The sequence below is a fragment of the Salmo salar genome, chromosome 04 (assembly GCF_965601325.2).
Source record: "Salmo salar chromosome 04, fSalSal1, whole genome shotgun sequence".
In the NCBI taxonomy this organism is placed as follows: domain Eukaryota; kingdom Metazoa; phylum Chordata; class Actinopteri; order Salmoniformes; family Salmonidae; genus Salmo; species Salmo salar.
The window spans coordinates 58,505,340-58,649,518 of record NC_138294.1 but is presented as its reverse complement, the minus strand read 5'-3'; the positions used below and the strand labels follow the sequence as shown (position 1 = coordinate 58,649,518).

General features: G+C 42.3%; 8 protein-coding genes and 1 pseudogene across 9 annotated transcripts; 7 read left to right on the top strand and 2 right to left on the bottom strand.

Moving 5' to 3' along the window:
- The first annotated feature begins 10,334 nt into the window (after positions 1–10,334).
- LOC106603570 (olfactory receptor 7C1) lies at positions 10,335–11,498 on the top strand. Its single transcript, XM_045717655.2, has one exon. It carries the CDS (start codon positions 10,559–10,561, stop codon positions 11,495–11,497), a length of 939 nt encoding a protein of 312 aa, XP_045573611.1. The 5' UTR covers positions 10,335–10,558; the 3' UTR covers position 11,498.
- A 12,045-nt stretch (positions 11,499–23,543) lies between these two features.
- Positions 23,544–49,121, top strand: LOC106603569 (solute carrier organic anion transporter family member 2B1). The gene is made up of 15 exons (XM_014197427.3): positions 23,544–23,692; positions 29,456–29,544; positions 35,079–35,216; positions 35,462–35,624; positions 35,744–35,968; positions 36,469–36,567; positions 41,834–41,964; positions 42,592–42,688; positions 42,927–43,091; positions 44,274–44,463; positions 44,562–44,712; positions 45,184–45,341; positions 46,371–46,435; positions 46,851–46,971; positions 47,224–49,121. The coding sequence occupies exons 1-15, from the start codon at positions 23,641–23,643 to the stop codon at positions 47,408–47,410; spliced, it is 2,031 nt and encodes a 676-aa protein (XP_014052902.3). The 5' UTR covers positions 23,544–23,640; the 3' UTR covers positions 47,411–49,121.
- Positions 49,122–69,013: 19,892 nt separating this feature from the next.
- LOC106603571 (pigment epithelium-derived factor) lies at positions 69,014–76,488 on the bottom strand. The gene is made up of 8 exons (XM_014197431.3): positions 76,289–76,488; positions 71,565–71,628; positions 71,141–71,330; positions 70,901–71,059; positions 70,565–70,768; positions 70,326–70,465; positions 69,991–70,201; positions 69,014–69,903 (listed from the first exon to the last, which is right to left on the bottom strand). The coding sequence occupies exons 1-8, from the start codon at positions 76,471–76,473 to the stop codon at positions 69,653–69,655; spliced, it is 1,404 nt and encodes a 467-aa protein (XP_014052906.1). The 5' UTR covers positions 76,474–76,488; the 3' UTR covers positions 69,014–69,652.
- A 223-nt stretch (positions 76,489–76,711) lies between these two features.
- On the bottom strand, positions 76,712–83,413 carry LOC106603572 (alpha-2-antiplasmin). Of its 2 annotated transcripts, none has more exons than XM_014197432.3 (8): positions 83,257–83,413; positions 80,952–81,023; positions 80,582–80,780; positions 80,258–80,401; positions 79,859–80,047; positions 79,615–79,757; positions 79,156–79,360; positions 76,712–77,707 (listed from the first exon to the last, which is right to left on the bottom strand). In XM_014197432.3, exons 2-8 carry the CDS (start codon positions 81,006–81,008, stop codon positions 77,139–77,141), a joined length of 1,506 nt encoding a protein of 501 aa, XP_014052907.1. In that variant the 5' UTR covers positions 81,009–81,023; positions 83,257–83,413; the 3' UTR covers positions 76,712–77,138. The 2 variants fall into 2 exon arrangements, with proteins under 2 accessions (XP_014052907.1, XP_045573051.1); XM_045717095.2 differs by having other exon boundaries at positions 80,952–81,045; positions 83,257–83,393.
- Positions 83,414–86,194: 2,781 nt separating this feature from the next.
- LOC106603573 (Na(+)/citrate cotransporter) lies at positions 86,195–101,390 on the top strand. Its single transcript, XM_014197433.3, has 12 exons — positions 86,195–86,442; positions 89,882–90,010; positions 90,091–90,227; positions 90,388–90,713; positions 90,976–91,165; positions 91,323–91,445; positions 91,710–91,922; positions 94,445–94,554; positions 96,818–96,939; positions 97,065–97,226; positions 97,625–97,762; positions 100,423–101,390. Exons 1-12 carry the CDS (start codon positions 86,344–86,346, stop codon positions 100,573–100,575), a joined length of 1,902 nt encoding a protein of 633 aa, XP_014052908.1. The 5' UTR covers positions 86,195–86,343; the 3' UTR covers positions 100,576–101,390.
- A 2,506-nt stretch (positions 101,391–103,896) lies between these two features.
- med31 (mediator complex subunit 31) lies at positions 103,897–112,613 on the top strand. Its single transcript, NM_001146435.1, is given in 4 exon segments — positions 103,897–104,075; positions 104,901–104,975; positions 105,385–105,481; positions 112,213–112,613. Coding segments are annotated over 4 exon segments (402 nt in total). The 5' UTR covers positions 103,897–104,053; the 3' UTR covers positions 112,421–112,613.
- Positions 112,614–113,645: 1,032 nt separating this feature from the next.
- On the top strand, positions 113,646–116,690 carry unm_sa30652 (un-named sa30652). Its single transcript, XM_014197434.2, has 7 exons — positions 113,646–113,877; positions 114,207–114,447; positions 114,558–114,696; positions 114,852–114,988; positions 115,076–115,128; positions 115,341–115,783; positions 115,962–116,690. Exons 2-7 carry the CDS (start codon positions 114,218–114,220, stop codon positions 116,286–116,288), a joined length of 1,329 nt encoding a protein of 442 aa, XP_014052909.1. The 5' UTR covers positions 113,646–113,877; positions 114,207–114,217; the 3' UTR covers positions 116,289–116,690.
- Positions 116,691–117,044: 354 nt separating this feature from the next.
- im:7136398 (uncharacterized) lies at positions 117,045–122,730 on the top strand. Its single transcript, XM_014197435.3, has 7 exons — positions 117,045–117,426; positions 118,042–118,256; positions 118,694–118,824; positions 118,930–119,017; positions 119,350–119,463; positions 119,589–119,700; positions 119,910–122,730. Exons 2-7 carry the CDS (start codon positions 118,050–118,052, stop codon positions 120,002–120,004), a joined length of 747 nt encoding a protein of 248 aa, XP_014052910.1. The 5' UTR covers positions 117,045–117,426; positions 118,042–118,049; the 3' UTR covers positions 120,005–122,730.
- Positions 122,731–125,705: 2,975 nt separating this feature from the next.
- On the top strand, positions 125,706–127,713 carry LOC106603429 (P2Y purinoceptor 3-like; annotated as a pseudogene).
- Positions 127,714–144,179: the final 16,466 nt, after the last annotated feature.

Here is a 144,179-nt window from a genome sequence, read left to right as displayed (position 1 = left end):
CTATTACAGGGGCTGAGTCACTGGCTTACTGGTGTTCTTCCATGCCGTCCATGGGAGGGGTGCGTGACTTGAGTGGGTTGACTCACTGACGTGGTCTTCCTGTCTGGGTTGGCGCCCCCCCCTTGGGTTGTGCCATGGCGGAGATCTTTGTGGGCTATACTCGGCCTTGTCTTAGGACGGTAAGTTGGTGGTTGCAGACATCCCTCTAGTGGTGTGAGGGCTGTGCTTTGGCAAAGTGGGTGGGGTTATATCCTGCCTGTTTGGCCCTGTCCGGGGGTATCATCGGATGGGGCCACAGTGTCTTCTGATCCCTCCTGTCTCAGCCTCCAGTATTTATGCTGCAGTAGTTTATGTGTCGGGGGGCTAGGGTCAGTCTGTTACATCTGGAGTATTTCTCTTGTCTTATCCGGTGTCCTTTGTGAATTTAAATATGCTCTCTCTAATTCTCTCTTTCTCTCTTTCTTTCTTTCTCTCTAGGACCTAGGACCATGCCTCAGGACTACCTGGCATGATGACTCCTTGCTGTCCCCAGTCCACCTGGCCATGCTGCTGCTCCAGTTTCAACTGTTCTGCCTGCGGCTATAGAACCCTGACCTGTTCACCGGACGTGCTTGCTGCACCCTCAACAACTACTATGATTATTATTATTTGACCATGCTGGTCATTTATGAACATTTTAACATCTTGACCATGTTCTGTTATAATATCCACCCTGCACAGCCAGAAGAGGACTGGCCACCCCTCATAGCCTGGTTCCTCTCTAGGTTTCTTCCTAGGTTTTTGGCCTTTCTGGGGAGTTTTTCCTAGGGAGTTTTTCCTAGGGAGTTTTTCCTAGGGAGTTTTTCCTAGCCACCGTGCTTCTTTCACATGCATTGCTTGCTGTTTGGGGTTTTAGGATGGGTTTCTGTACAGCACTTTGAGATATCAGCTGATGTACGAAGGGCTATATAAATAAATTTGATTTGATTTGACTTGATTTTGCAGATGATGATGTGCAAGTAGAGATACTGGGGTGCAAAAGAGCAAAAAATAAATAATATGGGGATCAGGTAGTTGGGTGGGCTATGTCACGGCTGTCTGAATGATCGGACCAAAATGCAGCGTGTTCGTAGTTCCACATATTTATTTCTTCCGTTAAACTAAATGCTATACACTAAATACTTGAAACACAAAAAACAACAAACCGTGACGCAGAGAGGAAAACACACTACTCAAAAGATATAATCACCCACAAAAACAGGTGGGACAAACATCAACTTAAATATGACCTCCAATTAGAGACAATGACAACCGGTTGCCTCTAATTGGAGGTCATGCCAAACAAAAACCAACATAGAAATACAAAACTAGAAACTGAACATAGAAATGCAAAACAGACAAACACCCCCTGTCACGCCCTGACCTACTCTACCATAGAAAATAACAACTTACTATGGTCAGGACGTGACAGGCTATTTACAGATGGGCTGTGTACAGGTGTAGTAATCCGTAAGCTGCTCTGACAGCTGATGCTTAAAGTTTGTTACCATGCTTGTTTCAAATGTTCAACTTTACGATTGCTTCTGAACACACCATGTTTCAGCCTGCGCATACCACATGGTAAATGTTAGCCAATTGTACACTGACCATGTCATTGACACAACTCTGCAATAAAGGGCTCTGGAGTCTGATGCTCAGGCCCAGGTCAAGCTTTCTTTTGAAATTCATGGAGGCTTATGAGCGCTACGGAAAAAACGGGGAGTTCACATCAAAATTTTTTTAAATTATTAACTCATTTACGGAGCATTTCCAGCAAACCCAAATTTGTTCTTTGAAGTTTCCACATCATTCGTTAGGTCGCGGAAAATGTTCTCATAACATAAAACTGTCCTGTCATGCTGATGATTATAGAATGTTTGTAAAAAACCTGGTGTTGCAGAAACGTTCCTAGAACACATGTAATCTGTTCTTTAAAGGTTATCAGAATGTTTCATTAGGTTGAGGGAACAGTCTGGTGGGAACATTGTGAGGTGTATTAATTATGAAATGTATTAATTTAAAGTATTCATTCTGAAAAATATGAATAACATTCCACCACTGAGACTACTCATTTGACTGCAGGTAAGGGTTACAGAACATTTAATTAATTTATGGGAGTTGTCTGGGGATGTTGCAAGAATATTCTTGTGATATTCACATAAGTTGCACAGAACATTCCCTCAATGTTGCACAATGTTCTATGATTTCCGAATAAGTCTGTATATTTCATTCATGGGCATATTTGTTTTCGGTTTATCATAATATTCAATAGATGTTCACGCAATATACATTATACCTTGTCTTAGAGGTCATCAGAATATTGCAAAAACATTTAGAAAATGTTAAAGTTTTACATAATATCAAATCAATTCTAATTGTATTTGTCATACATGTGTTTAGCAGATGTTATTGCAGGTATAGCGAAGTGCTTGTGTTTTTAGCATATTACAGTGCAGTAATATCTGACAAGTAATACCTAACAATTTCACAACAAATACCTAATACACACAAATCTAAGTAAGGGAATGGAATTAAGAATATATAAATATATGGACGGGCAATGTCAGAGCGCCATAGACTGAGATACAGTAGATAGTATAGAATACAGCATACAGTGGGGGGAAAAAGTATTTGATCCCCTGCTGATTTTGTACGTTTGCCCACTGACAAAGAAAGGATCAGTCTATAATTTTAATGGTAGGTTTATTTGAACAGTGAGAGACAGAATAACAACAAAAAGATCCAGAAAAACGCATGTCAGAAATGTTATAAATTGATTTGCATTTTAATGAGGGAAATAAGTATTTGACCCCATCTCAATCAGAAAGATTTCTGGCTCCCAGGTGTCTTTTATACAGGTATGAGCTGAGATAAGGAGCACACTCTTAAAGTGAGTGCTCCTAACCACAGCTTGTTACCTGTAAAAAAGACACCTGTCCACAGAAGCAATCAATCAATCAATCACATTCCAAACTCTCCACCATGGCCAAGACCAAAGAGCTCTCCAAGGATGTCAGGGACAAGATTGTAGACCTACACAAGGCTTGAATGGGCTACAAGACCATCGCCAAGCAGCTTGGTGAGAAGGTGACAACATTTGGTGCGATTATTCGCAAATGGAAGAAACACAAAAGAACTGTCAATATCCCTCGGCCTGGGGCTCCATGCAAGATCTCACCTCGTGGAGGAATCAGCCCAGAACTACACGGGAGGATCTTGTCAATAATCTCAAGGCAGCTGGGACCATAGTCACCAAGAAAACAATTGGTAACACACTACGCCGTGAAGGACTGAAATCCTGCAGCGCCCGCAAGGTCCCCCTGCTCAAGAATACATATACATGCCCGTCTGAAGTTTGCCAATGAACATCTGAATGACTCATAGGACAACTGGGGAAAGTATTGTGGTCAGATGAGACCAAAATGGAGTTCTTTGACATCAACTCAACTCGCCGTGTTTGGAGGAGGAGGAATGCTGCCTATGAGCCCAAGAACACCATCTCCACCATCAAACATGGAGGTGGAAACATTATGCTTTGGCGGTGTTTTTCTGCTAAGGGGACAGGACAACTTCACCGCATCAAAGGGACGATGGACGGGGCCATGTACCGTCAAATCTTGGGTGAGAACCTCCTTCCCTCAGCCAGGGCATTGAAAATGGGTCGTGGATGGGTATTCCAGCATGACAATGACCCAAAACACATGGCCAAGGCAACAAAGGAGTGGCTCAAGAAGAAGCACATTAAGGTCCTGGAGTGGCCTAGCCAGTCTCCAGACCTTAATCCCATAGAAAATCTGTGGAGGGAGCTGAAGGTTCGAGTTGCCAAACGTCAGCCTCGAAACCTTAATGGCTTGGAGAAGATCTGCAAAGAGGAGTGGGACAAAATCCCTTTTGAGATGTGTGCAAACCTGGTGGCCAACTACAAGAAACGTCTGACCTCTGTGATTGCCAACAAGGGTTTTGCCACCAAGTACTAAGTCATGTTTTGCAGAGGGGTCAAATACTTATTTCCCTCATTAAAATGCAAATCATTTTATAACATTTTTGACATGCGTTTTTCTGGATTTTGTTTTTGTTATTCTGTCTCTCACTGTTCAAATAAACCTACTATTAAAATTATAGACTGATAATTTCTTTGTAAGTGGGCAAACGTACAAAATCAGCAGGGGATCAAATACTTTTTTCCCCCACTGTATACATACTGATTGAGATTAGTAAGCAAGATAAGTAAACACTATTATAGAGACATTATTTAAAGTGACCATTTATTAAAGTGGCCAATGATTTCAACTGTGTGTAGGTAGGCAGCCGCCTCTCTGTGCTTGTGGTGGCGGTTTAACAGTCTGATGGCCTTGAGATAAGAAGCTGTTTCTCCGTCTCTCGGTCCCAGCTTTGATGCACCTGTACTGACCTCGCCTTCGGGATGATAGCGAGGGGAACAAGTAGTGGCTTGGGTGGTTGTTGTCCTTGATGATCTTTTTGGCCTCCCTGTGACACCGGGTGCTGTAGGTGTCCTGCAGACCGCACCACCCTCTGGAGAGCCCTGCAGTTGTGGGCGGTGCAGTTGCCGTACCAGGTGGTGATACAGCCGACTGGGTGCTCTCAATTGTGCATCTGTAAAAGTTTGTGAAGGTTTTATTTGACAAGCAAAATTTCAGTTTGTCGGTGATGTCCACGCTGAGGAACTTAAAACTTTCCACCTTCTCCACTGGTGTCCCGTCGATGTGGATCGGGGGTGCTCCCTCTGCTGTTTCCTGAAGTCCACAATCATCTTTTTTGTTTTGTTGACATTGAGTGAGAGGTTATTTTCCTGACACCCCACTCCCAGAGCCCTCACCTCCTCCCCGTAGGTTGTCTCATCATTGTTTTTAATCAAGCCTACTACTGTTGTGTCATTTGCAAACTCGATGATTGAGTTGGAGGCGTGCATGTCCACGCAGTCATGGGTGAAGAGGGAGTACAGAAGGGGGCTGAGCATGCACCCTTGCGGGGCTTCAGTGTTGAGGATTAGCAAAGTGGGGGTGTTTCCTACCTTCACCACCTGGGGATGGCCCATCAGGAAGTCCAGGACCTAATTGCACAGGGCAGGGTTCAGACACAGGGCCTCGAGCTTAATGATGTGCTTGCAGGGTAATGTGGTGTTGATTGCTGAGCTATAGTCAAATTAACAGCATTCTTACATAGGTATTCCTCTTGTCTAGACGGGATAGGGCAGTGTGCAGTGTGACAGTGATTGCATCGTCTGTGGACCTATTAGGTCGGTAAGCAAATTGGAGTGGGTCTAGGGTGACAGGTAAAGTGGAGGTGATATGATCCTTGACTAGTCTCTCAAAGCACTTCATGATGACAGAAGTGAGTGCTACGGGGCGATAATCAATTAGTTCAGTTACCTTTGCATTCTTGGGAACAGGGACAATGGTGGCCATCTTGAAGCATGTGGGGACAGCAGACTGGGATAGGAAGAGATGAAATATGTCCGTAAACACACCAAACAGCTGGTCTGCGCATGCTCTGAGGATGTGGCTAGGGATGTCGTCTGGGCCGGCAGCCTTGAGAGGGTTAACACGTTTAAATGTCTTACTCACGTCGGCCACGGAGAAGGGGAGCCCACAGTCATTTGTAGCTGGCTGTGTCGGTGGCACTGTGTTATCCTCAAAGTGGGCAAAGAACGTGTTTAGCTGTATGGGAGCAAGGTGTCTGTGTCAGCGACGTAGCTGGTTTTCCTTTTGTAGTCTGTGATTGTCTGTAGACCCTGCCACATACGTCTCATGTCTGAGCCGTTGAATTGCGATTCCACTGACGTTTTGCCTGTTTGATTTTCTTATGGAGGGAATGACCACTCTGTTTGTATTCTGCCATATTCCCAGTCCCCTTGCCATGGTTAAATGGTTCACGCTTTCAGTTTAGTGCGAATGCTGCCATCTATCCACGGTTTCTGGTTAAGATAGGTTTTAATAGTCACAGTAGGTAGAACATATCCTATGCACTTTTTGATAAACTCAGTAACCGTCTCGGTGTATAGTCAATATTACTCTCCGAAGCTACCCGGAACATATCCCAGTCCACGTGATCAAAACAAAATTGAAGCATCGATTCCGATTGGTCAGACCAGCGTTGAATAGTCCTTACTTCCTGTTAAAGTTTCTGCCTGTAGGAAGGGAGGAGCAAAAAGGAGTCGTGGTCAGATTTGCCGAAAGGAGGGCGGGGGAGGGCCTTGTATGCATCCTGGAAGTTGGAGTAGCAATGGTCGAGTGTTTTTCCAGCGCGAGTGCTACAATCGATATGCTGATAGAATTTAGGAAGCCTTTTCCTCAAATTTGCTTTGTTAAAATCCCATTCTACATTAAATGCAGCCTCAGGATATATAGTTTCCAGTTTGCATAAAGTCCAGTAAAGTTCCTTGAGGGCTGTCGTGGTATCAGCTTGAGGGGGGATATACATTGCGACAATAACCGATGAGAATTCTCTTGGGAGATAATACGGTCGGCATTTGATTGTGAGGTATTCAAGTTCGGGTGAACAAAAGGACTTGAGTTCCTGTATGCTATTACAATTACACCATGAGTTGTTAATCATGAAACATAGACCCCCTTCTTCTTCTTCAAGGAGAGATGTTTAATCCTGTTGGCGCGATGGACTGAGAATCCAGATGGCTGGACCAACTCCGACAGTATATCCCGGGAGAGCCATGTTTCCGTGAAACAGAGTATGTTACAATCCCTGATGTCTCTCTGGAAAGAAACCCTTGCCATGATCTCATCAACCTTGTTATCCAGGGACTGAACATTAGCGAGTAATATCTTCTTGCGGATCAGTGGGACGCTAGCGTCCCACCTCGTCAACATCCGGTGAAATTGCAGAGCGCGAAATTCAAAATACAATTCATGAAAATACAAGTGTCTTACATCGTTTAAAATCATAACTTCTTGTTAATCCAGCCGCTTTGTCAGATTTCAAAAAGTATTTATGGCGAAAGCATATCATGCGATTATCTGAGGACAGCGCCCCGCATACAAAAGTATTACAAACATTTTCCAAACATGCAAAGGCGTCACGAAAGTCAGAAATAGCGATAGAATAAATCACTTACCTTTGAAGATCTTCCTCTGTTTGCAATCCCAAGGGTCCCAGCTACATAACAAATTGTCATTCTGTTCGTTAAAGTCCTTCTTTATATCCCAGAAAAGTCAGTTTAGTTGGCGCACTTGATTCAGTAATCCATCGGTTTCCCTCGTTCAAAATGCATACAAATGAATCCCAAAAGTTACCAATAAACTTCATCCAAACAAGTCAAACAACATTTCTAATCAATCCTCAGGTACCATAATATGTAAATAAATGAAAAAATTTAAGACGGAGAATAGTATGTTCATTACAGGAGATAAATAACGAAGTGCGCGCCCTCATCCATGCACACCACAATACTACAGCCAAAATGGGAGCCACTTAGAAAAACTACAAATTCTAGCTCATTTTTCAAAAAACAAGCCTGAAACTATTTCTAAAGACTGTTGACATCTACTGGAAGCCATAGGAACTGCAATCTGGGAGGTATTCCATTGATTTTCCCATAGACAGCCCTTTCAATGAGTGCTGAGCGCAACATAAATCATTTCCGGATGGATTCTCCTCGGGTTTTCGCCTGCCATATCAGTTCTGTTATACTCACAGACATTATTTTAACCTGTTGGGGCTAGGGGGCAGTATTTTCACGGCTGGATAAAAAAACGTACCCGATTTAATCTGGTTACTAATCCTACCCAGTAACTAGAATATGCATATACTTATTATATATGGATAGAAAACACCCTAAAGTTTCTAAAACTGTTTGAATGGTGTCTGTGAGTATAACAGAACTCATTTGGCAGGCAAAACCCTGAGAAATTTTCTGACAGGAAGTGGATACCTGATGTGTTGAATTACCTTTAAGCCTATGCCATTGAAACACACAGGGGTTGATTAATGTTTTGGCACTTCCTATTGCTTCCACTAGATGTCACCAGCCTTTACAAAGTGTTTTGAGTCTTTTACTGTGAGATCTGACCGAACAAGAGCCATGGAACGGTGATGGCCGATTAGACTCTGGCGCGCGAGTTCATGTTGGGTACCCTCGTTCCAATACGTTATAAAAGAGAATGCATTCGTCCACCTTGAATATTATTCATGTTCTGGTTAAAAAAGGCCCTAATGATTTATGCTATACAACGTTTGACATGTTTGAACGAACGTAAATATATTTTTTCCCCTCGTTCATGAAGTGAAATCCGGCGGGCTTAGATCATGTGCTAACAAGACGGAGATTTTTGGACATAAATGATGAGCTTTTTTGAACAAAACTACATTCGTTATGGACCTGTGATACCTGGAAGTGACATCTGATGAAGAGAATCAAAGGTAATGGATTATTTACATAGTATTTTCGATTTTAGATCTCCCCAACATGGCGGCTAGTCTGTATCGCAACGCGTATTTTTCTGGGCGCAGTGCTCAGATTATTGCAAAGTGTGATTTCCCAGTAAGGTTATTTTTAAATCTGGCAAGTTGATTGCGTTCAAGAGATGTAAATCTATAATTCTTTAAATGACAATATAATATTTTACCAATGTTTTCTAATTTTAATTATTTAATTTGTGGTGCTGACTTGACTGCCGGTTATTGGAGGGAAACGATTTCCTCAACATCAATGCCATAGTAAAACGCTGTTTTTGGATATAAATATGAACTTGATAGAACTAAAAATGCATGCATTGTCTAACATAATGTCCTAGGAGTGTCATCTGATGGAGATTGTAAAAGGTTAGTGCATCATTTTAGCTGGTTTTATGGTTTTGGTGACCCTGTCTTTGAATTGACAAAACATTACACACAGCTATTGTCAATGTACTCTCCTAACATAATCTAACTTTATGCTTTCGCCGTAAAACCTTTTTGAAATCGGACAACGTGGTTAGATTAAGGAGATGTTTATCTTTCAAAGGGTGTAAGATAGTTGTATGTTTTAAAAATTTGAATTTTGACATTTATTTGGTTTCAAATTTGCCGCTCTTGAAATGCACCTGCTGTTGATGGAGTGCACCACGGGGGGGACGCTAGCGTCCCACCTAGCCCATAGAGGTTAACAGTTTAGGAAACTTAGAGTGTTTTCTATCCAATACTACCAATTATATGTATATCCTAGCTTCTGGGCCTGAGTAACAGGCAGTTTACTTTGGGCACCTCAATCATCCATACTTCCGAATACTGCCCCCTATCCCGAAGAAGATATACTCGGAAGTGGTGGGTGGTGTGCGCGCCTATTAAATCTGACTAGAAGACTGCTCCGACGACCTCATCTCCGCCGGCGTTGTTTTTGGTCGGCCTCTGGAATAAGTTCAATAGCCCTGGGTGGTGCGAACAAAGGATTCGCTTCGGGGAAGTCGTATTCCTTATCGTAATGCTGATAATACTGGTGAGATACCGCTGTTCTTATACCCAATAGTTATTCCCGGCTGTATGTAATAACACAACATTTTCTTGGCTAACAATGTAAGAAATACATAATACATATTACCATAACATTCTCAGCATGCACATTTGTAGCTCCTTAAAGCATACGAAAACTGATTGGAATACATCCCCATTATGTTTTTACACAATTTTAGCTGAATAACGTCCCACTTACCTTAAAACCCCCATTACATTTCATTACTTTAATGTTACTTATAAAACTTTTATCCAAAGCGACTTACAGTCAAGTGTGCATACATTTTTACGTATGGTACCACCACCCATACATTACAATAGCTTCATCCTTGACTGGCCTTTTCTTAGCAAGATAACAACTAATTGATTGTCATTCGACCTGCCCTAAATAATGTCATAGCCTTTCTGTTGGTTATAGATTCAGTCAACACCATAAAACCCACATTGGACTGTCTGTAATGGGAGGTACTGTAAACAGACAACAGATGAGTTACAGTACCTGAGAGATGAGACAAACTGAGAGCTTGTTGCTTGGAAACGGTTTGCCTCACAGAGTGCACAGGATGTGCCCCAATGTTAGAGATTCAACCCCTAACCTAATAAAAGGTGGTGGTGTTATTTGACTGGCCTCAGTTGTGGGGTTGTGTGTCAGACCGGGTGAACAGGACACACAGACAGTCCAACTGTCTCTTTCTTTGTCAATGGTAAGAGATGTTAAAATAGTATTACAATATGATCAAATAAGGATATTTGATTTATTGGTGCTGTATCTGGTGTGTTGTTGACTGTGTGGTTGACTGATTCATATTGTCGTATTTTCTCTAGGCTCTCCATAGCCTGGAATACAGGCTAAATATTGCTACTGTTCACTACTGTTCCTGCTCCAATTGAGAAGGACTTGGAATCAGCAAAAGAATTGCAGGTCCAATTAGCATTACTTCAGAAACTAGCACAAAACCCCAAATGCTGAACTAACTGTTTCAGTGAAGGTATGCATGGACGGAATCATTGAGGTGAAACAATAGTGTAACGGAGCACATTTCAGTTGGTAATTCAGTCTCGGCTCTCCGCCCCACAGATGGAGAACCACACATTCAGCATGGACCTTCTCAAGCTAGAGGGGGTTAAAGTCATCTATCAGTCCACCTTCCCTGCCTTCATCCTCCTCCTTATCATCTACATCTTCACAATGGTGGCCAACATCGGCCTCACAGTGCTCATCTGCATGGAGAGAAGCCTGCACCAGCCCATGTACATCCTCCTTTGCAACATGTCTTTCAACGATGCTCTCAGTATCACCACCATCATACCCCGAGTGCTGTTTGACATTTTAACACCTAGATCAGACAGATATATTACCTACAATGAGTGTTTCACCCAAGCATTCTTGGGTCACTGGTTTGGTTCAAACTTTCATACGATACTGATGATCATGGCTTTTGACAGGTATGTGGCAATCTGCAACCCTCTGCGATACGCCACCATCATGAACAGCAAAATGCTGGTGAAGCTGTGTGTGTTTGCCTGGGTGGTGTCCCTTGTCTTTGTGGCTGTCCTCCTGGGCCTCACCCTCCGCTTGTCACGCTGCAGGTCAGAAATCATCAACCCTTGGTGTGACAATGCCTCATTATTCAAGCTCTCCTGTGAGAGTGTGCTTATAAATAACATTTATGGACTATTTTTCACCGCTACCTTCTTCATCGCCTCCATGGGGAGTGTGGCTCTGACATACATTAGAATCACCATGGTGTGTGTGAGGAGTAAGAGCAAGTCGCTAAACAGCAAAGCCCTGCACACCTGTTTCACACACCTGGCTGTATACCTCATTATGCTGATGACAGGTTTCATCATTGTCTTTTTTCATCGGTACCCAGAGTGGTCAGACCACAGGAAACTTGCATCAATTATGTTTTATGTGGTTCCTCCTGCACTGAACCCCATTATCTATGGGCTGCAGTCCAAAGACATTCGCAAACTAGTTGTAAATATCTCCCATTGCAAGAAAGTGTCTCCATGAGTTTAACACACATTCTATTGTTCACATACGTACAAAGATACGTATATGTATGTACTGTATGTATAAATTCAATCGTATGCCAAGAGGAGAGAAACATTTACATTATTACTCATAATTTGTCATTTTCATCCTCAATCCTCGACCTTGGTGGTAGTCAAGCACTAGTGGGGTTTACTGAGGCTAAGGGTGAATAGGAGGAACTGTTCCCTTTGTGTCCTTGACACCAAGTAGGTGAGCTCATACATGTATCTTGGGTTTCAAATTGACAGCAGGCTGTGTTGGCGCACCATGTGGAGAACATGTGCTCACGCATCCAACAGCGCCTGAACTTCCTGTATCGACTCAGGGTCTATGGAGTAAACAAGAACATAACTCTTCTCTTCTATAGAACAACCATTGGAGTCGATCCTACGCTACAGCATTTTTACTTGGTTTGGCATCCTGAAAGTAAGAGCTCAAAGCCCAAATCCTGAGACTGACCTAGACAGCAGGGAAGCTCATAGGCATGACATATATCTGGCTAGCAGGCTTTAATAATGTAGAACTACCAACAAGTGACAACCTTTCCATGGCATAATTTTTTTTGTGTGGGTGTATTCTATGTAGTATGATAGAATTAAAAAGCAGCACTTTTTAATTGTCCACAACAAAGTATGTATCCTCTCCTAATCTCCCTCTACTCAACCCCACATCCATCCATAAATATATATACAGTGTATGTATATTCGATGTCAGTATAGCAATAATTGAATGTAATATATGAATTATAGCATATCATTTATCTTTTTATATTAAAATAAAGGGTTTTTCCAAAATCTGAATGAGTTATTTATTCTATCCCAGCATTGTCAGTATTTAGGTTGAGCTGCCCTCTGCTGTTGACTATTGAACAATGCAGAAGTATTCAGGGGTATTCTGTGAATCATTTAGTCCCCCATCATCTAATCTTTTCAAGTAAACACGTGTCAAATATGGGTGTACATGTGAAAGCCACATTGATAATAATTTCAGGACCAAATCTTGCAAGGGATAGCTAGCTGGCTACTCGATGAATGTTGACACATCACACACATTATCATTGTGTAAAGCTATGGCAAGTGGCTCGACGATTATGCTGAAGAGAGGAGTGGACAGTGGTAGTCCTTCCTAGTGCCACACTGTAAATGAAAATATTGAGAAAGTATTTGACGCAACTGAATCCAGAAAACAGGAGCGGACAGTGGTCAGTCCTGCCTCGTGCCATGAGGTTGATGAAATATTATTGAATTTATAACTGAATCTACATCATCTGAAATTACCACTTTTGATTTGGTAGATGGTAGAAGTAAATAATAGGCAGAATCTATAATTTTGAGACCTTGGGACTATAAGGCTCTATCTGGCATTTTGGTCAAAAATGAGTCATTCACATAGAATTGCTCTTTAGGTGGTCCTTCACATGTGAGATACTATATGTCAGATTTTTTTTTCTATCTGCGCAAACATCTTTGAACTTGCTTCTATAAGGTTCTAATACTTTAATGTAAGGTGATGTACTTATCGAGTCATGAAAGAGGAAGACATCACAAAATAGTTCAGAGATCTGGGACTTGAAAAGTACTAATTATCTCAAAACTCTACATTTTCCAGATAGAACAGTCATGACGTTGGCCTGTGGGTAAGGTTTATGACCCCCCATAAATACCTTTCTCCCTTCCCCTCTCTCTCTGACCCTACTGAAGGACTCTCGAATAGCCTTTGTTAAACATAGAGAGTCTGGGAACATCAAACAAGTGGGGGTAAGGAACCATATTTCGGTAATAGAACCAGTTGGAAATATACCAGGTACTTAATGAGTATGGATGTCAGTTCGGTTGTCATCTGAGACATTATGACTGATGACAGGACGACATAAACTGTACCTGGGAAAGTCTACACATTCTAGTTATCAGATTCACATGGAATTGTTGTGCAATTTAAATGTTTGATATTGAAACTGTTTGTTAGGAGATTAAATGTAATTTTAGCTTCCAATTGAGAGAATTGGGTTTTCATAAGGAAAGAGCCCTGCTCAATCAGTTGCACGCCCCTGTAAGGAGACAGGGGTTATAAACGATGAAACACACCCTTCTCCCCTCTCCACTATATAAGCCAGTGACGAAAATGTAACCAGTGTGTTCGGGTATGTGAGGTCTGCAGGTTCTGCGTTAAAAGGACTAACCCGTCAAGTACAGAACTAAGCCAACCTCAGCGTGAGCTTTGGTTGTGAATGGTATGAACTTTGAACTCTTATTCACTACAGAAGTGATACTTCCTAGCCGTTGAGTTAGCAGCGGCCGCTGTAAACGTGGGCTAGGAAAGGACGGACGATGTATCCAGTCTAACACACAACGAAGATACTACAACGTATCCAATTTACCACCAGTGACATTCTTCCGAGGACAAGAAGATCTCTGTTGGCCAGCATCTACGACCAACCTACCGAAGCGCAGCTCAGAGTAAATATTTATTGCATTTTCCTTTTCCAAATGGCTGGTAATTTAGAATGCATAAGATACTGTATTTACGATAGCATAGCTGTTTCTTTTTGTTCCTCAGTCTTCCCGCTCTTCCATTCAAGCCCAACCCCCTTTCTTTGTGTAACAAGCCTCATACAGGTTACGTCCACCAGGGACGTTTTCTGTATGGCATAATTTGTATTCTGTGTATATGTAATTCTGTGTGATTAGTTAGGTATTTGGTAAATAAATAATTAAACCCAATTTTGTATTGCTGATTCAACTTGTTAGCCAGGGTTCGTGAAGATAACCAAGAATTTACAACTTTCATATGAGACTGAAAATAAGGTGACGATTAATAATGACTGCTATTGATGTAAAATATTACTAGATCTTTAAGAATTTATTCGGAAGATAACGGCTCTATAAACACTCTTCCGTGGTGTCCCGACTTTCTAGTTAATTACATTTACATGATTAGTCAATCAGAGAAAGGATTTTATAGAATAGCATGTCATATCACTTAATCCGGCATAGCCAAAGACACGACAGAACCTTATAGTCCCAAATCCTTGATTATTCATAGCAATAGTTCTGGTCCTCATTTGCAATTACTTCTTTTTTTCACCACTTTTTCAGAAGAATGGCCATAACTTAAGCTTTGATATAGGGGGCGTAGGTCGGGGTGCCATGTAAGAATCCGACGGCGAGTGGGTAACCCGCCTCTATCATCAATCCTATTAGCCAACGTGCAATCATTGGATAATAAACTGGCTGAGCTCCGATCAAGACTATTGTACCAACGGGACATTAAAACGTGTAATATCTTATGTTTCACCAAGTCGTAGCTGAACAATGACATGGATAACATACAGCTGGCTGCGTTTTCTGTACATCGGCATGATAGAACAGCTGCCTCCGGTAAGACAAGGGGTGGCGGTCTGTGTCTATTTGTTATTAACTGGTGCACGAAATCTAATATTAATGAAGACTCAAGATTTTGCTCGCTGAGGTAGAGTGTCTCATGATAAGCTGTAGACCACACTATCTACCAAGAGAGTTTTCATCAACATTTTTCATAGCTGTCTATTTACTACCACAAACCGATGCTGGCACTAAGACCGCACACAACTAGCTGTATAAGGCCATAAGCAAACAATAAATTGTACCAGTGAATCACTCAATAAGGAAGTGGTCAGATGACGCAGATGCTAAGCTACAGGACTGTTTTGCTAGCACAGACTGGAAAATGTTCCGGAATTCTTCCGATGGCATTGAGGAGTACAGTCACTGGCTTCATCAATAAGTGTATTGATGACGTCATCCCCACAGTGACCGCACGTACATTCCCCAACCAGAAGCCATGGATTACAGGAAACTTCCACACTAAGCTAAAGTGTAGAGCTGCCACTTTCAAGGAGCAGGACTCTAACCCGGATGCTTATAAGAAATCCCGCTATGCCTTCCGACAAACCATCAAACAGGCAAAGCGTCAATACAATACAATAAGATTGAATCCTACTATAACGGTTCCAACGCTAGTCGGATATGGCAGGGTTTGCAAACTATTATGGACTACAAAGGGAAGCACAGCTGTGAGCTGCCCGGTGACACGAGCCTACCAAACAAATTAAATTACTTCTCTGCGCGCTTCGAGGCAAGCAACACTGAAGCATGCATGAGAGGACCAGCTGTTCCGGACGACAGTGTGATCATGCTCTCCGTAGCCGATGTGAGTTTTTAAACAGGTCAACATTCACAAGGCCGCAGGGCCAGACGGATTACCAGGACGTGTACTCCGAGCATGCGCTGAACAACTGGTAAGTGTCTTCACTGACATTTTCAACCTGTCCCTGACCGAGTCTGTAATACCAACATGTTCCAAGCAGACCAAAGAACACCAAGGTAACCTGCCTAAATGACTCCCGACCCATAGCACTAACGTCTGTAGTCATGAAGTGCTTTGAAAGGCTGGTCATGGCATACATCAACACCATTATCCTAGAAACCCTAGACCCACTCCAATTTGCATACCGCCCCAAAGGATCCACAGATGATGTAATCTCTATTGCACTCCACACTGCCTTTTCCCACCTGGACAAAATGAACACCTATGTGAGAATGCTATTCATTGATTACAGGTCAGTGTTCAACACCATAGTGCCCTCCAAGCTCATCACTAAGCTAAGGACCCTGGGACTGAACACCTCTCTCTGCAACTGGATCCTGGACTTCCTGATGGGCCACCCCCAGGTGGTAAGGGTAGGTAACAACACATCTTCCACATTGATCCTCAACACGGGGGCCCCTCAGGGGTGCGTGCTCAGTCCCCTCCTGTATGTCCTGTTTACTCATGACTGCATGGCCAAGCACGAATCCAACACCATCATTAAGTTTACCGACGACAAGACAGTGATAGGCCTGATCACTGACAACGATGAGACAGCCTATAGGGAGGAGGTCAGAGACCTGGCCGTGTGGTGCCAGGATAACAACCTCTCCCTCAACGTCATCAAGACAAAAGGAGATAATCGTGGACTACAGGAAAAGGAGGGCTGAGCATGCCCCCATTCTCATCGACGGGGCTGTAGTGGAGCAGGTTGATAGCTTCAAGTTCCTTGGTGTCCACATCACCAACGAACTGTCATGGTCCAAACACACCAAGACAGTCGTAAAGAGGGCACAACAAAACCTATTCCCCTTCAGGAGACTGAAAAGATTTGGCATGGGTCCTCAGATCCTCAAAAAGTTCTGTTCTGCAGCTGCACCATCGAGAGCATCCTGACTGGTTGCATCACTGCCTGGTATGGTAACTGCTCAGCCTCCAACTGCAAGGCACCAACTGCAAGGGTAGTGCGTATGGCCCAGTACATCACAGGGGCCAAGCTTCCTGCCATCCAAGACCTCTATAACAGGCGGTGTCAGAGGAAAGCCCTAAAAATTGTCAAAGACTCCAGCCACCCTAGTGATAGACTGTTCTCTCTGCTACTGTACGGCAAGCGGTACCAGACCGCCAAGTCTAGGTCCAAAAGGCTTCTTAACAGCTTCAACCTCCAAGCCATAAGACTCCGGAACAGCTAACCAAATGGCTACCTGGACTATTTGCATTGACCCCTCCCCCCCATTTTTATGCTGCTGCTCCTCTCTGTTTATTATCTATGCACAGTCACTTTACCTCTACCTACATGTTCATATTTCTTCAATTGCCTCTACTAACCTGTACACCCGCACACTGGTACTGTACTGATACCCCCTGTATATAGCCTAGTTACTGTTATTTTATTGTTGCTCTTTAATTATTAGTTATTTTTATATTTTCTTCCCTTTTCATTTTTATTTATTTATTGTTTACTTCATTTTATTTAGTAAATACTATCTTAACAGTTAAATTAGATTCTTCAAAGTAGCCTGCCTTTGCCTTGATGACAGCTTTGCACACTCTTGGCATTCTCTCAACCAGCATCATGAGGTAGTCACCTGGAATGCATTTCAATTAACAGGTGTGCCTTGGTAAAAGTCAATTGTGGAATTTCTTTCCTTTCGTAATGCATTTGAACCAATCAGTTGTGTTGTGACAAGTTATGGGTGGTATACAGAGATAGCTCTATTTGGTAAAAGACCAAGTCCATAATATGGCAAGAATAAGCAAAGAGAAACGACAGTCCATCATTTCTTTAAGACATGAAGGTCAGTCAAGAACTTTGAAAGTTTCTTCAAGTGCAGTCGCAAAAACCATCAAGTGCTATGATGAAACTGGCACTCATGAGGACCACCACAGGAAAGGAAGACCCATAGTTACCTCTGCTGCAGAGGATAAGTGCATTAGAGTTACCAGCCTCAGAAATCTGCAATTAACTGCACTTCAGATTGCAGTCCCAGTAACAGACACATCTCATCATTAACTGTTCAGGGGCGACTGCGTGAATCAAGCCAAACTTTTGTCCAAACTTTTGACTGGTATGTATGTAAATGAATGCATTAACTGTTAATAATGGTGCCCATAATACCTGTAAAATTAAATGTACTGAATAATATTGTGAAACGTATTGAAGATAACAGGCAGACAGTAAATACTGATATGAATATGAAAATATTATTCGATTTACACAGACCAAAAAATTCCATAACAATATTTCTCCATTGTCCAAATAACATTAATTTAATGGGCAACTCAACAACCTGGTAGATAAACATTTTCTAGAGTTCCTAAAATGATAAAACAACATTTGAATAATTTCATCATTCCAAAATTATGTTTTAGAGGTCAACAACATTTTACAGTTGTCACGACTTCCGCCGAGGTCGGTCCCTCTCCTTGTTCGGGCGGCGTTCGGCGGTCTACGTCACCGGTCTTCTAGCCATCACTGATCCATCTTTCATGTTCCATTGGTTTTGTCTTTATTTTCTACACACCTGGTTTTCATTATCGAATTCCATGTTCATGTATTTAGTTCAGCCACGACTTGTTTCTAGGAAACCATACACAACATGAATCATGTGACCAAATATTTAGCAAGAGGTCATAATTTCATGGAGTCTATGAAGGAAGAAACCACATGGAAAATTAGGTCCAAAAACAGATTTTCATAAAGTCTAATTAATTTATTATGTTATAGGTTGCATGATGCTTGTATCTAAACCAAAGTAGATCGTTTTAAGATAGTTTGCCACATCAGTTGGGGTTTCTATAAGCTACAATATGAGGTCCTAAACCTAGCATGAAAGTGCATCCTTGTAGCTGTGTGGGCTAATATAGTCAAAATGTTTGCTTTGAGGTAAGTTGAGCCCATGGCCACCATGCCCCATACAGATGATGATTACATTTTGTCAGTTTTATGCATAATATGCAAAGTATTTGTGTACTATGTCATGCATAGGAACTCTAGATAGTGCATTTTTATTGTTATAGAGCAGACTATGCCCGTATATACAAACGGAAAACAAGCAGGGGTCTAGCCCCCCTTGATGTTCTTGAGAGAGCATCCAAGGAAGTGATTAAAGGGAAGAACAGCAGCAAGGGATGAAAAATAGACTGAATGACACTGAAGAGTTACTTTGACAAAAAACTAAATTAACATATACCTGTGTGAAAGAGAGGCTGTGATAGAGTAGCAGAGGCACATACGGTCTTATGTGATGACATCGAGTCTGAGCTTGCTAAACATATCAAGAATCTCGTGGAGCTGTTTTATTGGCTTAGTAGCCTCAAATGCAGAGAACTTTCCAACGAATTGGCACATCGAAACAACATCCCTGTCCCAGACAACTGGTCAAGAAATGGAAGGGTAAGTGATATTGAACATAGATCTATATCTGAATGTAGGCATACATTTAAGATATACAATATACCACACCCTCATTCCATGAATAAAACCCACTGTCACAGGACACTAGCACCCACTTACCCCAAGGGGGCTCAACTTTCCCTGTCCCTATGCTCAACTGACCCCATACCCTGGATAAGTTGAGTCAAGAGATCACTTTTTTTGGACAAGCTATGTTTTCAAAACTGTTATGTTTACATGAATTCTGATTATTTCCAGAAATACACAAAATCCTAAAATATATGTAGATATCTTTGTCAGAAAGAATACTATATTTCCCTTGACCTAGTGATGCTGAATGTAAAAAATGGCATACCCCACTATGCCCTACACAGGTAAATCTACTGTATGGTTATCTTATAACGTTCTTCCTTTTTTCCCTCTTCTTCCACTGCTTCACTCTCTCAATTTTCTATGCTGCCTTGGGCTGGAAACATCAACAAATGTGATGCTAATAGAATAAACAAGCTGATGAGTAGCGCTGGTTCCACTATAGGGTTAGAGTGGAGGTTGTAGTGGTGAATAGGAAATGCAGTCAGTATCACATGCAATGTCTTTGTTCTGGTAGCAAATATGAATCTACACATGTTTGTCAGCAGTGTGTGGCAGCCTCTTCTCTTTGCTATGGAATCTGCAGACCATACTGGAATTAGAACGTCACCTTTTACCCGACACAATATGCTGATGGATTTTGCAGAAGGAATTTTTGAAAGATGTTATACTAAAGGGGGTCCAGTGGTGTATTTTTGGGGGTATCTGTACTTTAATATTAATATTTTTGACAACTTTTACTCCACTACATTCCTAAAGAAAATATTAACTATTTACACCCAGTATTAACTTTTTTACATTTTCCCTGACACCCAAATGTAGTGGCTAAATTTTGAATGCTTAGCGGGACAGGAACATTTTCCAATTCAGGAGAACACGTGGTTGGAGTGGTTGGAGGTGTGCCCCTGGCTATCTGTAAATTTGAAAAACAAGAAAATTGTGCCATCTGGTTTTCTTAATATAAAGAATTTGAAAGTATTTATAGCATTTACTTTTGATACTTACGTATATTTAAAACCAAATATTTTATACTTTTACTCATGTATTATTTTACTGAGTGACTTTCACCTTTATACTGTATTAAAAGTAGACTCAACGAAATGATGTTGCCACGAGCAGCACTTGAGATATTGAGTTAAGCGAGATGCAACACTTCGCTCTCACACAATAAACTGCGCATGTGAACGGGTTCACTTCACACTCTGTACAGCATGGTAGCCAGGGCACCAAAACAGCAGAGAAGTTGAGCCTTGCACTTCAGCGCTCTAAATTGCAGAAATTGACCCACTATGCTGTTTACTTTCTGCATCTACATTATATTTATGAGTCTACCTTTAATGTATCTTTACTTTTACTCAAGTATGACAATAGTGGGTACTTTTTCTACGACTGGGGGGATGGAAAGTAACTCAAGAACTAAATAGATGACCATACAGTCTGATTTGGGTATAATTAGAGCAGTAGGCATGTGATTCAGACCAAGAGTATCCTCTTTGTTTCTCAAAACCTGAAATTACATGTTTGAAGACTGCTGACAAATTGGTTTCGTCTTGCTGTTGTTTGTTTAGTACAGGTTCTCTCTGTGATTTTCTGTTGTGTGCTCCCCTTCAGGAGATGGAAAAGATTTGTTGTGGGTCCTCAGATCCTCAGAAAGTTCTACAGCTGCACCATCGAGAGCATCCTGACCGGTTGCATCACCGCCTTGTATGGAAACAGAGGGTAGTGCGTACGGCCCAGTACATCACTGGGGCCAAGCTTCCTGCCATCCAGGACCTCTATACCAGGCGGTGTCAGAGGAAGGCCCTAAAAATTGCTAAAGACTCCAGCCACCCTAGTCAGAGACTGTTCTCTCTGATACGGCAAAGCACTGTATCCCCACCTGCTGGAGATATGATGCCATTGTAGCCTAGAGTCCTGGGGATATTCAATGAAACCACTAGAGGCCAATATCAGACCAGTGCTATTAATTACAAGGTCTATTATCTCTTACTAAGGGAACACATATCACACAGAATTAACCATCTAATGGTTGTGCTCAGTCTTTACTGTAAGCCAGATAAACAATGTGCGTAGCTGTCTAACAACCAATACAGGATGTTATGTTTAGACACTCACATACCCACATCCCACACAAACAAAATACTACAGTATTCACTGTATTGCTGTTGTAGACTTTACTGTGGTATTCACTGTAGTGTTTTTTTGACTACAGTATGTACTGTGGTATTGACTGTAGTATACTCTAGTATTTACACTTAACTATAGAATAAATACCATAGTAAAATTCAACTGTAATATATACTATTAGATGGTACCCTCCAAGCTCATCATTAAGCTTGAGCCCCTGGGTCTCAACCCCGCCCTGTGCAACTGGGTCCTGGACTTTCTACCTTCACCAGGTGGTGAAGGTAGGAAACAACATCTCCACTTCGTTGATCTTCAACACTGGGTCCCCACAAGGCTGCGTGCTCAGCCCCCTCCTGTACTCCCTGTTCACCCATGACTGCGTGGCCATGCACGCCTCCAATTCAATCATCAAGTTTACAGACGACACAACAGTAGTGGGCTTGATTACCAACAATGACGAGGCAGCCTACAGGGAGGAGGTGAGGGCACTCGGAGTGTGGTATCAGGAAAACAATCTCTTAATCAATGTTAACAAAACAAAATAAATGATCGTGGACTTCAAGAAAGAGCAGAGGGAGCAGTCCCCTATCCACGGACAAACTGAAATGGTCCACCAACACAGACAGTGTGGTGAAGAAGATGCAACAGCGCCTCTTCAACCTCAGGAGGCTGAAGAAATTTGGCTTGTCACCTAAAACCCTCACAAACTTTTACAAATGCACAATAGAGAGCATCCTGTGGGGCTGTATCACCGCCTGGTACGGCTACTGCACCGGCCTCAACCGCAAGGCTCTCCAGAGGGTAGTACGGTCTGCACAACGCATCACCGGGGGCAAACTACCTGCCCTCCAGGACACCTACAGCACCCGATGTCACAGGAAGGCCAAAAAGATCATCAAGGACAACAACCACCCAAGCCACTGTTCACCCCGCTACCATCCAGAAGGTGAGGTCAGTACAGGTGCATCAAAGCTGGGACCGAGAGACTGAAAAACAGCTTCTTATCTCAAGGCCATCAGACTGTTAAACAGCCACCACTAACACAGAGAGGCTGCTGCCTACATACAGACTCGAATCATTGGCCACTTTAATAAATGGATCCCTAGTCCCTTTAAATAATGCCACTTTAATAATGTTTACATATCTTGCATTACTCATCTCATATGTATATACTGTATTTTATATCATCTACTGCATCTTGCCTATGCCGCTCGGTCATCGTACATCCATTTATTTGTATGTACATATTCTTATTCCATTCCTTTAGATTTGTGTGTATTAGGTAGTTGTTGTGGAATTGTTAGATTACTTGTTAGATATTACTGCACTGTCGGAACTAGAAGCACAAGCATTTCGCTACACTCACATTTACATCTGCTAACCATGTGTATGTGACCAATAAAATGTGATTTGATTTGATATAGTAATTAATGTAGTGTTTTTGGAGATTTTAGTATACTGTAGTATTTACTGTAGTGTTTGTGCAAACTGTAGTATACTGTAGTATTTACTGTAGTGTTTTTGCGGACATTACTGTAGTATTTACTATAGTGTTTTTGTTTTATTTTCTTTGACATAGAAGTGGAGGCTTTTTCCTTCAGGAAACCTACTGGGGTATACTAAAAGAGCAAATTTGCTTTAACCTGTAGGTAGGACTGAGGTCTGAAAGGATAGTTCAGAGCTTCTGCTCTTTTCTATAACCTGTAGGGAACACAATATACGACATATACTTGGCATGTACGTTTCTCACTTATGGGTGGCATATATTGGGAAATGGAGAGGGGAATGGGCAGGGTACATGTAAATTAAATACTTTCGTTTTTACTATAGTTAAAAAAGTCTACTGTTTTTTCGGACTGTAGTGTTTTTGCGAACATTACCGTAGTATTTACAACTGTTTTTTGTGGATAATACTGTAGTATTTACTATAGTATTCTTTAGTATATTACAACATTCTATAGTAAGTACTACACATGATCGAGGGATACTACAGTTTACTATAGAATTCCCCCTCCCACTCCCAGCCCCACTCACCTCAGGTCATGGAATTCCTCAACAATAAGCACGCCTATTTCATCAAGTGAGAGCTCCTGGGATTCCAAGCTTAGTAGTGTTCTGTGTGAATGAGGAGTGGATACTGAACGCAACACTACACCATAGCGCTATGACAGGACTGGACACAGAGAACACCACTACACCACAGCTCCATCTACAGAGTAAGTGAACAACTGTACTGTTCTATACTACTGCTTTTAACTGTGATCCACTAACTCTAGTAGTAAGGACTCAGACACTATTATCTCATTTAGTATGCAGTGTGTAGAGCATATGTGTGAAAGGAAAGGTTGCTGTTTGGAGCATGTGTGTGGTTGAACTGGCCTTCTGGCATTTAGGGCAATTACAATTAACAATTAACACCAAGGGGTTAGTAATACCTCATCTAAAAGGTATTGTTTTTGTGTGTATGAATTTGAGGAGTCTGAAATGAAGGTTGTTATTTCCATGACCCTTAATTCCAATCCCGCTGTTGTGGTAAATGATGGTTCAGTATTTGTTTATGATGACATTCCACATCTGCTTGGTAGTTATCTCCTGCTCATCTTATCTCTGCTGACAACAACTCCTGTGTTGCACAAACATACACAACTGCCTACAAAACACTATATATGGCAGCATAAGTGCATTGCCCCTTTAATACTGCTTTACAGAAGGAACACAAGGTAAGTCAGGGTTCCCCAATTGGCGTTTGTTTTTTATGAGCAAAAAAAATATACAGTACCAGTTGAAAGTTTGGACACACCTACTCATTCAAGGGTTTTTCTTTATTTTTACTATTTTCCTACATTGTAGAATAATAGTGAAGACATCAAAACTATGAAATAACACACATGTATCATGTAGTATCAAATCAAATCAAATCAAATGTATTTTTATATAGCCCTTCGTACATCAGCTGATATTCTCAAAGTGCTGTACAGAAACCCAGCCTAAAACCCCAAACAGCAAGCAAAGCATGTGAAAGAAGCACGGTGGCTAGGAAAAACTCCCTAGGAAAAACTCCCTAGAAAGGCCAAAAACCTAGGAAGAAACCTAGAGAGGAACCAGGCTATGAGGGGTGGCCAGTCCTCTTCTGGCTGTGCAGGGTGGATATTATAACAGAACATAGTCAAGATGTTAAAATGTTAAAATGTTCATAAATGACCAGCATGGTCAAATAATAATAATCATAGTAGTTGTCGAGGGTGCAACAAGCACGTCCGGTGAACATCATCATGTATTAAACAAATCAAAATATATTTGAGATTCTTCAAAGTGCCCACCCTTTGCCTTGATGACAGCTTTGCACACTCTTGGCATTCTCTCAACCAGCTTCATGAGGAATTGTTTTCCTTCTTAATGCGTTTGAGCCAATCAGTTGTGTTGTGTCAAGGTACAGTAGGGTTGGTATACGGACGATAGCCCTATTTGGTAGAAGACGAAGTCCCTATTATGGCAAGAACAACTCAAACCATCAAGCACTATGATGAAACTGGCTCTCATGAGGACCGCCACAGGAAAGGAAGACCCAGAGTTATGTCTGCTGCAGAGGATAAGTTCATTAGAGTTACCAGCCTCAGAAATTAGCAAGTAACTGCACCTCGATTGCAACCCAAATAAATTCTTCATTTGGATGAGTTGGACCGTTGAGTGAAGGAAAAGCAGCCAACAAGTGCTCAGCATATGTGGGAACTACTTCAAGACTTTTGGAGAAGAATTCCAGGTGACTACCACATGAAGCTGGTTGAGAGAATGTGAAGAGTGTGCAAAGCTGTCATCAAAGCAAAGAGTGGCTACTTTGAAGAATCTCAAATATAAAATATATTTTGATTTGTTTAACACTTTTCTGGTTACTACATGATTCCATATTTGCATTTACATTTACGTCATTTAGCAGACGCTCTTATCCAGAGCGACTTACAATATGTGTTATTTCATAGTTTTGATGTCTTCGCTATTATTATACAATGTAGAAAATAGTAAAATAAAGAAAAACGCTTGAATGAGTAGGTGTGTCCAAACTTTTGACTAGTACTGTATATGTTTTTTTTTGTGTGTGTGAAATGTTCATTGTTGGACATAAAAAAAACACCAGGAAATCAGCTCCAAGTGATTTTAATTTATGAAATCTGTTCCCAAGTATTCCCAAATTATTATGTTTTAGTCAAACATTATATCTGTTTGGGCTTCTTGCAGTCAATTTCCAGTTTACAAATTATATATACTGCTCCAAAAAATAAAGGGAACACTTAAACAACACATCCTAGATCTGAATGAAAGAAATAATCTTATTAAATACTTTTTTCTTTACATAGTTGAATGTGCTGACAACAAAATCACACAAAAATAATCAATGGAAATCCAATTTATCAACCCATGGAGGTCTGGATTTGGAGTGACACTCAAAATTAAAGTGGAAAACCACACTACAGGCTGATCCAACTTTGATGTAATGTCCTTAAAGCAAGTCAAAATGAGGCTCAGTAGTGTGTGTGGCCTCCACGTGCCTGTATGACCTCCCTACAACGCCTGGGCATGCTCCTGATGAGGTGGCGGATGGTCTCCTGAGGGATCTCCTCCCAGACCTGGACTAAAGCATCCGCCAAGTCCTGGACAGTCTGTGGTGCAACGTGGCGTTGGTGGATGGAGCGAGACATGATGTCCCAGATGTGCTCAATTGGATTCAGGTCTGGGGAACGGGCGGGCCAGTCCATAGCATCAATGCCTTCCTCTTGTAGGAACTGCTGACACACTCCAGCCACATGAGGTCTAGCATTGTCTTGCATTAGGAGGAACCCAGGGCCAACCGCACCAGCATATGGTCTCACAAGGGGTCTGAGGATCTCATCTCGGTACCTAATGGCAGTCAGGCTACCTCTGGCGAGCACATGGAGGGCTGTGCGGCCCCCCAAAGAAATGCCACCCCACACCATGACTGACCCACCGCCAAACCGGTCATGCTGGAGGATGTTGCAGGCAGCAGAACGTTCTCCACGGCGTCTCCAGACTCTGTCACGTCTGTCACATGTGCTCAGTGTGAACCTGCTTTCATCTGTGAAGAGCACAGGGCGCCAGTGCCGAATTTGCCAATCTTGGTGTTCTCTGGCAAATGCCAAACATCCTGCACGGTGTTGGGCTGTAAGCACAACCCCCACCTGTGGACGTCGGGCCCTCATACCACCCTCATGGAGTCTGTTTCTGACCATTTGAGCAGACACATGCACATTTGTGGCCTGCTGGAGGTCATTTTGCAGGGCTCTGGCAGTGCATCTCCTGCTCCTCCTTGCACAAAGGCGGAGGTAGCGGTCCTGCTGCTGGGTTGTTGCCCTCCTAGGTCCTCCTCCACGTCTCCTGATGTACTGGCCTGTCTCCTGGTAGCGCCTCCATGCTCTGGACACTACGCTGACAGACACAGCAAACCTTCTTGCCATTGCTCGCATTGATGTGCCATCCTGGATGAGCTGCACTACCTGAGCCACTTGTGTGGGTTGTAGACTCCATCTCATGCTACCACTAGAGTGAAAGCACTGCCAGCATTCAAAAGTGACCAAAACATCAGCCAGGAAGCATAGGAACTGAGAAGTGGTCTGTGGTCCCCACCTGCAGAACCACTCCTTTATTGGGGGTGTCTTGCTAATTGCCTATAATTTCCACCTGTTGTCTATTCCATTTGCACAACAGCATGTGAAATTTATTGTCAATCAGTGTTGCTTCCTAAGTGGACAGTTTGATTTCACAGAAGTGTGATTGACTTGGAGTTACATTGTGTTGTTTAAGTGTTCCCTTTATTTTTTTGAGCAGTGTATAATTATGTTCCGGCCCCCCCGACCATCCGCTCAAGAAAAAAATTGGCCCGTGGCTGAATCTAGTTGATGATCCCTGCAGTATGTCATGCATCTGACTTGCCTAGTTAAATGAAGGTTACACATCTGGAAATGCTTCTCCATAGTCTGTTTCAGTGGCCAGTGCAACGCAATCTCTACTCTTTGTGGTCTGCAGGTCAGATCATTTTTTTTTTTTACTGCATTGTTTGGTCTGATCTTGTGTGTAATATGCACAGTAATTTACCAAACTGTTACAATTCAGAGGGAAGCATGTCATTACAGCTTGGGAGTCTTGAGGGGAGGAGTGATGACTTTCATTGACTTTCAAATTGACTATCTATCTATCTATCTATCTATCTATCTATCTATCTATCTATCTATCTATCTATCTATCTATCTATCTATCTATCTATCTATCTATCTGTCTGTCTGTCTGTCTGTCTGTCTGTCTGTCTGTCTGTCTGTCTGTCTGTCTGTCTGTCTGTCTGTCTGTCTGTCTGTCTGTCTGTCTGTCTGTCTGTCTGTCTGTCTGTCTGTCTGTCTGTCTGTCTGTCTGTCTGTCTGTCTGTCTGTCTGTCTGTCTGTCTGTCTGTCTGTCTGTCTGTCTGTCTGTCTGTCTGTCTGTCTGTCTGTCTGTCTGTCTGTCTGTCCCCCCTCATCTCTCTTTTTCTTTCTCTCTCACTCCCCCTCTCTTTCTCAGCATTGTGCAATTTGTGGGGGAGAATGGACAACCACACTACATCCCATATTCCAGGAATCTCCCCTGGACTGGAAAACTAAACAGGCAGAGTCAGTCCAAGGGGGATTTACCCCTTAAAAGTAATCTGTACCATACACACACATATTTCAATATGATTCAACATGTTGGAGTGGGGATTTGCTTAGAGTCAAGGCTGTCAAAATGGTATGTTAATGTTATCTCACACATGTACAACCACACACACACAAACACACACACACACACACACACACACACACACACACACACACACACACACACACACACACACACACACACACACACACACACACACACACACATTGCAATATGATTGAGTGAGAGTTACTTGGGAGTCAAGGTTATCTTAATATCTGTAATCCAGAGATATTTCTCTCCTACACAGACAACCACATGCAACTCATGCGCACACGTGATGTAGCAAACTGGTGCAAATTAAAATCCTATATCTGTAGTCCTGGAGGATCTCCAGCTGTTTCTGTTAAACACCATGGAGCTGCAGACATGTGCACTTTGATAGAGCATAAAACTCCCCTTCTCAAGTCATATAACACGCCTGCCTGGGTATACAGGAAACCTGACCACGCACAGGGAAACACAGCTCTTTTTCCCATTCTTATGGAAATGCAGATCATTTCTCTTCAATCTGAATACTAACACAGAGCACTGTGTCTCAATATGATTTAAATGAATTGCACATCTGCATTAAACAATAGCAGTAGATACATAACACCAGCAGAGATTAAAGTAAGCAGAAGTCCGAAGTATAGAGATACAAAGTGAGTATAAAGATTGAGGATACACAGTAACCAGAGTACAAGGAATATAGTCTGACTGGAATTCTTGTGCAATTTCTATAGTATTGTAACGAAGGCCACCGAAATTTGCACATTGTTTGTTGACTAGCGTAAACAGTCTAGTACACTGATTTACCATGAAATAATCAAGTTGTATTTTATTTAAATGAACAGATTGTGCAGCTGGTCAGTGCTAGGGTGCACTAAATGCCTTCCCAAATACTCTCTCTCAGCATGCCTCCCACATCCTCACATACAGCAACTCATTTGCATAACATTGTGTAATAGGCTGAGAGACTTTCGAAAGTGTAAACATTACAATAATTTTTTATATTCCCTGGGTCGGATCAGTGAGTTGGGCAGGTGTGACAGACAGATATCAACAACGGTGGATAAATTAAGATGTCCTACTCAGGCCGTTTACCATTAGACAAAATGGTCAGTTTCGGTCTGCTTAAGGGGTGACTCTTCCATAGGCACCAATGCGTTAGCAGCTGGGTCTGGTCTGCTTAGTTCATTGGCAGTACACGAACCAGAAAACAATAGCGATTGTGATGTCTCGCTTCTCCTCCGTCTCTGCAGATATGACAGCCAGCGACCTCCAGCTGAACTCTGATTCACAGAGGTCGATGCCTCCCGCAAGATGCAGGGGCCCCTTCAACAGCATCAAGGTAGGCTCAAGAGTTACATGTATCATTTTCACCTGCAACTAGCTCCAAATGTCAATTCAATACCAGAAGTAGCAAAGGAATAGAAATCCATGAGAGTAACATACTTTTTAGAACACCACTTGATGCTGCTAATTAGCATTTTACCGTCTGGCTGTTGCTGTTGTGTGTACAACTTCCTAAATGATTGGTTCTCATTTGCGAGGTGGACAATATCAAAAACATTAACAAGACAAAACCTCTTCACATACTTGCTGCAACTGATGCTATTTGGATTATGAAAAGGTAAAAAGCAGTACTTGGGATGACCGTCGTAAGGAGGAGACCAAGGTGCAGCGTGGTAAGTGCTCATGATTAATATTTATTATAACTCAGAACACTAAATCAAAACAACAAACAAAGGAAAACAAACGTCACATTCTGCAGGCTTTACTGAGCTGTACAAAAACAAGATCCCACACTGAAGGAGGGTAAAAGGGCTGCCTAAGTATGATTCCCAATCAGAGACAACGATAGACAGCTGCTTCTGATTGGAAACCATACTCAGTCAAAACAAAGAAATACAATGACATAGAATGCCCACCCCATATCGCACCCTGACCTAACCAAACAGAGAAAAACGGCTCTCTCAGGTCAGGGCGTGACAGTACCCCCCCAAAGGTGTGGACTCCCGCCCGCAAACCTGAACCTATAGGGGAGGGTCCGGGTGGGCATCGACCCATGGTGGCGGCTCCAGTTCGGGGCGTAGCCCCCGCTCCGCCCGCTGATCCCTCCGCTTTTGTAACACCGGACAGTGGATCGTCGTCGAAGGAACCGGACCGCGGATCATCGCCGGAGGCTCTGGACTGCAGACCGCCGCCGGAGACTCTGGACTGCAGACCACCGCCGGAGACTCTGGACTGCGGACTGACCGCTGGAGACTCTGGACTGCGGACCATCGCCGAAGACTCCGGACTCCGGACTGCGGACCGTCGCCAAAGACTCCGGACTGGGGAACGTCGCTGGAGGTTCCAGACTGTGGGCCGTCTCAGGAGGTTCCGGACTGTGGGCCGTCTCAGGAGGTTCCAGACTGTGGGCCATCTCAGGAGGTTCTGGACTGTAGACCGTCGCTGCAGGCTCCGTGCCATGGATCAACACTGCAGGCTCCGCGCCATGGACAATCACTGGAGGCTTTGTGCCATGGATCATCACTGGAGGCTTCTTACGTGGAGCTGGAACAGGTCTCACCGGACTGGGGAACGTCGCTGGAGGCTCCGGACTGGGGGACGTCGCCGGAAGCTCTGGACTGGGAACTGTCGCCGGAAGCTCTGGACTGGGAAGGCGCACTGGAGGCCTGATGCGTAGGGCTGGCACAGGTGGCGCCAGACTGGTAACACGCACCTCAGGGCAAGTGCGGAGAGCAGGAACAGGACACACCGCACTGGGCAGGCGCACTAGAGGCCTGATGCATGGGGCTGGCACAGGTGGCGCCCGACTGGTGACACGTACCTCAGGGCAAGAGCGAGGAGCAGGCACAGGGCATACCAGGCTGGACAGACTCACTGGAGGCCAGGTACGTGGGGCAGGCACAGGATATACTGGGCCGTGGAGGCACACTGGAGGTCTCAAGCGTAGAGCTGGCACAACCCGTCCTGGCTGGATGCTTATTTTCACCCGGCAAATGCGGGGCGCTGGCACAGGTCGCACTGGGCTATGATTGCGCACTGGCGACACAGTGCGCGGAGCCGGCGCAGGATATCCTGGACCGAGGAGGTGTACTGGAGACCAGGAGCGCTGAGCTGTCACCACCCTTCCTGGCTGAATGCTCACTCTAGCCCGGCAAATGCGTGGCACTGGCACAGAGCGCACAGGGCTGTGAATGCGCACTGGCGACACAGTGCGAATCACCGCATAACACGGTGCTTGCTAAGTAACTCGCTCCCCACAGTAAGCACGGGGAGTTGGCTCAGGTCTCCACCCTGACTCTGCCAATCTACCCGTTCCCCCCCCCCCCCAAAAAAAAATTGGGGGCTGCCTCTCGTGCTTCCGTCGATGCTGTGCTAGTTTCCTCGTCTTGTAGCCGCTCTGCTATCGCTGCCTCCACCTGTTCCCATGGGAGGCGATCCCATCCGGCCTCGATCTCCTCCCACATCTAGGATCCCTTGCCGTCCAGGATGTCTTCCCAGGTCCATTGCTCCGGACCACGCTGCTTAGTCTTTTTGTGGTGGGATCTTCTGTGACGATACAAGTAATGTATCGGTCTGATTTATGGGTCATGTTGTCACAGAACTGAGACAGTACTAGGAAGTGAGGTAAAATCTGTGTCTACAGATTGCTGTTCAGGAGTCAAGATATGATGACCTTATAGGGTTAGAGAAGCATGCTAGCATGCTAACATTAAGGAAATTAACCTACCTTCATTGACAGGATATGTTTTGGGACTGGAGAAAGAAAGATCTTCAGAGAGGAAAGAGAGTGAATCTTCCTTATTTTACGATCTGTAATTTAGTTTATTTCTTACTGTAGTGAAAACATTGATGTTTTGGCATCCTGTACTGTGGTTTTTCTCTATAGTCCCAGGTGGGGTTGTGTTTCCTGGTGTTTTCAGCACATCCTTGTATTGTTTCCAGATTTAGAAACACATAAACATGTCCTCTGAATGGGGTATGCATGGGAAAGCTTCTAGACACTCTTATGAAACCGATTAACTAGCCTGCTAATATTGTTGCACTCGCTAAGTCTAGGGGTCTTAGGCCTAGTTAACTGGTCTGTAACCGGATTTAAGATGTGCATCTAAACTCAGCAAGAAAATAAACGTCCCTTTTTCAGGACCTTGTCTTTCAAAGATAATTAGTAAAAATCCAAATAACTTCACAGATCTTCATTGTAAAGGGTTTAAACACTGTTTCCCATGCTTGTTAAATTAACCATAAACAATTAATAAACATGCACCTGTGGAACGTTCGTTAAAACACTAACAGCTTACAGACGGTAGGCAATTAAGGTCACAGTTATGAAAACTTAGGACACTAAAGAGGCCTTTCTACTGACTCTGAAAAACACCAAAAGAAAGATGCCCAGGGTCCCTGCTCATCTGCGTGAACGTGCCTTAGGCATGCTGCAAGGAGACATGAGGACTGCAGATGTGGCCAGGGCAATAAATTGCAATGTCCGTACTGTGAGATGCCTAAGACAGCGCTACAGGGAGACAGGACGGACAGCTGATCATCCTCGCAGTGGCAGACCATGTGTAACAACACCTTCACAGAGTCGGTACATCCAAACATCACACCTGCGGGACAGGTACAGGATGGCAACAACAGCTGCCCGAGTTACACCAGGAACACACAGTCCCTCCATCAGTGCTCAGACTGTCCGCAATACGCTGAGAGAGGCTGGACTGAGGGCTTGTAGGCCTGTTGTAAGGCAGGTCCTCACCAGACATCACTTGCAACAACGTTGCCTATGGGCACAAACCCATCGTCGCTGGACCAGAGACAGGACTGGCAAAAAGTGCTCTTCACTGACGAGTCACGGTTTTGTCTCACCAGGGGTGATGGTTGGATTCACGTTTATCGTTGAAGGAATGAGCATTACACCGAGGCCTGTACTCCCAGGACTTCTACTTCAATAACAAATGTTGGTTTGGTCCCAAATAATCCATTGTTATATCCAAATAGCGGCGTTTTGTTCGTGCGTTCAAGACACTATCCAAAAGGGTAAATAAGGGTGACGAGCATGGCGCAATTCGTGACAAAACATTTCTAAATATTCCATTACCGTACATCGAAGCATGTCAACCGCTGTTTAAAATCAATTTTTATGCCATTTTTCTCATAAAAAAGCGATAATATTCCGACCGGGAATCTGCGTTTAGGTAAACAGACGAAAGAAAATAAAGCATGGGGTCGACCCGGGCACGCGCCTAAGCCCATAGTACTCTGATCACTTGCCAAACGCGATAGTGTGTTTCAGCCAGAGGCTGCCTCGATATCGTTCAGCTTTTTCCCGGGCTCTGAGAGCCTATGGGAGCCGTAGGAAGTGTCACGTTATATAGCAAAGATCCTCAGACTTCAATAAAAAGAGCCAAGATGAAACACAACTTGTCAGACAGGCCACTTCCTGCATGGAATCTTCTCAGGTTTTGGCCTGCCATATGAGTTCTGTTATACTCACAGACACCATTCAATCAGTTTTAGAAACTTTAGGGTGTTTTCTATCCAAAGCCAATAATTATATGCATATTCTAGTTACTGGGCAGGAGTAGTAACCAGATTAAATCGGGTACGTTTTTTATCCGGCCGTGTCAATACTGCCCCCTAGCCCTAACAGGTTAACTACACTGTTTTATGAGTCTACTGCCTCATGAATGCACTTGTATTACAATAAAACTGTACGTCAGCAAATTAAGAATTACTTTAAAAAAGATGAGGGATAGGCAGCTTGTACTACAGGTGCAGTACCAGTCAAAAGTTGACACACCTACTGTCAAGGCTCAGGAGAAGACTCAGATGCAGACAGTTTTGAAGTAACAAAAGTTTATTACTCAAACAAGGGGGCAGGCAAACAACAGGTCAAGGGCAGGCAGAGGTCAGTAGTCCAGAGCAGAGTCCGATAGGTACAGAACAGCAGGCTGGCTCAGGGTCAGGGTCAGGGTAGGCAGAGTTCAGTAATCCAGGGTGGTATGGCAAGGTACAGAACGACAAGCAGAATCAGGGTCAAGGCAGGCAGAATGGTCAAAACCAGGAAACCAGGAATTAGAGACAGCCAGGAGCACAGAAAAAGACGCTGGTAGACTTGACGAAACAAAACGAACTGGCAACAGACAAACAGAGAACACAGGTGTAAGTACACTGTGGATAATGAGGAAGATGTGCAAAACCTGGAGGGGGGTAGAGACAGACACAAAGACAGGTGAATCAGATCAGGGTGTGAGAATTTGAGAGAATGCCAAGAGTGTGCAAAGCTGTCATCAAGGCAAAGGGTGGCTACTGTAAAAAAATCTAAAATCTAAAATATATTTTCATTTGTTTAACACTTTTTTGGTTACTACATGATTCCATATGTGTTATTTCATAGTTGTGATGTCTTCACTATTTTCTTTAATGTAGAAATAGTAAAAAATAAAGAAAAACCCTTGAATGAATAGCTGTGTCCAAACCTTTGACTGCTACTGTATGTAACAGATTTTGCTCTGGTTGTGAAAATCCTCATAAAGTTACTCATAGGCCTCCAGACCCTCTTGACTACTGTAGCAATATGTTTTGTTGCATTACATACTTTCTTTACATAAAGGTGTCAAATGTGCAACTCGACGTAGTGCCCCGTGTGGAACAAGATGTTCTCCTGAATATTTCAATCAGACTTTGGAGCTCTCTGTAGTTCATTGATCAGATCATATTATTTACTACTTAGAGTAAGCTGGGAACAACATTTTTGATACACTTCATGTATCTACAGTCTGTCTGCATACTGATGAAACCATAAACAAATGATATACCATGGTTTTCAAACTCTCTCTCCCTTTCCTCTCTATCCTCTCTCTCCTGTCTCTCCAGTTATTTGTGCTGTGCCATGGCATGCTCCAGCTGACCCAGCTGTTGGTGTCTGGATATCTGAAGAGCTCCATCTCCACCATAGAGAGACGCTATGGCTTCTCTAGCCAGAAGTCTGGCATCTTGGCATCCTTCAATGAGGTAAGCCTAAACCTTACCCTGACCCTATCCCACCACTCGTTTGGGCTGATCAAGATAATAGGAAGATTGACTGATAAATTCCAGATCCATATAGGTTCAGATTATTCTTTTTATTTATATATGAAAAAATTGTATACTTTAAATGTTTACATGTGAGAGTGGGCACATGAGTGTGTTAATGTTTGTGTTTCAGTGATTGTGTTGTGCTCATGATTCTGTGTGTGTGTGTTTATGTGTGTGTGTAGGTGGGGAACATAGTCCTAATAGTGTTTGTTAGTTTCTTTGGTAGCCGTGTCCACAGACCACGGTTCATTGGTGGAGGGGCACTGGTGGTCAGTCTGGCTGCTCTGATAATGGCCATGCCTCATTTCATCAGTGGCCCCTACCAGTACACAGACCACATCAGCGGTAAGTCACATACACACACACACATACAGTACATACATATATTTGTTTGAATCTCAAAACAAAAATAGTAGTTATCACCTAACTCTCAACTCCTTCCTACTTCTACCTGTGTTCCATAGAATCCAAGGAGGACGACTCTGGCCTCTGCCAATTAGAGAGCTCTTTCCAATCACCCTTGTCCAATCATAGCTGCACTCAGCAGGAGAGTCACTCCCAGCAGGGAGTATTCCCACTCCTGCTCCTAGGACAGCTACTCCTGGGAATCGGCAGCGTTCCCATACAACCCTTCGGAATCTCCTACATTGATGACCATGCCAGCAAGAGGAACTCTCCTCTCTACCTCGGTATGAGCACTGGGAGTGACTGGGAAACAGGAAATTCTTGAAATACAGGAAATATACATTCTGATGCAGGTCTTTGGGGTTTTTAAACTAGGAATCAATAGTATCACTGTTGGTTTTTTAAAATGGAGAGTTGCATCATTCTTCTCTAACGTTCCACTCAATCCCCTCCAATTCTGAGAATACTTGCAGGGACATTAGAAGGAGTTAGATTAGGAATATCACACATAACCCTGGTGCAGGATGTGGAAAAATAGTAATGAAACTAAAGTGAATGTTTTGTATGCACTCATTGTTTTGCTGCTCTCAAGGGAATGTCATGTGTGTAATCTTTATGATACAATGAAACTTGAGATCAGCAAACAATGGGCAGTCTTTTATTTTATTTTCATCAACTTCGAAGTATGATCTGGGGTGAAACCAAACGATAAGCATTCTTTTCTGTGTCAGTATATTGATCCCACAACAGGGGTGACATGTCTGACTGTGGTTCCCCCCTGCAGGTATCCTCCTGGCTGTCACGTCTATTGGTCCTGCTTTTGGCTTTATGATGGGCTCCTTCATGTTGAGCTTTTATGTCGACATTGACAAGATGTCCAAAGGTGAGCACATACACAAATGCATCATACTGTGACACTTTCTGTCATTTCTACAGTGCCATCAGAAAGTATTCACACCCCTTGACTTTTTCCCACGTCTTGTTGTGTTATAGCCTGAATTTAAAATTGATTAAATTTGAGATTTTGTGTCACTGGCCTACACATAATACCCCATAATGGCATAATGTCAAAGTGGAATTCTGCTTTAAATTAATTAAAATTGAAAAGCTGAAATGTCTTGAGTCAATAGGTATTCAACCACTTTGATACAGTATGACTGAAACGAGCTGCAAAAAACACTCAAACTGGACAGTTGTATCTCCGTCTCTTCATTCAAAGACTCAATCATGGACACTCTTACTGACAGTCGTGGCTGATTCACGTGATGTATTATTGTCTCTACCTTCTTGCCCTTTGTGCTGAATGTCTTCAAGAGAGCGAGAGTTGCACCCCTTCTGAAAAAACCTACACTCGATCCCTCCGATGTCAACAACTACAGACCAGTATCCTTTCTTTCTTTTCTCTCCAAAACTCTTGAACGTGCCGTCCTTGGCCAGCTCTCCTGCTATCTCTCTCAGAATGACCTTCTTGATCCTAATCAGTCAGGTTTCAAGACTGGGCATTCAACTGAGACTGCTCTTCTCTGTGTCATGGAGGCTCTCCGCACTGCTAAAGCTAACTCTCTCTCCTCTGCTCTCATCCTTCTAGACCTATCTGCTGCCTTTGATACTGTGAACCATCAGATCCTCCTCTCCACCCTCTCCGAGTTGGGCATCTCCGGCGCGGCCCACGCTTGGATTGCGTCCTACCTGACAGGTCGCTCCTACCAGGTGGCGTGGCGAGAATCTGTCTCCGCACCACGCGCTCTCACCACTGGTGTCCCCCAGGGCTCTGTTCTAGGCCCTCTCCTATTCTCGCTATATACCAAGTCACTTGGCTCTGTCATATCCTCACATGGTCTCTCCTATCATTGCTATGCAGACGACACACAATTAATCTTCTCCTTTCCCCCTTCTGATAACCAGGCGGTGAATCGCATCTCTGCATGTCTGTCAGACATATCAGTGTGGATGACGGATCACGACCTCAAGCTGAACCTCGGCAAGACGGAGCTGCTCTTCCTCCCGGGGAAGGACTGCCCGTTCCATGATCTCGCCATCACGGTTGACAACTCCCTTGTGTCCTCCTCCCAGAGTGCTAAGAACCTTGGCGTGATCCTGGACAACACCCTGTCGTTCTCCACTAACATCAAGGCGGTGACCCGATCCTGTAGGTTCATGCTCTACAACATTCGCAGAGTACGACCCTGCCTCACACAGGAAGCGGCGCAGGTCCTAATCCAGGCACTTGTCATCTCCCGTCTGGATTACTGCAACTCGCTGTTGGCTGGGCTCCCTGCCTGTGCCATTAAACCCCTACAACTCATCCAGAACGCCGCAGCCCGTCTGGTGTTCAACCTTCCCAAGTTCTCTCACGTCACCCCGCTCCTCCGCTCTCTCCACTGGCTTCCAGTTGAAGCTCGCATCCGCTATAAGACCATGGTGCTTGCCTACGGAGCTGTGAGGGGAACGGCACCTCCATACCTTCAGGCTCTGATCAGGCCCTACACCCAAACAAGGGCACTGCGTTCATCCACCTCTGGCCTGCTGGCCCCCCTACCTCTGAGGAAGCACAGTTCCCGCTCAGCCCAGTCAAAACTGTTCGCTGCTCTGGCACCCCAATGGTGGAACAAGCTCCCTCACGACGCCAGGACAGCGGAGTCAATCACCACCTTCCGGAGACACCTGAAACCCCACCTCTTTAAGGAATACCTGGGATAGGATAAAGTAATCCTTCTAACCCCCCCCCCCCCTTAAAAGATTTAGATGCATTATTGTAAAGTGGTTGTTCCACTGGATATCATAAGGTGAATGCACCAATTTGTAAGTCGCTCTGGATAAGAGCGTCTGCTAAATGACTTAAATGTAAATGTCTGTGCCCAATAATGTTTGAACCATGTTTTGTGCTGCTATCATGTTGTGCTTCTGCCATGCTGTTTTGCTACCATGTTGTTGTCATGTTGTGTTTCTACCATGTTGTTGTCATGTTGTGTTGCTACCATGCTGTGTTGTCATGTGTTGCTGCCATCCTATGTTGTTGTCTTAGGTCTCTCTTTATGTAGTGTTGTGGTGTCTCTCTTGTCGTGATGTGTGTTGTGTCCTATATATTTTTATTTTATCCCAGCCCCCACCCCTGCAGGAGGCCTTTTGCCTTTTGGTAGGCCATCATTGTAAATAAGAATTTGTTCTTAACTGACTTGCCTCGTTAAATAAAGGTTAAATAAAAGATATAGCAAGCTTAAATAAGTTCAGGAGTAAACATATGCTTTACAAGTCACATAATAAATTGCATGGACTCACTCTATACATGTATATATGCAATAATAGTGTTTTTTAGAATTATTTTTGAATGACTACCTCATCTCTGTACCCCAAACATACAATTATTTGTAAGGTCCCTTAGTTGAGCAGAGAATTTCAAACACAGATTCAACCACCAAGACCAGCGATGTTTACCAATGCCTCGTGAAGAAGGGCGCCTATTGGTAGATGGGTAAAAAAAAGCAAGCATTGAATATCCCTTAGAGCATGGTGAAGTTATTAATTACACTTTGGATGACGTATCAATACAGCTAGTCACTACAAAGATACAGACGTCCTTCCTAACTCAGTTGCCGGAGAGGAAGGAAACCGCTCATGGATTTCACCATGAGGCCAATGGGGACTTTAAAACAGTTTAATGGCTCTGATAGGAAAAAACTGAGGATGGATCAACAACATTGTAGTTACTCCACAATACTAACCTAAATGACAGAGTGAAAAGAAGGACGCCTGTACAGAATAAAAAATATTACAAAACATGCATCCTGTTTGCAAACAGGATGCGTGTTTTGGAATATTTTGTACGGGTTTCCTTCTTTTCAATCTGTGGTTTCGGTTAGTATTGCAGAGTAACTACAATGTATGAGGTATACAGAGATGAGGTAGTCAGTCATTCAAAATAATGTTAAACACTATAATTGCACACAGAGTGAGTCCATGCTACTTATTAACTTGTTAAGTAGATGTTTAACCCTCAACTTATTTAGGCTTGCCATAACAAAGGGGTTGAATACTTATTGACTCAAGACATTTAAGCTTTTCATTTTTAATGAATTTGTAAACATTTCTAAAAACATAATTCCACTTTGACATTGTGGGGTATTATGTGTAGGCTGTAACAAAACAAAATTAGGAAAAAGCCGAGGTTTGTGAATATTTTCCGAAGGAACTGTATTTACCTTTAAATACGATCATTTCCATTCTCAGAGCTTTATTAAAACCTTCACGGAAAATCTCCCTACAACTTTTACCGGTCAGGAAAGTTAGGGCTTCGTTCCCGGAACCAATCTGAAACCAAAAACACATGTTCCTACAACTTCCAAGGAACCAAATGTGCCAGGTCTCTCTCTCTCTCACTCTCACTCTCACTCTCACTCTCACTCTCACACTCTCACTCTCACTCTCACTCACTCACTCACTCACTCACTCACACACACTCACACACTCACACCCAGGAGGTCCTCAGATGTTCACAGCATGTCAGGAGTGTCTCATCCGGAGCTGATATGGGTTAGGGTTGTGGTTGAAGCATTTATTATTTAACCTTTATGGAAAGTCAGTTAAGAACATATTCTTATTTACAATTTTTTTTAATTTTTTTTATTTACAATTTATTTATTATTTAACTTTTAAGGAATGTCAGTTAAGAACAAATTCTTATTTACAATGACGGCCTACACCGGCCAATGATGCTGGGCCAATTGTGCGCCGCCCTATGGGACTCCCAATCACGGCCGGTTATGATACAGCCTGGAGGTCCTCCTCTTATAGTTTCCTTTACAAGCCGAAATAAAACTCTGAATGATTGTGTTTTAATAAACAGGGTTTAATGGAGACTAGCTGGAATAATGTTGATGATAACGACCATGTTATCCTTACTCCACTCCTGTGAATTCTAACGGGCAAACATATATAGTGCATTTGTTACATTGCAGCCTCATTCCAAAATGTATTAAATTGTTCTTTTTGTTCTCATCAATTTACACACAATACCCCATAATGACAAAGCAAAAACAAGTTTTAGAATTTTTTGCAAGTGTATTGAAAATAATAAGCTGAAATATCACATTTACATAAGTATTCAGACCCTTTACTCAGTACTTTGTTGAAGCACCTTTGGCAGCGATTACAGCCTTGAGTGTTCTTGGGTATGACACTACAAGATTGGCACACCTGTATTTGGGGTATTTCTCCCATTCTTCTCTGCAGACCCTCTCAAGCTCTGTCAGGTCTGGCTGGGCCACTCAAGGACATTCAGAGACTTGTCCCGAAGTCACTCATGTGTTGTCTTGGCTGTGTGCTTAGGGTCATTGTCCTATTCGAAGGTGAACCTTTGCCCCAGTCATAAGGACCTGAGCGCTCTGGAGCAGGTTTTTATCAAGGACTTTTCCAATCCACCTCATTCTGTGTGAACCACAGCTTTCCCTGCAATGCTTCAGACACCTCAGAAACTGGATTTATCCCAGTCATGGTCATGGACCAGTGTCCTGTCTTTCCAGTTTCATGTCATTGATCTCGTCCTTCCAGTTTGATGCATCTCATTTATCAAGGTGTGAGAGTATCGTTAGTGATTGGGGACATGTTCAAACGCCTGCTGAAGTATGTATGTATGTGCGTGTGTGTATGGCGTGTGTGGGGGTATGTTGGTGCATATCTATAGTTATTTACTTCTGTAGAAAAGTGCATGATATCAGACGAATTTCTGTTATAGAAATTAGCTTATTCCCTTTTTGGAGGAAAATATGTTCTTAACTGGAATCTCGGTCTCTGAACAGCTGGTATGACCTCATTTACTCAGTCTTTCACTTTAGTCACATAGAATGAATGTGGAGTTTCTCACAGTGAAAGAGAAAATGACTTCTTCCTGGAAGCTGCGGTCAGTTAGAAAGAGATTCAATGTTCTGTTGAAAAATGCCAAGGACAAAAATGTACTTTCTTTCCTAATATCAAAATTTTTTCAAAAGGTTATAACGTTTTAAACCAGGAAGTGTTCTCAGGGTGCACTTCAATACATACAGTACCTTTGATTGCATTGGTTATTTAATTGAATAGTTGATTGAATATTGTTATTTTATTATTTATGAATACTTTGTCACTAATACAGTAACATGTCTTTCTCCTCTCTGCAGATCAGATAGGTCTGGAGCGAAGAGACCCTCGCTGGGTGGGAGCCTGGTGGCTAGGCTTCTTGGTGGCAGCCTCCTTCCTCTTCCTCACCTCACTGCCCTACCTCTTCTTCCCCCGGCAGATGCCCAAAGAGGTGTAGTATGGGATACAAGCTGAGACGTTGTAACTGTCATGATATATATTTGTGATTGATTGACTTTATGTCTTATTAAGCATTAACTAAGAAAATGTAATGAAAGTTGAACAATCTTCTCTTATAGAAAAAATGTGGTTCAGAGAAAGAGTGAGGTTTGACCTTGTTGAATAAGGTCCTGGTTGATATCTATCATTCTGTAAGGGAATGTTTCAAAAGAGGTTGAGTCTTTGGTTCATGTTTCTCTCATCAGTCATCTGGCACAAAGAAGAATCATTGTGCCAGGTCTTGCTCAATAGCATAGCATACACACACACACAAACACACACACACACACATAGTCTCTTGAACGCTGGCCAAGGCTTTAAAAGCTCTAAAGCTTGCCGTGTAACTTGAGTGCACTGCAGTGTTTCATACACTTTAAATGTTACCATTTCGCAATCAGAGATCTTGTAGGCAAAACTCTCTCTTTCCCACATCATGTTCCCTAGACCTGACAAAGGCTATTAGAGAGTTAATGCAATAATGACAGGATTGCATGTTTGCAGTGCCATGATCAAACTCTAATCTGTTGTAATACAGGTACAGCGCATAATTGCAGTGTGGTTCTTTCTCTCCCCTGGTTAGGAAACTGGAGGCGATGCCACCGAGCCCAGAGCAGAAGAGGAAAAGAAACCACTGCCAGACCCCGTCCAGGAACTCACCCTCACACAGTTTCTCAAAAGTGAGACACTTTTATAAAACCACATCCACATTTCTTTTCACTGGGTCTGTGGGTGACTACAGAGCATTAAGGGTGACAGTCACTGATATACATACTGATAGTATATAAAAAGCAGAAGTGGTCACATTGTGTCCTCTCTCTTCCTCTATTGTTGCAACCCCCATGGTAAATATTGTCTTAAGCAGTGAGGTCATTAGCCATTAGCCCCCCTCTCCCTCCCTCCCCCTCTCTCTCCCAGGTTTCCCCCGTATCGCCCTGCGGACCATGCGGAACCCCATCTACCTTTTGGTGGTGCTGGCACAGGTCCACCTGGCAGCGATGGTAGCCGGCCTCGCCACCTTTATGGCCAAGTTCATAGAACGCCAGTTCACCCAGACTGCCTCCTTCTCCAACATGATGATCGGTGAGAGAAATTATTCATTATCTCTGTGAAACATCTTGATTTAGATTAAGGTTAGGGTTTGTCTAATAAAAAAAAAAAATAGAATCAATGGACCAAATGAAAATTCCACTCAATGGAGAGTTATTACTTTAAAATCCAATCTGCAAAACTTAAGTATTTGGCATATGTATTTGACTCAGGTCTGATGGGAACAAGAAATATGGGTAATATTACATCATATACACACTTAATACTAGCTGAGATGAATAATAGAGTATGCTCCAACTCTCCAGGGGTCTATGAATAGCACAGAGAGCATGGAATTCTACCACAGAAACACTGCTATTGAGCAACTGGAGGTAATCATTCCAGAAGATTGCCTGCAGAGCACAGGCAATCAAACCCCTGCCACCCACTACTGTTTATAGCAGGGTCAAATCTGGATGGGATTTACTTTCCCTTTACCCCAGTGTTTTAGTTCTTTGGAAGGGCGCAGAATCTCCAGCGTCAGCACCGGAAGCTGCCAATATCAACATTTTACATGACTACAAAATAAGGCCAACTATTATTAGGAGGGGTTTAACAGAGCTAGGCAGAGCGGAACCACCCTGCCTATGTAAGGGGAAACACTGGTTGCGTTCCAGGTTCTTTTTCAAAGTCAGGCAGCACAGATCTCATGTCTCCGGAACCATGTTGTCTTCTGAGATCTATCTTCTGAGATGTGCAGGGCGACTGCAAAAAACACGACCTGGAACGTGTTCACTACTTAAATCGGAGTGACTGTTATGCTTTATTAATAACAAATTAGGCACATTTGGGCAGTCTTGATACAACACTTTGTTACAGAAATGCAATGGTTCATTGGATCAATCTAAAACTTTGCACATACACTGCTAATCTAAATTGTACCTGGGCTGGAATAATACAATATGGCCTTTCTCTTGCATTTCAAAGATGATGGTTAAAAAGTTTTACAAAAGAATGGTTGTTTTTTTCTTTGTATTATCTTTTACCAGATCTGTTGTGTTCTATTATCCTACATTCACATTTCCACAAACTTCAAAGCGTTTCCTTTCAAATGGTACCAAGAATATGCATATCCTTGCTTCAGGGCCTGAGCTACAGGCAGTTAGATTTGGGTATGTCATTTTAGGCGATAATGGGGAAAAAAGGGGCGGATCCTTAACCTCTGTGTGCCTGTAGGTGGGGTGAGTATCCCTCTAGCGGTGCTGGGCATCGTGCTAGGTGGGGCTCTGATGAGGAGGCTGAGTATGTCTACTAGAGGCTCCGCCCTCATGTGCACGGCAGCCATCTTGATGTGTATCCTCACCGCTCTGCCTCTCCTCCTCCTCGGCTGCTCCACACAGAGTGTCACTGGTGTCTACCCCACCACGTAGGTTACCATCACCTCTCCTTAAAACAGCACTGAAGCCTTAAGTTGCCATTGTGTACTCCACCAGGTACCATTCCTCTTTCTCCCTCTGTTCTCAGACAAAATGTTTCCTTGGGGTGTAGCGCTGGGTGCTCCTGTCCGACCGAGACTTTTAACCCAGTGTGTGGCTCAGACGGGGTGGAGTTCATATCACCCTGTCATGCAGGCTGCATGACCAAAGTACAGGACAACAACACCATCAAAGTCCTGGTAAACCACTACACCTGCCTGTTCATGAATAGGCTGAATCCTATCTTTCCCAGGCCAATCATAGAGGTTAAAAAGAACACAGAGAGACAACTAAATCACATAACATGCAGAAACATGAAGAAACCCAAGATTATGAATTTCCAGGAAGTAGACATGTCAGACATACACAGCTCTAAAGGGGCTTCACTTCTGCTTTACTGTCAGATGTCTACTCAATGGAAAACAGGGTTTACCGCCAGACTCAGTATTATTTACACTGAATACTCACATACACTCCACCACCATACAAAGCTCGGGAGAAGAATATTCCCTTGCCTTGAAGCCAGAGAGACTATCAAGCCAGTTTCTTGATAATGTACTTTTATTTTGTGAGATGAGTGATTCTCATTCACACCTACTATGCCAACAGTTACTACCAGATGCAGTGGTGATTGGCTGGTGGTTAATGTCATGTGACTCTTTCTCTGACAGAACTACACAAACTGTGCCTGCATCAACGGGTCCCATGCATTGCCGGGGACATGCGGTAGCAACTGTGAACACCTCCTCTTGCCCTTTATGGTTCTCTCTGCCCTCACCTGCTTCATCGCATCCTTCTCACAGACGCCATCATACATGATGATACTGAGGTACAGAACACACTCACACACATACATATGAACACACACACTAATCACCTACCTACCTACAGAGATAGAGAGAGAGTCATGTGCAGTCGTGTCCCCATGGTAAAGCCTGAGGTATCTGAGTTCTCTCACACTCTCCCTTAGTTATTATTGCTGGGACACAGACACTAGTTCTATTGCTTAGCCCTGAGGCAGTAGTTGCCGCTGTATCATAACATCATCATCCGTCATGATGTCTCAGTTGGTTATAACGCATTCCTCCTTCATTTCAGCATGTTTGAGCCTGCCCAAACCAGACACACACACGCACACACACACACACACACACACACACACACACACACACACACACACACACACACGCACACGCACACGCACACACACGCACACGCACGCACACGCACACACACACACACACAAACCATACACGTCAGCACTGTGTGTGATAGCAAACATAACGAGGGAATAAACAACAGAGCTTTCCGCTTCCTCACTGGTAACACTTATACAGTCTGCTAAACATGACCTATAGATGTTTAACCAACTCTTCATACACTGTCACTCTCATTTATCAGACAGCAACTGCACACGCAACAACACAGATTTCAAGATAAAGTGGATGGGGTAGTTTTTACATATTGATATTTAAGCAACGCAAAGTGTGTGTGTGTGTACAATTGTGCTTGTGTGTGTGTGTGTGTGTGCGTGTGTGTGTGTGTGTGTGTGTGTGTGTGTGTGTGTGTGTGTGTGTGTGTGTGTGTGTGTGTGTGTGTGTGTGTGTGTGTGTGTGTGTGTGTGTGTGTGTGTGTATGATACGTCTGACATAATTTACTGCATCCGTTCAGCTGTTCGGTTTCACTCTGAGCTAAACGCAGACTCCATCCAGCTGGTCAGTAAGTTCTTCACACCAGAACTGGCACGGTTACTGTGACTGATGTTGACCCGCTCCCATCCTTTCCCTTTCCCTCTTCATCCCCTTTACCCTCTCCTTCACTTTTTCCTTCTTGCTCTCTCCCTCTCTCTCCCCTGCAGGACAGTGAGAGCAGAGGATAAGTCTTTTGCGGTGGGAGTTCAGTACATGCTCTTCAGAATGCTGGGTGAGTTATATCAACATTTCCCGGACAGCCACACTATCACATCTTTGGCCCGGGATTCCAAGAAATGTAGATAAACGACCAATGCAGAGTGATTCACTTTCACAGTGATCAACCTTTCTGCTCGACATCCACAGTTTGAACAGCAAACGTCTTGGAAAAAATGCCTTTTCAAAAATCCAGCCCCGAAATTCCTCTCTGGCTGTCCTGTTAGGTGACATGAAGCAGGACCATGTAAACTCAGAAAACACATCTCTACGGCACAATGACACATATCAACACTGCCACTCAAGAAGAATCATCTCACAGCCTCTCAGCCAATTGTGTATGTGTGTGCACATGCGTGCGTGAGTGCATGTCTGTGTGTGCATGTTCACATGGATGTGTATTTGTAATTGGTGTACGTGTGTGTTTCCAGCATTCCTGCCAGCCCCAGTCCTGTATGGCATTGCCATAGACACCACCTGTATCCTCTGGGGGAAGAAGTGTGGGAGGAACACATCATGTCACTACTACAACATGGACCTCTTCAGACAGAGGCAAGCACCAGCAGATATACCCTCCACCTGCACAATGACTCATGCCTCCATGTCAGCCATACTTAGAGTTTGCACTTTTGGGACCATTCCATTGCACTTTTGGGACCATTTTACCAGGCAAACTAAATCAAGCGCAGCTCCATTTTTTGAAAGTATTTGCCATACAGTATGTATTAGACGCAGGTCTGTTATAGAGTATACAGAATATCTTGGATGTATGATATTTACAGATTCCATCTCTTTTATGGCCAGGTTCCTGGGACTGCAGGTGTTATTTGTTTGCGGAGCGTTCATCTGCTTCCTGCTCTCTCTCCTCATCCTGAGACATAGGGCAGGACAACAAGGCCAGCAGGCGGGACAGAGATACACTGTGGTGAACGGAGTAAAGAGTCCAGACAACAACACCGCCTCCAAAGAACTGCAGAGGATGGCAGCATGAGAGAGGACTGAGAGAGAAAGATAATTGAACTGAATTGCAAGCTGGGTAGACAGAGAAGAAAAATGTATCAATCTAATTCTCCAGAGAGTCATGATGAAGACTACAGAGATGAGAAGCGCTCCGTGGGCATCTTTCTCAGGGAGAGTCCATCTCTTACTTTGTGTCCTCTATTTTGTCCATGGGAGGACCTGTTTCTCTCTCTCCTCCTGTTGGCCAATGAGGAGTGTTTAAATATCTCTACACTATTACTGCTCCCAAACTGCCAGTGCTGTATCTGAGACATGGTAACATAGCGTGTCATTCTCTGGAACCAGTCTGAGTGGTCCCCTTTCCACTGATACAGGGTCAGATCTTTTTCCATCTCTCTTATGCTTAAGGTTAGGACATGGCGAGTGTAAGCTGCTATAAACTGATCCTAGATCTCTAGATGTTTTTTTATATTAGAATTTTATTGTCACATCCACCGATTAGGTGCAGTGACATGTGTTGTTTTACAGGGTCAGCCATAGTAGTACGGCAACCCTGGGTGCCTTTCTCAAGGGCACATTGACAGAATTTTCACCTTGTCAACTCGAGCCACCAGACTAAAGCGATCAGACCAAAGACAGCATTAGAAAACCAAACTCCCACTAAGCCAATACTCTTGTTGTGTTGGTTGTTTTTAGGAAACATGTATATACCATATATTTTTCTTTGTTTTTTAAAATGCATTTTTGGCCTTTGTAATCAATATAAAATGGTGAATTTATACTTTCAAAGAAAAGGATCATTGTAGATTCAGTAAGCAAGCGCCTTACATTTATACAACTCCAATAAGATATAATGCTTTGAATCTTATCATGTGAAACATAATGTAAATATTTTTACGTACAGTTTACAGTATTCTTACAATTCTTGTCAGTGGGATTTTTATTTGATGGACATTTATGCACAATGCATCTGTTTCTCCATTGCTCTTGTCATGTAATGAGTTATGGTAGGCAAGCATAGATGTGGTAACGCAGATGTTCCATTGATCAGATTGGCGCACATTCAACAAATCTGATCTAACAAAGTGGATATTCATCAAATCTGTCATGATTGATGTAAATAACAGACCCACAATGTGGTTACTTAAGTCCGATTTTGATATATTTGGCTGTTTTTGTTGCAAACCTTTTCAGGTTTAGAAGAAGTGACTGCTAAACGCTAACTGCTATTTGTATAAGCTGGTTAGCATACAGAAATCGTTGATGGTAGTCAAAGTCGTTTTTAACTGTAATGCATTTAATTGGTACCGATGAAGATATGAACATGTGTTGGGGTTGACATCCATACCAGCATTATACTCTGATTTTGACCTCAACATAGTGTGAAATACACATATAAACAATAGCCTAAATGTAGGATAATTCTGCTGTGGGGCAATGAGGAGACTCGGGATCTTTCCCCCACGCGTATCCATGGTAATTACATTGTTTTGGTCGAGTTCAATTGACTTCTTTATCGCGTCTATTGTGAGTTTAAAGTTCCTTTCCAAACAGGGAAGAAATCATGAATGTTATAAACTAATGTGAACCCTTGTGACATGGAAGAGAGTATTGTTCTCTCAGAGAGGAGTTAGAGGAGGGAGTTAATGGTGGAGGGAGGATGTTGTGATAACTGAGCCAAGATTTTCTAACTGCCATCATGAGTGATGACACACCAGTTTAATAAACTCTATCAGCAGACAGACATGTTCAGGCCTCATACTTTGTGTAAATGAGTCATGCCAGGAGAGCAACCGTCTCTTGCTGATTTACTGTGTGGAGTTGCTCAACTGGGACCTGCCCAGACCTACCTAAGATGTTGTGATATGCACCTTAATCTCACAATATCTGACTTAACACCAGAGAATTCTGCCATGTCCTGCAGAGGCAAGGACCAAAGAGGCCCAATTCATGTCATACCAGAGACAGACATTCTGCTTGAATTATCTGTGTGTGTTTAAGTGTGTGTGTGTATGCTGGCTGACCCCAACAACGCTGCTGCTTAGATAATCCAGAACCACGGTTTCAACATTCCAGGAACTTTTAATAAATTCCCTGGTTTTCCAGAAGTACTGCTTGAAAGATTCTGAATTTCTTGCTTATTCCCTCCTGATTCTGAGAATCCTCCAACCGGCGTTTCGGGAAAACCAGGGAATTTTGCAACTCTATCCAGAACACACTGCTGCGGTTTAGGGGAGTGAGTGAGGGGGGGAATTAGTAACACAAACACACACAGACTCAGTGAAGCCATCAGTAACTCTGAGACCTTTCCCCCAGTTTCAGACCCAGAAAGGGAGAACAGATTTTAGCTTACACAGCAGCAGTCAGGATAGACTCACACTGGTGTTCTACTCACACTGTAAAGTGTTTGCTGGGAATTTGATAGTAACTTACAGGCAGCTCAGTGGCAAGTAAAATTCTGTATTTCATATTGTAGTACACCTCCTGTAATCTATATACAGTATCAAAGCAAGTACTGTTTAATGACACACAGTACAATACCGTAAAATCGACTGTATTATACTGTAAAAAAAAAAGTAAATGGTACCGTAACTGAAATGAAGGAATGAATGGATGAATTAATTCAATTCATTGAAGGAATAGGTTTGTACTTCACAGTATTTTATTGTAATTACAAGGCATTGTTGCAAGCAGGTTGGCTGCTAGGTATAGTGTTTACACATTACAGCATATTAATGAATATTTGGTGTTTTATATTACTTGCATTTCTAGAGGTCTTAATGTTACGGCTAGACGTTCCGCTAGCGGAACCACTCGACAACATCCGGTGAAATTGCAGAGCGCCAAATTCAAATTAAATTACTATATATATTAAACTTTCATGAAATCACAAGTGCAATATATCAAAATAAAGCTTAACTTGTTGTTAATCCAGCCGCCATGTCAGATTTCAAAAAGGCTTTACGGCGAAAGCAAACCATGCAATTATCTGAGGACAGCACCCCATCATACAAATGCATAACAAATCATTTTCAACCAGGGAGGTGCGGCACGAAAGTCAGAAATAGCGATATAAAAAATGCCTTACCTTTGATGATGATCTTCTGTTGGCACTCCAAAATGTCCCAGTTACATAAAAAATTATCCTTTTGTTCGATAATGTCCCCCTTTATATCCATAAAAAACTCAGTTTAGCTGGTGCGCTTCAGTCAAAAATCCACTCAGTTTCCCTACGTCAAGATGCATACAAAATGAATCCCAAACTTTAATAGTCAACTTTTCCAAACAAGTGAAACAACGTTTATAATCAAACCTTAGGTATCCTATTACGCAAATAAACGATAACATTTAAGATGGAGAATCGTTATTGTCTTTACTGGAGATAAACAAAAAGAACGTGCACTCGTCCATGAGCAAGGAAATACTACAAGCCAAAATGGGAGCCACCTAGAAAAACTACAATTTCACAATCAGCATGAAACTCTTTCTAAAGACTGTTGACATCTAGTGGAAGCCCTAGGAACTGCAATTTGGGAGGACAGGGGCTTATAATTATAGTACTAGCCAATGAAAATAGAGGTAAGCTGAATTCTTTTTGGGGGGGGGATGGTTTGTCCTCGGGGTTTCGCCTGCCATTTATTTCAGTTCTGTTATACTCACAGACATAACTTTAACAGTTTTAGAAACATTCGAGTGTTTTCTATCCAAATCTACCAAGTATATGCATATCCAAGCTTCTGGGCCTGAGTAACAGGCAGTTTACTTTTGGCACGCTTTTCATCCAGATGTGAAAATACTGCCCCCTAGCCCGTTAACAAAGCCTTCCAAACTGGCAGGGCAAAACGGACCAAAAGAGACTTGCTCCCACCCCAATCTGTCCCTTATACATTATAAATTGATGGGGCACTACTACCACATACCAGTTAAACTGGTATAGAATTCTCACTCACTGGTGAAAGAAATATAGCCTCTTACAAGGCACATGTCAAAATATGTTAATGATCAAAACAACAATACCATGCAACCACTAGTGGTCAAAAGGTCTTTGACACTCCAAAGACACGGTATGGTACTGAATTCTGTGGGGTGAAATTACAGTACCATTCGAAATAGAACAAATCTTTCCCCGCCCAGTATGCTGCAGTAAAACATTTCTGAATATTTTAGTGTTGATAATATCGAAAATTACCGTATACCTTGAGCGTTTTCAATTACAGTGCACGGACACGGCTGGATGGACATGGCAGACCCCTGCAGAGCATCCAGCACCCTCCACACACTCACACACACACCCAACCACACTCACACACTCAGCCACACAGAGATATGCACAAAACACTTACTAAACTAGAGACTGCCATTCTCTTTATATTACGTATCAGCATGTCTTATTATTTGACATCATGTCTATTTATGAGTGGCTTTTATTCACGTGTGCTGTGTGTTGTTTACAACGAGTGCCTTTCACTTAATTCCTTACATTCTCACGTGTGAAATCAAATTGAAATGCTTGGACTATTTTGCTTGCTTGTACTGTATGTTGTGATGTGATTCCAAAGATTGGCATGGACTAAAGTGACATTGAGACAGCTGTTGCCAATTCCCTATCACCTCTTCCCTCCCCAAACTAATTGCTAAACACACCCCAAAACTAGAGTCAAAGGGAACTGGAACCTTTCTTCAGTGCACCATTTGGACCGGGGACCTCTCGAGTGACTGACATCTACCTCCTTGCTGCTCCTCTCCACTAATCACCTGCTGTGGGAAAAAGACAACTCATACAATGTGATCAAAAGGAAATTGCTTATTTCCAGCATGTGATTGTGACTCCAACTGTTGGCCAGTACATGCTCTAATTGTATATTTACAGATACAGGGGACACGCCTGACCCAGCTACAAGAGGCCCAGCACGTAGCCACTGACAACTGAACCTGCCATTGATGACCAAACCAGCCATCAACTAACGACCCCTGCTCGGTAGGAAGAGCTGAACCCTGCACGGTTGGAAGAGCTGAACCCTGCACGGGTAGAGCCGAACGAATGAACCCTGCTCGGAAAGAGACGAACGAATGAACATTGGCCACCGTTCCGTGAATGAATCAACTGCTGTTAGTTTGCCCGGGTGCTCATAGTTAGCCTATAGCCCTAAATCCTAGCCCTATTATAATCGTATTTGTCACATGCGCCGAATACAACAGGTGTCGACCTTACAGTGAAATACTTACAAGCCCTTAACCAACAATGCTTTAAGAAGTGTTGAGGATCAGCGTGGCAGATGTGTTGTTACCTACCCTTACCACCTGGGGGCGGCCCGTCAGGAAGTCCAGGATCCTGTTGCAGAGGGAGGTGTTTAGTCCCCGGGTCCTTAGCTTAGTGATGAGCTTTGAGGGCACTATGGTGTCTTAATTGGGCCACAGTGATACTGTGTGTTGTCATAGTTGTAAAAGCTGAATTTATAGCAAAGAACCTTTAATTGACAACACTGCAAGGAGTGTTGTGTGGCATTGAAGCTCATTTGGAGGATCGTTAACACTGTCCAAAGAAGGGCCAGATGTATACAGAATGGTGACGTCTGCGTAGAGGTGGATCAGAGAATCACCAGCAGCAAGAGCAACATCTTTGATCTATACAGAGAAAAGAGTCGGCCCGAGAATTGAACCCTGTGGCACCCCCATAGAGACTGCCAGAGGTCCTGACAACAGGCCCTCCGATTTGACACCCTGAACTCTATCTGAGAAGTTGTTGGTGAACCAGGCGAGGCAGTCATTTGAGAAACCAAGGCTGTTGAGTCTGCCGATAGGAATGCGGTGAGTCGAAAGCCTTGGCCAGGTCGATGAATACGGCTGCACAGTACTATCTTTTATTGATGGCGGTTATGATATCGTTTAGGACCTTGAGCATGGCTGAGGTGCACCCATGACCAGGTAGGAAACCAGATTGCATAGTGGTGAAGGTACGGTGGGATTCGAAGTGGTTGGTGATCTGTTTGTTAACTTGGCTTTCGAAGATTTTATAAAGGCAGGGCAGGATGGATATAGCTCTATAACAGTTTGAGTCTATAGTGTTGCCCCCTTTGAAGAGAGGGATGACCGCGTCAGCTTTCCAATCTTTGGGGATCTCAGACAATACGAAAGAGAGGTTTAACTTCTTTGGGAACGGGGGGCAGTATTGAGTAGCTTGGATGAATAAGGTGCCCAGAGTAAACTGCCTGCTACTCAGGCCCAGAAGCTAGAATATGCATGTAATTAGTAGATTTGGATAGAAAACACTCTAAAGTTTCCAAAACTGTTAAAATAATGTCTGTGAGTATAACAGAACTCATATGGCAGGCAAAATCCTGAGAAAAATCCAACCAGGAAGTGGGAAATCTGAGGTTTGTAGTTTTTCAAGTGATTCCCTATCCAATATACAGTGTAAATGGGGTCAGATTGCACTTCCTAAGGCTTCCACTAGATGTCAACAATCTTTAGAACATTGTTTCAGGCTTCTACTGTGAAAGGGAAGCGAATAAGAGCTGTTTGAACCAGTGGTCTGGTTGAAAGCCTTGAATTGTTGATCGCGCACGGCCGTGAGCACAAGCTCCGTTCCTTTTCCTTTCTAATGACAAAGGAATTGTCCGGTTGGAATATTATTGAAGATCTATGATAAAAACATCCTAAAGATTGATTATATACATCATTTGACATGTTTCTATGAACTATAATGGAACTTTTTTGACTTTTCATCTGGACTTTGTGAGCGCACATTGTGCATTTGTATTACTGGACTAAACGCACAAACAAAACGAACATTTATTGTGGAACTGGGATTCCGGGGAGTGCATTCCGATGAAGATCATCAAAGGTAAGTTAATATTTATAACACTATTTCTGACATTTGTTGACTCCACAACATGGTGTGTATCTGTATGGCTTGTTTTGGTGGCTGAGCGGTGTACTCAGATCATGACATGGTGTGCTTTCACCATAAAGCTTTTTTGAAATCTGACACAGTGGTTGCATTAAGGAGAAGTTTATCTATAAACCTATGCATAACACTTCTATCTTGCATCAAAGTTTATGAGTATTTCTGTAAATTGATGTGGCTCTCTGCAAAATCATCAGATGTTTTGTAGGCAAAACATTACTGAACATAACGCGCCATTGTAAACTGAGATTTGGATATAAATATGAACTTTATCGAACAAAACATACATGTATTGTGTAACATGAAGTCCTATGAGTGCCATCTGATGAAGATCATCAAAGATTAGTGATTAATTGTATCTATTTCTGCTTTTTGTGACTCCTCATCATCACAGAAACGGGGGTATTCTTCCTCATATTCTTCCTCACCCATGCATTATTCACTCTCCTTGAGACATGGTCGTTATTGAATTGAAAAAAAGCAGCTTGTTAGTCCTGATCCGCTGTCTTTGTCATGTTGTTTACCTTGGTCTTGGGGAAACCGATTCTGTTAGGACGAATGGTGCCACAAGCCCCTATTTTCTTATTCAAGAGGTCTATGAAATGCATGGGACTAGTATAAAATAAAAAGAAAAGATGGGGGAAAAAAACACTGGACAGATGAACTCTAGAAAGCCAGCGTCCCGGAGTCGCCTCTTCACTGTTGACGTTGAGACTGGTGTTTTGCGAGTACTATTTAATGAAGCTGCCAGTTCAGGACTTGTGAGGCGTCTGTTTCTTAAACTAGACACTAATGTACTTGTTCTCTTGCTTAGTTGTGCAGCGGGGCCTCCCACTCTTTCTATTCTGGTTAGAGCCAGTTTGCGCTGTTCTGTGAAGGGAGTAGTACACAGTGTTGTACGAGATCTTCAGTTTCTTTGCAATTTCTCATATGGAATAGCCTTCATTTCTCAGAACAAGAATAGACTGACGAGTTTCAGAAGAAAGTTATTTGTTTCTGGCCATTTTGAGCCTGTAAACAAACCCACAAATGCTGATGCTCCAGATACTCAACTAGTCTAAAGGCCAGTTTTATTGTTTCTTTAATCAGAACAATGCTAACAATTGCAAAAGGCTTTTCTAATGATCAATTAGCCTTTTAAAATTATAAACTTGGATTAGCTAACACAATATGCCATTGGAACACAGGAGTGATGGTTGCTGATAATGGGCCACTGTATGCCTATGTAGATATTCCATAAAACATCAGCCGTTTCCAGCTACAATAGTCAATTACAACATTAAAAATGTCTACACTATTTCTGATCAGTTTGTTAATTTAAATGGACAACAAAAGTGCTTTTCTTTCAAAAACAAGGACATTTCTAAGTGACCCCAAACTTTTGAATGGTAGTGTATATCTGTTGCTTTTATAAACTGTTTATTTGTATGTGGGACCAATACATTGAATATGCCAAGGCTAAACGTTCAGGCACTGTCAGGCACCAATTTTTGGGGGGATAACCCCCAAATTTCCCCTGACACCACCACAATGTTTGAGTGAGATTGATATGGTAGAAATTGTGTTTATTTACTGAAAAAAAATACTTGGACCACACTTACTAACCACAAATACTTGACCACACTTACTAAAACATTTCTAGTTCTTAGGTCTATCAATCGCATATTTTTTTCTGACATTGTTCACATGTTGTGGAAGCCAATGAAAGATGACTTTCCAAATAAAAAAAACTGTTAATGTCTGTGCTTGATTTTGTGTATTCTGAACTTTGTAACTATCTCCCAGATGTCTTCTTTCCAAACATACCACGTTTTTGCATGTCAGAATCATGTAATTGCACATGAATAGCAGTTACTTTCGGGTATGTCTATTTAGGCAGAAATCTACATTTTGCCATAACATTTAAGAGTTTAAGTACTACTTAAGTAGTATCTGTACTTTACCATTCATATTTCTGGTAATTTTGACTTCACTACATCCCTAAAGAAAATAATGTACGTTTACTCCATACATTTTCCTTGTCACCCAATAGTGCTCATTACATTTTGAATGCTTAGCAGGACAGGAAAATTGACAAATTCACTCACTTATGAAGAGAAAATCCCTGGTCTTCTGTACTGCCTCTGATCTGGCGGACTCACTAAACACAAATGCTTAGTTTGTAAAGATTTGAGTGTTGGAGTGTGCCCCTGGCTATCCGTAAATAAAATAACAAGAAAATGGTGCCGTCTGGTTTCCTAATATAAGGAACTTTAAATTATTTATACTTTCGATACTTAAGTATATTTTAGCAATTAAATTGACTTTTGATACTTAAGTACATTTAAAACCAGAGCTGCCAGCAGTGAAAACTGGAATAGAAAGGCAGTCGGTTCACTCGACTGGGACAGGGTCACAGCTGAGAGAGCCAGGGGCCGAACGGCTGCGGGGGCAGCGGGACCTGAGAGGGGGAGAGCTGCGAGAGGCTGTGACGATAGTGCAGGTTAGTTAGCCGGGAGGCCAGAGCGGCCGGCAGTGAAAACTGGAACAGAAAGGCAGTCGGTTCACTCAACTGGGACAGGGTCGCAGTTGAGAGAGCCAGGGGCCGAACGGCTGCAGGCACGTAACTGGCTGAGTAGGTGGATCAACAACATTGTAGCATCTCCACTGTTACGTACGCCTCTTGGAAGAGGGAACGTAACACCCTGCTACAACTCAACTCCCCGTGGAGTGAAAGAGGTATGGGACTGTAGGTGCGAGTAAGGATGACAAAAGACAGAGAATTTACCGTTTACTGGGAATTTATTCCGTCACATGGTAATTTTGGGGAAAAGGGTCTGGTGTGATGGTAGGTTGTGAGTTTGGATGACTTGTTTAGTTTGTGTGTTCAGTAGGCTGCAGAGTACAAAATGGCTGCCTCAGCCATCTCCAAGTTTATGGAAGCGCCCTCTGTTGATCGGTTAGTGCGGTTGCGGAAAGTAGACCTTTTTGCTATAGCTGACCATTATGGACTCTTCGTCCCTGAGAAAGCCCTAAAGGCTGAGCTTTTGGTGCAAGTCAGGGAGGGTTTAGTGAGAATGAATTCTCTCGTTGAAAGAGGATGAGAGGGAGGCTTCAGGGGAGGAGACGGGTAGAACTTCCGAAGCCAAGTCGGAGGACAGGGCGGAGGAAGGGGTTGCTTGTACCCCCTTCACATTGCTCCGATTTGACCCTTTATCTTCTGCTTCTGGCCATTCAGATGGGACCGCTAGGCTGAAGGTGAGGCTGGCCCAGTTAGAAATGGAGCAAAATGATAAAGAGACAAATTAAGTTTGATCTAGAAATTAGGCGAATGGAAATCGACAAGGTGAGGATCCGACAACTCGAGCTAGACGCTTGCGCCAGTGTGACTCCACACCCTGCTCATCATCAAGCCCACTTCGATGTGAGTAAAAATATAGCTTTAGTCCCTCCATTCCGGGAGTCGGAAGTTGATTCCTATTTCTCTGCGTTTGAGCGTGTGGCCGCAGCGCTGCGTTGGCCACTCGAGGTTTGGCCGCTCCTGTTACAATGTAAATTGTCTGGGAAAGCCCAGGAAGTAGTAGCTGCTCTCTCCCTGGAAGACAGTTTACAGTATGACATAGTTAAAACTACCGTGTTGCGGGCTTATGAGTTGGTGCCTGAAGCTTATGGCAGCGCTTCAGGAACCACAAAAAAAACTCTCACCGTACGTTTTAGTTTGCAAGGGACAAAGAGTCTCTGTTTAATCGCTGGTGTTCAGCCAGCAAAGCTAACACCTGATTTGGGAGTTGATGCTGTTGGAGGATTTTAAAAGCAACCTCCCTGATAGAATTGTAGTTCATTTAAATGAACAGAAAGTGGCGACATTGGTCCAGGCAGCAGTGTTGGCAGATGAGTACGCTTTGACACACAAGACTGTCTTTGGTACGCCTCGTTTTGAAGGCCGACTGATTACATCATCAGTGCCTCGTTTAGGTCGCTTTTCCTCTAACAACCCTAAGCCTGAAAAATAAACCGAAACAGTCCCTGTCACCTTCCCCAAAAATGAAAAGTGTGGGTTTAGTCAAGTCTTTGGCTCGTCCGTTGGACCAAGTTATTGATTCAACATTTGGGGAACCGGATCCTGTCTATGCTCCGTTTTATCTCTACCGGTTGTGTTTCCTTAACTGGAGAACAAGCGGATCAAAAGCCCATTCAAATCTTACGAGACAACAGGGCGGCACAGTCAGCAATGGTTACTGATGCTCTACCCTGGTCTCCTGAAACGTATTGCGGCTCACATGTCATATTACAGGGGATAGAGACAAAAACCGCACCTGTACCATTACACTGGGTCCACTTAGTGTCAGACTTGGTATCAGGATGTTTCCGTGATGGTGTAGTGTCTACACTACCAGTAAAAGGAGTCACATTGCTACTAGGGAATGACTTTGCTGGTGGTAACGTCACTCCTGTGTTAGAGGTAGTAGACAACCCAGAAATCATAACTACAGCTGAGATATTGGTTCAAGCATTTCCCCATGTTTTTCCTGCTTGTGTGTTAACAAGGGCACAATCTCGCAAGGTATGAGATGTGGTGGATTTGTCTAGTTCCATGTTTGGGAATGTTGAATGTGAAGACAATGCACCGAGAATTCCTTCTGCAAAGCCAACGGTTTTTACCCCCGTGAAAACTAAGGCAGGGGAAAGCGGAATCGCACCCCAATTACATGACATTCTTTTGTCTGTCACCCCCGAGAAGCTGACTGAATGTTAAAAAGGAGGCACCAGTCTTCAAGTGTTTTTCTTCGGTAATTCCCACTGAGGAAGCTAAAACTAGAGAAACCGCCTACTTTATGGAAGTAGGAGTTTTGATGTGTAAATGGGCAGCTCATGACACCATGTGTGGTCCTGTGTGGCTCAGTTGGTAGAGCATGGTGTTTGCAACGCCAGGGTTGTGGGTTCGTATTCCCACAGGAGGACCAGTACGGAGAAGAAGAAAAAAATGTATGAAATGTATGCATTCACTACTGTAAGTCACTCTGGATAAGAGCGTCTGCTAAATGACTAAAATGTAAATGTAGTGACTGGAGTCAAGTGGTTGTTCCTACACCATTCCGACAGCAGGTGCTGTCACTTGCCCATGACCAGTCGTGGTCCGGACATTTAGGGATCACAAAGACCTATAACCGAGTCCTTCAACATTTTTTTTCTGGCCAGGTTTGAAGTCTGACGTGGTCCAATTTTGTAAAACATGTCACGTATGTCAACTCACTGGGAAAGCGAATCAAACAGTTCCTCGTGCACCACTCTGCCCGATTCCTGTGGTGGGGGGAACCATTTGAAAGAGTGATAATCGATTGTGTAGGTCCATTGCCGAAAACTATTTCAATAATCAAAACCACTGCATCCTATTGGCGCACACATACCTCAAAAGCAGCGGCTACACAATACTTAACAAAACTCTGAGCAACAACTAACACAGAATTTACCCATCAGCTCTCTCACTCAACCAACAGCTGCTTGGGGGATTCCAGGAAGCCATTTTCCTGAAACACACACATACAAAACCACAACACAGGAACTGGGAAATGTAACATCCACAATACTAACGAAATTGACAGAGTGAAAAGAAGGAAGCTGGTACATAATAAAAATATTCCAAAACATGTATCCTGTTTGCAACAAGGCACAAAGTAATACTGCAAAAAACATGTCAAAGCAATTTACTTTTTGTCCTGAATACAAAGTATTATGTTTGGGGCAAATCCAATAAAACACATTACTAAGTACCACTCTTCATGTTTTCAAGTATAGTGGTGGCTGCATCAAGTTATGGGTATGCTTGTTAAGAACTTGGGAATTTTTCATGATACAAAAATAAATGGAATGGAGCTAAGCACAGGCAAATTCCTAGAGGAAAACCTGGTTCCGTCTGCTTTCCACCAGACACTGGGAGATGAATGGACCTTTCAGCAGGACAATAACCTAAAACACAAGGCCAAATCTACACTGGAGTTGTTTACCAAGAAGACAGTAAATGTTCCTGAGTGGCCGAGTTACAATTTTGACTTAAATCTACTTGCAAATGTATGGCAAGACCCGAGAATGGTTGTCTAGGAATGATCAACAACCAATTTGACAGAGCTTGAAGAATTTTTAAAAGAATAATGGGAAAATGCTGCACAATCCAGGTTTGGAAAGCTCTTACAGATTTACCCTACGAAGTATCGACACAAGGGTGTTAGTACTTATGTAAATGTGATATTTCTGTGTTTCATTTTTAATACATTTAATACATAATTCAGGCTGTAACACAAAATGTGGAATAAATCAAGGGGTATGAAAACTTTCTGAAGGGGCTTTAGCTAGTAATGTCGTAGTATAGAGTTGTAATTTACAATCAACAATATAGTTATGAATACAAGTGGGTCAGATTTTCATTTTCCTTATTCTTACCTCACAAATGTATCGATTTGACATACATTTATGTTTTCCAAAAAAGGTCCAGTTGCCAGGACCACAAATACAAATTCCATCTAGACACCATTGCCCTAAAGCACAAAAAAACTATACATACCTTGGCCTAAGCATCAGCACCACAGGTAACTTCTACAAAGCTGTGAACGGGCTGAGAGTCAAGGCAAGAGGAACATAAAATTTCACATATCAGTCACGATCTGTCAAAAAATACTTGAATCAGTTATAGAACCCATTGCCCTTTATGGTTGTGAGGTCTGGGGTCTGCTCAATAACCATTCATTCATAAAATGGAACAAACACCAAATTGAGACTCTGCATGCAGAATTATACAAAAAACATCCTCAGTGTACAACGTAAAACACCAAATAATGCATACAGAGCAGAATTAGGCCGATACCCGCTAATTATCAAAATCCAGAAAAGAGACGTTAAATTCTACGACCACCTAAAAGGAAGCGATTCCCAAACCTTCCATAACAAAGCCATCACCTACAGAGAGATGAACCTGGAGAAGAGTCCCCTAAGCAAGCTGGTTCTAGAGCTCTGTTCACAAACACAAACAGACCCCACAGAGCCCCAGGGTAGCAACACAATTAGACCCAACCAAATCATGAGAAACAAAAATATAATTACTTGACACATTGAAAAGAATTAACAAAAAAACAGAGCAAACTAGAATGTTATTTGGCCCTAAACAGAGAGCACACAGTGGCAAAATACCGAACCACTGTGACTGACCCAAACTTAAGGAAAGCTTTGACTATGTACATACTCAGTGAGCATAGCCTTGCTATTGACAAAGGCCACCATAGGCAGACCTGGCTCTCACAAGAGAAGACAGACTATGTGCACTCTGCCCACAAAATGAGGTGGAAACTGAGCTGCACTTCCTAACCTCCTGCCAAATGTATGACTACAGTAGAGACACATATTTCCCTCAGATTACACAGATGCACAAAGAATTCGAAAACAAACCCAATTTTGATGAACTCCCATATCTATTGTGTGAAATTCAACAGCGTGCCATCACAGCAGCAATATTTGTGACCTGTTGCCTCAAGAAAAGGGCAACCAGTAAAGAACAAATACTATTGTAAATACAACCCATATTCATGTTAATTTATTTTCCCTTGTGTACTTTTTTTGGGGGGGGGGGTGGGGTAGATCAGCTTTAGTATTGCGGATAGATTGTAGATTCCATCAATATTGCATCATTTCCAATCCCCCATATATTTTGGGGGTAAATATATAGTACCTGTCAAAGGTTTGGACACACCTACTCATTCAAGAGTTTTTCTTTATTTTACTATTTTCTACATTGTAGAATAATAGTGAAGATATCCAAACTATGAAATAACACATATGGAATCATGTAGTAACCCAAAAAGTGTTAAACAAATCGAAATATATTTTAGATTTGAGATTCTTCAAAGTAGCCACCCTATGCCTTGATGACAACTTTGCGCACTCTGGCATTCTCTCAACCAGCTTCACCTGGAATGCTTTTCCAACAGTCTTGAAGGAGTTCCAACATATGCTGAGCACTTGTTGGCTGCTTTTCCTTCACTCTGCGGTCCAACTCATCCCAAACCATCTCAATTGGGTAGAGGTTGGGTGATTGTGGAGGCCAGGTCATCTGATGCAGCACTTCATCACTCTCCTTCTTGGTAAATAGCCCTTACACAGCCTGGAGGTGTGTTGGGTCATTGTCCTGTTGAAAAACAAATGATAGTCCCACTAAAAGCAAAGTAGATGGGATGGCGTATCGCTGTAGAATGCTTGGTAGCCATGCTGGTTAAGTGTGCCTTGAATTCTAAATAAATTACAGACAGTGTCACCAGCAAAGCACCATCATACCTCCTCCTCCATGCTTCACGGTGGGAACCACACATTTGGAGATCATCTGTTCACCTGCTCTGTTCACCTACTCTGTTCACCTTGTCTCACAAAGGCAAGACGTTTGGAACCAAAAATCTCAAATTTGGACTCATCAGACCGAAGGACAGATTTACACCGTTCTAATGTCCATTGCTTGTGTTTCTTGGCCCAAGCAAGTCTCTTCTTATTATTGGTATCCTTCAGTAGTGGTTTCTTTGCAGCAATTCGACCATGAAGGCCTGATTCACGCAGTCTCCTCTAAACAGTTGATGTTGAGATGTGTCTGTTACTTGAACTCTGTGTGGCATTTATTTGGGCTGCGATTTCTGAGGCTGGTAACTCTAATGAACTTATCCTCTGCAGGTAACTCTGGGTCTTCCTTTCCTGTGGTGGTCTTCGTGAGAGCCAGTTTAATCATAGCGCTTGATGGTTTTTGCGACTGCAATTTCAAGAACTTTCAATGTTTTTCCCGCATTGACTGTCATTTCTCTTTGCTTTGAGCTGTCCTTTTTTAAATGTATTTTTTAACTAGGCAAGTCAGTTAAGAACAAATTCTTATTTACAATGACGGCCTAGGAACAGTGGGTTAACTGCCTTGTTCAGGGGCAGAACGACAGATTTTTACCTTGTCAGCTCGGGGATTCGATCTAGCAACTTTTCGCTTACTAGCTGTCACGTCCTGACCAATATAAGGGGTTATTGTTTATTGTAGTTTGGTCAGGACGTGGCAGGGAGTATTTGTTTTATGTGGTTCGGGGTTTATGGTATATGTATTTATGTAAGAGGGGTGTTTGATTTATGTGTTCCGGGGTTTTCGGTAATGTTCTTGTTTTGTATTTCTATGGTTTTCCATGTTGTGTATTTCTTTGTGTTGGCCTGGTATGGCTCTCAATCAGGAACAGCTGTACATCGTTGTTGCTGATTGAGAGTCATACTTAGGTAGCCCTGTTTCACCTGTCCCTTTGTGGGAAGTTGTTGTTTGCATAGCTGTGTGTTTAGCCTGCAATCCTGTTCGTTCGATCGTTTTCTTGTTTTTGTTTTGTTTGTGTTCAATAAAAGTCACGATGAGCACTCAACCTGCTGCGCCTTGGTCTACTACGTACGACAACCGTTACACTAGCCCAACGCTCTAACCACTAGGCTACCTGTCTACCACCCCTACCTTGTCACAACACAACTGATTGGCTGAAACGCATTAAGAAGGAAAGAAATTCCACAAATTAAGTTTTAACAAGAAACACCTGTTAATTGAAATGCATTCCAGGTGACTACCTCATGAAGCTGGTTGAGAGAATGCCAAGGGTGCAAAGCTGTCATCAAGGCAAAGGGTGGCTACTTTGAAGAATCTCAAATCTAAAATATATTTTGATTTGTTTAACACTTGTTTGGTTACTACACGATTCCATATGTGTTATTTAATAGCGTTGATGTCTTCACTATTATTTTACAATGTAGAAAATAGTAAAAATATAGAAACAGTGGAATGAGTAGGTGTGTCCAAACTTTTGACAGGTACTATATATATATATATATATATATATATATATATATATACACACCCACACACACACACACACACACACACACACACACACACACACACACACACACACACACACACACACACCTTATTTTCCTTCGTTATTTCCCGCAAACAATACCACCCTTCCCCTAATTGGTGTAAACTAATGAACAACAACACTTAGGCTTCCACTTCCAGCTTATAAATACTATATACATTTTACGGACACAATCTATTTTACAGTAGTTATATTTTGTTTGTTTTTAGTCCTAGCCTTCCTCTTTTACTGATGTCTATTTGCCATATTTTTAACTGCTATTTCACTAAAGTTCTGAACCTATATCCATTTTAGACATACAGTTTTTATTACATTTGTTATCTTGTTGTTATTAGTCCCACCCTTCAGCTCCATTCAACCCCTCCAATCTATCTCTTAACATCATCCATATTGAATTTCTATTTGCCATTGTCACGCCCTGACCTGAGAGACCCGTTTTTCTCTGTTTATTAGGTCAGGGTGTGATATGGGGTGGGCATTCTATGTATTTTATTTCTATGTTTTGGCCAGGTATGGTTTCCAATCAGAGGCAGCTGTCTATCGTTGTCTCTGATTGAGAACCATACTTAGGCAGCCTTTTCCCACCTGTGTTTTGTTGGTAGTTTTGTATTTTTCTATACCTGACAGAACTGTGCGCTTTTCGGTTTGTTTAAGTGTTTCATTGTTTAATAAATAATCATGAACACTCACCACGCTGCGCTTTGGTCCCCTCTCTATGACAGCCGTAACAGCCATATATTTTTCTGCTGTGCTGTGATGCTTTACAAAAGTTCTGAACCTTTCTATTCTCATAGTTTCTACAGATTGTAAATTAAAGATAAATATTTTTGCTAAGAGTGTTATTATATTATTGATCGATTGACTATGACTTTTCAAATCATCCAATATTGCTGTCTGCAGCATTAGCTCCAGGTAAATGTTGCAATTCTTCAGCCATTCCTGGACCTGTGACCAAAAACGAGCAAAATCTGCAGAGCTGGGAAGGTTGTATCCCCATATATATATATAACATTCTATTGGTTGCAAAAATGTAGCATCATTTCAATTGAAAAATTCTAAGTTTTGAATCCGGCATCATTTTGTGTGTCAATTCATAACCCATGTGCCATGGAATCGGTACACTGAAAATCTCTTCCCAACTATTTTGCAATCTATATGGCACAGCTGTCAATTTTTTGGTCCTTAAATTAAACTGATATACATTTTTATTTATCACAATTTTTTGTAACACATTTTGATCTTTAATGCAGAGCCGACAGACAAGTTCCTTACTTTTCCCCCTTCCCCCTCTTCCATTTTTGCAGTAATGCTGCAAATAGTTGTTTGTAATTTTGCGTAGAGCAGACATTTCCATGTATTTGTGTTGGCTGCATGTGTAAGAACTCCACCACTCCTTTTCAAAGATTATACCTTTTTAAACATTTTACTGATTAGTATATTTGAGTTTAACCACAACATTTGTTGTATTATTTGTTCTGTCTTTTCTGGTGGATTAAATTAAAATTGCAGCCAACTTTCTATGGTTTGTTTAAAAAATAACGTTATTTTGAGATTATTTCATTTTCAAATAACCAAAAGTAAGCGGTTGTAATCTGAACAAAGGGAAAAAGACCATTCTTGAGCATGTGGTGAGACATTCTTACTAATTTGCAAGAGAATCAGTTCAGATTTAAGTACTACCTTTGTGTGACAGACGCCTTTAGTGAGACGTCTAATGCTATAACATTTAATCATTTCTGCCCTCCAAATTCATATTCATTATATAAATAGGCCCTTTTAATTTGGCCTGACTTTCCATTCTAAATAAAATGTAATATTTTTTGGCTCATCTAATTTTAAAAAACTGGTCGCTAGGTGTAGGCAAAACCATAAGCAAATAGGGAAACTGTGATTGGACTAACGAGTTAATCAGGGTGTTTTTTCCGCTTTTTCTGCTTTAAACTTCCATGGTAGCAAGATATTATCCATTTTTGCTAACTTTCTATAAATATGTATTGGAGTGAGATCATTTCTTTCTTTCGGGATATGTATACTGTGTATGTCCAGACCATTTTATTGGTAAACTACAGGGGTAATGTAACAGTTGTATTTTTATGTGATGAAATACGTAATATAGTACACATCATAATTTGGTTTTAATCCAGATAGGTTGAAAATGTATCTACATCCTCTATGAGGCTGTGGAGGGATTCAAAATTATGGATTTAAAAGAAAACATGAATCATGAGCGTACAATGACACCTTTGTTTTTAAGCCCTGGATTTCTAATCCCTTAATATTATTGATCAATCTGATTTTAACAGCTAACATTTCTATGGCAATAATAAATAGATATGCCGATAGTGGACAGCCTTGTTTTACTCCTCTTGACAGTTTCAAACTTTCTGAGATGTAGCCATTATTTACTATTTTACACCTAGGGTTACTATACATAACTTTAACCCATTTTATAAGAGATTCTCCAAAATGTAAATATTCGAGGCATTTATATAGAAACTCCAGTCGTACTTTATCAAAAGCCTTTTCAAAGTCAGCTATGAATACAAGGCCTGGTTTCCCAGATATTTCATATTGTTCTGTTGTTTCCAGTACTTGTCTTATATTTTTTCCAATGTATCGTCCATGTAAAAAACCTGTCTGATTAGGAGGAATAATATCCAAACCACACCTTTTTAATTCTAAGGCGCTAAGCATTTTGCTCAAATTTTTGCATCATAACACTGAAGTGTAAGAGGCCTCCAATTTTTTTAAATGGACTGGATCTTTATATTTACCATTTGGATCCTGTTTCAGTACTAATGAAATCAGACCTTGTTGAGTGTCTGATAATCTACCATTTATATAGGAGTGGTTAAAACAGGCTAATAACAGTCCTCTGAGTATATCAAAAAAGGTTTGGTATACCTCCACTGATATGCCATCCAGCCCTGGAGTTTTTCCGAACTTAAAGGCTTTAATTGCATCATGAAGTTCCTCCTCTGTAATTTGGCCTTCACATGAGTCTTTCTGTACAGCTGTTAATTTTACATTATTAATAGGAAAAAATTCCACACAATTAGCTTCGGTTAGTGGAGATGGAGGAGACTGAAACAAAAATATATGCTTTACTTCCAATTTTCGAAATACCGTTTGGTGACTCATGGGTGACTCCATCATTTGTAACAAGTTTCAGTAAATTATTTTTGGTAGCATTTCTATGTTGAAGATTAAAAAACAATTTGGTACATTTTTCCCCATATTCCATCCAGTTCGCTTTATTTTCAGAATATATTACACTGGATCTTTCTTGAATAAGTTCCTCCATTTCTTTTTGTTTTTCCTCTAACTTATTCTGAGCCTCTATGGTACAGTATTGCCATCTATCTGTATTGTTAGTCCTTCCATTTCCTTGTTTAATATGTACTCTTTTGACCTCAATTGCTTTTGTTTTAGAGATGAGTACTAAGCGTCCCATTTGTATTATATATAGCTATTTAAATAATAATAACAATATATATATATATATATATATATATATATATATATATATATATATATATAGTTATTATTATTTATATATATATATATTAAATCCTGCTTATCTTAATTTCCATAATCAACAATTCATATTTGTAATAATGTAGGTAGTTCACAAACACACACTCAACCCCTTTCCCCCACAAACAACCATAAACTCAGATGCTCAACTGTTGTTCCAACCCAGAGCCCAACTCAAGAAGGGACTTGATTTACGAATGCATATACAGTTGCAGCTGTATGAGAAGGCATGCAACATTTTGCAAAAACTGGCAACAATTGGGAGATTTAGTTAACTATTGTCAAGTCATAGGGGAGTCCTTTTGTTCTTTAACTATTTGCATATATGACATTTGAAATGTATTTATTGTTTTGGAACTATTGTGAGTGTAATGTTTACTGTTCATTTTTATTGTTTATTTCACTTTTGTTTATTATCTACTTCACTTGCTTTGGCAATGTTAACATATGTTTCCCATGCTAATAAAGCCCTTACATTGAAATTGAATTGAGAGAGAGAAAGATACATCTGCATAGTAAAACAGTAAGTTACTTATTATTGTTATTATTATTATCGTTGTGATTATTATTCCAAATAGTAGTGGTATGGGTAGTAGGGGTGATGGTAATGATAGCAGTTTAGTGATGGTGGTGGTAGAAGTAGTAGTAGTAGTAATAATGATGGTAGTTGTAGTACTGATGTAAAGGTGAGGATGACAGAGACATTTTCTATGTGTAACCTTTTATATTTATTATATTTCTACTATTGACTGTTATTTTATTATAATTTTTACAATTATTATTATTTGCAATTATTTATTATTTTATTACAATGTATATTGTATACATTGTTGCTTTGGCAATATTGACGCAATGTTTTTCATGCCAATAAAGCAGCTTGAATTTGAATTTGAGAAAGAGAGAGAGATTTTCCAGTTATTACTTTGGTTGTGTTGTTCTGGGAAGGGTTTCCATGGCCACAGGAATCACTTCCCAAATGTGGAAAATTCATCAAAATAATTTCAAACTACAGTCTTGACTCGACACAAACATACTAAACACACGCACACACAGCTCAGCTATGTTTAATTTCAACGAGACTGAAGTGCATAGAAGACTGAGAAAAGTATGTGTCAGTACTGTAATTTCATTTCCCAGCACAATAGCTAAAGAAAGAATAGCCAAGGGTCCAATTTCTTGCCAAATCAACCCAACCCTTTACTGAAAACAGCTACAGTATGTCAACTGGATAAAGTTCTCTCTCACTGAACTCCCTCACTGAAGTCAGACAGACACAGACAGTCAGACAGACTTAAAACTTAAATGTTTATTTCTTGCATCGCAATACACAATAATGTGAAGAGTATTTTCTTTGGTTAAAGCATAAAGTATTGCCTGTGCCTCTTAGAAGCATGTCAGTAAGATAAACATGATTTGACTATTTGTTTTCAACATCGTAAGAAATTCCAATTATTTTTGGTAGCATTTTATGTTGAAGATTAAAAAAGAATTTGGTGCATTTTTCCCCATATTCCATCCACTTCACTTTATTTTTCAAATTCCTTTTCCTGAAAACAACTTGAGAATTCAAGGAATATCAGTGAGTGTTTAGACTATTGGCCTAAATGGTATACATGATATTCCTACATGATTAACCAACTGTATTATCTGATCCACAGCTGAATCTAGCCGCTTGTCCACCCTCTCATACTGTGCATTTATGAGACAAGAAGCTTTAGCTTAACAATAGCTGATCCTCTTCTAGGACCTGGTGTGTGTGTGTTAACGATCCTTGTGGGGACCAGAAAGGATATCTATTTTAGGCTTTGGGGTTAAGGTTACAATTAGGGTTAGGGGTTAGGGTAAAGGGTTAGGGAAAATAGGATTTGTAATGGAAATCAATTGTTTGGTCCCCACAATAATAGTAAAACAAACGTGTGTGTGTGCGTGCTTATATCCTCAGTTTGCGTGGGTTCACCACCCTGCCGATGAAGAGCAGTGCCCCCGATGCCTCATCCCTCACCAGGAACAGGAAGGGGCGGTCCACGCGGTATGACAGGGGAGTGTGGACATGGCTGGAGCTGGCATACTGGGTGCCCTCTGGGGCCATCTCCATAACAACCTTATGATTGAGGCTGCCAAGCTTCACCGTCTGAGCCGTGATCTTAGTCAGGTCCGTGTCTGCCAGAAATTCGGCAAGACCTGGAGAGATGGAGAGAAAGGATGTGAGAGATATGAAGACAGAGGAGTGCAAGATGAAGAGAGAGGGAAAGAGGTACAGGCACTCACCCAGGTCAGAGAGCAGTGGCAAGAGGTCAGTGGAGTAGCTGAATTTTAGGACAGGTAGTGTAAGGGCCACATGCACGGGGTGAAGGGTCATGGAGAGGTCCTGAACAAACTCAGCCGTCAGGCTCTCCTCCACCAGGGTCATGTTCTGAGTGACATCATCAGGAAGGAACACAAACATGCTGACATCATCCTGCATCTGGATCTGAGCAATCTGGAGAGAAAGGGAGAGGGAAGGAGGAGCTCAATAGATGTTTTCCCTGAGGCAAACTTTCATAACTGGCTGTTTAACAAAGTAATAACCATTGAAAAAGTTCAATTTCTGCATCTGTACTCACTGTGCAGCCCAGGTCTGGGTCAACTCCCATCTTCACTGGGTAATTGTCCTGTTGCATCATGGGAATGCGGGCAGGCACCTCTCCATCAAGTTGGAAGTCCACCATCACTCCACTCTGACTGAACCGAGTTATCCACTTCCCTACACACAAACACAGCATTTTACAAACTGCACCCCATAAACGACTGCACACTTTGGGGATAAGGGTAGAGAATTGAACCGCAGACAGACTGTCCTTACCTTTGAAGTAGGCAGCACCGAGAGGGACCACACCAGAGTTCCGTCCCAAGGGCTTGGACATGAAGCGGTCGACCTTGCCACCCGTCTGCTGTTTGACCCAATCATTGATCTCATTCACATCTTTAGCCCCGCCCATCAGAGTCTTGGGCCGCACCCCATACTGCTTTTCCACCACGCCATAATATTCCGGCTTCAGACGCAGTCCTAGAGAGTTACACACACATACACACAAATACACACATACACACACAGGTTAACAAACATACACACAATCAAAATACACACAGACTGTTCAAAGTATCACAGAGACACATGTATGCTTATACACACACTCACTGCGGGCCAGGTAGATGCGTGCAGCGATGCTGATGCCTTTGCCAGGTGCTCTGAGTGAGGCCAGTAGGTCCCTGAGTGTGTCGTGGAGCTGAGGGTCCTGCAGGGTGTGATACCTTAGAGCTCTGTACAACCACCTCTCTGAACGATCCGGAGACGCTCCTGAGCGAGAGAGAAGGGGGGTAAATACCAGATAAATAGCAGACAATGATATAAAGTATAACAGTGCTGAGGCTAACTAACCCATGGAGAGCTGAGTGAGCACTGCAGAGATGCTGATGGGGGCCAGGAATACATTGGTCTTGGGGTCGCGACCCGCCAGGGCCCGGAAAAGGTTGTAGCCGAAGTCAGAGGTGGCGGCAGCCATCTTGGCTCTGGGCGTGGTAAAGAGCTCCACAGCTTCCTCTTCCCCTCCGGCCCCCTCTGTCTCCGACTGCACAGGATTGGTTGATCCAAAGACACAGAAAGTAAGAGAGGAGGGTTAATGGCATGGCTAGTTCATGAAGAATGAGAAAATAGAGAGATAAACTACTAGAGGATGAGGAGAGAGATTCTACAATGTCATCTCTCTGCATAAGAAAGCCAAAGGGATGGAGCGCATATAAAGAGACATGAAAGTATGAGAAAAAGAAAGGAGTATGAAGACAGAGATGTGGAGTGGTCTCACCAACTGAGCATAAGAGAGGGAGAGGAGGGCCCCCAGGCACAGCAATGGGGTCGTCCACATTATCCTGTAACACAAGCACACAATCAATTACACACACATTATTTTACAAACATACATCCAGAACTAGGCTTAATCTGTGTCTGGGAAACTGGCCCATAGAGTGTGAGTCAGACTTTCAGTTTGTGAGGGTGATTCTCTGCAGGCCAGGGCTCTTGTGGGAAAATGTGGTTTAACTTACAGTAAGTCCCTCCATCTCACCTGCTCAGCAGGGTGTGATGGAGCAATGAGTTCTCAATAAGGTCTCTCTGTCTGTCTCTCCTATCACTGTCTCTCTGTCCGCATCTCTCTTCTCTTCTTGCTCTACTAGTTGGAGATGTATAGACCTTTGTGTGTTCAGAATGAGCCCCATTACATCCTCTTACTGAGTAGAGACTTAACCATGTAATATATCCTAAACTTCTGGCTCTCCACTCACACACAGAGTGTAGCTAACGCACAACACAAGCAGAGGCAGGTTGCTGTGAAGTTCACACCTGTTTATTAGCTAGCCACACTAGCACAGCTAGTATTGGTAATGAGCTTAGTGGAGTGAATAGAGTCATACAGAGAGGTGAGCAGACAGAGCAGGGAGAAGCTGAAGGGTCACAGGAGGTGGAGATCAGAGGTTTCTTTCCCTCTTTCTTTCTCCCTCTCTCACATTCTTTCTATTTTACCCACACACACACACATACTCTCTTGTTCCCTGCCCATCTGGTTGTCATTACGGTTCTCCTGGTTTCCCGGATGAAAAAAACCTCCATAACTGACCTCAGATCACACACTTCTCCTCCCCCTCTCCTTTCGTCTTCTCCTCCCCCTCTCCTTTCATCTTCTCCTCCCCCTCTCCGTTCTCTCTCTGCAGGCCTGATGGTTAAACCAGACACTTGATCTCTGAGTTCCAACCCAAAGCAGCCAGCCAAACCCACAGAGAGAGATCTTCCTTCTCTCTGCACTGAGGCCGTCCTCTACCATTCACGATCCCCAGCATGATGAATTTAAGCCAAAATAAAATGGAAAATGGTACAGTAGATATTGGCTGTAGGTCACACAGTCCTCTTGATCTACACACATTTTCAACCCACAAATGAAGAGTTTATTTCCAAAACGCTATATCGACCACTTTTTCACATTTGTGTTTTTTCATCAGAAATGATTGCTTATGGGTACCTTCATGTGTGTGTAAAATATTGCTGTTATCTTGTTTTTTAATTAATAGATTTTAGATATTTTTTGCAAAACGCTGCATTAGCTGGAATCTAATGTACGTATCCTGTATATTCGACTGTGATATGTGGTTGTCTCACCTAGCTATCTTAAGATGAATGTACTTCCTGTAAGTCGCTCTGGATAAGAGCATCTGCTAAATGATTAAAATGTCAAATGTAAATGTTTTATATACAGTATTACTGTATTTAATTATTTTGTATTTTTTTATCAATATTGATGTAAAGAATGTATAATCTGTACATTTCTTTATAAACAAATGCAGTTATTTGTTACATTTTACAGTTTAAAACCTAGCGGTAGCCTACTACTTATTTCTCTGAGAGTGCGTCGGAATATATAGCATTTTGCAAAAAAACATGATTATTTGTCTCTTTGAAATGAAACCATTAAGTGATATTTTAAACAAATACATGTCTGTCATTGAACAAACCCATGTGATGATTAGATAGTGAAAAAAATACACCAATAAAAACTCATATACCAACATTTCTGAAATATATAGTGTTTTAGAATTCCTTGCCCATCCTGAGGTAGCCCAAAGGTTGGCAGATGAACCAGTCAATAAAGTGCTCGGAAAGAAAGGGAACATTTTTATAGTCACACTATATAACTCTGTTTTACAAACAAGTATTCAAATGTCAATCCTGATCATGAGTTCAAGTTATCCCATTTAAAGGGTTGGTGAGTAACGGATTACAAAAAACTAACATAATCAGATACTTTACCAGCAAGAATATTGCAATCAGATTCCAGATAAAAAATACAGGTGATTACTTCTAGGATTACTTTTCAATTCAGAAAGGACGTTTATGAAAAAAATAAGACACCTTTCTATTTTCTCAATGACATTTAAATCACCATTAAAAAAAGCCACAATCAGAGACCACAATGATGACACACCAAATGCTTTGATGGATTGCAGGAAAAGAGCAGGAATAAGCTTTTGTAGGTTACAGTCCAAGCTATGTCTTCCAATGAAGCGACTGCCGTCGGCATCCAAAGATTATCCAACTTGAATAAACACTTGGAGGTAAGGATGACAGCAGTGGTGTAGTCTACAGTGATACGGATATCACAGATTATTGATATTGTCACGTCCTGACCAGCAGATGGAGCTGGTGTAGTAGTTTGGGGGTCAGGACGTGGCAGTCTTGTGTGTGTCTTGTGACTCCTGATCAGGAACAGCTGGGAATCGTTGTTCCTGATTGGGAGTCATATATGTAGGAGTTGTTTGTCACTGGGGTTTGTGTGTGGTTGTTTTGCACAGCGTTTTTTTTTGTTTTTTTTTGAAATTTTTTTTTTAAAGCCTGCTAACTGTTGCTGCTGTCGTGTTATTGGTTTCCTGTGGATGCCTTACTTGAGTCTATTAAAGTATGAGTATTCACAGTCTCGCTGCGCCTTGGTCCTCTTCTCTCCAGTACGACATTTTCCGTGACAGATATGTAGTCTACATAACACGTTGATGTGAATCGCACTGCTGCTTTCTCATTTAACTACTTTGGGATTGTGGATGATGTGAATGTGGATGGCTGTTCACAAATGTATATGTGTATTTTAACCAAATAATGGTTGAATTGAAGAAGTTTAAGCTACCTGTCAATCATTGTTTTTGCGGCCAGGGGTGTATTCATTAAGGAAACCGTTTACCGTTTAAGAACCAAACAGAAGCATACAGAGCAAAACGAGAGTTTCTATTAGACAATTTCAGGTAGGTCTCTCCACGGTTCATTCCGTTTGCTTCCGTTTAAAAAACGTTTTGCAACAGAATAGGCATAATGAATATGCCCCAGTGGACAGCCAGTATAAAACACTCTTGCAACACAGTGCGGATCCCAGCCTATGGAATAAAAGTTTGAGGGAGTTGCTTCTAAACTCACCGTTGGTATTGTGCTACATACTGTCAAAACAAGTTTTATTTCAGATGACCACATAGGCCTTACGGACACAACTCACACACTTTTGATAGACTTAAACAGTTGTAAATTATGAAGATGTCACCAACAAAAACATAAACAACAGGCCTCTATCAAATGCAGCATATGGGATACAAGCGCTTTTCAGTAGTACTCAAAGCATGCCATTCTGAGAGCAGCATTTATTTTTCAACTCAAAGCAATGAGCCCAATCAGTCCTCTATGGCAACAAAATCATAAACAACAGAGCAGGCTAATAAGTCCTTAGTTCTGGGGTCATGCTCAGGTAAAACAGTTTGGCTAATCTATATTTCCATGTCCTATTCTTGAAGATCAAGGGGTATTAAATGAATTGTAATGACAGTAAATCTGACAGATTTTGGTTAATAATGTAAAGATATAGCCTAACTGTATTATTATCTGTTGTAGAAAGCAATGGATTAGAAGAAACCTACATAACCAACCCATAGTAAAATCCAACATCTATTTATGGCGAGCTATGTAAACTTTAATATTGATTTATCCTGCAATGTATGTTCAATTGATATGAATTATTGTCTTCTTCTAATGGCTCTTAAGCAGGTTGATGTTTATTGGGATGAGTCTTGTCCTTGAGGCAGAACTGAGCGATTTTCGCTAGATGGGCCAGCTGCAGCATCAAAATTGTCTGTGTTGTAAAAATGTATGAAAGAAAATAGCTTTTTGATCTTCATTTAAGGTTAGGGTTAGGCATTAGGGGTTATCAGTGTGGTTAATGTTAGGGTTAAGATTAGGATTAGATTGAATGACTTTGTCGCTATGCCAGCTAGCGATCACTCTGTAGAGCTGCCCCCAGAACAAGATTCATGACGAAAAAATGCTAGCCTGCACCTGTTAAGGGGAAAGTAATCTGAAAGTAATCAGATTAAGTTACAGAGTTTGGGTAATCCTAAAATTATGTTACTGATTACAATTTTGGACAAGTAACTATTAACTGTAACGGATTACATTTTAGAAAGTAACCTACGGTGCTGAATATATGTTTTTGCCTGCGTTACAGATCAGTGGCTAATACAGGACTAGTATACATATACATTTTTTATGATGATTTTTCAGGGGGTGCTGCAGCACCCTCAGCACCCATACTTCCCGCGGCTATGCACCTAACCTTATATGTAAAGCCTTTTGGAATGTAGATTTTACATTAAATAAGAAGTACTATTTCCTGGAGACAGAAAAGGCACCACATAGTAGGAATGACCCTGGTGTATCTTCATAGTGGTCTCTGATCTGTGGTCAGACTTGCTCAGGCATAACAAACCTAAACTTGTGCCTTTTTTCAATGCTGATTTGAATGTCATTGAGAAAAGAGAAAGGTGTCTGATATTTTTTTATCGCAAACATCCTTTATAAATTTAAAAGTAATCCCAGAAGTAATCATATAGATTTTCAAAAGTATCTGTAAATCTGATTACAATGTTACTGCTGGTAACGTAACGGATTACATTTTTTTTTTTTGTAATACATTACTCCCCAACTCTGCATATGATGCATAAAAGTACTGACCTTTCCAAGCGATTATGGGTCCACGTCGTCCGTACGTATGTCTCTAGCAGTCGTGTCTCCAGTGGAGTGCAGAATGTACCAGGACGATGCACACAGCCGTGAAGCCAACTTTTACCCGCCCTTCTCTGACGTAGCCTGTTGGGTGTGGCAAGAATCTGGATGGCTGTTTTGAGCGCAAGGCGCATCCATGGTCCTCCCTCACCTCCCCAAATGAACGGTGATATGTTAAATTTGACGCGCAAGCAATTGACCTGAAATGTTATAACAAATCTTAAATAAGTCCGGTTTTAATTGCATGAATGTGCTGGAGAAAATAGTTAAATTATAGGTTGTGAGGTATAAGCCTGAATCTAAATCCATTGAAAACGTTGTTATATAAAAAATCCAGTCCTGCTCATTCACATGATCACATCCACCATTCACTAAAATGTTTGAGACTTCATTTCTTTAATCAATACCAGAGGTGGGAATCATCAAAATTAGAAAGTAAGACATCACAACAAAACACAACAAATTCTGTAAGACAGACAGTGCACAGCCAAGTCTAAAAATAGCATCACATTTGAGTGTTAATCTGCACACACAGTGTAGTATGGGACAGGTCCATGGTCTCTCCTAAATCATTGGGTTGTAATCAGGGGCATTCACTGGGGAGGGGAGGGATTGTGAGAAGTCAGGTGTCGAGGGGTAGGGGCTGGGGTTGATTCTGGACTGGGAACTGTGCCAATAGATTGGGATAGGGTTTTGCTATGTGAGGGCTGGGCTCCATATGGGACCGGCTGGTCGGGCAGTGTTGCTCAGGACAGAACAGTGAGAGATGGGTTGGGGCAAGCTGGGCATCAGTGATGGTTTAGGAAGGAACTGTATGAGAGGGATTGGCACAGGAACTGGATCCTTGCCCCTCCACTTGGGCGTTGGGGTTTCCCTCTACTTCATTCAGGGGCTGTTGTTGCTCCTCCCCCCCGACAGGGACGCCACACTGCATTCTCTCACTTTGTGGCTGGTCACTCTGTACGTTGTTACTGCTATGGGGACTGTCGCTCTGTACGTTGTTGTTACTATGGGGACCATCATTCTGTACATTGCTGTTGCTATGAGAGCTGTCACTTTGGGTCCTGTTGCCATTGGGATCATCGCCGAGGGGACTGTCGATCTGCATGGGGCTGGCGTCAGGGGCTGGGTTAGTGACGGTGCCCAGGAAGATTGGAGCGAGGGAGGCGTGGTCTACCAGGGCGAACAGGAAGGGGGAGTTTACAGAAAAGATGGGAACAGAGCGCATGATGGTGATGGAGGTGGCTGCAGATGCTTCGGCCCCTTCCTCACTCAACTCCACCCCGCAGGCGTGACGCATGCTGGACACCTGCAGAGGAACCTCTGAGACACCGGACAGATTAGGACTAGAGAACAAAGAGCCCAGACCTGAGAGAGAGAGATGAGAGATATTTTGATTGACAGAATAGTAGAATACACAACGTGCTATTTCTACATTTAGCTGTGCCTCAGCAGTTTTTTGCTTGATAGGTCAGTCACTGACAGGCACTCAATTAGACATGTCAGCTAATAATTTTTAGGTTGGTAAATTAGTCAGCTATCTAAACTTGTAATAATCATGGCTGTATACCAACAGGGCACGCAGGGCACGTGCCCAGGGGCCCTGAACTCCAGGGGGCCCCCATTGATTTTGTTAGTCACTCTCAATCAGATATCATATTAACATGGCATAAATAAAAATGTGTAGAATTACAGGAAATTTGCTTTAAACTGCCCAAATGTCTCTCAGCCACATGGCAAAATGAGTAAAATTGCATGAAATGTGTTACAAAATTGCAACATTTTCTCTCCACCCTAGGGTAAAATGTGTGGAATTGCCGATAATGTACTTTAAACCTAAAATGTTCTCTTCGCCGTCAAGAAGGGGACCACTATAATGTTTTTCCCACGAGGTACGGGGGCCCCCTTGTCTCACATCAGAAGGCTTCACTCCTACGTGATGAATGTCCCTCAACCGATCTCTCTTGTAGATGGCGTGGAACTCATCTCTAAAAATCAAGATTTTGCCCATCCACCTAACACTAGTTCCTAATTCTGAAAATCACTCTGCTCTCGTTAGCTACTGGCTACTATGGCAAACCATGCTCGATCACCTGAGTGAACTTGTTCCAGCGAGCAGCCTAGTCCAAGCTTGTTTGACTGGCCGTACGGTAGCATCCCTGCCTTTCGTTTCATCTGGATTGATTTGAGACTGGTTCAGCCAGCAAGCAGACACTAGATAGCTAACGCTTAGGGCCCCTAAAAAGGCTAGGGCTGGCCCTGCCTGTCCGTTTATAGCTCACTTAAACTATGACTAGGGCTTAAACTATGACTCAAGTTTTTCCAGACCACGTGATCTGACAGAGGAAAAACCCCTGGCCAAAACGATGTAACTTTCTGTGCTAGTTTCTAGACAGATGGGTTGCCTCCCAGAACGTACCAATGTTCCAGCATACACGTCTGTACTAGGACCAAGGTCAGTTTGTCAGAGAGGAAAGAGCGGAGCTGTAGCTAGCTAGATGGAGCTGGAGGAGGATATTTTCAATTAGTGTATTTCACAAGTGAGTAGTTTGCATGCGCCATGACGGTAGCATTACAAGCTAAAAACCACTGACTGGCTGTGGCTAAAATTACCCTAGCTATCTGCATCCACATTGTGTGTCCGTCATATTTCTGAGGGGATTCTTTTTAAACCCCACCAACCAAAACAAGTGATTTGTTGGGAGAGTTGTCTGTCTTTAAAAGCACCTTCTCAGAATTGGCCAAGAGAATCAGACATGATTCCCAGACCTAGTGCTGTTGCCCTAGGTCATTTCTGACACTACTTCTGTTCTCACCCATGCTGGTCAGCGCCTCCTGTAGCTCTTGGCGGTACTGCAGGGTGAACTTGGGCAGTTGGACCTGCATGGTCCTCTCCTGAGGTAGACGTCTGTACAGGTCAGAGATATTCAGCTTGGCAACCAGCGATGACACGTTTCCTCTTCCTGGCAACGGCATCACTACCAGAAAGCTGGTGTTTCCCTTAAATGGAAAACGTGCAACCTGCAAACACAGAAGGGGGGTGGAGAGAAACATTTTAGAGAGGGAGACTGCACCAACTGCACTGTAGAGAGATTGAGAGGAAGAGAATGGAGGTGAGAGTGTGGTGGAGAGAACAATACGTTTTACTGTCTACGTTTCAACAGCAAGGACTTTTCAAAACAAGTCTCCAGTAGAAAGTGTTCTGTGTGAAAAGATTGAAAGGGAAGATGGAGACAGAATCAGACGACAGAACACATACAGCTAGCCCAGCTCACCTGAGCCCCAAGCTCCCCGTCTTCTAACAGGCTCAGTGGATACTTGGCTGACCGCATCATGTCTACATGGACAAAGTTCTTATTGTCCAGGTAGAAGACATCCTTCTGTGTGAACTGAGGGTCGAAGCGAGACTCCCACTCACCTACCAGTGACAGCAGGAGAACATGCCACACAATTGTAAAAAGTAGACACTTGTATACAGTTTCAAAGACGTTATTTTAAACAAGGAGTGAAAGGGCTTACCTTTGAAATACACAGCATTGATAAGCATGAGCACCACATCATGCGGAATACTGGGTAGGAAATTGGTCATGTGACCTTTGGTGGTGTCTTCCACCCATTGGTTGACATCTTCCACTGAGATCAAGGGGGCAGGCTCTGATTTGTAGTTACGCACGGATTCTGCAACAAAGGACTGGTACACCTCAAACTCTGAGAGAGAAAGAGAGAAACAAATATATAACACATATAAATATACACCAAAAGAGTCCAAAACATTGTCAGACCTTTACTGCATTAACAAAGGCAGAATGGGTGCGCTTTATAATTATGTCAGTAGACTGCCATTTTCTGGCACAGAGCTGCAACACTGAAATATACACATAAACACACACACACACACACACTTACTCACTCACTCACCTGGGCGCAGGTACATGCGTGTGGCCACCTGTAGGGAGGTGTTGGTGAGGTGTTGGACCAGGCTGCCCAGGGATTCATGGTAGCAGGGCACGGTGTGGGCGTGTAGAGAACTTAGCAGCAACTTCTGTGTCTCGTTACGAGCTCCTGATAGGGGCATCACAAGGAGGCAATGACCATGTTTTGATTACATTAATTCTTTGAGACAAAAGTTAAGTCATAAGCAGACACAAACATACACTTACAATCTCACAGATACATACTCACTCTTGACATTATACATGTCTCTCTCTCTCACACACACACACACACACACACGTGCCTCACCCAGTGTGAGCTGTGCTAGTGCAAGGGCCACGCTGAGGGGTGATATGATGACGTTGGGTTGCTCTGGCCCTGTCTGCAGGCTGTCCAGTAGCTGCCTGCCCAGTCTCTCTACAGCACCCCCTACTGACCACCGGGCCTCCTGGCTGAACACCTGCTCCCTGCAAGAGTGGTCCTCAGTAGCTACCGTACCTGTCTCATCCTGAGAGAGAGAGAGAGAGAGAGAGAGAGAGTGTCTAGGGGTTGGACTGTAGAAACTAGGGTAGGGTTAGGGTGCTTTAAAAGTCTTGTAGTCAATACTTTTCTAACTTAAGGTTAGATATTTAAGGAAGGTTGATGTGTTTTGGGGTGAGGTTATGGTTGGCCCTCTTACAGTCAGTCCCAGCCAACAGAGGCAGAGCAGCAAGAGTACAGGCAGATGCAGCTTCATATCCCAACAGCTAGCCTGCAATACAGAACAAAGAAACCTGTACAATAATATAACATATATTCAAAGATACAGGTTCTATCTAGGACCATTTAAGAGAAATAGTCTGAGGCAGATGTAAAAAGTTTATTAAATGACTAAGGTTTGCTTGTATAGAAATAGATACACATACAGAATACTTTGACATGAACACAAAAAGCTTGTTAGATCTCAGTTCCTTCTAAAGTGCAACAGTGATTTCACCCAACTAGATTTCACAGGACTATATTGACCTAGTTAGGCTACACACAGTGACCAAAAAACAGTGACAACTAATACTTTCCTTAAGGGAGGGCGCTAGCAACAGTGCTGGGATCCAGAAGCGAGCAAAGCCTCTCCCAACACAAATCAACTGGAAACAACTTTTCAGAACAATGGACCACACCCCAAACATTTCTTCACAGACAGCATGAGCATGTTCACAAAATGGTTTCTCATAGAAATAGAGCTAGACAGCAACAACGCTGCACAACCTGTGCACACACTCTGGGAGATTGTCAATTGGGCAAAAGTCTGTCCTCTTTTAATTCTTTAGTAGGCGAAAACAAGTGTCTGCTCCCCTCTTCGATCGCCTACTTCGACAGAGGATGTACAGGAGTATCCTCACAGCAGGTAGCACGGAAGTGTTTTAAAATACACCACGCCCCTTTGAATCAGCTGTTTTCTTCTCAAAGGAGTAAAGCCTGCACACTTTTAAAAAACAATATGCTACTTATCCTTTTATCTTTAAAAGCTAAATTCATTTTTATCACTTTACACATTTATTTTAGGATTCCACCCCTGTAAATGTAATTTGCCTGGTGACGCGAAAGAGTAGAAATGGAGAGTCTCATTTAATAAAAACAAATTTGTTTCCTGTCTCCAGCTGGAGGAGAGCAAAACATTTTGCAACAGAAACTATTTACTCTAAAGGGAAAATGTTTTGCAACAAAAACAGGAGTTTCTATTGGACAAATATAGATAAGTCCCTCCCCGTTTTGTTCCGTTTGCTCTGTTTGCTTCCGTTTGGTTTTTAAACGGTAAAGGGTTTCTGTAATAAATACACCCCTGAAAAGGACTATGGGGTGCTTTTATCAGAGAGGAAGAGGCGAAGCGAGAGGGTCCACTTGGGAATACAGCGATAAGCAGACCATATGCCTTCCCACCTTTGGGACAACAACGCCCATTGTTAGGGCGGAGACAAGACCGTCTCGTCATCATATACTGTACAGTATCTCTGCTTTTATACATTTAACATGTTTAACACCAATTAGAGTCCCCTGGGAAACATGGACCCGAAACTATGGTTCCTACCCTGTCACTCTGGGCTTCTTCGACATTGCATTCGACAGTACAAGCGACTGCCGACAAAAAACCTTGCATCATAAATAACTACTCATTATTATTTGTAGATCAGTCAGTCACAATTTACCCATGATACATTATGGTTTTGATCCTCTAGAACACAGCCAATAACTTAAATATTTAAGATTCAATAACAGTGATAATCAATGCGTAAGAATTACTGAACCCCTCACTTTTACAGAGCAATAACAGAGTACATATTGCTGCTGGACATGGCAACACCAGCGAACACTGATAGGTTGAGAGGAAATGAGAGCCAATCAAAAGCATGATTGCTTGGCTAGTGGTCAGTGTGGCATTGCTTTAGTCGGGGGTCTATACTGCAGAGATGTGTGGTGTTTTGCTCTGGGATCAACTGTTTGTCAGAGGGCCAAAGGTTTCTGTTTCACTGCTAAAGTCCACAAACAGCAAACACTGGCCTCACGACTGCAATGGGTTCTCTATGGATGCAATGGTAGTATTCGTGTTTATATATATATATATATATATATATATATATATATATATATATATATATATATATATATATATATATATGTATATGACTCTGCTTAGAATCATTAGCATTCATAGACGTAGTAGAAATAGTGGTAGTAGTGATGTCTTGATTGGTGATTTGAGTGTACATTTACATTTACAAAGGGCTCTTTAGTCTTTTTTTAAAGATTGAATTTGATTTTAAACAGTTTGTGCTATTATTATATCACTAGTAAACTAATAGCTACAGCCATACATCTAAATCATGTTCCAAATAGCTTTAAATGAAGAGCACTTACTATACTAGAATTATATGGTTTCATACACTGTGTCAAAAAACCTAACACCAGATACTATCCCTTCCAAATGAATCGAGGTGGAGAAAACTTACCCAGCCGACGTTTGGTCAGGGGATAGGTGATATAGGCAAATAGGATTAGGATATAGACAGATAGAGAGTCAGACAGGCACGGTGAGTGTTCCCCTAGCTGGATCCTGTAGTGCCCAGTACTCTACACTGTCAGCCCCCTCATTGCCCAGTTAATGTTCAACTCTGAATTGATTCAGCAGAGCCACTACACAACCAGAAAATGTAAATATGTAGATATGTGACCCACAGGTCAAACCTGCCTTTATAAGAGCCTTTCTCCCCTCATTCCATAGAAATGTCACTCATCTGAAACATTTAACAGGTGTAATAAATGTAAAAGTTGCCAGTAGCACAATATGTTCACCTTTCTGCTCTCATCAGATCAGTGGTTTCCCTTAGGGAGGATGAAATATGTATTTTTTAAATGTCCATCAGAATCTTAATATCTACCGTCTAGTAAGGACCTCTATGTTTTTCTATTTTTCTCAGAGGAGGATGGGGTTGCCGTTTGGATTGTGATATTATTTTTGCTGACCTACAAACACATTTTCCTAGAAAGAGTTTGGAAACCTTCACAGGTAGCTCTACGATAGCGTCAACTTTCAAATATCTGCCCACTGAAGTGGCTGTGACCATGACAGCTGATATGTTACAACATTAACACGTATGACCTTTAGCATTACAGCACTGTGGCTCCCTCTATTGGCCCTAATGGAGGAAACCCAGAATAAGCACTGTAAAATGTTTCTATATGAATCAGAGTTGATATAACATGATTTTGGGCCTAATTTTATTCCTCTAGCCCTTTAGGTAAAATAGAGTAGGCGGCGGGGGATATTGTTTTTCTTGCATGGACTGCCCCCATTCCAGCCCTACGCCAATGCAAGAACTTGGCACTACCATTGCAAACCCACAATGCACCTGTGAATCAGGGCATCACCTGCTCAGCCCCTTTGGGGTGTTTTGCGGTGACTGTTTGTTTACTACCTCCCATTAGGGAAGCATAAAAGGACCCCATTCACAACCTCCACCTTACCTCACGAGCCGATGGATTGTGTTATGTATACAGGTAGGAGAAGCATAGACTGTCTGCATAACTGATTTTTGACCTTTACTTGCAGTCAATAGCTGGCTGCACAGAACAAGTAGCCTGGATGTCGTTTTTTCCACATGTAAATCCTGGTCATGAAACGCGGGAAAGGAAGATGATTGGCCCCCACATATTTTGTATGAAGAATGACCTGCAAGTGGTCCTCCATGTTCCAATCAAATTTAAGTAAAATAATCAGATTTCATATTTGTGCATTTCTGTGTTTTAACTCTAATTTCTCAGAACGTCTGGGCTATTTGAAGGGAGTTATCATGTTAAGGACTGGGTGTAAGTAAACAAAAAAATTGCCATACGGTGGCAGTGTAGGATCTGAAGTCAAATTGTTTGTGTGTGTGTGTGTGTGTGTGTGTGTGTGTGTGTGTGTGTGTGTGTGTGTGTGTGTGTGTGTGTGTGTGTGGTGTGTGTGTGTGTGTGTGTGTGTGTGTGTGTGTGGGGGGCAGTCAGACCGGAGTTCAAATTATATTTAAAATAGCTCAATTACTTTCATATACATTTCGAAGTAAGCATTCAGATATTTTAGTAGTTGAATATTGGAATGTATTTAGAAATACACTTAGAAAGTACTGGCATGTATTTCAAAATACTAAATTATACTGACTCATGCAGGTATTTGAAAATAGTATTTGAAATAAGTATTTCAAAATACTTTCAAATAGTAGGCTATTTGGAGGATATTATTTGATACGGGACATATTATTTTAAAATAATCAAATACACATTTGAACCCCGGTCTGATGTGTGTCAATCAATCAATCAAATTGTATGTGCCACATGCTTCGTAAACAACAGGTGTAGACTAACAGTGTAATGCTTACAGGCCCTTCCCAACAATACAGAGAGAAAATAGAAAAATAATAACACAAGGAAAAAATACACAGTGAGTAACAATAACTTGGATATATACACGGGTTACATATAGGTAGGGGTAATGTGACTAGGCAAAGGATAGATAAGTAGTAACAGCAGCTTATGTGGTGCGCCAAAAGAGTTGGTAAATGCAGCATGGTATATACAGATAGGTAGCTATTTAGTTAACTATTAAGCAGTCTTATAGCTTGGGGGTAGAAGCTGTTCAGGGTCCTGTTGGTTCCAGACTTGGTGCACTGGTACTCCTTGCCATGCAGTAGCAGAGAGAACTGTCTATGACTTGGCTGGCTGCAGTCTATCAATTTTTAGGGCCTTCATCTAACACTACCTTGCAGTTGGATGCCAAGCAGTTGCCATACCAGGTGGTGATGCAACCAGTCAACATGCTCTCAATGGTGCAGCTGTGGCACACTGTGTGTGCGTGTGCGTGTGTATGTGTGTGTGTGTTATGGGGAATGTAACTTTACTCCCAAAGAAAGGTTGGTTTGCCAGCACCCACTGCTGTTCCAAGGAAATCCCATCTATCTGTCCCCTTATGTCGCTCAGTTTATACCTTCTCTCGCTCTCTCTCGCCCTGCCCTCAAAACTCCAATGTGATATGGCAGGATTTGAATTACATGTGTGTCCAAAACAAATCACTGCCTGCTAATAATGTCAAATCACTGCCTCCTAGTCTTAACATGTCACGTTCTTGTGAGAAATTCACCAATTGTGATAAATCCTAACAAAGCTGCATCAATGAACAGATTCAAATACAATCTTTCAAAATTTAAATGAAGTTTAAAAGTTAAGTGCACAATATGACTTTTCAAACGTTTATTTTTCTAAGAGTTTAAAGATAAACTTGCACCAGGACTACAGCGTGTGAGTAAACGCATTAGAAAAGTTAATATTTAAGTATGAATGCCACACAAAAGTGTTGACTCTCTGTCTCACAAACACAGAGAGAGAGAGAGAGAGAGAGAGAGAGAGAGAGGGAGCGAGAGAGAGAAAGATGTCATGTGCAGTCCTGTACCCAGTGTAAAGCTGGAGGTATCGGAGTTCGCTCACCCTTTCCCTCATCATTTTTGCTTTCTTCCCGGAGTCCAGACGTGCGCAACTGTAATTCTCTATTCTCTGACCGGGAGAGGATGGTGTCCTCGCTCCAGGCGATGATGTTCAAGGATGGGGTGATTCTGTTCTGCACACCGTTCCTCCTCCTCCCACTACCTCTGCTGATCGGAACCACGGTATGCGCCAAAGTTGTCGAATAGACTTATTCCAGGGGTCCCTACCTCCTCTTGACCCGATCTAGGCCTACTCTTTCTGCTTTCTACACAAAGAGTAGGCTATCTGAATGATGATTTAAAATATTTCACTAGCAGCCTACTAGTAGTTTATCATCTTGTTAGATATTTTATAAATTAAATCAGAATTATTTTGTGCACCTGACCCATGATGATTTTGGCGTAAACATGTATTGCTATAGTTCTAATTTCCCCACGCACACACTGGCGTAGCACCCAAGGGGTGGGGGCATTGGGGTCCCCCTCGGCGGTCGGGCTCCCGATAGCATATAAACACGTCAAAAAACAAGATTTTTTTAATTACTGGAAATTTGCTTTAAAACTGCAAGCATTTTCTCTCAGACTCATAACAATTATAATTTATTCAGCATTTATAGCGCTTTTCATTACAGAAATAATCTCAAATTCTTGAAAATAAAAATAAACAATCAAATGAAAGATGTAGTTACAGAACAGACAGTAGGTCTGGACTACAACAATTGTCACCTAGAGTTGAACGTTTTGGGTGTTTCAAGTCTCCAAAAGATTCGGAGACCGTCAAGAGGGATCCACATAGCTTGAGCAGAGGGAGGGGGTTTGTCAACAAGGGGAGATGAGCAGGTCCTCTGGTGGCAGGCAGCACAGTTCACTCTCCATTCAAGGTGTCTCACCGGCGCCTCGCCGTCACCGCTGTTTAATTGCGACTTCTCCATAGCCATTGACTCGGTCTTGTACGAGGTGAACTTCGTTGTATTCTGGAAATTCAGAAAATGGAAATTCCGCTCTATAACATGCTGACCCAACCGGCTCCGCGCTTGCGTCTGTGTGCCTCCTCGTGCGCATATTGAATTTTGTCTATCCCCACCAGACATGACACACAGGTTAAAATACTAAAACCTAAACACGAAAGAAATGCACACCTATTTAGGCGAGGTGCTGGCTAGCGGAGTGGAATGCTTAAAAAAATGAAGGAGAGCCGCACACCCTAGGAATCAGATGCAAAATGTTGATGTCCAACTTTTCAACAGACAAGCTGTCTTCATCAGGGTATAATGACAAACACTGCAGGATGACTCATTTATATAGTGTCAAAAGACACACACAGGCAGGGGCGAAAATCTGATATCCACTTTGGAGGGGACAATTACATGAAATTTTCTCAAGAGCAATTCCTGAGGGGGACACCAAAAGTAGTGCTGTAACACATAGCCTACATTGTAATATGGTAAATGTATATTGAGGAACCAAAGAAATAAGGTGTTTGCCGTACTCCTAACTACCGGTACCCAAAACTACACAACTAATCACAACAGCAATACCATTGCCTTTAACACATCTTAGTTCAGTCACCAGTTTAAGTTGAGAGTGGGGGTATCCATGGCATTTTCCAATTATGTTCCTATTTTACAAGTCAAAAAAATTGAGAACCTTTCATAATGTTGCCAAACAAAGACTCAACAAACTTACCTGAGACTCCCTGTCTCTGCCAGTCTGTCCCTGCATATCTGTCCCCAACTCTGCTGTCTGTGTGCCATCTGTTGCCTGCTCTGCCTAATGACATCATTGTGAAACATTTCCATTAGTTTCATTTCTTTCTTATGAACATTTTATCAACTAGTCTTTGAGATATTAGGCTACTAGGGTTCTTACTATGCGTTTTGGTGTATTGAAAAATACTCTGATGTCCGTCTTTTATTTTTCTGCCATTTTTCTACCTGGCTGGCTGGCTGGCTACACACACAGTGTGTAGGTTATTTACAGTAGGAGATGGGCTTCTATCATCTTCAATCATTCTATATGGGCTTCGATCTAAAAGGTAGCTAGCAAATGTGAAACGGATTAAAATGACAAGAGTTGACAGCTGTATGAGTTCACCATTTACACAACATATGCTGCAACCTTTTGTCATTTTAATAGTTTGTTTCAAATTGGCTGGCTTCCAACATTAGCTGAATTTGCAAAGCTAGCGAGCACCAATTCAGTTTCAGTGGTGTTTGCTATAATCTTTGCTACCCGGGTTAAATAAAGGTGAAATAAAATAAATAAATAAAAGTTCCCTTGCGACAATTTAGCTTTTGCAACGAGACCATTAAATATATTTAAGACACTGGTAGAAGAGAGTGTAGTTCTGTTCAGTTTGGACTTCAGTTTATCTCTAACCTTATCACAGGGACTTTGAAGCACTAACTTACATCATCTGCATGCTGATTCCATCTTTGACGACGCCACATAAATGGAATAGGTACTAGCTAGCTTAATAGTTAATATTTGCGCGCTAGCTCTGCATATTCAGCTAGTGTGTGTGTGCGCGATTGACTGGATGAACCTCACGGCAGTTACGTAGCAAGCTAAGGAACTGGCAGTGGATCAAACCATTGTGAGGCAAAGGGCGGGGAGGTCGCAATCTTTTGAAACTTAAAAACGCGCTATTAAGTGTCTATAATCAGCACAATTGCTTTCATTGCGTATTATTAATATTATTTAAATTACATAGTTATGTTTCAGTGATATATTGGGGGGGACAAATCATATTTTTCCCAGGATGGGGGGGTCGTGTCCCCCCCGTCCCCCCCGGGATTTCCGCCCCTGTTTTGAATAGCAGGTAGTAAGAACGCAAGAATGCTTAATTTTGCGAGACTGACCTTGAAAAAGATCATGTCTCATTTTGTTTAGAATTTTCTCAAGTGCAGTATTAATCTGACCATTTCTGTATCCAGTGCTGATGAACCATGATAACTATCCGTCAGTGTTGATATAGTCGGTGATTCCCAGAAGTATCCATAGAGATATGTAGAATCTGAAAAAACATCCCAGATCCCACACTGATTGACCGGGTAACCCTGGCAACTGGATCTCAGGGGTCTCCACAGCATGTGCCATCCCTATGTAACTAAAGTAGAAGGCCCAGCTGGACCCTTTAAATATAAATATTAATATATCAGAAAAATACACATAGCAAAGACTTTTGGTTTCGGAGAGAGTGTGTTATTGTCACCTGACCATTTCTCCTGCTGTGCTGACAGACAGTAGACCCATTTTAGGTATTAGGCCTACTTAGTAATCTACTCTTGTGAGAGTGACATAAAGCCTAACCTGCCCCAGGAGGTCTTACATTCTTGTAAGCTCAGTGTTTCAGTGCCAGGGCATTGAAGACTAAGGAAACATTTCCTCATCACACCATAGGGTGTTGAAGTTCAAGTTTACATTACTTGAGATTCACAAATTCACATCACAGATCAATATTGATACAATGGCACTACCAGACACACAGAACACTGTGTTTTCATGTGCTTTAGTTATTTTGTGTGTGTGTGGGTGTTTGTCCTTTTGACCTCTAGAATATTTGGGTTCTCTGTACATCTATATGGATCTAAATCAAGTATTGTAAATGTGTGTGCTGCAGGAGGCAGGCTGTGCCTATGTGATAGCCCTGATGGCAGTGTACTGGTGTACTGAGGTACTGCCGCTGGCTGTGACTGCTCTCCTGCCCGCTGTCCTCTTCCCTCTGTTTGGCATCATGGAGTCCAAGCAGGTACGCTTCCCTCACACACGCGCACACACACAAACACACATGCTCACACTCAAAGACAATCTCTCACGTGTGTGTATCAGGTGTGTATGCAGTACCTGAACGACACCAACATGCTGTTTGTTGGCGGGCTAATGATGGCTGTTGCCGTGGAGACGTGGAATCTTCACAAGCGCATCGCCCTCAGAGTTCTACTCGTTGTGGGGGTGCGGCCTGCCCTGTGAGTAGCAAATCACAGGTGTCTGTCTATCAGTTGTTCAAGTATCAAATCAAGATTGTCAGCCCACTGAGCTAAAGCCTAGCATGCTTTCCTCCTTCTCCACTTCCTATTTTCTTTTCTGACTCTGATACACCCTCCCCTCCTCCGCTGTCCCCACCAGTCTGATGCTAGGGTTCATGGGTGTGACAGCCTTCCTGTCCATGTGGATCAGTAACACAGCCACCACAGCTATGATGGTCCCCATTGTCCAGGCCGTCCTGGAGCAGCTCAACAGCCCACGAAAGGGGGAGAACCCCCTGCCCACCCTTCAGAGCCAGGAGAATGGTACGACTTCTGAGGAAAAACTGGAGAACAGTTCGACCCCACAGGACACACTTATGATCCAGGACAATCACATCCCACTGGAGAAACTAGCCTCAAAAGATAAACTGGACTCCCCAGACAAACCAGTTCCTCAGGACAACTCTCTGACTGATGGAAAGCCAGGTGAGGTGCAGGGCACTGGGCTGGGGGCAGAGGCCAGGGCAGGGGGCTGGGTGAGGCTGGAGCACAGCTTTTTCACCAACACACCATAACACAGTTAAATGGCGATTTCAGACAATTATAGACATAGGCTAAATGTCTATAGGCAACAGGAAAACTATAGCCTGCCTAGTTAACAACTTTGGCCGTGACCTCTTGGTAGTCCTGATTCCCAAACTTCTCTAATATATAGTGCTATTTTCTCCTCCTTCCTCTCTGTATCCAGTGATGGTGTCCATGGTCTTGAAGGAAGGGACTGAAGCAGAGGAGCAGGTTGGGGAGGAAGAGGAGGAGAAGGAGAGGATGAAGATGTGTAAAGGCCTGACGTTGTGTGTGTGTTACGCTGCCAGCATTGGCGGCACTGCCACTCTAACTGGCACCGGACCCAACCTCGTCCTCACAGGGCAGATGAGCCAGTATGTACCACACACAGACACACACGCGTTAGTGTATGTACAGTCTATCCCGTCGCTATAAACATAGATATGGGGGTCTGAACATCGTGTTGATCAACTGACATTTGAGGTTTTACATTGTTGAGAAGTTATGTTGTTAATAGAAGCCCACTGTCAGACTCTTCCCTCAGAACGGTGACGTCATTAACTTTGCCTCATGGTTCGCCTTTGCCTTCCCCACCATGCTTCTGATGCTGACACTGGCCTGGCTCTGGCTCCAGCTCGTCTTCATCGGCTTCAAGTGAGTGACCTGGCCAGAGCATCACAGTGCATTATTTTAACTCTACTCTCTCCTCCCTCTCAGTTCAACCATGACATGATATCTGTAAAGGTTTGCATAGGCCAAATAGGGGTAATGTCTCTCTCACTCAGTCTGCTTCTTATCCGACCTATTATTGTAAATAATCTCTCTCTCACTCAGCCTCTTTCTCTCACCCCTTTCTCTTTTGCTCCCCCACTCATTTCTCTCACCCCTGTCTCCCTGTCTCCCACTCCTCCTCTCCAGTCTGAAGCGTACGTGGGGCTGTGGTGCTGTGCAGTCAGAGAAGGAGTTTGCGGCATATGATTTGATCCGTGAGGAGCATCGTCGTCTGGGGCCCATGTCTTACGGAGAGCTGAGTGTCCTGGGGCTCTTCATCCTGCTGGTGGTGCTTTGGTTCACACGAAGCCCAGGCTTCATCGATGGATGGGCAACCCACGTCTTCAATGCCAAAGCACCGTATGTAACACACACCACAGTGAAATACTGTACACACCATACACACTCAACCACACAGACACACACTAGCAGGTGGAAATATGCAGAAACATGAACAGTAACACAAGCCTGATCTGGATAGGTGACCTGAGTTGTCTTTAGTCCCAGAACCTTCCATTAGACCAAATGTCAGGACACGGGGAACAGGATAAAACAAACACAGACGGACAAAATATGTCATTCAGAGAGTAAACCATCTGTGTTGCATCAATACACGTGTTCTGAACTTTGACACACAGGAACACACACGTGTACACGTACACACACTCTCACCTGCACACACATACGCTGTAACCAGCACACAGAGTCCAGGAAACGTGATCTCACTAGAGTGAATGAGAGACAAAAGCACAATTCTTTATGACAAACAGATCGATGGGCAGGAGAGGCACACACTACATTCTGGGCAATTCCACGATAACGGAATTACGCTTTGACTCAGATTAACTTTCAAATTTATGCCAAACAAAAATAATTGATTTCAAAGACTACTTTGTACAATTTACACAGAAAATGTCACAAAAACCAATTTACTGGAATACCTGTGCAGATGCAAAGTTTGGTAACAGAATTACGGTAAACTCTCCCTCAGTTTTTTATGCGACCACCATTTCCAAAAACGTTTTGAGCGATCCCACCAAATTCACATAGAATGTGAGTTATAGATTTGTCAATCTCATTGAAAGGAAGTCCAAGAAGCGGTAGATCTGTTCTATGTGTGCTATTTCTATGCTTCCCGTTCTTAAGTTGAATTTTTGTGTCTTTTATGTTCGCTTTTGTACATCAGCTTCAAAAAGCTGAAAATACAGTATTTTTGGTTATTGAAAATATATTTCACAGCGGTTTAGATGGTACAATGATTCTCTATAGAATACATTGCTTGTTTTGTCAAATAAACTGAGAAATGGCGGAGCGATTTCTGTATATTGCCCCTTTAAATTTCTGCTCTGAATTAAGATTCAAAGTCTCCTGCAGAAAGAATGGGGTGTCAGCTATGACATGACACGTTGAGTAAAAAAATAAATAAAATGGTAGGTGATGAAATTTCAGTAACGGAATTACATCATGGGTCCATGATCTTTACTATATAGGAATTCATAATTATGGATATAATTATATCATTTTTTTGCATATTTGGGTATTACTGACTTGCCTAGTTAAATAAAGGTCAAATGTTTAAATAAATAAAAAATAGGTAGCCTAGTGGTTAGAGTGTTGGGCCAGTAACCGAAAGGCTGCTGGATCGAATCCCCAAGCTGACTAGGTAAAAATCTGTCGTTCTTCCCCGGAGCAAGGCAGCTAATCCACTATTCCCCGGGCACCAAAGATGTGGATGTCAATTATGGCAGCCCTCCACACCTCTCTGATTCAGAGGGTTGGGTTAAATGAGGAAGACACATTTCAGTTGAATGCATTCAGTTGTACAACTGACTAGGTATCCCCTTTCACTATTATTCTACACACTGGCTTTGATTGTAATGAGCTCCGCCCCCAAACAAGACCACATTTGGTTGGACCAGACCAAATCCTGAAACAATCTAAACATCTGTTTCACCAGTTTGGATATCACAGTACAACACAGTAGAGTCGAACAGTACATTATACTGTACTCTACGCTTGTGTGCTCTACTGTAGTCTACAGTACTTTTCTCTAGAATTCTATAATTGGTTCAGATCTGGTCCAGACAGGGAAGACTGACCAAATTTCAACTACTTCTCAACATCCATGAACGTTGGGTGTCGGTCGGTGCTCAATGGGTGAGGATGCTTGATAAAGTAAATGGAAATAGTGTAAGTGGTAGGGTCTCATGGTAGGTGTCAGTAAGAGCCAGGAGAGGTGGCATTACCTGGAGAGAGAGAGAGAGAACGGCAGAGAAACAGAGAGTGAGAGGGGGGAGGGGTTGTCGAGACTGTTTTCATAGTCTTGCTTTGACCACCAGACGACAGAAAGATAAAACAAATCTGTTATGAGCTGAACAGGATAGGTAGTATAAAATGTATATATGCCTTAATTTCTCAAAAATATAGACTCTTAGCTTTCATTTGACACACAATGTGACATGCTCCTATGAACTTTACATGTTGGTGCTCATGGGTCCTTTTACATGGAAATGCCCTTCTCTCTTATCTGGTCATGTGACCTGCCTAACACATAGGGCATATGTGACGTCTGTCAATTTATGAATGGGCACATCACCATGGAAACAGGCATTGATTCTAACAGAATCCTGGATCAAACTGGGGCTAAGGTCATCAAACATGCTCTGTCCTTTACGTCAATCACCTCCGTCATCACATTGCCATTGGGTAAGAATTAGTTAGTGTTCAAAAAAGGATTGGAGGGCCCCTCCCTGGCCTCCCTCTGCACCTTTTCCCAACTCCTAACCCCTGTATTCCCCTACCCTGCTGCCCCCTAACCCCACACAGTCTAACACCTAACCACTAACCATCCTCTCCTAAACCCTCCGCCTCTCCCCCTCCAGGTTTGTAACTGATGCCACAGTGGCAGTGTTTGTTGCCATGCTGCTGTTCGTCTTGCCCTCTGAGGCCCCCCGCTACCTCTGCTTCTGGAGAACACAGAGATTTGACACAGGTGATACACACACATGCATTCATAAACACACACACACACACACATAACACACATACACTGTAGACCAGTGATTCCCAAACTAGGGCTCCTGATATGAAAATGGGGTCGCGGGAGAATTTCCAAAATCCTGAAGAAAAAATATCAAATTCAACGAGAGCGAGCCCTTAAATCATGGGAAAAGGTCGCACTTGACCGTTGCACTTGAATCCTTCCTACGGTGAATGGCTAGGTCCGCTACGCTATGACACCACACACTATTGCAGAGACTTTGATATTACTGGCCGCAATTGATATGGTGAAAACAATGTGTGGGGAGGCACCAAAACTAACATCAATACCTTTGTCAGATAACACTGTTAAACCAAAAATGAATGCTCTGACTGAACGACTCCCCAGCTTATGGTCTCCAAATGGACGTTCGCTGTGACGACCGAGATGCATTGACTTTTGTTTGCTACATGTCAGGACATATTGTTCTGTCTCACGATTCCCAAGCATGAAACGGCACGGGGATGTTCAGTGTGCTGCGCAGCTATATTGATGAAAAACAGATTCCGTGGGATTGAATGGTGGGCTTTTGCACAGATGAGGCTCCATCTATGGCAGCACGGTAGGCAGACCTCTGTACTCTAGTTATGAATGTGTCTCCCTCTGCCATATAGACGCATTGTATGATACACCGAGAGCAACTGGCGGCAAAAGAGTATACAGTGCCTTCAGAAAGTATTCAAACCCCTTGACTTTTTAAAAATGTTGTCCTGTTACAGCCAAATTCTGAAATGGATCAAATAAATACAAATCCTCAGCAATCTACACACAATACCCCATGATGACAAAGCAAAGACAGGTTTTTCAAAAAAATGTCAACTGTATTACAAGTAAAAAACAGAAATACCTTATTTACATTAGTATTCAGACCCTTTGCTATGAGACTCGAAATTGAACTCAGGTACTTCCTGTTTCCATTGATCATCCTTGAGATGTTCCTACAACTTGATTGGAGTCCACCTGTGGTAAAATTGATTGATTGGGCTCGATTTGGAAAGGCACTGTCTATAAAAGGTCCCACAGTTGACAGTGCATGTCACAGCAAAAACCAAGCCATGAGGTCAAAGGATTGTGTCGAGGCACATATCTGGGGAAGGGTACCAAAACATTTCTACAGCATTGAAGGTCCCCAAGAACACAGTGCCCTCAATCATTCTTAAATGGGAGAAGTTTGGAACCACCAAGACTCTTCCTAGAGCCGGCCGCCTGGCCAAACTGAGCAATTGGGGGAGAAGGGCCTTGGTCAAGGAGGTGACCAAGAACCCGATGGTCACTCTGACAGAGCTCTAGAGTTCCTCTGTGGAGATGGGAGACTTTCGAGGACAACCATCTCTGCAGCACTCCACCAATCAGGCCTTTATGGTAGCGTTTGGTTGATTTTTCTGTCTAATGAAAAGAAAATAACAGAAAACAGCATCAGTAAGTGTCCCACAAGAGTGATGACTGCTCACCTCCAACGCTTGGAAAAGCACTTTGGGATCTACTTCTCAATCCGTTTGACTGTGATCCTGGCTCAGTTGACATGCCGGTAAGTGAAATCATACAAATGATCGAGTTGTCATGTGACCGAATGCATTCACGGGTCACAACACAGGAGTTTTGGTTCCTGACTCAAAGGGAATACCTTGCTTTTTTCCTCTGAGCATTAATGCTGTGTTCAAAACAACTGGAAACTCGGAAATCACCACCTTCCCAACGTCAGTATGTTCAAGACAACTGGGAACTCGGAAAGACATGAGCTCCAACTGTGAAAATCCTTTTTGAAACTATTTCTAGAGCTCTGACTTTCCGACCTTTAGATCACTGACATCATGATTTGACCTTGAAAGCACCAAAAACTCATAGTAGGCTATATCTGTGTGAAGCCAGATTCAGTGCTCTCGTCTGCATTAAAACCAGATATCGATCCAGGTTGGATATGGCAGCAGAGACAAGGTGTGCACAGTCAACCCAGATTTTGAGAAGCTCCGACGCAGCATGCATCAAGCACACCCATCTCATTAGTGGTGGGATAAGATACATTATGTCAGACTAATATTCAATCGACTGCCATAGCTGCAAATAAAAAAGTAAACATTGGCTGTTAAGTATATTTCTTTTTTCACATAGTTTAGGATGCAATAATTTTTTGATATCAAAATGGGGTCTGGTGCCAAAAAGTTTGAACCCCTGCTGTAGACAATTCTTGACATGTGTGTGTGCCCCCTCCCGTCAGAGCCCCAGCCCCCCCGTGGCCCTGCCCCTGCCCTGTTGACCTGGCAGGTCACCCAGAGGAAGATGCCCTGGAGCATTGTACTGCTGCTAGGAGGAGGCTTCGCACTGGCTAAGGGCAGTGAGGTGTGTGTGTGTGTGTGTGTGTGTGTGTGTGTGTGTGTGTGTGTGTGTGTGTGTGTGTGTGTGTGTGTGTGTGTGTGTGTGTGTGTGGCGCGCTTCAATATGTGTGTGTGTGTGTATCCATCTAGGTGTCTGGTCTGTCGCGGTGGCTGGGTGATCAGATGATGCCTCTCTGCTCCGTCCCTCCCTGGGCCATCGCTGTCATCCTCTGTCTCCTCATTGCCACCTTCACTGAGTGTGCCAGCAACGTGGCTACCGCTACACTCTTCCTGCCCATCCTCGCCTCAATGGTACACACACACACACAGTCTCTCTTTCTCCCACTCTCTCTCACACAGACACTCCCTCTGCGCCCTCATTCTGGGATCAAGTTTCCTCTTGATAAAATTGGAATGTACTGAATAGAGCTGAGCCAGGCCTATCACTTAAGAGGTTCTCACACACACAGAGAGAGAGAGAGAGAGTCTCTAATAGGTCACATTAGAGAGCAGACAGTGAGACTGTAGCAGCACTGTGTAGAGCTCTCAGCTCTGTTGATCCAGTGAAGAGAAGCTTTGATAACTGATCCAGCACACAGAGCCACATGCATACACACTCTTACACACTCTTATTCATCCTATCCACATTGTTCATCCTATCCACGTATGCGCGAGTGTGTGTTGTTTAATATGTGTGTGTTCTATTGCAGTCCCAGTCCATAGGGTTGAACCCGCTGTATGTGATGGTACCCTGCACCCTCAGTGCATCCTTTGCCTTCATGCTGCCTGTGGCCACGCCTCCTAATGCCATCGTGTTCTCTTATGGATACCTGAAGGTGTCAGACATGGTGAGAGATAGGCTACTATAGGTACCTACTGTACTTCTCTGATAGAGTTCAGTGTGTCAAATCGGGGGGCCTGTTGTCCGGACCTCTGGCAGTTTCTATGGGGGTACCACAGGGTTCAATTCTCTGGCCGACTCTTTTCTCTGTATACATAAATGATGTCGCTCTTGCTGCTGGTGATTCTCTGATCCACCTCTGCACAGACGACACCATTCTGTATACTTCTGGCCCTTTTTTTATTTACCTTTATTTAACTAGGCAAGTCAGTTAAGAACAAATTCTTATTTTCAATGATGGCCTAGGAACAGTGGGTTAACTGCCTTGTTCAGGGGCAGAACGACAGATTTGTACCTTGTCAGCTCGGGGATTCAAACTTGCAACCTTTCGGTTACTAGCCCAACGCTCTAACCACTAGGCTACCCTGCCGCCCCTTCTTTGGACACTGTGTTAACTAACCTCCAGACAAGCTTCAATGCATACAACTCTCCTTCAGTGAACTCCAACTGCTCTTAAATGCAAGTAAAACTAAATGCATGCTCTTCAGAGTAGTGCCTACCGGTCCAGCATCACTACTCTGGACGGTTCTGACTTAGAATATGTGGACAACTACAAATACCTAGGTGTCTGGTTAGACTGTAAACTCTCCTTCCAGACTCACATTAAGCATCTCCAATTCAAAATTAAATCTAGAATCGGCTTCCTATTTCGCAACAAAACATCCTTCACTCATGCTGCCAAACATACCCTCGTAAAACTGACCATCCTACCAATCCTCGACTTCGGCGACGTCATTTACAGAATAGCCTCCAACACTCTACTCAGCAAATTGGATGCAGTCTACCACAGTGCCATCAGTTTTGTCACCAAAGCCCCATACACTACCCACCACTGCGATCTGTATGCTCTCGTTGGCTGGTTAAATAAAGGTGAAATAAATAAAATAAAAAATGCATATACACTGCTCCAAAAAATAAAGGGAACACTTAAACAACACAATGTAACTCCAAGTCAATCACACTTCTGTGAAATCAAACTGTCCACTTAGGAAGCAACACTGATTGACAATACATTTCACATGCTGTTGTGCAAATGGAATAGACAACATGTGGAAATTATAGGCAATTAGCAAGACACCCCCAATAAAGGAGTGGTTCTGCAGGTGGGGACCACAGACCATTTCTTAGTTCCTATGCTTCCTGGCTGATGTTTTGGTCACTTTTGAATGCTGGCGGTGCTTTCACTCTAGTGGTAGCATGAGATGGAGTCTACAACCCACACAAGTGGCTCAGGTAGTGCAGCTCATCCAGGATGGCACATCAATGCGGGCTGTGGCAAGAAGGTTTGCTGTGTCTGTCAGCGTAGTGTCCAGAGCATGGAGGTGCTACCAGCAGACAAGCCAGTACATCAGGAGACGTGGAGGAGGCCGTAGGAGGGCAACAACCCAGCAGCAGGACCGCTACCTCCGCCTTTGTGCAAGGAGGAGCAGGAGAAGCACTGCCAGAGCCCTGCAAAATGACCTCCAGCAGGCCACAAATGTGCATGTGTCTGCTCAAACGGTCAGAAACAGACTCCATGAGGGTGGTATGAGGGCCCGACGTCCACAGGTGGGGGTTGTGCTTACAGCCCAACACCATGCAGGACGTTTGGCATTTGCCAGAGAACACCAAGATTGGCAAATTCGCCACTGGCGCCCTGTGCTCTTCACAGATGAAAGCAGGTTCACACTGAGCATGTGACAGACGTGACAGAGTCTGGAGACACCGTGGAGAACGTTCTGCTGCCTGCAACATCCTCCAGCATGACCGGTTTGGCGGTGGGTCAGTCATGGTGTGGGGTGGCATTTCTTTGGGGGGGGCCGCACAGCCCTCCATGTGCTCGCCAGAGGTAGCCTGACTGCCATTAGGTACCGAGATGAGCTCCTCAGACCCCTTGTGAGACCATATGCTGGTGCGGTTGGCCCTGGGTTCCTCCTAATGCAAGACAATGCTAGACCTCATGTGGCTGGAGTGTGTCAGCAGTTCCTGCAAGAGGAAGGCATTGATGCTATGGACTGGCCCGCCCGTTCCCCAGACCTGAATCCAATTGAGCACATCTGGGACATCATGTCTTGCTCCATCCACCAACGCCACGTTGCACCACAGACTGTCCATGAGTTGGCGGATGCTTTAGTCCAGGTCTGCGAGGAGATCCCTCAGGAGACCATCCGCCACCTCATCAGGAGCATGCCCAGGCATTGTAGGGAGGTCATACAGGCACGTGGAGGCCACACACACTACTGAGCCTCATTTTGACTTGTTTTAAGGACATTACATCAAAGTTGGATCAGCCTGTAGTGTGGTTTTCCACTTTAATTTTGAGTGTGACTCCAAATCCAGACCTCCATGGGTTGATAAATTGGATTTCCATTGATTATTTTAGTGTGATTTTGTTGTCTGCACATTCAACTATGTAAAGAAAAAAGTATTTAATAAGATGATTTATTTCATTCAGATCTAGGATGTGTTGTTTAAGTGTTCCCTTTATTTTTTTGAGCAGTATATATTTCACCCTGCCACCCAACCCAAAACCTAAACCTCCTCCTCCTCACACCTTATTCATCCACCCTCACCTCCATCCCCTCAACCTACCACCACCTCAACTCTGACCCCCTCTCTCTCCTACAGGCTAAAACGGGTGTAGTGATGAACATCATCGGGATCCTGTGCATCACTCTGGCCATTAACAGCTGGGGTAGAGCCATGTTCAACCTGGACATCTTCCCCTCCTGGGCCAACACCACCGCGAACATCACTACAGGAGAAGGAGGGGGGAAATGACCCCCAAATATACCACCATACACCCCTGTACTGCCATTGCACTGCTACCGTTGCCAAAAGGGGATGAGGAAGGGGGAGTATTACCAAGACACCACGGATCTTTCTCCAACAGCACTACAAGCCTCGCTGGGGCAACAGAATGCTGGCCATGAGAGCACTGCTATGGTCTGGTGAACACATGCGCACACACACACACACACACACACACATACACACACACTGGGATAGTTTCCAGCTGTGCCATCACCGTACTGGTTTATTATCAGTGTATTTTCTACAGTTAGGGACTTATTCTTATATTATATGGTTATGACACTAGAGAGCCTTAGGGAACAGGGATGATAAATAACTTGCAAAGCCAAGATATGCTGTAATATTGTAACTTATATTTGTATTACTGACAATATTGTTATATCAATTTATATTCTATAATTGTATTATATTACAGGGATCATCAACTAATTTTAGCCACTGGCCAATTTTCTCTTGAGCGGATGGTCAGGGGTCCGGAACATAATTACAAATCATTTGGAGACTACAAATTGACTGCCCAAACAAATATAATATTTGACTAAAACATAATCATTTCAAACCTTGCTTACATTTGTATACAATCACACATATCTCTCTATTATCCGTGGGAATACTTTGGAACATATTTTCCCAATTAAAATCACTTGGAGCTGATTTTCTGGCATTTTCAGTCTTATGTCCAACAATCAAAAAAAGAAAATAATAAGTTTTGCACAGAAAACTTGGGGGCCAAATAAAATCATCTGTGGGCTGCTAGTTGGGGAACTCTGTTATACTGCATAAATTATGATAAATGCTTTTCAGTAAGTGTAATTAATTATTAGATATTTTGTATAGTTATCAATGTAAATGATTGACTTTTGTAAGAGTTTAGAGTTGTTTTTTCCATTCTGATAACAACCTATTATGGTTTTGTCTATTGTACTGTGCTTGTTTAGTTTTTTTGCTGAATAAAGCCTGGACTTTTGAGGTTGTGCTGATTACTGTAGTCTCTTTCTGTTGACCACAAAACATCTTCTCTCACACTAGCCTATCAAACTATATACCATGCATTACTATGACAGACACAAATATAATTTGGATAAGAATTCCTAGACAAATGTTTTGAAACCTAGTAAGTCCTTGTTAAGTTAGTGAGGAACAGCAAAACAGTAACTTACAGTTACTGTCTCGAAGACAAAGCTTGCGCACAGTACTACAGAAGCCTGCTGTTCTCTCTCTCTCTCAAACACACAAACATGTTCAGTGTTACCTCATCAAGCAAACAGAATGAGATATGGTGTGTAGTCAGTCAGCCTAAATGCTTAGAAGCGTATTCCTCCACACACACATACAACACGCCGCAGGACAGTATAAAGTCCACTGACGCCAAAAGAGAAATTACTTATCTATTCACTCACGTCTGAGAACATGACTGACTATAACAAGCCCTCTGTCTATATCATACTGATAGCCTCAGGGGATTCAAGTCATTCAGTCAAAGAATCTCAAAAGTGTATAATTAATCGTTCACCTCCCAGTTAAGTTATTGGATGCTTTGGTTGAAGAAGTTTTTAAATCCGTTTTATAATTCAGAGGATTGTAAGAACAGGAGGGTGTATTGAACTATGACCCTGTCTGTCTGGGGCAGGTAGAGCTGTGGGAAAACAACTTAGCAGGGGGCCAGAGGCAAGTGCTACAGTGCCTTCAGAAAGTATTCATACCCCTTTTTCCACATGTGTTACAGCCTGAATTCAAAATTAATTACATTGATTTTTGTCTCACCCATCTACACATAATACCACATAATTACAAAGTGTTTTTTTTTTATTTTAGCAAATGTTTTGAAAATGAAATACATAAATATCTAATTTACAATAGTATTCACACCCCTGAGTCAATACATGTTAGAATCACCTTTGGCAGTGATTACAGCTGTCTCTAAGAGCTTTGCACACCTGAATTGTACAATATTTTAAGTTCATTCTTTTTTTTTCATTCTTCAAGCTCTGTCAAGTTGGTTGTTGATCATTGCTAGACAGCCATTTTCAAGTCTTGCCATAGATTTTCAAGCCAATTTAAGTCAAAACTGTAACTAGGCCACTCAGGAACATTCAATTCTTGACTATATGAATAGTGCTACTGAGTGATGTGTTATGTTGGATTTACCCCAAACATAACGCTTTGTATTCAGGACATAAAGTTAATTTCTTTGTCACATTGTTTGCAGTTTTACTTTAGTGCTTCATTTCAAACAGGATGCATGTTTGGGAATATTTTTATTCGGGTACAAGTTTCTTTCTTTTCCCTCTGTCATTTAGGTTAGTATTGTGGAGTAACTACAATTTTGTTGATCCATCCTCAGTTTTCTCCTATCACAGCCATTAAACTCTGTAACTGTTTTAAAGTCACCATTGACCTCATTGTGAAATCCCTGAGTGGTTTCCTTCCTCTCCAGCAACGTAGTTAGGAAGGACGCCTGTATCTTTGTAGTGACTGGGTGTATGGATACGTCATCCAAAGTGTAATTAATAACTTCACCATGCTCAAAGGGATATTCAATCTTTGCTTTTTTTATTTTTAGCCAGCTACCAATAGGTGCCCTTCTTTGTGAGTCATTGGAAAACCTTCCTGATCTTTGTAAATGAATCTGTGTTTGAAATTCACTGCTCGACTGAGGGACCTTACAGATAATTGTATGTGAGGGGTACAGAGATGAGGTAGTCATTCAAAAATAATGTTAAACACTATTATAGCACATTTATTGCAATTTATTATGTGACTAGTTATTACTCCTGAACGTATTTAGGCTTACCATAACAAATGGTTTGAATACTTATTGACTCAAGTCATTTTAGCTTATAATTTGTAATTAATTTGTAAACGTTTCTAAAAAACATACTTCCACCTTCACATTATGGTGTATGTAGGCCAGTGACACAAAATCTCTACTTTTATTCATTTTAATTGCAGGCTGTAAAACAAGAAAATGTGTAAAAAGTCAAGGTGTGAATACTTTCTGAACGCACTGTATGTAGATAGCCCTTATAGTATCAATCACAAATCAAGATAAATATACATATAACCTAGACTCCAGGTTGGTAAATCCTGCCTTATTTCGATGGCATATGTGTCCAACGTAAGCTAAGGTGAAAAGTATTGTACTGGATGTAAAATAAAACATTCCACAAGTCTATGAAGTCTCTCCTATCAGACAGACATACTCTATTTGAAGACTGGGAGAATACTGTCCTCTAGTGGTTAACTTGAGAATGGCAGTCTACTATTGTCGTAAAAAGGGATACTTCTGCAGTTTACTGCAAATATGGCGACATGATCGGAATGATTTTGTTGTTGACCAGACCACAACAATTAATTCAGCAAACGAACAATATATTCGTTTAAACAGCTTACATATTTTCGTTTTAAGGAACCTGTTGTTTTCGTGCAGACCCAGTCACCTTTAATGGCAGGCGTCATGGAATCAGGTAATATAGCTAACCAACTCGCTATCTAACGTTAGCTAACTAGCTCGTTAGACAAAGTAGGCTACAAACAACTATAACGTGGCTAGCGGACTGGATGTTTTGTCGCTGCTTTAAAAAATAAAAAAAAGACTAATGTCCACATAATGCCAGCTAAATTTGGTATCTTGGTGTAGCTCGAGCTAACGTTGTAGCTCGGGGCTCCCGATTGTTGCAGCAGTCTAAGGCACTGCATCTCAGCCTTAGAGGCGTCACTACAGACCCTGGTTCGATTCCAGGCTGTATCACATTTGGCTGTGATTGGAAGTCCTATAGGGTGGCGCGCAATGTGATTGGAAGTCCTATAGGGTGGCGCGCAATTGGCCCAGCGTCGGTTGTGTTTGGCCTGGGTAGGCCGTCATTGTAAATAAGAATTTGTTCTTTACTGACTTGCTTAGTTAAATAAAGGTTACAGAAAATAAAACAAGTTATCCCTGGGACGCGTTCAGTACGACAGAACGGTGTGCAACGTTTAAGTAAACGGAAACGGTATTGTACTGCTCGACCAGTTGAAGAACGTTGTGATTATGGTGGCCCAAAAGGCGTGTGTGTATGGTGTGCTGTACGAGTTATGCAATTTCATATAGTCACACCTATATTTAGAGAGAACTTGAAGAAAGGTGCGCACAGTTTTGGGGAAAAATGTTGTTCGATATAAACTGTAATGAAACATATGAACTGAACACACCTATGGTTCCTAGCCAGCTGTTTTTGCTAGCAAACTGCTTTCCCCAAAGTCAATTGTAATATTATGTTACTCCAACTTGTTCTGTGTGTCTAATTTCACAGAGGAGCAGGCAAGGAACCGCTTTCAATCAGAGCTGGAGTTCATCCAATGCTTGGCCAATCCGAATTATCTGAACTGTGAGTGGGTTATCTAGCTAGCTAACTTATCCTCTATTTTCTGTCACTCAGTACAACCAAAGACACTATTTACTATAACCTGCAGATATCACTGGCCACTTTAAAAATGAAACACTAGTCACTTTAATAATGTTTACATACTGCTTTACTCATCTCATATGTATATACTGTATGTTAGTCAGTGCCATTCCGACATTGCTCGTCCTAATATTTATATATTTCTTAATTCCATTATTTTACATTTGTGTGTATTGTTGTGAATTGTTAGATACTACTGCACAGTTGGAGCATTTTGCTACACCAGCAATAACATCTGCAAAAAAGAAATGCCTATGTGACCAATAAAATTTGATTTGAGATATAGCTAACATTGTTTGTGACTCGTCTCTGTTCCTCTATGTCCCTCCAGTTTTGGCTCAGAGGGGTTACCTGCGAGAAAAACCCTTTGTGAACTACCTGAAGTACCTACTGTACTGGAAGGAGCCTGAATATGCCAAATTCCTGAAGTAAGATTCAGTTGTTTTTCCCTCTGCATCATATACATCAGTAACAGTAGTATAACAATATGTGTAATGTATGTACAACAGTGCCATCAGTAAGTATTCACACCCCTTTACTTTTTCCACATGTTGTTACAAAGTGGGATTGAAATGTATTTAATTGTCATTTTTTTGGTAAATGACATACACAAAATACTCTGTCAAAGTGGAAGAACAAGTTTCATGTTTGTAAAATATACTGTACCAGTCAAATGTTTGAACACACCTACTCATTCAAGGGTTTTTCTTTATTTTTACTACTTTCTACATTGTAGAATAATAGTGAAGATATCAAAACTATGAAATCACACATATGGAATCATGGAGTAACCAAATAAGTGTTAAACAAATCAAAATATATTTTATATTTGTCAAAGTAGCCACCCTTTGCCTTGATGACAGCTTTGCACACTTAGCATTTTCTCAACCAGCTTCATGAGGAATGCTCTTCCAACAGTCTTGAAGGAGTTCCCACACATACTGAGCGCTTGTTGGCTGCTTTTCCTTCACTCTGCGGTCCAAGTCATCCCAAACCATCTCAATTGGGTTGAGGTCGGGTGATTATGGAGGCCAGGTCATATGATGCAGCAATCCATCACTCTCCTTCTTGGTCAAATAGCCCTTACACAGCCTGGAGGTGTGTTGAGTCATTGTCCTGTTGAAAAACAAATGATAGTTCCACTAAGAGCAAACCAGATGGGATGGTGTATCGCTGCAGAATGCTGTGGTAGCCATGATGGTTAAGTGTGCCTTGAATTCTAAATAAATCCCACAGTGTCACCAGCAAAGCACCCACACACACAATTCCACCTCCTTTCCATGCTTCACGGTGAGAACCACACATGCGGAGATCATCAGTTCACGTACTCTGCGTCTCACAAAGACACGGCGGTTGGAACCAAAAATCTCAAATTTGGACTCGTCAGACCAATCGACAGATTTCCACTGGTCAAATGTCCGTTGCTTGTGTTTCTTGGCCCAAGCAAGTCTCTTCTTCTTATTGGTGTCCTTTAGTAGTGGTTTCTTTGCAGCAATTCAACCATGAAGGCCTGATTCACGCAGTCTCCTCTGAACAGTTGATGTTGAGATGTCTGTTAATTGAACTCTGAAGCATTTCTTTGGGCTGCAATCTGAGGTGCAGTTCAATCAATCAAATGTATTTATAAAGCCATTCTTACATCAGCTGATGTCACAAAGTGGTGTACAGAAACCCAGCCTAAAACAGCAAGCAATGCAGGTGTAGAAGCACAGTGGCTAGGAAAAACTCCCTAGAAAGGCGAGAACCTAGGAAGAAACCTAGAGAGGAACCAGGCTATGAGGGGTGGCCAGTCCTCTTCAGGCTGTGCCGGGTGGAGATTATAACAGAACATGGCCAAGATGTTCAAATATTCATAGATGACCAGCAGGGTCATATAATAATCACAGTGGTTGTCGAGGGTGCAACAGGTCAGCACCTCAGGAGTAAATGTCAGTTGGCTTTTCATAGCCAATCATTCAGAGTATCTCTACCACTCCTGCTGTCTCTGGAGAGTTGAGAACAGCAGGTCTGGGACAGGTAGCATGTACGGTGAACAGGTCAGGGTTCCATAGCCGCCGGCAGAACAGTTGAAAATGGAGCAGCAGCAGGGCCAGGTGGACTGGGGACAGCAAGGAGTCATCAGGCCAGGTAGTCCTGAGGCATTGTCCTAGGGCTCAGGTCCTCCGAGAGAGAGAATTAGAGAGAGCATACTTAAATTCACCCAGGACACCGGATAAGACAGGAGAAATACTCCAGATATAACAGACTGACCCTAGCCCCCCGACACAAACTACTGCAGCATAAATACTGGAGGCTGAGACAGGAGGGGTCGAGAGACACTGACCACGTCCGACGATACCCCCGGACAAGGCCAAACAGGCAGGATATATCCCCACCCACTTTGCCAAGCACAGCCCCCACACCACTAGAGGGATATCTTCATCCACCAACTTACCATCCTGAGACAAGGCAGAGTATAGCCCACAAAGATCTCCGTCACGCCACAACGCAAGTGACTCAACCCACTCAAGTGATGCACCCATCCCAGGGATGGCATGGAAGAGCACCAGGAAGCCAGTGACTCAGCCCCTGTAATAGGGTTAGAGGCAGAGAATCCCAGTGGAGAGAGGGGAACCGGCCAGGCAGAGACGGCAAGGGTGGTTCGTTGCTCCAGTGCCTTTGCGTTCACCTTCACACTCCTGGGCCAGACTACACTCAATCATAGGACCTACTGAAGAGATGAGTCTTCAATAAAGACTTAAAGGTTGAGACCGAGTCTGCGTCTCTCACATGGATAGGCAGACCATTCCATAAAAATTGAGCTCTATAGGAGAAAGCCCTGCCTTCAGCTGTTTGCTCAGTTAACTCTGATGAACTTATCCTCTGCAGCAGAGGTAACTCTGGATCTTCCTTTCCCGTGGCTGTCCTCATGAGAGCCAGTTTCATCATAGCACTTGATGGTTTTTGCGACTGCACTTGAAGAAACTTTCAAAGTTCTTGAAATGTTTCACATTGACTGACCTTCATGTCTTAAAGTAATGATGGACTGTCGTTTCTCTTTGCTTATTTGTTCTTGCCATAATATGGACTTTTACCAAATAGGGCTATCTTCTATATACCAACCCTACCTTGTCACAACACAACTGATTGGCTCAAACTCATTAAGAAATAAAGAAATTCCACAAATTAACTTTTTAACAAGGCACACCTGTTAATTGAAATGCATTCCAGGTGCCTACCTCATTAAGCTGGTTGAGAGAATGCCGAGAGTGTGCAAAGCTGTCATCAAGGCAAAGGGTGGCTACTTTGAAGAATCTCAAATAAGAAATATATTTTGATTTGTTTAACACTTTTTTTGGTTACTACATGATTCCATATGTGTTCATAGTTTTGATGTCTTCACTATTATTCTACAATGTAGAAAATAGTACAAATAAAGAAAAACCCTTGAATGAGTAGTTGTGTCAACTTTTGACTGGTACTCTATATGAAAAATAAAAAAACATAAAAACATATCTCTTGATTTGCTAAGTATTCAAACCCCTGAGTCAATACATGTTAGAATCACCTTTGGCATCGATTACAGCAGTGAGTCTTTGTGGGTAAATCTCTAAGAGCTTTGCACACTTGGATTGTCTAATATTTGTGCACTACTCTTCTTAAAGTTCTTCAAACTCTGAAGTTGCTTGTTGGTCATTGCTAGACAGCCATTTTCAAGTCTTGCAATAGATCTTCAAGCCAATTTTAAGTAAAAACTGTAACTAGGCAACTCAGAAACATTCAATGTCATCTTTGTAAGCAACTCCAGTGTATATTTGGCTATGTGTTTTATGTTATTGTCCTGCTGAAAGGTGAATTTGTGTTTCTGTTGGACTGAACCAGGTTTTCATCCAGGATTTTGCCTGTGCTGAACTCTATTCCAATGCAGAGTTCAGCACAGGATGCATGTTTTAGCAAATGTATATTCTGTACAGACTACTTTTCACTCTGTCAATTAGGTTAGTATTGTAGAGTAACTATGCTGAACGAAAATATAAATACAACAATTTCAACGATTTTACTGAGTTACAGTTCATATAAGGAAATCAGTCAATTGAAATAAATGAATGTATGGGTTTCACATGACTAGGCAGGCGCGCAGCCATTGGTGGGCCTGGGAGGGCATAGGCCCACCTACTGGGGAGACAGGCCCAGCCAATCAGACATGTGTTTTTCCCCACAAAAGGGCATTATTATAGACAGAAATACTCAGCTGTCCTGGTCGCTGGTCTCAGATTATCCCGCAGGTTAAGAAGCTGGATGTGGAGGTCCTGGGCTGGCGTGGTTACAAGTGGTCTGCGGTTGTGAGACTAGCCAAATTCTCTAAAATGATGTTGGAGGCTGCTTATGGTAGAGAAATGTACTTTAAATTATCTGGCAACAGCTCTGGTGGACATTTCTGCAGTCAGTATGCCAATTGCACGCTCCCTCAACTTGAAATATCTGTGGCATTGTGTTATTTGACAAAACTGCACATTTCAGTGGCCTTTTATTGTCCCCAGCACAAGATGCACCTGTGGAATGATCATGCTGTTTTTATCAGGTTCTTGATATGCCACACTTGTCAGGTGTATGGATTATATTGGCAAAGGAGAAATGCTCACCAACAGGGATGTAAACAAATTTGTGCACAATTTGAGAGAAGCTTTTTGTGCGTATGGAAATGTTCTGGGGTCTTTAATTTCAGCTCATGAAACATGGACCAACAGTTAACATGTTGCGTTTTATATTTTTGTTCAGTATACAATGTTGTTGATCCATCCAGTTTTCTCCAATCACAGCCATTAAACTCTGTAACTGTTTTAAAGATACCATTGGCCTCAATGCTATCCCTGAGCGGTTTCCTTTCACCAGCAACTGAGTTAGAAAGGACGCCTGTATCTGTGTACAGGTGAAGTCGGAAGTTTACATACACCTTAGCCAAATACATTTAAACTCAGTTTTTCACAATTCCTGACATTTAATCATAGAAAATATTCCCTGTCTTAGGTCAGTTAGGATCACCACTTTTATTTTGAGAATGTGAAATGTCAGAATAATAGTAGTGATTTTATTTCAGCTTTTATTTCTTTCAGAAGTAAAGTAGTATTTGTATAAAATCAACATTTCTGGGACTATACGTTGGGACTATTTACATTTGTTTAAATTGTGACCAATATCATGATAAATGCACTGCAGTAGATGACTATTTTTCTACCCCATAAATAAAATGTATGTGTAATTATTTTTTATTTTTTTTACATACACTCAATTAGTATTTGGTAGCATTGCCTTTAAATTGTTTAACTTGGGTCAAACGTTTCAGATAGCCTTCCACAAGCTTCCCACAATAAGTTGGGTGAATTTTGGCCCATTCCTCCTGACAGAGCTGGTGTAACTGAGTCAGGTTTGTAGGCCTCCTTGCTCGCACACGCTTTTTCAGTTCTGCCCACAAATGTTCTATAGGATGAGGTCAGGGCTTTGTGATGGCCACTCCAATACCTTGACTTTGTTGTCCTTAAGCCATTTTGCCACAACTTTGGAAGTATGCTTGAGGTCATTGTCCATTTGGAAGACCCATTTGCAACCAAGCTTTAACTTCCTGACTGATGTCTTGAGATGTTGCTTCAATACATCCACATAATTCTCCTCCTCATGATGCCATCTATTTTGTGAAGTGCACCAGTCCCTCCTGCAGCAAAGCAGCCCCACAACATGATGCTGCCACCCCCGCACTTCACGGTTGGGATGGTGTTCTTTGGCTTGCAAGCCTCCCCCTTTTTCATCCAAACATAACAATGGTCATTATGGCCAAACAGTTCTATTTTTGTTTCATCAGACCAGAGGACATTTCTTCAAAAAGTACCATCTTTGGCCCCATGTGCAGTTGCAAACCGTAGTCTGGATTTTTTAATGGGGGTTTTGGAGTAGTGGCTTCTTCCTTGCTGAGCGGCCTTTCAGGTTATGTCGATATAGGACTTTTTTTACTGTGGATATAGGTACTTTTGTACCCGTTTCCTCCAGCATCTTCACAAAGTCCTTTGCTGCTGTTCTGGGATTGATTTGCACTTTTCGCACCAAAGTATGTTCATATCTAGGAGACAGAACGCGTCACCTTCCTGAGCGGTATGACGGCTGCGTGGTCCCGTGGTGTTTATACTTGCGTACTATTGTTTGTACAGATGAACGTGGTACCTTCAGGTGTTTGGAAATTGCTCCCAAGGATGAACCAGGCTTGTGGAGGTCTACAATTCTTTTTTTCTGATGTCTTTGCTGATTTCTTTTGATTTTTCCATGTTGTCAAGCAAATAGGCACTGAGTTTGAAGGTAGGCCTTGAAAGACATCCACAGGTACACCTCCAATTGACTGAAATTATGTCAATTAGCCTATCAGAAGCTTCTAAAGCCATGACATAATTTTCTGGAATTTTCCAAGCTGTTTAAAGGCACAGTCAACTTAGTGTCTGTATGTAAACAATTGTTGGAAAAATTACTTGTGGAATGCACAAAGTAGATGTCCTAACCGACTTGCCAAAACTATAGAAATTTGTGGGGGTTGAAAAACGAGTTTTAATGACTCCAACCTAAGTGTATGTAAACTTCCGACTTCAACTGTAGTAACTGGGTGTATTGATAAACCATCTAAATTGTAATTAAAACTTCACAATGCTCAAATGGATATTCAATTTCAGCTTTTTTTATTTTTACCCATCTACCAATAGGTGCCCTTTTTTGCGAGGCGTTGGAAAACATCCCTTGTCTTTGTGGTTGAATCTGTTAAATGAATTACTCGACTGAGGAACCTTACAAATAATTTTGTGTGGGGTACAGAGAAGAGGTAGTCATTTAAAAATATTATGTAAAACAATATTATTGCACACAGAGTGAGTCCATGTGACTTGGTAAGCACATCTTTACTTGTGATATCAAAGGACTTGAATACTTATTGACTCAAGACATTTCAGCTTTCATTTTTTTATTATTATTTTTTTTTTATTGAGAAACATAATTCCACTTTGACATGATGGGTTATTGTATGTAGGCCAGTGACACATTTTCTCAATTTAATCCATTTTAAATTCAGGCTGTAACAGAATATGGAAAAGGTTCAGCGGTGTGAATAATTTCTGATGGCATTGTATGTGTCTCCCTTGTCATGCAGATACCCCCACTGCCTGCACATGCTGGAGCTTCTTCAGTACGAGCACTTCAGGAAGGAGCTTGTGAATGCGCAATGTGCCAAGTTCATTGACGAGCAGCAATTACTGCACTGGCAGCACTATTCCCGGAAACGCACCCGTCTGCAGCAGGCTCTGGCAGAGCAACAGCAGCAGCAACAGCTGCCTCATGGCAATGCTACTGCTAAATGAGAGAGAGAGAGAGCGAGAGAGAGAGAATCTGTGGCATGAAAAAACAGGATGATTGAACTTGAATGGACATGGACTTAAATGTCAATTCAGCCTCCTGGATATGTATGTGTGATATGGATCATGGGGATGTCTCTTTTTGCTCTTATTTATCTTTCTGACTTTGTATAATAAAAACTACTTTTGGTTAAAATGCTGTTGCTTTGTGTTGTTTGACCTCAATAGAACAGTGGTGGAAATGGACAGCATTGTTTACTCCTAATTTCTCAGGGAGAGTGAGGCAGCAGTTTTGGTTAGTATTAGAAAACTATGATAGATGTAATGGATATTATGCAACCAAGAGCTAAAATTACAATATAAGCAGTGAAAAACAGTTATGGAGAAATATAATACACATTCAAATATGGGACTGTTAAAGTGTGTATGTAAAACAAATTGTCACTCTGATTCAGGCCTTTATTCAATTCGCATCGTGAAATTAAGCATTACAGCGTGATTACAGCGTGATAAAAGTGTAATGGCAATTTACCCACTTTAGCGTCTACTGCATTCACGGTAAATAGTGCTTATGTCGGCTCAATCAGAATTGACCTTAACATTTCTATCGCAGAATCTATAACACTTCAATTTTACTGATGGATTAGAGCTCTCAATCTGCTAATGACTAGATGCTTCTTGGGTAAAGACCGTGAACAACCTCTCAAATTGTTTACAATTAATAGGATTAGTAAACTTAAACATGCACACAATTAACATGTATTATTTCTTAATTATGATGCATTTGGAATGTATAACTGTAATTGGATACTTTTTAAACTATTTCATAGTCCCTTACCAAGATGGCGCGAAATATAACCAACGTTTTGAGTTGTCACAAACCCGGAAGATTACTGAACAAAAACTGCTGTTGAACAATTTGATAAGAGCACAGCACGGATTATTGCGAAATTGAAATAAATCGAATTTGTCATTGTTCTATCTAATTTGCTCCAAAATACATTTGTGGATGGTTGTTTATTAACACGCGGTAAATGTTAAACTCAAAGAATTGTGGCTGTGTGTTTTGGATCTTTTACACCTCTTGTTTATGACGTTTCCCCAAAAATTACTACTCTTTATCACGTGATGTTCTTTAGATAATGGTAGGATTTCAATTGTATACTCCTCGCCTCCTTCTCAAAACCCATTGGAGGAGAAAGCCAGAGGTCCCGCCCCTCTGACCTTCTCCTCCAATGGGATTTGAGAAGGCGAGGAGGAACAATTGAGATTCTCCCAATGTCCATTTTTTGTCTCAAGATCAATGTTCACTTCACTCTGTGCCGAAATAGACTGTAGGCTGTTGAACCGCTGAAGGATTGTGAGATTAAGGATTTTGACTTTTCCTTCTTGTCTTCTGTTGAAATTACTTTTCTTCTATTGTTTTAACCCTGCTCAACGCACAGCAGTTTTTGGCTTCACACGTAAGTGAACTTTGAAACACCCTCAGTCCCCTCCCACCAAACCCCCACAGCTCAAACACACACTGTAATGTTTATATTATGTGCGTTCTCTCTCTTGAGCTCAGCTGTATCTGTTTGGCATCATATACAATGTTACCCAGTTGGACAGATAGTGGGTAGTGTTTGTGTCTGTTGTGTAGGTATGTCAGCGACAGAGTCATTTGTCTATTTGGTGCCAGTGTTGTCTCACATTAGCGGTCTGTTGTTTCCTTTAGAGTTATTAGTCAGTTCTCTAGCTGTATTTTTATAAACACCCTCCTGAACAGGTCCCTGATGTAATTGTATTCCAGGTCTGTCTGTCATGTCCTCGGACAGGACCGAGAGGATGCGGCAGCTGCGAGTTGCGGTGGTGGGCGCGGGAGCTGCAGGTCTGTGTGCCGCACGTCACATCTTGTCCCGCCCAGACACCTTTGCCCCACCCGTCGTCTACGAGCTCACGGAACACGTGGGCGGCACATGGTTCTACGAGGAACGCACTGGTAGCTATGACAACGGGCTGCCCATTCACAGCAGCATGTACAGAGACCTCAGGTACAGTAACACTAACCTCACCCTCTCTCTCTTTCTATCTCTCTCTCTCTGACATGACCCAGGTCTTATTTTGTGTGTCTCATGTTTTACACTCCCTTAACTCTATGCAGGACCAACCTGCCCAAGGAAGTCATGATGTTCCCTGACTTCCCCTTTGACCCCCAGCTGCCCTCCTTCCTGCCACACCAGGAAGTGCAGAAGTATCTGGAGAGATACTGCCAGAGCCATTGCATCACACCACATGTTAGGGTAGGTACCGTCCACTCACACACGGTCCTCTGTCAGTGGTAGAGAAGGAAGGTCCACACTCATCGATTTCAGGTGAAAAAAGGAAAATGTTTATTCCGTTTCACAGGACAAGAGTCTAAAGCCTCTCACCCCATCTCTCCCCTACTCTTTGTTAGTTCAGCACTGTGGTGGATGAGGTGAGACCTGTGGTGACGGAGGGTAAAGGACCAATGACGACATGGGAGGTGACGTCACGTGACAAGTCTGGGTCACGGAACACTGAAACTTTTGATTCCGTGTTCATCTGCAGCGGGTAAGAGATGTGCATGTGCTTTAGATATTTACAATGTCTTTTACACCCTAACCCTTAACTCTTGACCCCTGTCTCCTTTCCCTGTAGGCACTACTCTGACCCCCACATCCCATCCATCCCTGGGCTAGAGCGATTTAAAGGTGTACACCACAGTCATTAATCCCTATCCCTCTCTTTCTCTACCTATGTCTCATGCCCAGAATTTTCCTGACCATGCAACCTGAACTGGAAAATGTCTGGGCCAGGTTAAGTGTTCAGGAAAAACTCATGGCTTTTATCTCATGCCATCTTTCTTTATCTCCCTCTTTCTCTGAAGCTGTATCTCATCCCATCCCCCTGTCTCTCTCTCTAGGCAAAGTGATCCACAGTCACTCATACCGCCACCCAGAGCCCTTCTCAGGTCAGTCAGTGGTGGTGCTGGGCGCTGGGGCCTCAGGGCTTGACATCTCACTAGAACTGGGTCGATCCAACGCCCAGGTGACTCTGAGCCACGGTAAGCCCACCCTGCCCTTTCCTCTGCCTTATGGAGTCCACCAGGCCACCCCTGTGGAGGAGATCCAGGAGGATGGGTCTCTGCGGTTCCTGGATGGGTCCATTACCCAGGCCCAGGTCCTGCTGCTCTGCACGGGCTACAACTTCAGCTACCCCTTCCTGGAGCCAGCCCGTTTGGGCCTGGAGGTTCAGGAGCACCTGGTAACCCCGCTCTACAGGTTCCTGATGCCCCCAGCATTCCCCTCACTCTTCATCATAGGCATCTGTAAAATAATCTGCCCCTTCCCCCACTTCCACTGCCAGGTGAGGTTGATGGTGATGTTGATAATCTTATTTTTTGTGAAACAAAATGTCTGGCTACCTCATCCATCTCTCCCTCACTATATCTTGTTCATTCTCTCTCTTATTGCTTTTTTGTTCTTTCCCTTCTTTCTCTCTCTCTATCAATCTCTCTCTCTCGCTCTTCCCCTCTTTCTCTCAGGTCCAGTTTGCCCTGGCAGTGCTGGAGGGCTCGGTGGCCCTGCCATCGCGGGCTGAGATGGAAGAGGAGGCCCAGGGAGAGATGGCGAGGAAGGTGGAGAGGGGGGTGCAGCTCAGACACATGCTGAAGATGGACAAGGAACAGTGGGGTTATGCACAGACCTTAGCTCAGACTGGGAGGTTCCCCCCTCTACCCCCAGTCACACAGAGCCTGTATGAGGAGGTATGGAGGCAGAGACAGGTTCACCCACAGAACTACCGGCAGCTGAACTATCGACTTGTCAGTGACACACAGTGGGAGCAACAGGAACTGCATGCTGGTGAATGAGGAGGAGAGGAAAGTAGAGGTTAGGAATAGGGTATGAGGAGAGGAAATGACTGAGCATCCTTGGATAAATGGACAGAATGATGTAGGCCTTTTACTGAAATGTTACTTTTGACATAATTTATTGTAATGTATGGACTCATGTAAATAATATATGCAATTTCACCCACAATCCTTTAGATAATGTTAGTAGCCTAGCCTATAACAAATGCACCTCACCAGCTTTTCTTTCACTTATTGTAAACAGAAAACATGTCATATCTCTGTCAGATTTCTCAATATTGAATTATTTGTAGGATATTTTATATCAATACAGTCCTTAATGAACTTTTCAAAATGTATTTCCAATGCCAAAACTGCCAAGTTCCAAGGAAATAAAAAAAATGCCAAGGAAATATTAGAAAACCAGTTTGTCCACTTGTTTTAATATGACTTTTTTAGTTTATTTGGGATTTCCCTCTTATAATTCGAATGACATGATTTGTAATAATAGCCATCTGGCCTGCATGTCAGGCTATTTTAAAAGTCATTGAGATATGTATGTGTTTCAGTTTTTCTCCAAATGCTCTAATATATACTGGGTGACCTTCTTTCCCGGGTTTTCCCATCTGGTTTGAGTAGTCATATCCCAAAATGTTGAAATTGGACACTATTTAAGAGTACATTCTTAACCTTTATAACCCTCCTTTACAATTGTTTCTAATTCGAAATGTAGAACCAGTCAGACCACACCCGATTGTTTTAGTCTTAAATAGATATCGCATGTAATTTCAACACTTCCAGGAATCCGAAGCATCGCTATTTAAAAGGGATAGGCACGGAGGGATGTAGTGGCACATTGGATGTAGGAAAAGCGGGCGTATCTTTTCCCGGCTGCAGAAGGTAGAGGTTAAAAAGCTGTGGGAACGGGTCAGAGGAAAGAGGGGGGCGGGAGGAATGGGAAAGGGTACAGTAGAAAGGCAGGCAGGGTGTTTTCTTAACGTAAAGGAAGAGTTAAATCAGAAGTTAATAGCTTATTGTGAGTTATTAAAACGATAGCCTACACCGCCGAGATCTGGGAAACCGAAAGTTATCTAATTATATAAGACATAAACAAGAGAAGGAGACCTCGATGTCGGGAATAGGACACGGTCTGGAATAGGTAAGTCAAAGTATCCGCTTGCCACCAGCTCCCCTCAATATTCAAATTGTAAACAACAAATCTTTAATGGTGTGTGTGGCATACATGTGCGTTATATCAAAGAAGAAGAGATACTTTGTATTCAACGTGTCGTACGCGCGTTCCTGGCAGCACGTTCATGGCAAGAAATCTGAGCGCACTCGTTCTACAGTCAGACAGAGTGAGTCTGAAAAGTATTTAAAATGCAACCTTTTAAAACAGATTGGGAATTTTCCGGTGTAGGCTAGTGCATGCATACTTCCGAGTTTAGATAATGGGAAAGATTCACTATTACGAAATAGACTAGTCTCGCCTACAGTTCAGTCAGTGTTTTTCGAACTTCTCTAAGGAATGCTTTGTGTTTTTCTCCTGAGTAGGCTATCCTGGTATCCTATTGTTGATACACTCCGCTTTATCCTGTAGTAAGGTTGTGCACATTGTACAATGATCTTGGCAGCTTCTTTTTGATAAAAATAAATAAATATTTATTTATATATATATCAGAGACCACCCACCTGAGTAACTTTATCCCAAATTAAAATTAATCAAATCCTCTTCCTTGATCTCCCTTTCTCTGCCATCTGCCCACAACAACAGGGTGAAGGATGGAGGGAGATACAGAGAAAGAGACAGCAGAGGAGAAGGAAGGTGATGATACAGAGCTGTCTGGTGAGGAAGGGGTGGGGCGACTTCATCAGAGCGGAAGGTCCTCGGATGAAGACCAGGACCTACCCATCATGCAGTGGGAGGACCTGAGCCTGCGTATCGCCGAGCTAGAGAAACAGGAGGAGGAGAGGAGGGAGAGGGCAAAGGTCAGAGGGCATAAAGAGAGGGAGTAGATGTTTTTGTGCTCTGCCCTTAATGACAGATCTGAGATTAGTTTATCTGCCCCAAATCAAGACCTTAACAATTAGCGGGAACAGCACAACATTGACCTTAGATCAGAATCTAGGGGTAACTTCATCCTACTTCTCTCTTCGCCTTACACATGTGACTGTCATCTACTGGTATTAGGCTGAAAGCTGGAGCCCGAGATCACAGTAATAATCTCTGTTAATTAGATGATAGGAATAACACCCTGTGAACCCCTGGCATTAAAGCTGAACTTGTCTGTTTGAAAAAGACTGCAGAGATGGGTTTAATGACACCCTTACACTCTCAAATACCCCACCACCACACGTCTCCACCTTTTCCCTCCTCCCATGTCATCTCTCCATCCCTGATCCCTCCCTCTATTCCTCTCTTTCAGAGTACGAGTGGGTCGGAACAGGGGAGTGTGTCAGGGGGCTGGGCGGAGGAGAGGCAGGGTGGGCGGAGGAGGAGAGAGGAATGGGAGGAGGAGGACTATGGAAGGTGTCGAGTTACTGTTTTCTCATCTAGGTAACAAATGTCGAAAATCTCATTATCAACTTCATTCTGTATTCTCTGAAACCATCTCATTTCTGTTCTTTCTGTTCATGCAATTGTTTCCTTTTCTTATTACAGATTCCACAACCACAGAAATCTACAATTATGCTACACCAACAACAGTGAGAGCGAGGATGATGATAAGGAGGAGGGGGCTGGCAAAGAGGTGAGCGATTCCCTCCTGTATTATAGTCTAGCTCAAGACTGGGACAAAAACCTGCACACATTGCGGCACTCTAGGACGAGGTGTGAAGAACTCTGTTCTACACCGATGTATCATTCATTCATCCATCACGGTTGGGGTCAATTCCATTTAAATTCCAGTCAATTCAGGAAGTACACTGAAATTCCAATTCCAACTCCCTTCAATGCTTTTCAATGATGAAAATTTGGAATTGGAATTTGGTTTACTTTCTGAATTGACTGGAATTTAAATGGAATTGACCCCAACCCTAGCATCTATACTCATGCCATTTTGTGTTTCCTGTTTACTGTCAGGGTTCTAAAGAGGCAGGTAGCCATGGTTACCATCCCTCTGGCCTGAAGCTGGAGGTGAGGGCTGCACTGAGTGCGCTTAAAAACAAGCTGCTCGCTGAACAGAAAGAGAAGGAGGTAAGAAGGATGGAGAAGGGAGACTGTAAGTGTGGACTGTGGAGATAGAGGAAAACACTGAGCATTGTCTGAGAGAGAGAGGTGAAGATTGGTATGTGAATAATTCCTGTGTGTGTGTGTCTCAGCACCTCGCCTGTGTGATCACTAAGAGGAAGCATCTGGAATGCTGTGACCTGCAGATCTGCTCAATACAACAGCTCAGCTCCCTCAGGACCTCACTCAACCACGACATACACGGTCAGTAGTCGGTCATTACATGGAAATCTTGGTCATTACATGGAAAAAAGTGGTTATTACATGGTAATAACTTGTTAGTAAGTGCACTGGCATGTGACTGCTTGCTGTACAGTTTGTGCATTTTTGGCTCTATGTATTTGTGCCTTGTTGTTGTGCTTTGCATGTGACAATAGTGGTAATACTAGTAATATTCTATTCTATTCTTGTAGACCTGAGCTCTGAGTTGGTGGGTCACCTGTTGATAAGGGACCAGCTGAGGACCAAACAGGATGCCATGCTCCTGGATGTACAGGATCTGACATAATGTTGACCCACAGGTGCACAGGATGTGACATCACCACTGCCATGGACAGGGTACCAGGACAGGAAGTCATTGTGACCAATAGTGGATAAAGGGATTTTGGCCCAGATATGCCACTATGAGACTGTCAGAAGTATTTCCGTAGCAGCCTACTCAACATGATTTTTCGTAAAGGAGAAATGTTGATTATGAGCAACTGATGAGCAGCATCTTGGACCGGCGTCATAATACAATTCATATTTCACAGACAGGGTATGGATAACTTTCTCTTCATCATCCCCACCTGATCTTGACCAGCATAATCTTCATCATCATTAGTGGACAGAGTACTGTATTAGGACCTTTTTTGACTTACGCATGCACTTAAACAAAAATATTTAATATCAGAAAGAGGGTTTTAAGCCATTTGTGATGTTGTTTGAAACATCTCTAGTAATATCTGACTCCTAGTGTTTTGCCTGTGGTAAGAAAGTCCTATTTATCTTGGGGGTGTCAGATGGAGAACCTTCACAGCCATAGTGTAACGCAACATTCAATGAGTTATATCATTTACATATATGAGGGATACCGCTTTTGCATAAGTTTTATTGTGTAAACATTGCAATATCCTTGACTTACTGATTTAAGGGAATTGTCCACTTATAACCTGTATAAAACAAGCTAAGGAGCTGCATATTCAGGCTAAAGGGAACAGTCCTGTAACAATTTGGTAGAGAAGTTTCTTTGTTGGTAATTAACCTCTATTATGTATAATATGAGCCTCATGTAGTTGTTGATGTAAGGGAATTGTCCGCATAGTGCCAATAAGCCTGTGGGTATTGCCATTATGTATTTTATGATATACCTGGTTTCCAGCCATAACTATAACTACCACCAGCATAGGAAACTACAAAGCTGCAATTGGTCGATTGACTCCATGCCAGCATAGTCCGAAAATATTTTGTGTTTCTCAGATTGTTCTGGTAATTCTCACATAGAAACTTCATTGGGATGAAGGATGTTTGATGTGCTTTTTACATTTGTAACACAAATCAGGTTTTTTTTTTTATCATGATGGAAGTGGCAATTTTAGGCCCTTTTTAATCCTATGCATGACAACACCTTGGTGTCATTATACCCCTAATAGCTCTAAAATATGGACTATCATTGCATTCTGAAATACAATTTTACACATTAATTTATTCAAGATTAAAACTATTAATATTATCTCAAAAGTACCCTTTTTGATTTTGTTAAGTTTTAGACATATTGTTTTAAACAATATACTTTACTAGTACATCACATTTCCAGAGTGGGCTCTCTGTTACTTTTAAAGTTATGATTCAAAGGGAACTCCTTCTGCTGGTGATTTTCTGAATGTGCAATCCTACAGTAGGGCTGTGATTGGTTAATTACCTATAACGTCCATTTCTTTGTATACTGAACAATAATATAAATGCAACATGTAAATGGTTGGTCCCATGTTTCATGAACTGAAATAAAAGATCCCAGAAATGTTCCATACTCACAAAAAGCTTAATTATCTAAAATTCTGTGCACAAATTTATTGACAACCCTGTTAGTGAGAGTTTATCCTTTGCCAATATAATCCATCCACCTGACAGGTGTGGCATATCAAGAAGCTGATTAAACAGCATGAACATTACACAGGTGAACCTTGTGCTGGGAACAATAAAAGGCCACCCTAAAATGTGCAGTTTTGTCACACAATGCCACAGATGTCTCAACTTTTGAGGGATTGCAGGAATGTCCACTAGAGCTGTTGCCAGGGAATTGAATATTAATTTCTCTAGGACCTCCACATCTAGCTTCTTTACCTGCGGGATTGTCTGAGGGTGGGATTGCTGAGGAGTATTTCTGTCTGTAATAAAGCCCTTTTGTGGGGGAAAATGTATTCTGATTGGCTGGGCCTGGCTCCCAAGTGGGTGGGCCTATGCCCTCCCATGTGAAATCCATAGATTAGGGCCTAGTACATGTATTTAAATTGACTGATTTCCTTATATGAACAGTAACTCAGTAAAATAATTGAAATTGTTGCATATTGTGTTTATATTTTTGTTCAGTATATAACATAATTTCTTCAAAGTGGTAGAGAGCCCACTCTGGGAATGTGATGCTTGAAATATATATGTTTCCAAATCGTGTTTCTAAAATTAAGCAAAACCATAAAGTGTACTTTTGAGATATTAAAAATAAATATAATATCTTACCTGGTTTTCTGGTGATATGAAAGATTGTCATTTGTCACTTTAAAATATACCAGCCTGTTTCTTCCGTCTTGCCGTTGTCCTGCTATCACAGTTCATTGTTTCATCATACTACAAATACACACGATTATTGGAAGTACCACATATAATAATTGCTAGTTAAGACACGAGGTAATAAGGCCAGGAGATTTTCCTGACCATGTGACCTGACCAGGGACAAACACCAGGCTCAAGTTACTGGACCAGAGTCTTTCCTCTTCAAGTCACATGATCAGGAAAAACTCCTGGCCTTATTACCTGTTGTGTCTTAACTAGCAATTATTATATGTGGTACTTCCAATAATCGTGTGTATTTGTAGTATGATGAAACAATGAACTTTTAGCAGATTCAAGGCCATGGGAAAGGGGTGAATGCTATGAAGTAACATTGAACTTTATAATCTCTGAAGTATTATTCAGTATTAACTTTTTTTAAATGTATCATTTTGCATTCAATAAACCTTGTAAGGTTATTTAATGTTGTGTGCTGTCACTGTGTCTGTCTTTGCTGCTGCTAGCACACCATTCAATATTTCCAAGTATTTGTTCAAATCTATAAGTTTAAGTGCTTGCGTGCGAGCGAGTAAACGTGTGTGTACCAGTGGGACCTTCAGTGGGACCTCAGCACTAATGATTGAGAGGACAACAATAGAGGAATAGGGAGGGAGAGATGAGGATAAAGACAAACTGAGGTAGGAGCATGGTTGCGCAACAGAATCAGGGATGACTGACCTGCACCAGATGAGAGATAGGGAGAGCAGGAGGAGGAGAGGAATAAAATAATAGTGTGAAAGGTGAGAGAAAGGTGCTGTTACTGTATGCTAACACTGTTTTACTGATGAGTTCATTGGCTACGAGGACAACGGCAAGAGGGAAGAAACAGTCTGGAATATTTTAAAGTGACAAAGGACAATCTTTCATATCACCAGAAAACCAGGTAAGATATTATATTTGTACACATTAAATACTCCAAAATATCAACACCACCACAAACATACAGAGAACGATGAATAAGGATTTTCCTTACTGCTGTAAGATTTACAATGATACAAATACCCAATTTACACACATTTTTGATTTGACAAAAGGGTTCATGAAAAATGTCAGTAAACATAAATCGAAGCGTTGATAATTCAATGTTGCAGTAACATTCAAGTAGTAGCGCCTGCAGCTGCTTGCCTGTATTGGGTTTCCGTTCTGCATATCTGTCTGAATGGATATCAATTATTTACAGTGCCAGCGAAGGTCATAGGAATAGGACCCTGTGTTGATCGGGACCAAGACACTTTTAGCTGCACCCTCCCCAGAACCAAGATGCTACGTCTTCCTTTAAATCTTCAGATCCACTTGTTATTAGAAAGATATAAATAAGAAGGCTTCTGGAATAACTAACCAAGGCCATGAGAGAGTTCTGTGTGATAAACACTCCCAACATACAGTGAGGGAAAAAAGTATTTGATCCCCTGCTGATTTTGTACGTTTGCCCACTGACAAAGAAATGATCAGTCTATAATTTTAATGGTAGGTTTATTTGAACAGTGAGAGACAGAATAACAACAACAAAAATCCAGAAAAACACATGTCAAAAATGTTATAAATCGATTTGCATTTTAATGAGGGAAATAAATATTTCACCCCCTCTCAATCAGAAAGATTTCTGGCTTCCAGGTGTCTTTTATACAGGTAACGAGCTGAGATTAGGAGCACACTCTTAAAGGGAGTGCTCCTAATCTCAGCTTGTTACCTGTATAAAAGACACCTGTCCACAGAAGCAATCAATCAGATTCCAAACTCTCCACCATGGCCAAGACCAAAGAGCTCTCCAAGGATGTCAGGGACAAGATTGTAGACCTACACAAGGCTGGAATGGGCTACAAGACCATCGCCAAGCAGCTTGGTGAGAAGGTGACAACAGTTGGTGCGATTATTCGCAAATGGAAGAAACACAAAAGAACTGTCAATCTCCCTCGGCCTGGGGCTCCATGCAAGATCTCACCTCGTGGAGTTGCAATGATCATGAGAACAGTGAGGAATCAGCTCAGAACTACACGGGAGGATCTTGTCAATAATCTCAAGGCAACTGGGACCATAGTCACCAAGAACACAATTGGTAACACACTACGCCGTGAAAGACTGAAATCCTGCAGCGCCCACAAGGTCCCCCTGCTCAAGAAAGCACATATACATGCCCGTCTGAAGTTTGCCAATGAACATCTGAATGATTCAGAGGACAACTGGGTGAAAGTGTTGTGGTCAGATGAGACCAAAATGGAGCTCTTTGGCATCAACTCAACTCGCCGTGTTTGGAGGAGGAGGAATGCTGCCTATGACCCCAAGAACACCATCTCCACAGTCAAACATGGAGGTGGAAACATTATGCTTTGGGGGTGTTTTTCTGCTAAGGGGACAGGACAACTTCACCGCATCAAAGGGATGATGGACGGGGCCATGTACCGTCAAATCTTGGGTGAGAGCCTCCTTCCCTCAACCAGGGCATTGAAAATGGGTTGTGGATGGGTATTCTAGCATGACAATGATCCAAAACACACGGCCAAGGTAACAAAGGAGTGGCTCAAGAAGAAGCACATTAAGGTCCTGGAGTGGCCTAGCCAGTCTCCAGACCTTAATCCCATAGAAAATCTGTGGAGGGAGCTGAAGGTTCGAGTTGCCAAACGTCAGCCTCGAAACCTTAATGACTTGAAGAAGATCTGCAAAGAGGAGTGGGACAAAATCCCTCCTGAGATGTGTGCAAACCTGGTGGCCAACTACAAGAAACGTCTGACCTCTGTGATTGCCAACAAGGGTTTTGCCACTAAGTACTAAGTCATGTTTTGCAGAGGGGTCAAATACTTATTTCCCTCATTAAAATGCAAATCAATTTATAACATTTTTGACATGCGTTTTTCTGGATTTTTTGGTTGTTATTCTGTCTCTCACTGTTCAAATAAACCTACCATTAAAATTATAGACTGATCATTTCTTTGTAAGTGGGCAAACGTACAAAATCAGCAGGGGATCAAATACTTTTTTCCCTCACTGTAGAAGATAAACATGAGGGAGCTAAACATTGATCACATAAACAACATTTTCCAACTAATTTAGCTGTCATTTACATGAATCATCTAAAGAAAACACACACAGTGTGCACAACAACACATTTTAGCAGACACTCTTATCCAGAGCAAGTTACAGTAGTGAATACATACATTTCATACATATTATTTTTTTTTTGTACTGGCCCCCCGTGGGAATCGAACCCACAACCCTGGCGTTGCACACACCATGCTGGCGTTGCAAACACCATGCTCTACCAACTGAGCCACAGGGAGATACACGCAAGGAGAACCCACTATCATTGGTTCCATTTCCAAAACATGCATTCTTGGCACTTAGGATAGACTTTTAAATACTGTATGTCACATTCTTTGACAGTGGATCAGTCTACAGTACTCCAGAACATGGGCTTCAGTGTACTCATGGTCAAAGTGGATCAGATATGTAACATGGGTGAATGGAGAGTTTCCGGAAGTGTGTGTTACTGATTGAAGAGCTAATGGACCGAGAATTATCCATAATCAGCTAAATACATTCCTAGTGAGTATTTCCAAACTAAAGCACTTGTTTTCTCCCTCTTGCACAGAATATTCCTTCCCTCAAACCGTCCGCAAAGCTGGAGAGTAAAGACGACCGTACCTGAGAGAGAGCGAACGACAGGAACACTAAACAAGCAGAAGAATTTGCCGCAAGGAGCGCGTGATGAAAAAGGAACACGAGACTCTGCAAAAGAAGGGAAAACAACCACAGTCAACCATGATGATAAGCCAAGCCTCCAACACCACAGAGAGCACATCTGTGACAGGGACCTTCTCCTCCTTCACCCCATCCCCCCCTCTCCCTCGCTCCCTGCAGTAGTGATGAGTCCTATAAGTACATCTTCCTCCCTCTCTGCTTCTCCCTCACCTTCTTCTTCAGCCTGACGCTCAACTCCATTGTCCTGGTGCGGCCCTGCCGTCGCTATGGCGGCTGTTGCCATGGCAATGCCCCCCGCCGCTGGACCACCCCTCTGATCTACATGGTGAACCTGGCGACCACAGACCTAATGTACGGCCTGTCCCTGCCCTTCCTGGTGGCCAGCTACGTGCTGCGAGACCACTGGGTGTTTGGGGACTTCATGTGTCGCCTGGTGTGTTTCCTATTCTACTTCAATCTCTACTGCTCCATCTTCTTCCTCACCTGTATATCCGTCCAACACTACTTGGGCATCTGCCACCCCATGAGGACCATCACCCTGGAGAGCAAGAGGGCCGTGAAGGGGACCTGTGCCATGGTGTGGGTGGTGATGTTTGTGCTTACTTGTCCCATCTTCAGGTTTGCACAGACAGGGTATGAGGTGAGAGGAGGAGGTGGTGGCGGGAGGGAAGGAGAGTGGGGGAATGGGTCTGAAGAGGAGGGAGGGAGGAAAGGGGATCGGTGGGGATTCAAAGGCATTTGTGAACTGTTGGGATGACGCTATTGATAAAGAGTTTGCAGACTATGTCCCGTACGGCCTTGTCCTGCACCTACTGGGGTTCTTCGTCCCATTCATCATCATCGCATGGTGCTACTCCCAGGTAGTCAGGACCATCTTTAGGACCCTGCATTCCCCATCCAGCTCCCAGGTAGGAGAAGATGAGGAGGGAGGTAATGTGGGGTCAGAGGGGCGCAAGGAGAGGACGTCCCTCTCCATCTCTAGCACACAGCATTCCTATTACATCCGCAGGCGCCGCAAGTCCATCAAAACCATTGTCACCATCACTCTCCTGTTTGCACTCTGCTTCCTCCCTTTCCACGTTACCCGGACACTATTCCTGCTACTCAGGAGGGGTCAGATGGGGGGCTGCAACGCCATGAAGACAATCTCAATCTGCTACAAGGTCACTAGGCCACTGGCTTCCTGCAATGCCTGGCTGAACGCTCTCCTGTACTTCCTCACTGGAGACAAGAGTGACCCCTGCTGTGACACGGCCAGTCAGCATAACCACCACCTCAACCCCTCTCTCTGGCCACTGAAGATCCTGAGGAGAGACAGAGTGGGAGAGAAAGAGTAGGTGAAGGGAGAAAAGAAGACTGAAAAGGAGAAGAAGAGGGCAATTCGTCTGGACAATGAGTCAAAGTCTACTGGGTTTGTCGTTTAGGAGATTTTACACTTGGAACAAATACGGCATCGTTTTTGTGTAAATTTGTGTGTGTTTGTGTATTATTTGTATGGACCTTTCTATTTAGGGCACTTAGTTGTTTTGCACTTTATTTCATTTGGACTTGTTAAATGCGTTACTTTCTCAGTTAGCATGTTGACATTAAATGCAGTTGGATTTTCAGTGTACTTCCTGAATTGACTGGAATTTAAATGGAATTAACCTCAACCCTGGCCAGCACATACAGTGAACACACAGTGTACAAACAGTAGCTAAGCCACATGGCTATTGTTAAAAAGTTAATAATGGTAATAGCTAAGAAGCTGCTAATAAGCTGGTACAATTTACAGTAAGGGATGTCACAAGCATCATATAAAATCTTTGTTGTATATTAATTAAATTATGACTTGAGATCCATTACATTCAAATGACTGACAGCTGTGAGGACTTAAGCTATGAAACAAATTATAAGAAAGCAATACTGGATAAATATAGAATGAAAAATCCAGCACAATGTCTCTTGGGGACATTTACTGATCTTACAACTAAAATGTGATGCTGTGACTCTAGGATGATTGAATCCATCAAAAACAAATTCCTCTATGAATCTGAAATGTTAGTCTGGGGTGTAATCCAGCTATCCTGATATCACTGCAGCTTTCATAGCTGATATTGGCCATACACCTATGCTGATCACACACCTGTGCAGGTGGGCCCAAAAATGTCACAAAATTTACCCTGAAAAGTTCTAAGTAATTTGTAAGTATATCAACCACTGACCACATAAAACAGCACAACAGCTTAAAAGTTAGGTTGGAATGTACTGAAATGAAAACACTAGCTACCTTGTACTGAAACATAAAACTAAATCATATTGATTGGAAGTGTTGCTGACCTGGAGTAGTCTGTCTATAGTGCCATATCAATGCTCTCCGTCTTTGAATGGCAGGAATCCAGGTGACGAGCAGATTGACATTCAGCAGTAGAGCAGGTGCAGTATCTTGGCATGAAAATGTAAAATAAATAGTTATCCAAGTAAGGTGGAAAAAAGTTGTTTTTTTTGCTTCTTTTTTTTACATATTTCCTCTTGTTTTTAGAATCCTCTTGTTAAAAAAAATCCACAGGCTTCCTGTAATTTAGTCCCTGTGGTCACTGCCCCTGTTTTGGACTGGGACCTGCCCCAAACCTAGGAGCAAGGGACTAATCGGGACGTGAGAAGAAGGGTGAGATTCACCCAGTCTGGTAACAAATAGATAGACTGATAGTTGGTGAAAGAGAGCAGGTGAAGGATAGGGAAGGGCTGGAAGGGACAGGGAAGCTTTGACTTCTCAACCGGCTTTAGCTTTTAATCCATAAGTAACAGTGTTGGAGCCCTGAGAGTGCAGTTAAGGCTCGGTGGGGGAGGGAAAGCAAGAAGGGATCAGAAAGGAAGAGAAAGAGGGTGAAAGTAAGGGAATGTGTTCTACCTATCCCAGGGTCACACAACAAATGTTTATTTTATTACAAGAACTTAGAACTCAAAGGTAATAATGTGGCTTCCACCAAGGCCAGAGTAACAAAACAAGTTTTATTCAAGGAGGCAGTGTCAAACCGAAAAACAACTAGAACTAAACGTGCCAGAGCAGAAAGCTGTTAGATGCCCTGTGTACAGCTGTGGAAAGCTTGCATGCTTACATGTGTTTTGGATTATGCTACATATGTCTTCGTCATTATGACGAACAGTGCAGACTGCTGCCATAACCCAACGTAAACCTGGACATACCCATTAGTGGTTAGACTGATCAGGTGGTGAGAAGGAAAAGGGACACAGACATTGCATGCTAAAACAAATCTCATGGGGAGAATCTCAATTGGATTTCCTCGATTCCTTGCATCGTCTCCTCCGTCCGCTCCTTGCCTCCTTTTGAAAAAGGTAAAAAGTAATCGGGGAGAAGAGGCGAGGAGAGGAAATGTAGAAACAAATGCGCTTGTATGAAATGAGACTACTTCACCACTAGCGCGTCATCGGGCAAATTACATTTACTGAGGTGGAATCCCAAAATATACGTGTAAAGAAATGTATAGTTATGCTAGACGTTTTATTGATAAATAGAAAAGTAGCGTATTTCTTTTTTTTTAAAAACAGCTATTTCAAAGGGGGTGCATGGATTTCAAAACTCTTCCGCGGTAGGATACACCTGAGCATCCTCCACCAGTGAATTTTTTGGTTGACACTCTCCTACATATGGCAACCACTTATCAGTTTCCGGTTCACTGGAGGAGAGGAAAGGAGGACGGAGGAGTCGAGGAGAGGACAGACTTTTCCCAATTAAGAATCTCTGATGGGCTTTGATTGGTTTGGTGTCCCTCCTTGTTCACTCCCCTGTTCTTTAGCTCCGCCCGACCGCCTAACAACCGTTCCATTGGATTGGCTGTGAGACATGGCGAAGGGGATTTCACTTCCTGAAATGGATAAGTATAGCTTCCTTTGTCATCACACCAAATCAATTACTTTAAGATCTTGATTGCATCCTTTTGTTACACTATCACACAGTTTGCTATTTGTTTTATTCATTGTTTATTTAATCTATTGTTCATATGATGTCTGAGTGCCATTTACAGGTGGTTACAGATGCTCCACACATAATGGCAGAGAGAGGAGACAACTGGGGATGAGTGGGGGGCTTTAGGGAAGAAAAACAGCTTGTATGCAAGGTACAGGTAGAGGGCTTTAGTATTGTTTAAGTGGTATTTAGAACGAGAGGATGTTTTGTGAGAACCCTCTCATAAGATGCCATTATATATAGAGGACAAAGTTCAAGGAGGTGACAGTGATAAAGCTATCAGTAAACAGATTTTAGGAGTGTGTATCGGAGGTGAAGTCAGGTGCAGGAGAGCAGAGTGTAGTGAACAGGCAACTTTTTATTCCAGTCCAAAGACAGCACAAAAATAACATAAAATGTGCCCAAAACACAGAGCATAGACAAAAAATAATGCGCGTAACAATATCCACAATCTCAAAATACACGTAACACAAACAATCCTACACAAAGACATGATGGGGAACAGAGGAATAAATACATATGAATTGATTGGGGAATGAAAACCAGGTGTGCAGGGAACAAGACAAAACAAATGGATACATGAAAAATGGAGCGGCGATGGCTAGAAAGCCGGTGACGTCGACCGCTGAACGCCGCCCGAACAAGGAGAGGAGCCGACTTCGGCGGAAGTCGTGACAACAGACATATCCCACTGGGCACAGATGTCAGTTCAACGTCTAGTTTGGATTTACATTTCATTGAGTTGTCATGAATTCAACATGAAAAAAATAAAAAATCACCATGTCATTGGATTTAGGTAAAAAGTTGGGTGAAAATGATATGAAATTCCTGACGTTGATTCGTTTTCAAATCCAATTAGGGTTGAAATTACATGGAAAAAAATGTTGATTCAAACAGTTTTTGCCAAGTGTGATGGTCCGTCCCCCATAGTGGGCTAAAAATATGTTGTATTTTTTTGACACAGGCCAGTCCACAGATGCAGCAATGTACATGGTAGGTACATGGATACCTGGAAATGGCCTGCTATACAGCTGGATTTCCTGGAAAAACCAGAGGGGTGGGGTGAATGGCACTGTTTATTGGACTGTGATTGACTGCTTCTTAGAGAGAAAAATCTCACACGCACACATACACGTACACACACATATCATGAGAATGCTCTCAAAAAGCTTTCTGATTGTATGATCACAAGTGTCACGTGTCATGTGCTAACCACATGGTCTGTATGACTGTGTGCTCTTCTATCTTGCGATTGATAGAGTCCAGTTGACCTAATAAGATTAGTCCGATGGGGTCCTGCTAAACTGGGCCGCTACCTGCAAGCCTCTTAGCAGTATGTGAGACAGGCTGACAGCACTGACCGAGATCTCCTCAAAGCAAGGTTACACTTAGGGATAAAGCCTTCCATAGATAGCAAAGCCCTGACACTGACCCTTTCGCTTTAGCTACCACAGAGAGACCACCCAGGACCGAAGGGTAAGGAGAGAACACACTCTTTTGACACATGATGAGCCTCTGGTCAAAGTGTAATTTGGTCTTCATACAGTCTAGTAATAGCACTGTAAAGTCAGATCATCGAGGGCAATGAGAGTACCAATGCACTCAACACACATCCATCTACAATCTACACACATCCATCTACATCATAAAGTGAAGCAGTAACAAATAGTGCAAAGTGACATTGGAAGGCAATGCTCTTTAAAATCAGAGAACCGTAAAAGGCTGATGAGCGGTAGTAGGCAAAGGCATGGTCAATTGACAATGGGTTTGGTTACAAAAATCCTTGGATGATCTGTCTTGGACTGCCTTCTCTTTTTGTCTTCTCTCCTCTTCTCTAAGCTTTAAGTCAAATTGAATTAATCAAATGGCTGCTATTAAGCAGACCTGTAGAAGGAGGGAACATGAAAGCAGCTTAGGTACACGGCAGACAGCCCCCATCACCCATCCCCCCTCATATCTGTCACGACTTCCACCGAAGTCGGTTCCTCTCCTTGTTCGGGCGGCGTTCGGCGATCGGCGTCACCGGTCTTCTAGCCATCGTCGATCCACTTTTCATTTTCCATTTGTTTTGTCTTGTTTTCCTACACACCTGGTTCTCATTTCCCTCATTAAGCGTTGTGTATTTAACCCTCTGTTCCCCCCATGTCTTTGTGTGGAATTGTTTGTTGTAACTGCTTGTGCACATGTTTACTGGTGCGCGTCGGGTTTTGTACCCATGCTCGTTATTTCTGTATGCCGTTGGATTTTGAAATTAAACTGCTCCGGCTATTACCAAGTTCTGCTCTCCTGCGTCTGACTTCACTGCCACCAGCTAATATCGATCGGGTGACTCCATCAAAGATCTTAATGAAGTAATAGGAGCTATTCTGGTTCCAGTATTAATCTGTACAGATGTAGGATCTTAAATTAAGTCAGTTGCTACAGGGGAACAAAAAATCTTGCAGCAACAAGAAATGTGAATTATTATGTGGATTATAATGAATGGACATTTTTTGTAGGGGTTGAGGCATTTTTAGTTAGGACAAATCAAATTACAAACTTTAGAAGCTTTTTTAACGCTTGAATACACTGCAAGTTTGCATTTCCTGCTGCAGGAAAATTCCTGCAAAAAAGGATGATCAAATTAAGATACGGCATCTGTAGGTTATGAGGAATGACTCGACAACGAATAAGCAGGCTAAAACTACATGTGATTGTTTGAGTGAGTTTGCGTAATTCATTATGTAGGTTTAACATTATACAGTTAAGTAACAATGCAATTATATACTGACATGCAATGTTGGAGTAGAACTACAGGGAAATTGTTTAACTGTTAAAGGGTCACTATGAGGGTCTGGGGACCTACATTCATGTTCAAGGCACCATCGGGACACAATTGGCATCTAAAGATTCAGTACTTCTTTGTAAGGTTAAGAGTAAATCAGAGGTCGATACTGATTCCCAGCAAGATTTAATGGGCAGAACCAGTGGATCTGTATTAAGGTGGCCATAAAGTGAATACAGCCAGGACTTCCAGGGGCCTGCCTGTTGCATAAATCCAGATGAGTGTTTCAGGGCAGAGCAGAGTGGAGCAGGCTGCTGAAATCAAGTGGGTCAGCCAGCTGCCTGGTCTCACTCCATAAATATAGGCTTTGTGAAACAAACTAAGAGGGACTTCACAATTAGTAGACTTTGGGCAAAAATACCCTCGGCTACACATATTACTGCAATGTAAACTTGCAAACTTGTCACGTTTCAACCACTACCTCCGGAAGTAGCGCACGACACTCGCCTGACAGTTGCCCCCCTCTAAGCAGGACAGTGTAAACAGAATTGTATTGTTGAGCCAAAACTCTTACAGTACAAATTGCACATGTACATATATTTTCCTTATTTTTCGGACTTGTTTTATTGAGTTTTTACCTGAAATTGTAATAACAGCCTGTAACATTCTGAAATTGTCACCGTACCTTTAAATCTCAACTGTATTTTTTATGTTTCTTTGCTTGACTGCTTGACTAGCAGGAGTTAGCTGTGTATTGTCAGCTAATGTGTACGGAGGAGAAAATAAACCCTTTAATTATCTGCACATGCTTGTGAATATTGGCATTATTCAAGAGTGTAATATGGTTTGTTGCATTATTCAACCTTGTAATGGCTATGTTTTAGAAGAAAAGTTGCTTGGATTGTTAAATAGTTTTTGCTTACTGGCTAGTGGCTACTGTGATATTTACATTGCGGTCAAGTGAGCCGACACTCGCAAAAAGCAGTCAAGCCATCAGCGCTTCATCTGTTCTTTCAACCAATTGATTGGTCGAAAATGTTAAACGTCTATATTTCCATATATAGACAATACCCTATGAGTGTTAATAAAATAAACTATTGAGCTTGTCTGATGCTTTAAGCTCACTGTTTGATTAAATTACACACAAATGACTCAAGAGGGATCCAGAGATCAAGATAACAAGAAGAGGGAGAACTGAAGCTGTCCCGACCATTCTCCTCCCGCTCCTACTGGCTTTTGTAGATTCTGCCATTACTCTCCTGAAGTTGACGGTAATAGGCTACACAAGGAGTCGGTAAACTTTCTCATGTGGAATGCCAATTTATCTTACCATTTCTACCAATATGTGTGCCAGTTATGGTTTCATATACACATTTTCGTGGAAAAGATTCATTTCATTTATAATAATGTCTTTGTATCTCAAAATCATTGTCATATGGTTATTTAAAATTTTGTCCAAATCTAAATGAAAATGATACAAACCTAAAAAGTTACTTCTACTGCCATTGCCAACTACAGTTTGTAAAAATAGCCTATAAAGCCAACAAATAAAAACATTTCAACCTGCAGGTAGAAAATATCATGATAAAAATAAATATCACATTGGCTATGCATGGACTGTCTGCAACGAACTTAAAACATATCAACTATTAACTTGGGTCCAGCCTAAAGCTGCTTGCAGCATTGGGACCCTGGGACAGACAAAGCTGTAGGCTATTTGTTCAAGGGATAAGAAGTAATCAGGTAGGCCTATTTTATGATGTTTCCACTGGATCAGAGCATGACATTTTTCCCTTTCATACTGAGTGGTTATCGAAAGGGAAAGAGCTGGAAAGATTTTTCAAATACATTGAGGAATTATTGTCATTCTCAATGGATGTAAAAACAGACTTTGTTTGCTTGCTGTTTGAGGTGAAGAAAACATTACTTTCACAAGCTCCAGAGCTCATTAGTGGTTGTGCATTAAGCCAATAAGAAATACCATCAGATCCCCAAATGGGAACATTTATATGCCTATATTTGCATGCAAACCAGGCAGCCTATAGGCCTACTTCTAAGCATAATCAGGTGCGCATCCTTACTCCACATTGACAGGAGGCTCCAAACAAAAGGCAATGACTAAATTGACAAAACTCGTAAATGGAATTAAACCAAAACGTGTTTATCACAAGTGTAGCATAGATTGTGCGCTCTGCAAACATGTCCAGTCCGACAATGAGAACGGTAAAATCTAGAATAATAATATATTGAATGCATTAACAGACATTACCATAACCAAACAAACATTGTAGATTAGAAATGATAGAAATTAATGGTAAATGAACTACTGGTGATATAGGCCTATGTAATGGGGAATTGATAGACACTAACAATCAAACGCAAACAATTCACACAATGAAGTTATGAAACAATGAAAGTGCACAAATTAGCGGGAGAAGGCGCATTCTGGAGAGAGAAGTGCATTGTCCAGCCACACTCCTTCTTCCTGGACTGTGCCATCCCGAAGGCCTCCGCAATGAATTAGTCTCGTCCTCCGCAATCGATTAGTTCACTGAGATGTGCGCGAATAAGACAGGTCTCTTTGTGGAGATTAAGAGATAATCAAAAGTACCATGCATCCTTCATTCAGATGCACTTCATCAAGTAGCCCTGTGGCTGCGTTGATCACTATGCACTCGTGGGACATTTAAGCCCTGAATGATGCCTGACAGACAGCCCTGTCTTCCAGGCTGGGTGCCGAACCCAAGACCACAACCAATCACATGCAAGGAATAAAGCAGCTAACTTGGCTAGTCTTGTGAGCTAGCTAGTTAGCTAGATAATCTTGTTAGCTAGCTAGCTAGTAAACGTGCTTGTTATCTATGCTGGTTGTTAGCTTGCATAACTGATATGTATATAGCACTTCATGTTTTGTGGATAATATTCTGCCCGAGTCCAGAAATCCTACAGGATTAAAAAAAAAAAAATCGTCTTAGAATCCAAAAGAAAATCCTAGCAGATTTTGGAAACTATCCTATATGATTATAGGAGTCAAGTGGGACTGGTTCCAAAATCTGATAGGATTTTCTTTTGGATTCTAATAGAGTCAGGAGCTTAGACCGCTACACCAGACTCCTGCACACTAAAAAAGACTGTCTCTATTAGATTATTGTCTATAAATCATATAGATTACAATCCCATGGGAGTCCAATAGGGCTGCTTCCATTCCAAAATCTGGTATGATTTTTCTATTGGATTCGAATTGGATTCTAATTGGATCCTTGAATTGAAATACTATAGGATCCTATAGGATTTCAATGTTTTTTTTTTCTCCTATTGAATTTCTATTCATTTTGTAGATTGGAATTGTATTGATATTTACATTACATTCTAAAGAATTTATCCCCAAAACATGGCTATACACTATAGTTACCTTGGCTGCTTAACATATGGAGCACCCACCCTCCAAACCTCAGACAATTACCTAAGAAGGTGGGACAGTGGACACATGTGAACTGTAATAACATAATGAGACCAATATTGAACTGCCACTCTTGCCACTTGAGATGGTGAAACCGCTAGCACAGTAGCTATCTCCTGCAGCTCCATCCTCCCGAGGTCCATCTGCGTCACACATTAAAGATATTGTGCCAACTGCAACAACAATAGCTGTTAAACCTACTGAGATTGTCTGCAAGGTTGTTTACATTTGTGTCAAAATGGTGTGCTATGTGGCATTACAGCCAAACAGCATAGAGATATATTAACAATTTGATGTAATGTTAATGTCACAGGTCGTCATTTTTTTTTTTACAACACCTGGAACAGGTGTGCAAAGAGGTCACTAGATGGGCACTGGTAGACTACAATTATACACATATCAGTTTTGCAAGCTAACAACCAGCATAGATAAAAAGCTATGGGATTTCTTTTGACATGGGGTCATCAAAGGTCACTGTAATATAACAAATTTTACAAAATTATTATTAAAATGATAAAGAATGTGCGGATAGGCCAAGTTAAATTTTGTTATTCATCACTTTAAAAAAATATATCTCTTTCATGATATACAAATAAAAACAAAGGAAAACCTATCAAGCTCACTTAGATCTGGCTGTGAAGATGGGTGTCTGTGTACTGTGTCTGTGTACTATGTCTGTCTCTATACTGTGATGGTACAGTTGAAGTCAGAAGTTGACATACACTTAGGTTGGAGTCATTAAAACTTGTTTTTCAACCACTCCACAAATGTCTTGTTAACAAACTATAGTTTTGGCAAGTCAGTTAGGACATCTACTTTGTGCATGACAAGTTAATTTTCCAACAATTGTTTACAGACAGATTATTTCGCTTATAATTCACTGTATCACAATTCCAGTGGGGCAGAAGTTTACATACACTAAATTGACTGTGCCTTTAAACAGCTTGGAAAATTCCACAAAACGATGTCATGGCTTTAGAAGCTTCTGATAGGCTAATTGACATCATTTGAATCAATTGGAGGTGTACCTGTGAATGTATTTCAAGGCCTACCTTCAAACTCAGTACCTCTTCACTTTACATCATGGGAAAATCAAAATAAATCAGCAAATATCTCAGAAAAAAATTGTAGACCTCCACAAGTCTGGTTCATCCTTGGGAGCAATTTCCAAACGCCTGAAGGTACCACGTTCATCTGTACAAACAATAGTACGCAAGTATAAACATCATGGGACCACGCAGCCGTCATACCGCTCAGGAAGGAGACACGTTCTGTCTCCTAGAGATGAACGTACTTTGGTGCGAAAATCAATCCCAGAACAACAGCAAAGGACCTTGTGAAGATGCTGGAGGAAACAGGTACAAAAGTATCTATATCCACAGTAATACGAGTCCTATATTGACATAACCTGAAAGGCCGCTCCAAACAAGGAAGAACCCACTGCTCCAAAACCGCCATGAAAAATCCAGACTACGGTTTGCAACTGCACATGGGGACAAAGATCGTACTTTTTGGAGAAATGTCCTCTGGTCTGATGAAACAAAAATAGAACTGTTTGGCCATAATGACCATTGTTATGTTTGGAGGAAAAAGGGGGAGGCTTGCAAGCCGAAGAACACCATCCCAACCGTGAAGCACAGGGTGGAAGCATCATGTTGTGGGGGTGCTTTGCTGCAGGAGGGACTGGTGCACTTCACAAAATAGATGGCATCATGAGGAGGACAATTATGTGGATATATTGAAGCAACATCTCAAGACATCAGTCATGAAGTTAAAGCTTGGTTGCAAATGGGTCTTCCAAATGGACAATGACCCCAAGCATACTTCCAAAGTTGTGGCAAAATGGCTTAAAGACAACAAAGTCAAGGCATTGGAGTGGCCATGACAAAGCCCTGACCTCATCCTGTAGAACATTTGTGGGCAGAACTGAAAAAGCATGTGCGAGCAAGGAGGTCGACAAACCTGACTCGGTTACACCAGCTCTGTCAGGAGGAATGGGCCAAAATTCACCCAACTTATTGTGGGAAGCTTGTGGAAGGCTATCTGAAACGTTTGACCCAAGTTAAACAATTTAAAGGCAATGCTACCAAATACTAATTGAGTGTATGTAAACTTCTGACCCACTGGGAATGTGATAAAAGAAATAAAAGCTGAAATAAGTCATTCTCTCTACTATTATTCTGACATTTCACATTCTTAAAATAAAGTGGTGATCCTAACTGACCTAAGACAGGGAATTTTTACTAGGATTAAATGTCAGGAATTGTGAAAACCTGAGTTTAAATGTATTTGGCTAAGGTGTATGTAAACTTCTGACTTCAACTGTGTGTCATGACTAAACACATCTTGCTTTCACAATTTCATATTTGCTTAACAGCACCCGCTTTAGGATTCTGCAGCCTCACTCTACCCGTGATAAAGTTATTTTTGATAAGGTGCGAAAATGAAAGAAGCGATTTGGTATCATTTTTATTGTGAAAAAATATAATAAGTGTGCTTCAAACTGTTTGCTTGAATGAGTTGTAGCTATTATCTTTATCTGTGCATGAGAGTGCATCCAACTGAGCTTCCCTACCAGAAAACCCGTGATATCGTAAAGTGTTGTGTATTCGGGTACCAAAATTCAGGAGGAGACTGAAGCGCGGATGACTTGACTGCTTTTTGCGAGTGTCTACTCACTTTACCGCAATGATATTTACAGCTTTTATTGCGGGACTTTAACTGTGGGAAATCACCTCACTAGTCAGCCTATTGTGCGATTTGGACATTCATATTGCAATGTACAGCCTTACCTATGGATCTTGGGTCCATGAAATGGGGCATCAGGCAGTACATTGCAATATGAATGTTTATTACACATAGGTTGACTTATGAGCTTAATGTTGCTAATTTCAGTGGTTTCAGAGTCGTGCAATAAGAGCTATGATGCTAATATTTGTGAAAACTCTTCACAGTTGTGCTCTGTGAGTGTCACTGAGAACTCCATTTCATGGACCGAAGATCCATAAATAAGGCTGAACATTGCGCACAATAGACTGAATTGTGAGGTGAAAGTTAAAGTCCCACAATAAGAGCACACTAATATTTGTGTAAACTCTTTACAATTGTAATCTGACACTGAGTATGCTGATACCCTATTTCATGGACCCAAGATTCATAGGTAAGGCTGTACATTGCAATATAAGTATGTACCTATAAGGGCACAAGGCGAGACCCAGATGCAGACACGGGAGGCAGATGGTTTGAGTCTTTGATATTTATTACATTCAAAAGGGGTAGGCAAGAGAATGCTCGTGGACAGGCTAAAGGTCAAAACCAGTTCAGAGTCCAGGAGGTACAGTGTGGCAGGCAGGCTCGAGGTCTGGGCAGGCAGAATGGTCAGGCAAGCGGGTACAGACAAGAGTCAAAACCGGGAGGACTAGTAAAACAGAATAGAAAAGGCAGGAGCACGGGAAAAACACGCTGGTTGACTTGGAACATACAGTGGGGGAAAAAGTATTTGATCCCCTGCTGATTTTGTATGTTTGCCCACTTACAAAGAAATGATCAGTCTATAATTTTAATAGTAGGTTTATTTGAACAGTGAGAGACAGAATAACAACAACAAAAATCCAGAAAAACACATGTCAAAAATGTTATGAAATGATTTGCATTTTAATGAGGGAAATAAGTATTTGACCCCTCTGCAAAACATGACTTAGTACTTGGTGGCAAAACCCTTGTTGGCAATGACAGAGGTCAGACGTTTCTTGTAGTTGGCCACCAGGTTTGCACACATCTCAGGAGGGATTTTGTCCCACTCCTCTTTGCAGATCTCCTCCAAGTCATTAAGGTTTCAAGGCTGACGTTTGGCAACTCGAACCTTCAGCTCCCTCCACAGATTTTCTATGGGATTAAGGTCTGGAGACTGGCTAGGCCACTCCAGGACCTTAATGTGCTTCTTCTTGAGCCACTCCTTTGTTACCTTGGCCGTGTGTTTTGGGTCATTGTCATGCTGGAATACCCATCCACGACCCATTTTCAATGCCCTGGCTGAGGGAAGGAGGTTCTCACCCAAGATTTGACGGCACATGGCCCCGTTACATCGTCCCTTTGATGCGGTGAAGTTGTCCTGTCCCCTTAGCAGAAAAACACCCTCGAAGCATAATGTTTCCACCTCCATGTTTGACGGTGGAGATGGTGTTCTTGGGGTCATAGGCAGCATTCCTCCTCCTCCAAACACGGTGAGTTGAGTTGATGTCAGAGCTCCATTTTGGTCTCATCTGACCACAACACTTTCACCAGTTGTCCTCTGAGTCATTCAGATGTTCATTGGCAAACTTCAGACGGGCATGTAGATGTATTCTTGAGCAGGGGGACCTTGCGGGCGCGGCAGGATTTCAGTCCTTCACGGCGTAGTGTGTTACCAATTGTTTTCTTGGTGACTATGGTCCCAGCTGCCTTGAGATCATTGACAAGATCCTCCCGTGTAGTTCTGGGCTGATTCCTCACCGTTCTCATGATCATTGCAACTCCACGAGGTGAGATCTTGCATGGAGCCCCAGGCCGAGGGATATTGATAGTTCTTTTGTGTTTCTTCCATTTGCGAATAATCGCACCAAATGTTGTCACCTTCTCACCAAGCTGCTTGGCGATGGTCTTGTAGCCCATTCCAACCTTGTGTAGGTCTACAATCTTGTCTCTGACATCCTTGGAGAGCTCTTTGGTCTTGGCCATGGTGGAGAGTTTGGAATCTGATTGATTGATTGCTTCTGTGGACAGGTGTCATTTTTACAGGTAACAAGCTGCGGTTAGGAGCACTCCCTTTAAGAGTGTGCTCCTAATCTCAGCTCGTTACCTGTATAAAAGACACCTGGAAGCCAGAAATCTTTCTGATTGAGAGGGGGTCAAATACTTATTTCCCTCATTAAAATGCAAATCAATTGATAACATTTTTGACATGCGTTTTTCAGGATATTTTTGTTGTTGTTATTCTGTCTCTCACTGTTCAAATAAACCTACCATTAAAATTATAGACTGATCCTTTCTTTGTCAGTGGGCAAACTTACAAAATCAGCAGGGGATCAAATACTTTTCCCCCCCACTGTACAAGACGAACTGGCACAGAGAGACAGGAAACACAGAGATATATACGCCAGGGATAACAAGCGACACCTGGAGGTGGTGGAGACAGTCACAAGGACAGGTCAAACTGATCAGGGTGTGACAGTACCCAATGCAATTCTGAAGGCTAATACATCCACAGTGCCATTTCAACAGATTTGTTACATTCTTTTTGTGTAAAATTAACTAATTATTATCTTTTATTGAATTTATTCAACAACATTCCAACCTACAAATGCATTATGGCATGCTTCCACTTTTTTTTATCTGTTTGCATTAGTTTCAATGGGGTTCTTTTATTTTGAATGCTCTTTTCCAGCAGTAATAAGCGTGCAGATTAAATGTAGATACCTTTAAATTCATAAGAAGCAAATAATCCTGTGCTAAAAATAGTGGCGACGTCCTGTTAGTTCAGATGTATAGGCCATTTAAAGGGTCACCACCAGGTGTCAGTTATGTATGATTGAGTTATAACATGGCTGTATATAGACATGTCAGAGGCCAAAAATATGACCATTCTCAGAACACTAGTCAGGTGTAATAAGACTGGAATGGAGGTTCCACCATCTGTGGATGGGAGGAGTGTTTATAAATGGCCACCTGATTATAAACTGTCTGTGATATGATTGCTGAACCCATAATAGGCCACAAAAACATGTTAATCTCCTCCACCCTGATATTCAGAAACTCATGACTGGTCTCAGAACACAAATTATAATTTATGGATTTATTAATATTTTACTTGAATAGCATGTAGACAACTGAGGAAAAATTGACAATAATGAAGCATAGCAATTTACTGTCTTTGTACAATATAATTTGTGTAATATTTCCAGGAGTAATTACAATCAATATGATAATGAATGAGGCAAGTGATAATGAATGAGGCATTAATTAATGTTCCAAAGACCATGTGCCATAGCCTCTACATTCCCAACTCTCGGAGAGACTGACTGTTACCCACCACAGTGCATTGTAAATGGGACTCCAAAAAATCAGCATACTCAAAATAGCCCTTCAAGCAGCGGAAGCAGAACACTTTATGGCAGTGTGGACAGACGATATTGGGGCATCCCTTTCCGGTGTGAGTGAGGAGGGCCTTACAGCCAGGACAGGCCCTGAAGAAGGGGCATCCCTTGGCTGAACTGTAGGGATCAGCTATGACCTCTGGGGAGAGGAGGGCAGCCCTGAGGGCACAGCCTGGCAAAGGGCAGAAGGAATGGCTCCCTTGGCCCTCCAGGGTTCCTCCTGACTGAGGCCACTCCCTCCCACAGGCCCAGCAGAACTGGTAGACACGGTGCAGGGCCTCGGAGCAGCGTTGACACACAGCACGCTGACCTTTGACCTTTCTGGCCCCAGCCTGGTGGCAGCACCTGGAAGTGAAAGTCACCCAGTAAAATACTACTTGTGTCACATCTGTCGTCAGGAATGGACCAAGGCGCAGCGGGTTGCGTGTTCAACAACATATTTATTAAAGGACGTTGACCACGGAAAAACAAGAAAATACAGCAACACGACAGGAACAGTTTTGCAGGCTAATAAAACGTGGTGCAAAAACAACTACCCACAAACACAAAGAAAAACACACACCTGTTTATAGGACTCCCAATCAGAGGCAACTAGAAACACCTGCCTCCAATTGAGAGTCCAACCTACACACAACACAAAACCTCTGCCACGTCCTGACCAAAACTAATACAATTACTCCCTCTGCTGGTCAGGACGTGACAACTTGAGTAAAAGTCGAAAAATATCTGGTTATAAATGTACTCTGGTTTTAAATGTAGTTAAGTACAGTGGTGGAAAAAGTAAAAAGTAAAAATAAATGCTATACATCAAATTCCTTATATTAAGCAAACCAAACGGCCAATTGTTTAAAAGTTTTTTACAATTGTATTTATGGACAGCAGGGGCACACTTCAACACTCAGACATCATTTACAAACACAATATTTGTGTTTACTGAGTCTGCCAGATAAGAGGTAGTAGGGATGACAACACGTTATACTGATAGATGCGTGAATTAGACCATTTTACTGTCCTTTCTGAACATTCAAAAAGTAACTTGTAGGCCTACTTTTGGGTGCTAGGGAAAATGTATGGAAGTAAGAAGTAAACATTTTTTTGGGGGGGCGTGTGGTGGAGTAAAAGTAAAGGCTGTCAAAAATATAAATAGTAAAGTGAAATACAGACACCCCCAAAAAACGAAGTACTACTTCAAAGTATTTTTTACTTAAGTTACTTCACACCACTGTGTGTTATTAAGCTACATAAAATGATGGTTGTTAATGTGTATTGCTGCATTTCAGATACATTTTTTGTACATTTGAATGTCGCAGTAGTAGGACCTACAATAGTAGGACATTTATTATGTCTGGTACTTTAGCGTTCGATTGAGAGAGAGAGAAAGAAAACTGCAGGTTTTCACTGGGTTTATGTAAATCACGAGGCTCATTTGAATTTCCTGAAGCTCAGAAAACATCGTGGTGACAACAGAGTGATCAAATTAAGATACCCCAACTGTAACAATCTCTGACACCTCAACTACTGGCACCTCAACAACCTGTTTAGGTGCCAGTAGGCTCCCTATCAGTCTCTTTGTTGGCTGCCTCTAGACTGAGATGCCAGTAAAGGCAATTCTGCTGGCTCCCTCTAGTGTTATATAGCATATATGGTCAGATGTTTAGATTTTTTTTGTGAATATTTAAACATACAATCTCCCTGCAGTGAAGCCGCTCAACATTTACATTACATTCAGTCATCTAACTTGACTCCCATTCAGAGCGACTCTCCCTCCATAACGGTTTTTTATTTTTATATTGACTTTATTTTTTACCTTTGACCATCATAATGATCTAACTTTGATTATTATAGTAATAGGCCTACATA

Excerpts from the sequence above, each read along its gene's own strand:
- unm_sa30652 (XM_014197434.2), top strand. The coding sequence starts at position 114,218 with ATGTCCTCGGACAGGACCGAGAGGATGCGGCAGCTGCGAGTTGCGGTG. Across the intron at positions 114,989-115,075 it reads TCCGTGTTCATCTGCAGCGG|GCACTACTCTGACCCCCACA; the intron begins GTAAGAGATGTG and ends CTTTCCCTGTAG. Across the intron at positions 115,129-115,340 it reads TGGGCTAGAGCGATTTAAAG|GCAAAGTGATCCACAGTCAC; the intron begins GTGTACACCACA and ends CTCTCTCTCTAG.
- LOC106603570 (XM_045717655.2), top strand. The coding sequence starts at position 10,559 with ATGGAGAACCACACATTCAGCATGGACCTTCTCAAGCTAGAGGGGGTT.
- LOC106603572 (XM_014197432.3), bottom strand. The coding sequence starts at position 81,008 with ATGAAGCTGCATCTGCCTGTACTCTTGCTGCTCTGCCTCTGTTGGCTG. Across the intron at positions 80,781-80,951 it reads TCTGTTGGCTGGGACTGACT|GATGAGACAGGTACGGTAGC; the intron begins GTAAGAGGGCCA and ends TCTCTCTCTCAG. Across the intron at positions 80,048-80,257 it reads ACGCATGTACCTGCGCCCAG|AGTTTGAGGTGTACCAGTCC; the intron begins GTGAGTGAGTGA and ends TTTCTCTCTCAG.
- LOC106603571 (XM_014197431.3), bottom strand. The coding sequence starts at position 76,473 with ATGCGCCTTGCGCTCAAAACAGCCATCCAGATTCTTGCCACACCCAAC. Across the intron at positions 71,331-71,564 it reads CCCTCTCTTATGCTCAGTTG|TCGGAGACAGAGGGGGCCGG; the intron begins GTGAGACCACTC and ends AATCCTGTGCAG. Across the intron at positions 70,466-70,564 it reads CGGTGCTGCCTACTTCAAAG|GGAAGTGGATAACTCGGTTC; the intron begins GTAAGGACAGTC and ends GTTTGTGTGTAG.
- LOC106603569 (XM_014197427.3), top strand. The coding sequence starts at position 23,641 with ATGACAGGACTGGACACAGAGAACACCACTACACCACAGCTCCATCTA. Across the intron at positions 23,693-29,455 it reads ACCACAGCTCCATCTACAGA|ATATGACAGCCAGCGACCTC; the intron begins GTAAGTGAACAA and ends CCGTCTCTGCAG. Across the intron at positions 46,436-46,850 it reads CATGCTCTTCAGAATGCTGG|CATTCCTGCCAGCCCCAGTC; the intron begins GTGAGTTATATC and ends GTGTGTTTCCAG.
- im:7136398 (XM_014197435.3), top strand. The coding sequence starts at position 118,050 with ATGGAGGGAGATACAGAGAAAGAGACAGCAGAGGAGAAGGAAGGTGAT. Across the intron at positions 118,257-118,693 it reads AGAGGAGGGAGAGGGCAAAG|AGTACGAGTGGGTCGGAACA; the intron begins GTCAGAGGGCAT and ends CCTCTCTTTCAG. Across the intron at positions 119,464-119,588 it reads CTGAACAGAAAGAGAAGGAG|CACCTCGCCTGTGTGATCAC; the intron begins GTAAGAAGGATG and ends TGTGTGTCTCAG.
- LOC106603573 (XM_014197433.3), top strand. The coding sequence starts at position 86,344 with ATGGTGTCCTCGCTCCAGGCGATGATGTTCAAGGATGGGGTGATTCTG. Across the intron at positions 86,443-89,881 it reads CTCTGCTGATCGGAACCACG|GAGGCAGGCTGTGCCTATGT; the intron begins GTATGCGCCAAA and ends TGTGTGCTGCAG. Across the intron at positions 90,714-90,975 it reads TCTGACTGATGGAAAGCCAG|TGATGGTGTCCATGGTCTTG; the intron begins GTGAGGTGCAGG and ends CTCTGTATCCAG.